This window comes from Phoca vitulina, unplaced genomic scaffold, assembly GCF_004348235.1.
Source record: "Phoca vitulina isolate PV1807 unplaced genomic scaffold, GSC_HSeal_1.0 scaffold50, whole genome shotgun sequence".
In the NCBI taxonomy this organism is placed as follows: Eukaryota; Metazoa; Chordata; class Mammalia; order Carnivora; family Phocidae; genus Phoca; species Phoca vitulina.
Genome location: NW_022589753.1, coordinates 9627988 through 9772166, shown reverse-complemented (window position 1 = coordinate 9772166; position 144179 = coordinate 9627988). Strand labels below are relative to the sequence as shown.

At 44.1% G+C, this 144179-nt stretch overlaps 1 protein-coding gene across 3 annotated transcripts; it reads right to left on the bottom strand.

Annotated features, from left to right (window-relative positions):
• Positions 1 to 45894: 45894 nt before the first annotated feature.
• ZFP64 (ZFP64 zinc finger protein) lies at positions 45895 to 123875 on the bottom strand. 3 transcript variants are annotated; one of them, XM_032387705.1, is made up of 9 exons: positions 123276 to 123875; positions 119611 to 119850; positions 107345 to 107506; positions 106081 to 106143; positions 102294 to 102545; positions 58532 to 58681; positions 58229 to 58291; positions 49582 to 49833; positions 45895 to 46785 (listed from the first exon to the last, which is right to left on the bottom strand). In XM_032387705.1, the coding sequence occupies exons 1-9, from the start codon at positions 123319 to 123321 to the stop codon at positions 46076 to 46078; spliced, it is 1938 nt and encodes a 645-aa protein (XP_032243596.1). In that variant the 5' UTR covers positions 123322 to 123875; the 3' UTR covers positions 45895 to 46075. The 3 variants fall into 3 exon arrangements, with proteins under 3 accessions (XP_032243596.1, XP_032243593.1, XP_032243594.1); XM_032387702.1 differs by lacking the exons at positions 45895 to 46785; positions 49582 to 49833; positions 58229 to 58291; positions 58532 to 58681 and adding an exon at positions 95190 to 97373; XM_032387703.1 differs by lacking the exons at positions 45895 to 46785; positions 49582 to 49833; positions 58229 to 58291; positions 58532 to 58681 and adding an exon at positions 95190 to 97373 and having other exon boundaries at positions 119611 to 119844.
• Between the last annotated feature and the right edge of the window lie 20304 nt (positions 123876 to 144179).

The following is a 144179-nucleotide window of genomic DNA, read 5'->3' as shown; positions in this document are numbered from 1 at the left end:
AACCGACTGAGCCACCCAGGCGTCCCTGTTCTAGACATTTTTATTAAGCGAAAAGGACCCCCCCCCATGCTCATTAATTGGTCCCTCAGGGCTCTTTTTAAAATAACAATTTTTATCCTGCTGGGGACAATGCAACACGCCCATAAACAATGGTGAGAAGCTGCTTACTGGATCATTTATTTATTTTTTTTTTTTTTAAAGATTTTATTTATTTATTTGAGAGAGAGAATGAGATAGAGAGAGAGAGCATGAGAGGAGGGAGGGTCAGAGGGCGAAGCAGGCTCCCCACTGAGCAGGGAGCCCGATGCGGGACTCGATCCCGGGACTCCAGGATCATGACCTGAGCTGAAGGCAGTGGCTTAACCAACTGAGCCACCCAGGCGCCCTGGATCATTTATTGACTGGATCTATTTCCTTCATGGTTGCCAAGTCAGAAGTGAAAGAAATAAATACAGACACATACACAAGCATATATATTTAGCTAGCTATAATTGTGTGTGGATGAGAGAGAGGGTTGGGGGGGAAAACAGATCAGGGACTGAAGAAGAAGGAAAAAATCATCTTGCCATTGCTGGTCATGTGCTTTTTTTTTTACTAGAGTCTACATCCAACATGGGGCTTGAACTCACAACCCCAAGATCAAGAGTCACATGCGCCCCTGGTCCTGTGCAATTTTAAGTTCTGCTGACAGTGAGGGCCCACATGTCATCCAGTCCTGGTTGTGTCACCATATGTCATATTAAAAGATCACCTTGGTAAGCCTCAGATTTTCAAGGTACCAAATGTTTGTAAGGATGATTGTGACTTAGAACATTAATAAAAGTAAAAAAGAGAGGGGCGCCTGGGTGGCTCAGTCGTTAAGCGTCTGCTTTCAGCTCAGGTCATGATCCCAGGGTCCTGGGATCGAGCCCCGCATCGGGCTTCCTGCTCAGCAGGGAGCCTGCTTCTCCCTCTCTCACTCCCCCTGCTTGTGTTCCTGCTCTCGCAATCTCTGTCAAATAAATAAATAAAATCTTTAAAAAAAAAAAAAGTAAAAAAGAGAGAGAGAATTAACAGCAAGGAATGCTAACTCTGGGTCTAGCACGGTACTAGGTGCTCACAGGCTTCATCTCTTTAAACCACCAGAAGACTGAATCTGCAAAATGGGAAGAGTGGTCCATTATGCCATTTTACAGATGAGGATATTAAGGTTCCTATAGAGGAACTAAGACACTGCTGAAGGTTATATAATTACTTAGGACCAGAACCGTTGGGTCTAAACTCTTACACATGAAGCTCAATGCCATGAAGAAAGTACAAGTTTAATACAAATCATATGATAGAAAATAAAAAATAGATACAGGTACTTACTATACACACAGGCTGTGTATAGACCGTATACATAGTGAACTCCTGGAAAGTGTGGCAGACATTGTTGCTTGCCTACTGGACAGCCATTTCCTCTCAGTCCTTGTAACAAGACCCTGATTTTGTGCAGACCAAATGGTGCCTTCCTCCTGGATTCATCTAAACTAGCAGTTTTCAAATTTTTTGGTCTTAAGACACCAACTTAGAAATGAAAACTGCAAAAAACGTAGGCAGTACTTTCTTTGACGTTTGCTATAGAAACATTTTTCTAGATTTGTCTCGTCAGGCAAGGGAAACATAAAGCAAATTAAACGATTGGGACTACACCAAAATAAAATGCTTTTGCACAACGAAGGAAACCATCAACAAAATGATAAGGCAACCTACAGAATGGGAGAAGAGATTTGCAAATGACATATTTGATAAGGGGTTAATATCCAAAATATATAAAGAACTTATATAACTGAACAACCAAAAACCCAATAATCCAATTAAAAATGGGCAGAGGAACTAAATGGACATTTTCCCAAAGAAGACATACAGATGGCCAACAGACACATGAAAAGATGCTCAACACCACTAATCACAGGGAAATGCAAATCAAAACTACAATGAGATACCATCTCACATCTGTCAGAATGGCTAAAATCAACAACACAAGAAACGAGTGCTGGCGAGGATGTAGAGAAAAAGGAACCCTTGTGTACTCTGGGTGGGAATTCAAGATGAAGCCTCTGTGTAAAACAGTATGGAGGATCCACAAAAAAATAAAAATAGAAATACCATAGGGGTGCCTGGGTGGCTCAGTCAGTTGACCATCTAACTCTTGGTTTCAGCTCAGGTCATGATCTCAGGGTTTTGAGATTGAGCCCTACATTTGGCTCTGCGCTCAATGGGTAGTCAGCTTGAGATTCTCTCCCTCTCCCCCTGCCCCTCCCCCTGCTTGCTCTCTCTCTCTCATTTAAAATAAATAAATAAAATAAAATCTTTAAAAAATAATAAAATCTTAAAAAGAAAAGAAAAGAAAAGAAATACCATATGATCCAGTAATTCCACTACTAGGTATTTACACAAAGAAAATGAAAATACTAGCTCGAAAAGATATACACACCCCCATGGTTATTGCAGAGTTATTTATAATAGCAAAGATATGAAAGCAACCAAAGTGTTCATCTATAGATGAATGGATAAAGACGATGTGTCATATATATCTTATATCCATATCTACATATCTATAGATATGGATATAAGATATATAATGGAATATTACTCAGCCATGAAAAAGAACGACACCTTGCCATTTGCAAAAACATGGATGGGCCTAGAGGGTATAATGCTAAGTGAAATAAGACAGAGAAAAATGAATACCACATGATTTCACTCATATGTGGAATTTTTTTTTTTAAGTAATCCCTACATTCAACATGGGGCTCGAACTCAAGACCCTGAGATCAAGAGTGGCATGCTCTACTGACTGAGCCAGCCAGGCTCCTCTCACTCATATGTAGAATTTAAGAAACAAAACAAACAAAAAAAGAGACCGAAAACCGAACTCTTAAATACAGAGAACAAGCTGGTGGTTCCCAGAAGGGAGGTTGGTGGGGGGATGGATGAAATCAGATAAAGGGGATAAAGAGTACACTTATCATGATTAAAAAAACAAAAAAAGCGGAGCACCTGGGTGTCTCAGTTGTTAAGCGTCTGCCTTCGGCTCGGGTCATGATCCCAGGGTCCTGGGACTGAGCCCTGCATTGGGCTCCCTGCTCAGCAGGAAGCCTGCTTCTCCCTCTCCCACTCCCCCCTGCTTGTGTTCCCTCTCTCACTGTGTCTCTCTCTCTGTCAAATAAATAAAATCTTTAAAAAAAATAAAATAAAATAAAATAAACAAAAAAAGGAATGGAAACTGAGAAAAATTAAAATATGTTTATTAATTCATTTAAAAACAATCCCATTACATATTAATAAACAAGCAATTTTTATGAAATATGTTATGAACAATAATATTTTCCAAAGAAACCCATTTAGTGAGAAGAGTGGCACTATCTTCTACATTTTTGCAAATCTCTGCAATGTCTGGCTTTACCAGGTAACAGCAGGCTTCTTGTCTCTGCTTTTATACCCATAGTGCAACTGTCCACACAGTGAAAATAGGCAAATAATGTTTTAGTATTATTATGCAAATTGTTTGGACCTGACAGTCCCTTGACTCAGAGGGACTCAGACACTGCAGGAGTCCATGGGCTACACCCCGAGGATCAGCTGGTCGTCCACTTCAATCAGGGTAACTCTGTTGCTTTTTGCCCGTGATTCCTATGGAGGAGCTCATGTGACCCAGTTCTGGCCAATGAGATGGACATCAGCTAGGGGCCTCGAGAAAAGATTTTACTCCCAACAAAAAGAGGAAGCCACAGGAGAAAAACAAGCACTTTTGCCCCCCCACCTCCTGCCCCCAGTCTCCCTTTGCTGTGTGAGAAAACTATATTGGTTGTGATGGCAGCCATCTTGTGACCACGAGGTGAGATGTCAGTCAGTAAAATGATGAGAAAGGGGAAGTGGGGATGGAAAGAGCCTGTGTCCTGGAGGACATCACTGAATTATTATGTCAAATAGGAGATGCAAGATTTTTTTCTGAGATAATTAAGTACCTTTGTCTAAACCATACTGAGTGACCTTTGTATACAAATGCATCCTATGTGATATATCATATTACAGAAATACCAGAGAAGAGCAGTAAATTTTGGAAGGTACAGTATTAGAAATTTAGTTTATGACTTTTACTAAATTAAACAAGCTACTGCTTGAGACAATGTTTTGGCAATGCAAACCTGGAAATATATGTACAAGTTGTTCATTTTTTCAGTCAAGAAATTTTTACTGAGCCCCGAATGAATTAGGATTTGGTCTGGCTGTGCAGGACAGAAAACCAAAAGTAACAGTGGTTTAAACCGAGAGCCTCATGGCAGTGTTTCTCTCAAGTACACATAGGCAGTGGAGTGCCAGTATGGTGGTTCCACGATTATCAGGAACTAAGGCTCATTCTATCTAGCCGTTCTACTACTCTCAAACTGGTTCCTACTGTGGTCCAATATGGGACCATGAGCCCCAGATATCATGTCAACATTTACCTAAAACCAAAGAGGAAGAAGAGAGACCACATACCTTTCCTGAGGCCATTACTGGGAAGTTGCATGTGACACTTTCATTTACATCTCATGGTCACATGACCATATTTAGCTGCAAGGGAGGCTGGGAAATGTGGTCTTTATTCTGGACAGCAGTGCAGTGTGTCTTGCCATCAATCAAGGTCTTTCTTTTTTTTTAAGGTATTTAAAAAAATTTTTTTTTTCTGTAGGCTCCACACATAGCATGGAGGCCAATGTGGGGCCTGAACTCACAACCCTGAGATCAAGACCTGAGCTGAGATCGAGTCTGATGCTTAACTGACTGAACTACCCAGGCACCCCCCTTTTTTTTAATGATAAGAAACAACAAGTATTGGTGAAAATGTGAGAAAAAGGAACCCTCATGCACTGTTGGTGGGAATGCAAACTGGTGCAACCATTGTAGAAGACAGTATGGAGCTTCCTTGAAAAATTAAAAATACAATCCAGTAATTGCACTACTGGGTATTTAACCAAAGAATATGAAAACACTAATCGAAAGGAAATACACACCTCTATGTGTATTATAGCACTATTTACAATAGCCAAATTTGAAGCAGCCCAAATGTCCACTGACTGTTGAATGGATAAAGAAGAGGTGGTGTGTGTGTGTGTATACACACACACACACACACACACACACACACACACACACTGGAATATTACTCAGCCATAAAAAAAAAAATACATGGATCTTGAGGGTATGATGCTAAATCACATAAATCAGAGGAAGACAAACACCATATGATTTCAGTCACATGTAGAATTTAAGAAACAAAACAAATGAACAAAGTAAAAATAAAGAGACAAACCAAAAAACAGACTCTTAACTATCGAGAATACACTGATGGTCACCAGAGGGGAGGTGGGTGGGGAGTGGGGGAAACAGGTGATGGGGATGAGGAGACACTTATCTTGATGAGCACTGAGTCATGGATAGAATTGTTGAATCACTGTATTGTACATCTGAAACCAATATAACACTGCATGTTAACTACACTGGAATTAAAATTAAAAAAAAAAAAAAAGGTTTTTGGTTTTACAGAAGAGGAGAATGGCTATTTGGAAACAAGAGAAATCTCTGCCACAGAGATTTATGAAACACTAATGGCCCAGTATTGATGTATCAGCTTATACCAGGAAAATATACTTTCATTCATTTATATATTCATTTATCCAACGACTCTTACGTGAGGGCTGTCGTACAGCCTAGGAGATACGAGACACTCTGGTGATAGAAAAACAAAGCAGAAGAAATTGTTACCCAGTGAGAGAAGTGTCCTGGTTTGGGAGAAGTTTATGCTCAAGAAGTAAATAAAAAGCCATCACAAACATTTTCTCCTTAAAAGAATAATTAAGGGTATGAGCAAAGTTCAAGCTATAAGGAAGTTCACTGTACTTTCCTATATAATCCCATGAAAAATGGAAAGCAACTAAATATCCAGGTATTGTTAAAATGAGTTACGGCACACAGTTAACAACAATGCCATGAAACAGTAATCAAAGTTAGCATTTGGTTATCATCTACGCCAGACCCTGCACCAGCTCTTTACATGTGTTAACTAAGGTAATCCTCACAACGGTCCTATGAGATGAGCAGTATTCCCCCATTTTACAGATGAGGAAACAGGCACAGAAAAGTAACTTGCTCCAGGTCGCACAGCTGATTAGGGGCAGATCTGGGATTCACACACAGAATCCAGGCTCTTCTTAATCACTACTCATTTAATCATTGATAAATGTTTTATTGAGCATCTATTATGTACCAGTGTGTTCTAGGTGCTTGGGATACCTCCTTATGAAACTTACATCATAACTGGGGGGCAGGTGTTCAGACACTGAATAATAGATATAATAATTGAGTATATCATAGAATATCTCAGAAGATTATATATGCTATGGAAAAAATAGAGCAGTGTAAGGGAAATCCAGGATCTAGGGTTATGGAGGGTATTATTTAAAATAGTGGGGTCGGGGTGCCTGGGTGGCTCAGTCGGTTGAGAATCTTGATTTCAGCTCAGATCACGATCTCATGGGTTGTGAGATCGAGTCCCACGTCCCGCTCCACACTCAATGGGAAGTCTGCTTGAGACTCTCCCTCTCTCTCAAATAAATAAATAAATCTTTAATAAAATAAAATAAAATAGAGGGGTCAGAACTGTCATTGAGAAAGTGTCATCTGAGCAAAGATGTGAAGGTGAGGCCATACAGATGATCCCCGTAGGAAGAGCATGGGGCAGAGGGAACAGCCAGCACAGAGTCCCTGAGGCAGGAGCTTGAAGACGCTGGAAGAGTAGCAAGGATGACCGTGTAGCTGGAGCAGGGGTGTTGGGGGTGGTGGTGATAAAGTGACCAGAGCTTTAAGGAGGGGCAGGGGCAGGGGGTAGGACCCATTCCTGGGGGCTCCCAGTTGACCTTGAAGACTTTGGCTTTGACCTTGAGCAAGGTGGGAGCCCCTTGGGGGTTTTTAATGAAGGAGGGCTGTGATCCGCCTTAAGTTTTAACCAAATCCCTCTGGTTTCTCTGTAAAATCTAGACGGCAGGGGGCAAGTGTGGCAGCCTGACCACCAGAAACATACATGGAAAGATGTTCATGTTAGAGTAAGAATTCTTTCAAAAGTTAATGTACCACAGTCATGGGGCTGTGAGCACTGGGGGAGGGGACCTCTGTGCTCTTTGCAATGTCTTGTCGTCTGTAATTATTTCCAAATAAAAAGTTAAAAAGAAAGTTTAGGATGACCCCCTTTTTCTTTAAAAATATCTATGCAGGGGCACCTGGGTGGTTCAGTCGGTTAAATGACTCAGGCCATGATCCCAGAGTCCCAGGATCAAGCCCCACGTTGGGTTCCCTGCTCAGCGAGGAGTCTGCTTCTCCCTCTGACCCTCCCCCTTCTTGTGCTCTCTCTCTCTCTCTTAGTCTCTCTCAAATAAATAAAATCTTAAAAAAAATAAAAAAATAAAAATGTCTATGCAAAAATGACATGAAATCTTAACAGTGAGATAATAGGTCCTTTTTTTTTTCTTAAATGTTTTTTGCAAGTTTTTATACACTTTTAACATATTTTGTAAGTTGTTTGCAATGCTCACTTACTACTTTTGTAATTTAAAGAAGCCTTCATAAAACCATTTGGACTAATCCAAACCTGAGGGATCACGTACAAGACAGTAAGGAGATGAAGTCTGAGGGGAATTGAGAAAAACGACTCTTTCTACAAAGGCTGACCCGGGGCCAAGAGTAAGCGGTTTGACAGATCTGGGAGATGGCCTGACTTAGTGATGGCACATTTGAACATCATCCGATTTATGGCCAAGGCTTTAACATGCTGCGTCCAGCCTCCAGTCATCACATGTCATGCTTGCTTTGGAGGAGGCTGTCACCCCCCTGGTGGTTCCATTTGTCACCAGAAACTGACATGTTTGGATAACACACTAGCCCTCACCATGTTGTCTGGCACTGCTGGGCTCTGGGCCCAGTCCCTCCCTGACATCTAACACGAAGCTCAGGAATTACCTGTCTCTGAGTCTGATTGGCCCTCTAGCAGGTGAGCCCCTTGAGGGCAGGAAGGGGGTCTCACTAGGCCTAGACTAGGAGCTGTCATGCAATCTATCAAAAGAATGACTTGAACCTTTGCTTGTACAGAAAGTGACAGCTCACTCTTGCCGATTCTGCTTGTTATAGGCAGCACCCGTTTTCAAAACTTCCCCTCAAGGTGATAAATCATAAACATACAAACCAGCAACATATGAGAGGCAACACTTTACAATGCACCTGAAAGATGTCCCTCCAAACCCCAGATGAAGCCTCAATGTATTATTTAATAATTTTCCAAATAAACTATGCTCTGGACATAATTTTTTTCCTTTCTCCCTCCCTCTGTCCTTTCTTCTCTAGCAAATATACACGGATCAGCTCCTGTGTTCTAGAACACATGCCAAGCAATGTGGTTATCGGGAGGAATAAGAAAAACAGGGTCCTTGCTCCCAGGAAGCTTTGCAAGGCAGGGGCAATCAGATGTGAAACAAATGTGCAGATGAAACAATGTAACTGCTTTAACCCCTGTTCCAAGGAGTATGGGGTGGGCACTGAAGGCTTCCCAGAAGTGACTTTTTGTTTTCTAGATGAAAATATTCCATATGCAAAGCCTGGGGCTATGATGGTATAAGATATTGGAAAGAAGTCTGACGATATTTCCCACCAATGATGGCCAAGTTTGGATTTAGGAAACAGGAAAAAGAAAGAGCAAGGGCATGCCTGGACGTAATTAACAAGAATGAACAGTCCAGACGGACCTATATCAGATACAATGCAAATTGACCTTAATTAGCACTGGGGTAGCAGGCCAAGGGAAATTACCGAGTACAGCAGAGGACAAATGAGCCTCCAGTGGTATTCTTACAGATGAGCTCCAGGGCCTACATCAACACTCCTAAGGCATCAGAAAGTTGTGCAGGGCACAGGTTATCTCTTTGGCCGTGTGGTAGTGTCCCACGTACCGAGGACATCTGTCATCCCTGGCTCTGCCCACTAAATGCCAGGGGCAATTCCTATTTAGTGTGACAGGGACAACACCTCGCAAACCTTTAAAACGCCCCTGCTTCCTGCCTAAAGTCCAGGGATTAGCTTAACTGTCACTTTGTTACTCCTTCAGGAGACCAGGGCCAGGTAGTGGCCCAAGGGTGGGGTAGAGAGAGGACGGGCTTAGGGAGAGGGGAATGGCTGCAAGGAGGTACAAGGTCTTGCTAAGTAAGGTGTGGTGCATTCTGTGTGGGGGACGGCAAGCACATCGCACAGTGGGGATCCCATGGGACAGGCTCTTCCTGTAAATGCACGCCACACCCTCCCTTCCTGGGACCCCGAGTCTGCAGAGGGAGGGCCTGAAGGCAGCCGTCCATGAAGGGGGAAGGGCGCACGGTCTGAAAGACTAGTCAGGAAGTCAATACAAAGAGGGAGGAGGTCCCTTCCTAAAAGGGCCTCCATTTCCTTGGGTGAGATCTCTCAATCTTGGCACTATGGATGTTTGGGGCTGGATCATTCTCGGTGCTGGGGGCACTCCTGGGCATTATAGGATGTTTAACAGCATCCCTGACCTCTACCCACTAGATGCCAGAACACCACGGAAGCGTGATAATCAAAAATGTCTCCAGACATTGCTGAATGTCCCCTGGGGGGCAAAACTGCCCCAGGTGAGAGCCACTGTCCTAGAGCAAATGGCTGTAGGCTCAAAGATGAGTGCAAGTCTGTCTTCCACGTGGCAGAGTAGCTTACAGGCAGCAGACCCACAAAGTGATGCCATCCTGTCCTTGTCCTTCAGCCGGCAGACGACTGTTCAGGACCCAGGCTGTTCCAATCCCCATTTCACCGATCTGCAGGATTAAAAGGCTCCTGGTATGTCTGGTGAGGGGCGAGCTGGGGGAGGGTGTCAGGAAATGGGCTTGGAGCAGCAAGCTGGGCACAGCTCATTGAACTTTATTCAAGGGGAAGGGGTGAAGGTTTTATTCTGTGTGTGTGTGTGTGTGTGTGGGTGTGTGTTTAAAGATTTTTATTTATTTGAGAGAGAGAGAGAGAGAGCACACACGAGCGGGGGGAGGGGCAGAGGGAGAAGCAGGCTTCCCGCTGAGCAGGGACACGGGGCTTGATGGGACCCTGGGATCATGACCTGGGCCGAAGGCAGACACTCACCCGACTGAGCCACCCAGGTGCCCCATTCTGTGTTTTATTGGTGAGCATCCTTAGAGGCTTATGGGCATGGAGGAGCACGTTTCCGCATTTGGTGGAGAGCGGAGCATGGGAATCCGCAGCAGAAGCAGAGGCTGTGAGGGGCTAGTGACGGGCAGCAGGGAGAGGACTGTCATCTGGGTGTGGGTTTAGCCGTGGTGGCAGCCATGGAGAGAGGCAGACGGTTCAGGCCCAGGATGATGGCTGTGCTGTTGGGTCGGTTGGGGGGCAAAGGGGTAGGAGGGCACAAGGAGAAGGGAAGAACCATTGCTAGCAGCTTGGTTTGGGCCTGGATTGGAGATGTCTCTACATGAGATCAGGAGCTTTGAGAGGAACAGGCAAGGCTGGAGTTGGGGAGGCAGCGTGGACACCAACAGTTAGGACCATTTTTTGTCATTTATTCCTTTAAACTTTGTTCTCAGCCAGAACCTTAATCTCTTTGAGCCTCAGCTTCCTTGTCTGTGAAATGGAAATACGAAAGCCTATCTCAGAGGGATGCTGTGACCATGAGAATCTCCTCAGCGGCATGTAACCATGGCTTAAATATTAAGGATATTTCACGATCTCACGTGACAAGAGGTCTTGGTGGTAGGTGGCCTCAGGTGGGTTTGGTGGCTCAGTAAAGCCACCAGGGTTCAGGTGCCTCCATCATGTTGCTCTCTTTTCTCCTTGCTCTGACTTTCCATCCTCAGACTTGTCACCACACGGTGGCAAGGAGTGGCCACGGCCATCATATCCCCACTCCACCAAAGCTAGGAACAAAGGGAGTGGACAGAGAGGCTCTTTTCCAGTATTGAAACTCCCTGGCCACAGAGATTGGATCAAAGGTAGGCTCAGGACCCATAACAGACCAATCAGAAAAAACACAATGGAATTCTTGTTCAGAACCCCTGATGCAACCTTTAGAAAAGATACATCATCTTGGTGTTGGATTGTAAGATGGGAGGACATAAGCCTGGCACTCCTGAGGATCCTGCACGAAAAGGCTGCCTAAGAGAAAAGCAGGACCCGTGGGACAGTATCTGTGTTCCTGGATGCAGCCATGCCTGAAGCCAGGCCAGATACCATTGCCTTCTTGGTTATATAATCCGATACATTTCCTGTTTTAAGTGTATGTGAGCTGGGTTTCTGTCACAGTTGAAGAAGTGTTGACGGATGTGGCTTGCAATAAAAGTGTTTCCTCCAATTCCATGATCTCTAGAGATAAATCTATGACTCTTAGTCAACTCAGGCTGCTACAACAAAAATACTATAGTCTGGGTGGCTTGCACAACAAACATGTATTTCTCACAGTTCTAGAGACTGGAAGTCCAAGATGCAGGTGCCAACAGATGTGGTGAGGCCAGCTCTCTGGCTTGCATGGCTCACTGTCTTCTCTGAATCCTCCCGTGCTCTCTCTGGAGTAGAGGGAGAGGGAGCAAGGTCCCTCCAGTCTCTTCTTCTAATCCCATCATGAGGCTTCCACTCTGGGGCCATAATCACCTCCCCCAAAGCCCTTTCTCCTAATGCCATCACACTGGGTGGGGGTGGGGGGGGGGTGTAGGATTTCAACATATAAATTTTGGGAAGACATAAATATTCAGTAAGTCACAATGACTTATCTTAGTAAATCCCAAGCCTTTTGGTTGAAATTTTTATTTTATTTATTTTATTTTATTTGTTTTTAAGTTAGCTCCATGGCCAGTGTAGAGTCCAACACAGGGCTTGAACTCACCACCCTGAGATCGAGACCTGAGCTGAAATCAAAAGTCTCATGGTCGGGCCGCCCTGGGTGGCTCAGATGGTTAAGTGTCTGCCTTCAGCTCAGGTCATGATCCTAGGGTCCTGGGATCGAGTCCCGCATCGGGCTCCCTGCTGGGCGGGGAGCCTCCTTCTCCCTCTGCCTCTGCCTCTCTCTCTCTCTCTGACTCTCATGAATAAACAAACATTAAAAAAAAAAAAAGTCTCATGGTCAACCGACTGTGCTACCCAGGTGCCCCAGAAAGATTAGCTAAGAATTTTGCTCAGACTTTAGTCATGCTAGGGAGTTAGGCCTTCCTAACAGAATCACTTATAGGTTATAGCATCTTCTACAGATTTGGTGTTGGCCTTGATGTTCCGGGATCAATTCTGAGCTCTGTTCTGAGTTCTCGTTATAAAAATATGCAGTAGACGGGCACATCGCAATGTCTCCGTGGTGTTCCCTGCAAGTGTTGATGCTCATACGATTTGTTTGGATTCTCTGTACCTTTTATTTTAATTTTCAAAGATTTTTGCGCTGCATAGATGTTTGGTAATCACGGGTTGGAAAAATGAACCTTATTTAACATTAACACTAGACCACTAGATCCCCCTAAGAAAACACACATGAAAGTCTTTAAAAAGGTCTTCTGTCTGGGGGTTGAGAATGTAAGGTGTCTTTTCTCTCTTAGAAATATTAAGCTCCCAACAAGTAGATTAAAAACTTTACCCTCCATTAAATCCTGAAACAGTGAAAGTGAATGATCCATCTCCCCAGTGTCATATTTCCGGAGGGGACAATGATTATGAATGTCTCTTGGATCTGTATGCTCCATTAAGCCCCGTTAGGAGGAATTCTTTCAAGCTCCAAGAGACAATTAATATCTTACTGGCAATAGCATTCCTGAAGGGACAACAGGGATTTTGATTACACTTGAGCAGAAAGTAATACTTTCTGGGGCTTGGTAAAAACACGCTTTGGGAGTAAAGTTGGGGGGTCATAAAGACTGGGGATTACTTGAGCTGGGCATTTGTAACAGGTAAATGGTTGTATTTTAACTTCCTAGAGTGAAGACCCAAGAAGCAGAAGGGGATAGTGTAGGATGGTCCACTTGAGGGTAGGGAAAGTCTTCATGAATTTTTCCAGGGTTCAAGATTCATAAATAACAAACAGTATCAGTGTAAAAAGGGCACAACTTCAGAATTAACCTTTCTATGAATTTGTAAGTAACCGTCGCCGAATTTGTACAAACCGAATTTGTAAGTACTCAGTGCACTGTTACTCCAGGAAATGCCAACAACTCTCCAAATGTTGGAAGGAAAAACTGGAAGACAGTCACCAAATCCTCAGGTAACTTGCATGCTCTTGTCCAGCGGTTTGTTTGTAAGCAGCAGGGATTTTGTCCCACTTGGAACATTTGGCACCGTCCACAGACATTTTTGGTTTTCACAACTGGGGATGCTGCTAAATATCCTTCCACGCACAGAACAACCCCCATGACAACGAATTATCCAGCTCAAAATGCCAGTAGTGCTGAGTGATGTACCGGGGGGGCTCTTCTCTCGCAATCCAGTATAACATAAAGTCAGGGCCCTAATTCCTTTTTAGGATGGTGTCTAGCCCAGGACACGTCGTTTTATTTGGGGAATTATTCAGATCCCGGGAGGCCTGGCCAGGAACCAGACACAGCGAGTATCACCTGGAGAGCAAGGCTATATCATTTGTCCTCAAAACAACGTCAGAAGAAATAACTTAAGAAATAACTAAAAAGGTAAGACATTCAGTTCTCTCCTTTGGTAGAGAGGGTGTAGGGAAAATCAGAACACAAGCTGAAAGAGATTTGGCTGTGTGGTTATCTAATTGGAGTAGTGTTCTTTAAAACACTCACTTTGCACAGACCCCCTTGAAATTAAATGCAGAATATAGTTTGCATGTGTGAGGGACTGCAGATTTCATCAGATTCTTGGTGGGATTCATAACCCCCAAAAGATTAAGAACCACAATGGCAAAGGGTTCCAAATACCACTTGTGGCTGCCCCCCCCCCCCCCATTTTTTACTATAAACCATACTTGCGTGCAGGGAAAATAAAATTAAACAGTACAAAAGGTAGCCACAATGGAGGCTAGGGTGAGGAGATCTTCATTCATACTGGGCACAAAATTTAAAGAAGGTGTCCCAAACCTCAGTAATCGAGATAAATATTATTTTAATGCATTTTAAAAAAACCTCGAAATTAATGGAAATGAAAAAATGGAAAAAAATCCATGATGAACAAAATATGAAAATTTTGAATTAAAATAAGGTCAGTGTTACTGCTTTTTCTTTTTGCCTCAAGCTCTACTATGACCCAGAAGGCCACTGTTACCCATCATGGCTGTTGTAAGCTTACTGTTTCTTCCAGAGATTCTATGCAAATGCAAGCAAATATGTACAGATCTGCCACCTACATACATACTTTCTGTTACACTACATATACCACTCTATATCTTGCTTTCTTTTTTTTAAATAATTAAAAAAAATTTATTTATTTGACACAGAGAGAGAGAGAGTACAAGCAGGGGGAGCAGCGGAGAGAGAGGGAGAAGCAGGTTCCCCACTGAGCAAGGAGCCCGATTGGGATCTGACCCGAGCTGCCGGCAGACGCTTAACCAACTGAGCCACCCAGGTACCTCTCTATATTTTGCTTTCTTCATTTATTATATCTTTGAGATTGTTCCATATCAGAATGGAACAAAATATATTACATATTTATGTATATTTCATTTATTAAAATTATGCAAGAAAACTCACTTGTCTTATTTATTTTTATTTTTATTTTATTTTTATTTTTTTTAAAGATTTTATTTATTTATTTGACAGAGAGAGCAGGAACACAAGCAGGGGGAGTGGGAGAGGGAGAAGCAGGCTTCCTGCCGAGCAGGGAGCCCGATGTGGGACTCGATCCCAGGACCCTGGGATCATGACCTGAGCCGAAGGCAGACGCTTAATGACTGAGCCACCCAGGTGCCCTTTATTTTTATTTTTTAAGATTTATTTATTCATTTTAGAGAGAGACAGCGTGGGGGGGGAGGGGCACAGAGAGAGAGAAAGAGAGACTCTTAAGCAGACTCTATGCCCAGCACAAGCCCGATGTGGGGCTCGATCTCACGACCCCAAGATCACTACCTGAGTTGGAACCAAGAGTCGGATGCTCAACCCACTGAGCCATCCAGGTGCCCCTGTCTTCTCTTTTTAAAAGTTTTTTTTTTTTTTTTAATTTTTAAAGACTTTATTTTTAAGTAATCTCTATACCCAATGTGGGGCTCGTACCTACAACCCCGAGATCAAGAGTCACCCACTCTACTGATGGAGCCGGCCAGGCACCCCTGGTTTATATAATTAAACTTCCTTCTGCAAAGCATAATCTTTTCCTTTAAAATCCATTTCTCTAATACAGGATGCTACATTTGTTTGCCAAGTCACATTATACACGCACACACACACACACACACACACACACACACAAAATCTCTAGAGAACTATACTTAATTAGTTCTCTATTTTTTAAAAAGTGCATGCCTCCATTCCTCCCTTATTGGGGTGAGTAAAGTTCTAGAAGTGGCTGGATTGACTTGGCAAGACTCCCAGGTAAATGGAGTGTCCTGGAGGGCACGTTGGCCTCCTCAAGTTACTGGTCACTGCTAATTAGTTTAGAGAGTATAAACCTTTCATATTCTCAGATTCCGTTTTCAAAGAAACAGGAGGTTTAAGTCGCCACAGATGTGAGTGATGTCACCAAGAGGGACCTCGTGAGCTGTAGTTGAAAATCATCTGAAACTGGCAAGGCAACATAAACCCATCCCATACTGCCGGACTCCGCTAATATAATTCAGCCAACTCAGGACCCACACAGCTCATCCCTTCAGGAGCTCAGTGGCCTCTGACAAATTCTGAAGAATACACGCCTCTTGTTTCAGTTCATGATTAAGAAAGAAGAAAGTAAATAATAAAGTTGGGACTCTGTCTTTGTTGCAAATTTGACCAGCATATTGTCCCAGGGTAGCTTCCTTATGCCAATAAGGACAGTGATTTAGTAAAACTTCCTTTATGTAATTCCCTTTATTGCTTTTCTGGTTGCATATTTACTATGCACAATAATTCAACAAATATTTATGGAGGGTCTACTTTGTGCCTGGTATTGCTTCTGGGACTGGTGATAGAGGACGAAGAAGGCAAAAATGAACCAAAAAATAGAATGTTACAAAATCTAGTCCACAGGAAGGAGAGAGACTCTGGGTCCACCCACTCCAGGGACAATGGATTTCTCCAACTTTTTTCCTTCCATGCACATGCTAACATATAATATTTTACAACAATGGGGATTTCTTGTGTGTATATGCACGCACTTCTACAAGTACCTAGATATTCTCAGTAACATCTGTGAGGGGAGTAAGACTCTCTCAAGTGATTTAAAAAATATTTCTTCTTTAAAAAATATTTCTGTTTATCTTTAATCTTTACACAGAATTGTCTTTAAAATGGCTGTGACTTTGAACCATATTCTGCATTTAAAAGAATTTTCTGCCTTTGATCATGGGTCAAATGTTCTCACATTTGTGTAAATAACAATGGCAGCAATGACAATAATCATAGAAACAAAAATGTTCCATTACTGAGGTCTGGCTGTCGGACAGATAACCTACAAAGCATGTTGCTTAGGCTGGCTTGTGAAATCACACAGCAACCCTGGGGGTGGGGTGGTACCCCCCCCTCCCGCCCCCAGTGGAGAAGAGCAAGGGAGGCTCAGAGCAAGTACTTAGCAGCTTCTGTTACAGATCTGCTTGGCTCCCAAGTACAGCATTTTCCACAGTAATTCCATTTAAGCAAAGAAAAGCATTCACAAAAGCTATAAATCTAGAAATCTAGGTGTCATTTGTCAGCTGCTGTATTTATTTGATGGGACAAGCGCCACTTGAGAAAAGTGGTCAAGATCAGGATTTCTAAGTCTCTAGTCCTACATTGTCACTAGAGGGTGATGGGTGAGTCGGGCCAGTCTTTGCACTACAAAATGAAATGAATATTCAAAATATGGACTGAAAGGGGTCCTATCTTACAAGGATTAAGTCATATAGTGTATGTTGCAAAAAAAAAAGTTTGTAAATTTTATTTATTTATTTTAAAGCTTTTATTTTAAAATGTGGGGCTCGAACCCACAACCTCAAGATCAACAGTTGCTCCACCGACTGAGCCAGCCAGGTGCCCCTGTAAATTTTAAAATATAAAATTATCTTATTGTCTTACTGGTGTTTGTATTATTTTATCTTATTAAGATTGCTTCATTTTATTTTTTTTTTAAGTGAAATTCACATAACACAGAATTAAGCATTTTGAAGTGTACCATTAAGAGACTCTTAGTTGCATTCATGACGTCGTGCAACCACCAAAGTATATTATCTTTATGAACATATATATACTGCATGTGACAACTTTGGGCACGAGAGGCTTCATTATTATGTCCTTCAGTAATTTAGTGCCCCTCAAGGACACTAGGCTCCTGCAAGAGTCTTCCAGCCCTTAGGACTCTAGCTCACACAGGGATTCCTGCCACTTCTCAATCTTCTCATTGAATTTCAAAGCCTTACAACTGCACCCAACAAATTGCTATGGGTATTTGTGGTGTGTGGCTGTTTTAAAAGCAAGTGAATGTCTGGGTCTCTGATTGGCTACAAAGCCAAAAATAATCCAGGTTGACAAGAGGAAATTTTAATTATAACCATACTTGGCTTTACAGACACTCAAATACTTGATATTTGTACACAAACGGAACCCCCCCACCACCCAGTTTGTCAGGTTGCTTGGTTTAGGATTGACTCAATGTTTACGGTTGGAAATTTCTGAAAATAAAAGGCTCAGCAACATTTACGACTTTAAAATGCCCTGAAATGCGGACTTTAAAATGCCCTGAAATGCGGAAGCCAGCCCGAAGTCTTCTCCATATCTGATAGCTGGAGCTATCATTCCTTTTTAAATGCAAATAAGGTCTTCTGAGTATTAGAAAAAAAAATTAAACTAAATTTCTGGTGGCACTGGGCAGGATTTTACTTTTGGAAATAATGAATGTTTCCACAGGGACCAGTCCTGTTTTAATTCTAGACAGGTAGTTTTATAGATTCACACATAAAGAGAGACCCTGGCTTTTTCTCTGAAGCCACAAACAAGCTCTGCCTTTCTATTGGGTTCTTAGGATATGTTCTGGGTCAGGCAGTTTGCTTGTGGTCACACCAATAGCAGCATCCAGTTCAAAGTAGGGGAAAAACAATCTTAACAATGCAAGAATTTCCAAAAGTCCAAACATCCTTGGCCACGGCGCTCCCACAAATGGAAATGGTGTCAGATCTGCATCATAATTGATCCTCCAGATTTCCATCCGCAAAAGAAGGATGTGGTCAATGAGAACAAACAACACCAGGGGCAACAGAGAAGCCTTTTTGCAAACTTTCCCCTGCCTCCGCCCACAAGAGTTTAGCAACTGACATCAATTTCAGCATAATCGCTCAAGATACAATCACCTTGAGGTTTACGAAATGTTACCAACGAAGAGCAGTGGACAAGCACATCTGTGCGATTTTTCCTCTGGGAGATGTGAACTGCTGATAAATATCCACGGTCGTGTTTTGTTTTTTTTTTTTCCCTATAATTTTTTGATTTTTCAAAAAAGCCAAACCATTCGAGGAGTCATAGCTTTTTGCCCCTGCCCTCCACAAACACAAGTGGGGGAGTGGGATGGGGAGGGGAGGAGAAAAAGAGAGTGAAAATGAAAGAGAAGAAAGAAAAAATTTGATACAGATAAAAGAAATTAAGGGAGCCATAAAGTCTGCTTTATTTTAACTGGGTTGTTGGGTCCCCGCTGTGCTGCCTATAATCCAGCTGGAAGAGGGGTTCCTGCTGGGTGGCTAATTAAAACAATTATAAATACAAAGAAGGTATCAATGGCATTCCAAGACTCAAACAAAGAGATAAAGCACTGAAGATTTAAGTTGTCAATGGCCAGTCTCTCTTTAAGGAGGTTGTGAAGGAGCGTCAGTGTCCCCAAGACTCCATTCTGGACTGACTTATGTTTGGTTACGTGGGAGGCTTCCTTCCAGTAGGTTTATAGACATCAAAATATATCAATGATGGAATTAGGGGAAATAAATTCATAGGCTGGAAAAAACTTAGTTGTCCTGGCATGTCAGGATAGTAGATCTGAATTTAAAAATAAAACCCTGTGCGTGGGGGGAGGGGAAGGGGGAAGGCCCCTTGACCCTCCTTTTGCCATTGATATTTTCAAAAACAAAACAGAAAAGCTCTTGAGACCTTTTTACCCCAATTCAAAGTGATAAAAAGAGTCAGTGTAAAGTGTGATTAGTGTTTTAAAAAGACAGTTTTGAGGATTGTTAACCATGTAGCAAGGGTGCTCGGATCCTTCCTGAATGTGTTTTAGAAAAGTGATTTTTTTTTTTTTGAAGAATTAAATTTATTCCTCAACAAAAATGGAAATCTTTCTCAATGTATTCCCCCCCCCCCCCCCCCCCCCCGGCTTTTGTAGATTGAACCTTTAAAGGAACACACACAAGTATGATAATCTGGCACTACGTAAATTTGTTCCTTGATTATGGTCAAGATTCTCAAAAGGCATGAAACGGAAAGGCGCAGACAAGGCTGTAGCTAGGCAAAAGTGATGCACATTCTAGAATCATCCAGCATACTCCCTAAGGAATAGCATTCCACATAGTGTTCTGCACATGCCTTACAACTTCTCAACCTGTCCTTGCTTAGAGCTTGCTGTCGCTTCAGGAACGTCTCAGAACCGCAATCAGAGTGAGCACAATGGATCACAGTCGTTTCCAGGTGAGTCTCTGGGGAAGCGTGGTCCCTCTGCTCTCAGGAGGGGGATGGGACCAGTGTGTCCCCCCCGCCCCAGCACTGGGGCCTGTCAGCAGGGCTTCAGGAATAAGAGCCCGAAAGCTCCAAGGTGCCAAGGCTGACCCTTAAAAGGAGCAACTCTTGTTTGCACCCAGAAAGTAACTGGTGTCACAGGTGAAAGCCAAGCGGGAGGAAGGTGGTGGAGGTGCAGGACGCTGGTAAGACCTCAATGGGGGTGGGAGCCCCAGAGGCATTCCTTCCTTCCCATCCTCCTTTCCTCCTGCTTTCTCAGCTCTCCCTGCTCCCTCTCCCTCCTTTCCCCCACCCCCTGCTCCCCCTTGTCCCTCATTTTGTTTCCAGTTGCAAAGGGATTGAGTCTCTCTTCTTTGGGAGTATCAGTGGCTTCCCACTCTTTGCCTTTGTGTTATTTTCCCCACCAAGTCACTGGAAGTTAGGTCTTATTCCTGGTGGCGAAATGGTATCACAATTATCCTTAACAAGGTCGAAAGGACTGAATGGACACCTGGGCCCCAAACCTTTGCAACACGGGATGGTGATTAGTAAAAAGAAAGATACGATTTGACCAGATGACTTTTTTGGGGAGGGGTGGGGATTAAAAAAAAAGTCTCCTAAAGCACCTTTGTTGCTTTACGTATTTTTAAATGATTATGTAACCAGAGCAGTAATACACAGCACAGAAACTCCTAGTTATGAAGGTTCAGTTCAGACCTTTTCTTGATTTGAACAAACTCCAAAGCCAAAGCAAAAGTGTGACAACTCTACCCGACGCCAACAGAGGGCGATACATTCAGGCTCTGTCTCTTGAGTCTGGTCAAAATTTTTAGGCGAAGGCAACACTGAACCTCAAATGCACTCGAGGATTAGAACCCAACAGACCAGCAGATCTCAGCCACGGCCGACAAGGTCATAAATCAACCTAGACAAATTTTAAATAAATCATCGAATCTTCCTACGTTGACAAGTACGTTCCTAACGACAAAGATAAAGCCTGTGTAAAGCTACTGAGAGTCAGAAAACTATCAACGATGAGAATTTCCTTATGACTGCACATGACTGGGTGTTCTGGGTTGTGCCTGTGATATTATTCAAATGAGTAACAAACATAACTCATTATTATTTATCCGAGGTTACATTAGTGTCTGATAATTATTATATATGCCATTTCTTTTTGTTGCTTCCATTTCGGTAAAATTATGAAATATGCAGTTACAGCCAAGGGTTCTTTTTTTTTTTAATTTTTTTTTAAAGATTTATTTATTTGAGAGAGAGAGAGAGCACGAGTGGGAGGGGCAGAAGGAGAGAGACTCTCAAGCCGACTCCCTGTTGAGTGCAGAGCTCAGGACCCTGAGATCACAACCTGAGCTGAAACCAAAAGCTGGATGCTTAACCGACTGAGCCACCCACGCACCCCCTTTTTAAAAATTTTTAAGTAATCTCTCCACCCAACCTGGGGCTTGAACTCACAACCCTGAGATTAAGAGTCACGTGCTCTTCTGACTGAGCCAGCCAGGAGCCCCTATAGTCAAGGTTTTACATAATTCATATTCTATTGACCAAGAGTTGGCAAAATGTTTGTAAAGAGCCAGAGAGTGTTTTGTTTTGTTTATTTATTTATAAACATCTTATTTATTTGAGAGAGAGAGCAAGCAAGTGAGCCAGCACAAGCAGGGAGAGTGGCCGAGGGAGAGGGAGAAGCAGACTCCCCACTGAGCAGGGAGCCCCACGTGGGGCTCGATCCCAGGACCCTAAGATCATGACCTGAGCCAAAGGCAGACGCTTAACCGACTGAGCCACCCAGGCACCCCCGAGAGTGTTTTAAGCTTTGTGGTCTATACAAGGTCTCTCTCATATATATTTTTAAAATTTTATTTTATTTAAATTCAATTAATTAACATATAGTGTATTACTAGTTTCAGAGGTAGAGTTCAGTGGTTCATCAGTTGCATATAACACCCAGTGCTCATCACTCACATGCCCTCCTCAATGCCCATCACCCAGTTATCCCATCCCCCCACCCAACTCCCCTCTAGCAACCCTCAGTTTGTTTCCTAGAGTTAAGAGTCTCTTATGGTTTGTCTCCCTCTCTGATTTTGTCTTATTTTATTTTTCCCTCCCTTCCCCTATGTTCCTCTGTTTTGTTTCTTAAATTCTACACATGAGTGAAATCATATAATTGTCTTTCTCTGATTAACTTATTTCACTTAGCATAATACCCTCTAGTTCCATCCACGTCCTTGCAAATGGTATCATATATTGTTTTGTTTTGCAAATCTTTAAAATATTGTTTTTAGCTGTTATGGACAGAATGTAGCTAAATAGAGACGTTAGGCTTTTAGAAGTAAAATCCTGTCATTTGGGGCACCTGGGTGGCTTAGTTGGTTAAGCGTCTGCCTTTGGCTCAGGTCATGATCCCGGAGTCCTGGGATCGAGCCCCGCATCGGGCTCCCTGCTCAGTGAGGAGCCTGCTTCTCCCTCTCCCTCTGCCTGCTCCCCTGCTTGTGCTTGGTCTCTCTCTGTCAAATAAAATCTTAAAAAAAAAAAAAAAAATCCTGTCATTTGTTGACTCCTGCTATTGACAATAATGATCTAAAAGATGAAAAAAATCAAATACAACTATATTTAAAGGATAAAAAATTTGAGCAGATGTTCATTGAAACATTAAATGTTAAAAAATAAATACCTCCTAAATATTTAAAAATACTTTTTGCCTAAGATATCCAAAATTATTGAAGACGGAAAGGTAAAATACAAATGATAATTGGTATCAAGCTTCACATCAAAATTATTTAAACAAAACTGAAATGTACATATATAAAAGTTTTAGCTAAATCCCCCTAAATACATTATAAAAATAAAACTACTTTCAAGTCCAACATTCACTTTTCATCTAGATGCCAATATCAAGAAACTAAGGGGCACCTGGGTGGCTCAGTCGGTTAAGTGTCTGCCTTCGGCTCAGGTCATGATCCCAGGGTCCTGGGCTCAAGCCCCACGTCGGGCTCCCTGCTCTTTGGGGAGCCTGCTTCTCCCCCTCACTCTGCCTGCCGCTCCCCCTGCTTGTGCTCTCTCTCTGTGTCAAATAAATAAATAAAATCTTTAAAAAAAAAAAAAAAAGAATCTAAGCATGGTCATCAAGACCAATATCTAAGCAAACTAAAGAGTGATATGAATTGTTTAATATTGTGGAATGCTCCTTACCCAGTCCCATGCCCTGGGTAAGCCCATAGCACGAAGTCTGGAGACCATGAGAAGTTGGAGAGGGATGCCCTGGTGCTGCTGGGGAGACCGGCTTCCCCTGTATCCGCGGTGTTTATGGAGACGCCCTAGTTAGTTCTCTTTTTTCTTTCCTCGTCGCTCCTGGTGCTCAGGACCCCCTGCACCGTGGGGCAGGGTCGGTGGGTCTTACGTCGGTGGCTGCGCAAGGACGCGTCTTCAAGCCTGCAGCAGCGAGTGCCTTTTGTTTTGCAGACATGGGACCAGAGATGTGCAGAAGTGCTTCCCTGAGGTCTGAAGAGTGTTAGCCACAGAGCAGGTGTGTGGTGCCACCTGGGGACCGACGCTGGGGGGCAGATTGGCCCACGAGGTTTAACAAATGTTTTGCGTGTGTAATTTATAGTCAGAGCCACCACGGCGAGGCACCCTGGGCAGGGGCCCCTCTTGCTCAAGTCTAACGGGAGACCGAAGGCTGGGTTCAACATACAATGCAAGCGGGAAGACATAGGGCTGCTGACACTTGGTGGCAGAATCCAGATGATGACAGGAAGTGGACTGTGGGCACCTGGGAAGCCCACGACCTGTCTCGAGAGAACTGCCGACATTCTGCCCCTTCCAGTTACTGACCTGGGGGAAAGGGGACCTGGGGTTGCTAGGCTGTCCGATTTCTCAAGAGAATGCCAAATTTGGGGCTTTCATGTGAAAGAACTGATATTGATAAGTAATCCAAAATAAAAAAAACAAGTGTATTTTGGGCGGGTGGGGGGGAGGCGGGTGGGGAAAGCCTATCTTTGAGCTGGATTTGTTCCCGAAGCCACCGTGATCAGCCCTCTGGTCTACTGTACTTTGCTATGGTTTGTGCTTATTTTCGAAGCACTGATGGTCATTAATTCCTCATTTTGGATAAATACTTAAGCAATGACAGAGTCAAAAGTGTGGAGGAAGAGGAGAGGCAGGATGAGGTCAGGGAAGAACGTGATGGGCACATGGGGTCGAATGTATTCTGTCACTTAGACTCGGCAGAACATGGACCCAGCAATATCCTGCTTCTAAGTAGAGAAGCCGCCACAACCCAAAGAGTTCATCTGTTTTTGGCTCTGACACTAAGTTCAGAGAACTTTTTCTAAAGAGAGCTTCACTATACTTCCAACGTATTTTCAGTAATAGGAGAGTGGTGCCAAATGTGAGCCTGGAGTGTGGAAGAGAAGTCAGAGATCTGAGAAGAGTATTTTCAGGAGGTGTGAAGATTCAGGACATGGGGTTACATCCTGGGGCTCTGGAAGGGCAAACAGAAGACATCCGGCATGGGAGTTGGGGAGCGAGAGAGGAAAGGGGAAGGTAGCAAATTATGTTTCAGGCATTTTGGAGCACACGTGAGATGCCTAGCATGGTGATTGAGAGGTCAGACTGTCCCAAGTCCAAACCCCGGCTTTAGTACTTGTAAGCTGAAAAAGTTGCTTTTTCCTCTGAGCTTCTGTTTCGTTGTTGGTAAGGGGGTGATAATGACGACCTACCTCAAAGGTGTCTGGGCAATAAATGAGTGAATCAAAGTCAAGGTCTAGCACACATTCCACAGCAAGTACTCAATACATGCTGGTTGTTGCTCGTGGGCGAATGGTCACGGTTAGTGATGAGAGTTCGGGAGTTAGCTGCAGAAAGGTGGAGGGTTGACATCTGAAGAGGACACCTTGGAAGAGACAGGACATATGTATTTGGGGAGCGTATTTGGTGGAGTAGAGGAAGGATGTGGAGCCCTCAGAGGGGTCAGAGAAGGAATAGTCAGGTAGGACAAAGGCCAAGACAGGGTTAAGGGTAGGTCCCTGTGTGAAAATAAACTAGAGACCTTATTTCACATGAGTGCTGAGTGAGAATACAGGTTGGGTTAGAAGCTCCATAAGCTTTAGGTTGCCTAAGAATCACCTGGGACAGGGGACATGTTTTGAATGCAGATTCCCAGAAAGACTGGCTCAGTAGTTCTGGGCTGGGGCCCAGGGATCTACAGGGATTGCAACTGCAGGCAGGTGACTGGAAGGATACGGTGTGAAGACTAAGCATGCAGCCAGGGAAAGGAGCAGAGTGGCCACCAACCTTTCAAGGCAGTTAGTTAGGGCACACATGGGTCTCACCCTCCTCCACTCATGCATTGAACAAAGTACAATCTCCAAGGAAAAATGGGTTGCTTTCAACAGGTTACTTGGCGAGTGAAGGAAGGGTTGGTGGCTGGCAGTGTTTATTTCTCCTGTATATGTATAATGGCCAAGGGGACTTGAACATCTGTGGCCCTGGGTTGTCACGGGTGAATTAAATTGGTTGATCTTCACATATTAAACCAACCTTGCATTCCTGGAATGATCCAGCTCAGTCATAAGGGATAGTGGGAAAGAGACACATTGATCAGACCTCAGGCTCAGGTTCCATGCTCCCTTTCCTCTCTCCAGACCTCAGGCACACAGGACCTTTTAGCCAAACAACCCAACAGCTCCCTAAGACTTGGAAATAAATACCAGGTCTTCTGGAGCAGTGATCTTCAAACCGTTTTTCTCTTATACCATCTAGAATAATTTTTAAAAAGTATATACTCCCATAAATGTTGTAAAGTTGATCTCTAAAATGTTTTCACATATTTAAATAGCTTAAAAGGATTCTGGGGCATTGTAATTATTTGTTACATGATTTATTTAAATATATTTAAAGTAGTCTGAATATCATGTATCCTGGATCTCCATGGTCCATCCATTTAAATAGTATACGAGTAAGCTGTCTTTAAAAGTTGAGATTTTGTGTCATTACTGAAGGAGTTTTTCTCCTAAAACTTGTATTTCAATTCTATTTCCCTATGGGATTTTATAGTCATGCAATAATTATTTTTTGGCTTAGAAGTCTTGTATTGATCATCCCGTCAATCTTCTTAGCAAGAAAATTTATACATAAATTTAAAAAACTTTTTTAACTTCCTTTGATCAGATCTGAGTTACTATTACAATGATTGTTTCAATGTAATTGATGAAATGATTATTTTTATGCAATTGATGAAAACAAGGTGATGGTATTATAAATCAGAACGACAGAAGGTTGCTAATTGTGTAAGCTGGGTCATGGGTAAAGAGAGGAGCATTATGATCCTCACTCCTTTGTATATGTTTGAAATTTTTCATAATAAAATGTTTAAAAACATGTTGGAGAGTAAGTACGTCATAAATTCTTAAAGCTTTTTGGCAATAATATTTTAACAGGATGGCTGTTGCTTGAATGGTCTCTTTGGTGCCAGTCAAGTAGCAACCGCTATTACGAGGTTCTTATGTATCTTTCCAGTGATATTGGATGAACACATGAATAAATACTCATATATACTCCTTTGATATGTAAATGGTTGCATAGTGTATGCAATTATGTGCCCCATTTTTTTTTACTTATGTATCTTTGCATATGACCATGTCATAGCAATATATAAGGATACACACACATTCTTGCTCTCTATTTTTAAATGTCTTCAGAGAATTCCATGGCATGGATGAACTGTAGTTACTTAGCCAGACTCCCTATGTGGGGGCATTGAACTGGTTTCCAATCTTTTGCCTTTACATTCAGTGCTGCCATGAATAACCTCCACAAAATGTTGTTCTGCTCATCTCTGAGTTTATCTTAGGAAAAAAACCACACATTTTTAAGACTAGTCTTAATCGAAAAATGCCTCCTTTTGATAGCCTGCAAAATACCTTTCATAGATTTAAAAACAGATCAAAAGTGATTCTCTTGGTTTTCAGATGAGATCGTTATACCCCCTTCCTGCTTTTCTAATTCAAGTGAGCCAACTTCAGTGACCTAAAACAAATCTCACTTCTCATTATTTATTTGCCAAATATAAAAGCACAGCTGATTGCTCCTTTTTCTGAAATGACAGAGAAAGGGAAGATAGCATTTATTGAGCATTTACGATGCGCGGGTACCATGCTAGGAGATGTGTTACATGAGATACATCATGGAGCCCTCACAACAACCCCACGACGTGGACACTGTTTAAATATAGGAAAACTGGGGCGCCTGGGTGACTCAATCAGTTAAGCCTCTGACTCTTGGTTTTCAGCTCAGGTCATGGTCCCAGGGTCATGAGATAGAGCCCTGCGTCCATCCAGAGCTCTGTGCTCAGCAGGGAGTCTGCTTAAGATTCTCTCTCTCCCTCTGCCTCCTGCCCACCCACACCCCCCACCTTCCCAGGCTCTCTCTCTCAAAAAAAGAAAAAGAAAAAGAAAAAGAAGGCTCTGAGAGGTTAAGTCACTTGCCCAAGGTCACACAGCTGATAAATTGGTGAGGGGAGGGGAAGGGAGAAAGAGAATCATTCTAGGTATATGTGATTTCAGGAATTCCTCTGCTGCCTCGGGAGTCCTACAAAATATATACCCATGCCATCCAAGCCAACACTTACACACTTTTTTTCTTTTGAAGTGTAGTTGGCATTATATTAATTTCAGGGGTGCAACATAGTGATTCAATGCTTATATACATTATGAGGTCATCTCCACGATAAATCTAGCTGCCATGTGTTGCCATACAAGGTTATTACAATATTATTTATTTTTTTAAGATATTTATTTGAGAGAGAGAGATCATAAGCAGTGTGGGGGGGAGGGGCAGAGGGAGAAGCAGACTCCCTGCTGAGCAGGGAGCCCCACGTGGGGCTCAATCCCAGGACCCTGGGATCATAACCCTGAGCCAAAGGCAGGTGCTTAACCGACTGAGCCACCCAGACGCCCCTACATTGTTAACTATGTTCCCTATGCTGTACATTGCATTCTTGTGTCTTATAACTGGAAGTCTGTACATTTTAATTGTCTTACACACTTCTAAAACTACCTTTAGATTTATGGGAAATTGCAAAGATAGTAGAGAGAGTTGTATGTGTGGTTCACCTAGCTTCTCCTAATTAACAAACCAAGAAATTAACATTGCTACAACACTACTAACTAAACTAGACATTTTATTTGTACCTTACTAGTTTTCCTACTAATATCCCCTTTTTTGTTTTGGGATCTAGAATACCACGTTGCCTGTAGGATTTTCTATTACTTGGAGTTCTTTCTTTCTTGTATGTCTCAGCTGCCCCACTACTTCTTGAGAAGAGAAATATTACTGAACATTTAAGTCCATCCCAGTGGACTCACAACATGGAGTCAATCACAACGTGACATGATTTATCGGGTTTGGACTGATTTATTAAGGTTCTGGCTGTAGAAGAAAACAGAAGTTTCCAGGGCTCTGGAATATCAGGTGTGCTAATGAACGTCCTCGAATGCTGGGGGAGCACATCAGCACCTTGTCACCTTGTCTGCCAGGCACTAGCGGAAGTGGGAGATTTGTTCGTAACACCAGGTCATTTCCTCCCTTCCTGTTCTGACCTCCCGGCACTTCCCACACCAGCTCCGCAGACGCCACGAGCCAAGTCACTTAGTGACATCTTAAGGTGAGGCAAAGAACTGACAGGGTGTGCCGTCCTTAAACTCAGAGGGGACCCTCCAAATCCAGAGGTCCCCTCCTTGGATGGCTTGCCACGTGGAAATATGACGAGTCTAGACGTTAAATGGATATACTTAATAAAGTCTAGATGTTAAATTGAATAGACTTAATAAAGAAAAAAATTTGCTACGCAATTTTACCTGATCCCTATGATTATCTAGTACTTACTATCCATAATAAGGTTTTATAAATGTGTGGGGTTCATTCATTTATTCATTTAACAAATGTTTACTGAATACCTACTATGTTCTAGGCACTATTTTAGGGGTTAGGTATAAGGAATAAATGACAGAGTCCTAACCCCTTCCCTGAAAGCATGTATATGGATATAGGAAGCAGATCAATAATCAATCAACAGTCAATAGGCAAGTGAGATGTTTGCCAATTGTGCTAAGTGCTACATTCATTTAGTAAGTATTTGAGCACCTTTGTGTGATAGGCACAGTTCTAAATCCTGAAGATGTGACAGGGAAAAAGATAGCCCTATAGCTTTGAGAAGACAGATTCTAATAAAAGGGGAGGGGACTTTAAAGAAAGGGATTGGGGAAGGCGTCTCCAAGAGCGTGCCCTTTAATCTGGGATCCAATAGATAGAAAGAGCTAGACTTGGGCAAAGGGAGGAAAGAGCATTCCAAGCAAATGGGGCAGCATGTGCAAAGGTCCTGAGGTAGATAAGAGGCTGGCAGATTTGAAGAACTGACAGGAACATACTGGAATGTGTAGTGAGCAAGGGGAAGAGAAGGCAGCCACGGTTGTGGAGTGAATTTTAGCCCACAGGATATTGGAAGCCACTAGGCTAAATTGTCTGTTGCCCTTTGGACATTTCCCAGAATCCTCTTCCCTGTGGGTTCCAGGTTAGAGACTGCCAGTGGGAGGCATTGTAAGCAACCTGGCCTGCAGAGGAAGACAGGCTAGCTGGAGGCAGCTGCAGGCATGGGGTTGGGGTGAGGGGGGGGTGGGGAGGTTGAGGCAGCTTCCTGGAGAACTTTGTATTAACTGTGGTGCTACCTACTGAGAGCTTTCTAAGAGTTCATAGTGCCTTTGGATAAGGTTTTGAACCTACCTGCTAATGCAGGCTAAATCCAGCTCATTACCCGTTTTGTAAATAAAGTTTTATTGGAACACAGCCATGTTCATTTATTTGTACTGTGTTTATGTCTGCTTTTGTGCTATAATGGCAGGACTGAATGGTCTGCAAAATAAAAAATACTGACTTTCTGGTCCTTTACAAAAAAAGTTCATCAACCCTGCACCAAAATGTGGCAGGCCAATATTGTTGGTGGCTGGCCGTGGGCAAGGCTTCAGTTCCCCATGCTCAAATATGTAGTGATTTCTGTTATCTCAACCTAACCTTGACACCCATCAAGGTTTTATGCAAAGGAATGATAAGGTCCAAATAATGTTCAAAGATTATGCTTATTACCCCCTGGAGGGTAAACGGGAGGAAGGCAAGGCTGTAAGTAAGGGACCCAGAAAGAGGGGGTTTATCCAGATGAAATGTGACGGCTTACCAGGGAGATAGCAGTGGGGGGGGGGGGCGGGGTAGGTGGTGGGAGGGATGGAGGGAAGATGCATGATACAGTTTGGAGACACCCAGTAGCAATAGGCACACCTAGTGCCCAGACTGATTTCAAATACTCTTCTCCTAAAAGAAACCTGCGTTCCTTTGAGAAATGTCTGATTCCACAGCTGGGGCAGGAAATGTACAAGATGAGCCTGGAACATCTTGTGAGGCCAGGAACGAAGTGCTTAAAAAATGATGGGGGCCTTTTGAAAGGACACAGGAGCCAATATGAAGACCTCCCAATGGCGAAATCTAGACCAAATGAGCAACCAAATAAGTCATGACAGTAGTAACTGATTCAAGTCAACAACTGAATAAGTAAATGGGAGAAAGGAGACAGTGCTTCCTTACAGAAATTCCATATAATAAATGTGAAAGTAATGACAGAATTTGAAAAATTGTCATTTGGCAAACAACACAGAGCATCGATGGATGCTAAAGTGTGGGGCAGGTTGGTGGCGGGGGGTGGTGGGGGATGAAGAGAAACTGGATGGTATCAAAGAATCCCGCCACAAGGTACTTATTAAGGACAAAGGGGAAGAGGGTAACCTTAGAGTGGACAAACCCTACAGACATAGCCTTGAGACTGCAATGTATCAAGTTTGTAGATTATGGGGACTGGATCCTCAAATCTCATATACTTTAGCCCTTGTCAACACGTGGTATCACCAACTGTAAAAGGTTTGCCAGTCTGATGGTTATAAACTGTCTCACCGTTCCATTTTCCTGAGTCAGGCTCCGTCCAGCCTCTTGCCTACAGGACTGACTACACGTCTGTTCCCGTTGGTCGTCTGTCCACAGCCTTTGCCACATTTTCCCCTATTGGGTTGTCTTTTTCTTACTGATTTTAATCCTGGTGGGAAATATTTCACCCAGCATCCTGCTTGTCTTTGAACTTTGCTATGTGCCTTATTACTACTACTTGGTATTTCAAATCTGGAGATGTCCAATGGCTGTGATGGATTTTGTGTCTTTTAAATATATTTTTTAGGCTTTGTTATGTAATTAATTTTTTTAGGAGAGGGGAGAGGCAGAGGAAGAAGGAGAGCGAGAATCTTAAGCAAGCTCCATACTCAGGACGGAGACCGACGGGGGGTGGGGGCCTCGATCTCACAACCCTGAGATCATGACCTGAGTTGAAACCAAGAGTCAGATGTTTAACTGACTGAGCCACTCAGGCACCCCCAGGCTTTGTTATTTAATCAGTGGGGATTTACTTTTGTAACTAAAGTAGGGAATCCAACTTTACTTTTTTCCCCACTCAATAGTCAATTTTCCCAGCTACATTTATTGAATTGTTCCCATCTTTTTCTTTTTAAATTATATGTAAGATTTAAATCTTCTACAAATTATATAGTACTTTTATAATAAAATACAATTACTTGAAAGGAATAAAATCCTATATTGAGGTCTCTTTCTCTCTCGTGTGTCTGTCTCACAAAGTGCTGGGCACACAGTAGGTGCTTAATAAATATTGCTGAACTGAAGGCGTCAACTTTTTTTTTTTCAACTTTTGTCTTCTACTTAACATTGTTATGAGTGGTACAATCTTCATGTTAGCTAAGGCATTATTATGGGCATTTTCGGGTTAGATCATAATCTTGAAGATTTTGTTTTCTTAGTTTTCAGTGAGGTTACAAAGAACCCCATTCCAAGGATATAAAAGCAGTAATGTTGGGTGCCAGGAGTCTCTATTTTAAAAAGGACATCAACAAACCATATATAATCTTCATGCCCTCTTTTTTTTTAAATAGATTTTATTTATTTATTTGACAGAGAGAGAGAGAGTTAGCGAGAGCAGGAACACAAGCAGGGGGAGTGGGAGAGGGAGAAGCAGGCTTCCCGCGAAGCAGGGAGCCCAATGCGGGGCTCAATCCCAGGACCCTGGGATCATGACCTGAGCCGAAGGCAGACGCTTAACGACTGAGCCACCCAGGTGCCCCTCTTCATGCCCCCCTATGTCCTTTTTCATTGATGGATTATTCATATAATGCATTTTCAGCTATTCTTAAACTAAGTTATTTTGCAGCGATCTTGACTCTTTTCCCAAATAATTAAATGAAGTTATAGAAATAACTGCATGAGTAGCCCCTAAGAGATACTAGATAAGTATTTTTCCTTCCTTCTTTTTAAAGATGCTGACTTGAAGGACTCGCTGAGGGTAGAGTCCCTCCTCCTCCCCGAAGGCTCCCATCCATTTTCTGACGTAAGGAGCTTTGTCAACTGCTGCACATTTCCGATTTTTAAGTTGCCCTCAGAGTTACTGAAAATCCGGCAAAGCTGTACATTTATTTTATTGTGGCCCCCACCCCTGTACCCTTTCCTTGATCAGTGCTTTGTTCAGCTATCAAGAGTTGCATTTAAATACAGGAGGAGAAACTGTCTTTGAGGCTATTAGCAATGAGAGATAATCAATTGGAAATGGCTCCCTGCTGGACAATTTTCAAGCCGAGTCATCACCAAAACCCAACTGTGCTGGCAGCTTTTGGTCATCATGGACATCACTGTCCAATTAGAAGTTACAGTCCTATGACTTATATACAAGCAATATTTCATATTGATTAAGCTAATCAAGACACATGGGATAAATTCCCAACATGGGGGCAAAAAGTCTGGATTCTTAGTAATTTCCCTTTTTGTTGGTGACTAGAATCATTAGGTGCTAAATAAAGTGGTGAAATTGCAAATGATTTTATGTCTCTACAGTGCTTATTCTGCTGTTGGATTAAGGGATTGATAAATTTTCTATTTGCGTATTGATACCTGGTCATCAAGATACTCATAATCCTTGATTTTTTTTTTCTTGCCATTCTTTTATTTACTATATATACTACATATCACTTAAACTATACAAAGATATGACCATGTATGGATTTTTACAAACTCCTCTACTAAGGCCATTAAGAGTTACTAATGCAATAATGATAATCGGCTTATCTAAATTAGTATGGTACTTAGCAAAATAATATCCAATTTTGGAGCAGGGGAAGTAAACGTGGCCTCTCAGTATTGCTGATGAGTACAAACTGGTCCAACCTTTGTGGAAAGCAATTTGGCAACATGTAGCAAGCGCCTTAAAATGTTAATAACCTTTGACCCAGTAATTCAATTTCTGGGAATCTATCTGAAGAAAATAATCCTATATCGGAAAGAGCTTTATGCGTTAAGATGATAAATACGGTATTATTTTCAATTATAAAAAACTGGAAGAAGCCTGAATGTTCACTAAGGAAGTAATGGGAAGTAACTTATATTTATAAACAGTATATGATAACATGGGGAAATGTCTTGTTAGTTTTAAAGAAGGGAAAAGAAACATTTCAAATTGTGGATATGGTAATACGTTAGACAATGATGTAAAAACATACCAAGCACACGGGGTGCCTGGGTGGCTCAGTCGGTTAAGCATTTGCCTTTAGCTCAGGTCATGATCTCGGGGTCCTGGGATCGAGTCCCGCATCGGGCTCCCTGCTCTGCGGGGAGCCTGCTTCTCCCTCTCCTCCCCACTTGTGCTCTCTCTCTATCTCTGTCTCTCTCTCTCAAATAAATAAAATCTAAAAAAACAAAACAAAACAAAAAACATACCAAGCACAGCAAAAGACTATAAAAATAGAGCAAAAATGTTAGGAACTGTTGCCTGTGAATTTAGGACTAGAGTAAAGGTAATTTTACTTTTCTGTATTATTTTGCATATTCTGCATTTTCTACGAGCATGAATTTAACTTAGATAAGGAAAATGATCATACTGCAAGAGGTTAAAAATTAACATTTTAAAATTTAAATATTTAAAGCTTAAATATTTAAATTTAACATTTCCTTCTAGTGTGAAATGTCAGTAATAAATCGTGTTGTTCCCTAGTACAATATTCCCTGTTCTTAAGAGATGGGTAACATTCTCGAGAAATATTTGATCAGAGGAAAGCATAAGAGTGGGAGGTAAGTTATAGACAGAATCAGTGAACAGACCCACTCTGTGACTGAAAATCTATCTTTGCTTTTTTTTTTTTTTTTCTTTTTGGACAGAATCAAGGCCAGCTGCTGAAATGACCACTGTATGGAATAAACTATTTTATCCTGAAATCAGACTCTCAGAGAATAACAAAGAAACCCATGAAGGTGATCGATTCTTCCAGGCTCATATTTGGAGAGATCAGATTCTGTGCCATTCACAAACTGCCTTATAAAGAACTTTTCCCGTTTGTTGTCCAAGATTTTTCTAGAGACTGGCAGGAAAGGAGCTTAAAAATGTCCAAAAGTGGGTGCCGAGGGGTGGGGAACACAGGTGCAGAGACACCACAGAGAAGCAAAATACAAGAAGGGAGATGTTCATAGAACTTTTAAATTCCAAAGGATTTTACGTGTTTAAATTAATGTATCGTATATATTTACAACGTGGACATCAAAGTGAACAAGTGAGAATGTGGGAGATAAACTTAAAAGCTATTTTTATTATTTATGTAGTCCTTGCTTGTTGTAAAAAGCCTAACAGAAGGCTATTAAAGTAATAAAAGCTCCTCTCTCCTCACACCTGCTTCACTTACCAGACAACCACCATTAAAGTTATTTTGTATCCTTTGAGACAATAGGCACGCACATAATTTCTTTTTTGAAGGCCAATGGGGACTAGATTGCACAGAGAGCTCTGCAACTTGCTTTTGGTTCACTTAATAATTGACCTTTAACCATTATCCACATCAACACGCACGGGTCAACCACACCTTTTAAAAAGGAAAAAAACCCACAAAGGTTTGTGTGGTCATCCACTGTATGGCTGTATTATAATTTTGCCTGTGCTCATGGAAATTTGGGCTGTATCCTGCTAACTGGGCCCACGGACAATGTTGCTCTGAACACCTTCATACACGGTGACTTGCATATATAATCAAATTCATTCCATGGGAGAAACTCCTTCAAGGAGCATCGCTGGGTGAAGGATAGTTGCATTTTCTATTTGGATAAATATGGCTAAATTCCTCTTCCGGTGAGTCTCCCCCTCATAGAGCACAAGAACCTGCCCATCTCTGGCTGTGGAATTAAGTTTTGTCTGTAATGAATATATGATTTCTATTCAACTGTGTCCACGTATTTGCAAGGCATGGGCATTTATTATTTGGCCAAAGAGAAGATGATAAAGGGCAAGATGTGTGTAGGTTTATTAAAGTATGAGCACTGGAAATTACTACTAACCAAATAAATCCAATACAAATGTTATAGAATTAATTCCAAAGTCACACATAAATGATCTGATTAAGGAAACAGCCTAGTAGGCATGGGTAAAGATCTCTCTGCAGTTATTAACGACTCATTTACAAATACAAATTATAATTAGCTAGCTCGCGATCTGGGGCTTATTATTATACGCCAGACATGATTCCAGCTCTTTACACAAATTTATTTAATCTTTGTGACATTTCTGCGAGGTCGGCACTACGATTATCTTCATTTCATAGATTAAAAAAAGGAGGTACAGAGGTCTCAAGTGATATGAACAAGGTCATGCAGCTAATACGATGAAGAGCCATCCTGACTGCTGCCTCTGGGCTCTTAACCACCATGCTATATTCGAAGTTCACGTTCAAGAAATAAGGATGCACTTTACAGTTCTCCACAAAGCTTTTCATCGGAGCATTTCCAACAGGGAAAGTTCCTTACCTTCCTTTGGGTTGCAGGTGCCCCAATATCAAGATATAGCAATGGCTGGATTATAGGTTTTTCATTTTTGTTTTGCTTTTCAACGTTTTCTCTGATGACCACATATGGCTTGGGTCATAAGAAAACAAAGTTGCTTAAAAATATCGACAGTTCTTGAGGACAGAACACTTTCTGTATCAGAAAGTGGCTCATCTTTCAAATGCCTCATCCACCCTCCCTACCAATGGCCACTCGGCATCAGGAGGGTTTCATGACACCAAACCACAAAACCTCAGAGGCACCAGAGGCAGAGTTTCAAAATTCCTCATTATAACATGTCACGTCGGTGTTTCACATACTTGGCATACAAATCTGGAAGATACTGCGCACCCAGAGAATTTAGTATTGACCGGAGTACCCTAGTGTCTGTATCCCCGGTTGAGGAGTATGACGTGGGCAAAACAACCTTACACACAGACCCTAAAAGCAGAATCTGACAAGAGCTATTGTCTGCTTTGGGAAGGGAAAAGGAGGAGAAAGTCCTTCCAGTCAGGCAGGATTAGGGGGTGGCATTTGAAACAGGATTCAAAGGATGGAAAGAATTCCAATAGAGGACGTGAAGACCCTGCTAAGTGCTGCTCAGGGGTTGTTGGTACTCTCCTCGGATGCTTTTTTTGTTTTCATTCATCTGCTCAGCAGGACAGAGCACCTAAAATCCACCCTTCCCACTGCCACTGGGATGGAGCAGAAAGACCCGGAACAGCTGGGTGGTTCATTCCGCGGGACCGCAGGTTGGGTTGTGTGGGGTTGAATGCCGGCTCTGCCACTCAGAACCTATGTGTCCTCAGGCAAGTTCTGCAGCTTCAGTTGCCTCGTGTGTAAAATGGGGATAAAACGGCTTCTCCCCTGCCCCCATACAGTTCTTGTGCTGATTCCATGACGTCAGGTAGGCAAAGCTTATGAGAACACCGGGCACGCAGGAATCCCAAAACAAAGGCAGGCTATTGCCAGTACAGTGAGTACCTACTGCTATGGGCTAGGGCAGGGTGGTAAGCCCCTTCTGTAAGGACCACGGTCTTCGTTTAGGCTTTGCAGGACACCCGGTCCCTGCCTCTACTGGGCCACTGGAGCTCAAAAGCAGCCATAGACAAGGCAAATGAACAGATGTGCTGTGTTCTTTACAAACACACATTTGAATTTCATGTAGTTTTCCCATATCACAATTTCTTTTTTCTTTCAACCATTAAAAAAAAAATCTGAAAACCATTTCTTAGCTCAAGGGTTGTACAAAAACAAGTGGTGGGTTGCCATTGGGGGAAACTGGGTGAACTGTCCAAGGACTTGCTCTGTATTCTTTCTCACAATGGCAGGTGAATCTATAACGATCTCACCCGTACACTGAAATTCCAGTAAAACTATTTACAAAAATAGGTGGCTGGCCAGATTTAGCCCATGGACTGGAGAATGCTGATCCCTGGATTAGCTTCTAGGTCCCCTACTCATCTCTAACAGGATTATACACTCACAGCCTCGGCCAGAGAATGCTGCGGTCCCCCCAGTGCACAGGAAATGTATCTCCCCACCCCTCGGGTATTGGGCTTGCTATAGCCAATGGGATATTAGCCGACGTGATGTGAGCAAAACTTTATCCAGTTTTGCCACTTTTGCTTTGCCTTGTGCCTTGCTCCTGTGATCGGCCATGAGAAGATCAGGACCACCACTGACCTAAGGAGAATGTGGAGATTCACGGAATAGACCAGAACCCAGCCTGAAACCTGGAGCCTGGTCCAGTTAACCTAAAATTGAGCTACCAAGACAACCATAGGTGAGAAAGTAAGTCTGCTGAAAGCCCCTGTGTTTTGGGGGTGGTAGTTTGTTATGCAACATTATCTCAGCAATGGTTGATTAATACACCACCTAACGCTCTGAGCTAAAGCACCAGGGCATTGCTTACTGGTTTGAGCGGCCCTTGTCAAGGTGTAGGTTTTGTTCACTTCACTGTAGTCTCCGTTTTCCAGATGAAGGACTACGGATTTGTAGCTTAGTCTGACTAAACACACGTGGGCTTATTTTAATGGTTGACCATGCCCATTGGATATAAAAATGCAAGAAAGGTCAGCAGGGGATGTGTGTTCTGTTAGTCTTTGCCTATTCAAGAATAATTTCTTAAAACTTGAATACTTGTAGAGAAGAAGAGCTGACGTTTGGTCCACAGATCCTTATTGGAATGGTCACAGGTAATGTGCCATGACTTGCAGGGAACGCATCTCCAAGGTGACCAGATGGCCCTTTGCAGTAGCCTAGTGGTGCATGTCTGTTGTGGAGGCGGCCCCCACGTAGATGGGGGAAGTAGAAAAGGAAAAGAGAATGGCGAGAGGTCATTCACAAGGTGGGAGACAAGGATCACCACGGCTCTGTGTGTGAGGGTAGACAGAGGGCCTTCGGCGCCATGCCCAGGCGCTTCCTGTGCAGCCAATGGGGAGAATCACAAGGAAAATGTCTGGGATCACTATGTGCTAGTGACTGAGGACTCTTCCAGGAGCTCGATCTGTGAAGTGGGGCCAGTGGAAAGCTGCTGTATGGAGGAGAGGTGTTGGAGGTTCAGAGCACCGGCTGGCACTGGTAGCTACTAGAATTACGACTGGCAGCCAACCCAACACAAAAACAGCATGATGACAAGTTTGAAATCAAAACTTTCATGGATATGAAGACACGCTAATGATGACCGCCTCTTGGAAGGGTCGAAGAGGGACCTAGATGAGAGACTTCTTACAGCACATCATGATAAAGTACCCCCCCAACCAATCATGTGTATGTATTACTATTTTAAAATATAAACAAGACCCTAAGAATGCCAAGACTTTTTTTTTTATAAATGACTTTCCTAATTAGAAAACTCGACACATCATCTTTCCTAAAGAAGTGAACACTTGACAACATAAACTCATTTCATCTATCCCTTAAATGCTTGAGAAACACTAGAGTCTTTAGTTACACTGACCCCTATACGGCAAAGCCTTTTGTATTTGAACTGTAATATAAAGGCAATGTTTGGGAACAGGACACATCAGAAGAAATCATATTCAAGCATGCTTTTTGTGTCAAAAATAATCTAAGAAATGAGAGTTTAAAATCAAATACTGTATTTTTATGTGTTTCTGACTGGCAAGGGTTGTAAACTACAGCTCAGGGGCCAAATCCAGCCATCTACTGGTTATTTCATAAAAAACAAACAAAAACCATTTCTATTGAGAATTGTAGGTCCATATGCAGTTGTACAAAGTAACAGAGATCTCTTGTATACTCTGCTCAGGCTTTCCCATGGTAACCCTCCACCTGTTTTGCACAATCCATGAGCTAAGAGTAGTTTTCAGATTTTTAAATGCTTGGAAAAAAAAATCAAAGTATTTTGTGACGTGAAAAATTACATGAAACTCCTTTCACTGTCCATAAAGATTAACTGGAACACAACTATGCATTCCTTTACGTATTGTCTACAGCTGCCTTTCCACTATGAGGTCAGAATTGAGTTGTTGCAACAGAGACGGAATGGCCCACAAAGCCGAAGATATTTATTACCTGCTTTACAAAAAAGTTTACTGACCCCTGGGCTAGAGACTGGGCTAGGGGCAGGAAAGAAATGAGTACCTGGAATAAAGATTTTTCTTTCAAAGGCTAAACATTTCTAAAGGACATCTGCACCATGGCTGCCCTCAGATACTGGTAATAGAAAGGTCTTCTTCACCTGGGGATGGGTTGACAACTGAAGAGGCAAATGTACCCAGTTTTTCTCAAAATCCAGAGATGTCTTTATTTTTTTAACATTTTATTTATTTGAGAGACAGAGTGAGAGAGTGCATGAGGGGGGTGAGGGGCAGAGGGAACAGACTCCCTGCTGAGCAGGGAGCCTGATGCAGGACTCGATCCCGGGACTCCAGGATCATGACCTGAGCTGAAGGCAGATGCTTAACCGACTGAGCCACCCAGGTTCCCCTAGAGATATCTGTTTTGAAAGAACTCTACACAGGGAATCAACTTCTCTTACCCATAAAGGGATCATTTATCAAAACTAAAAGAAACAAAGGTAGGTTGTTTCAAATCCATAAGTAACCACCAATACAAATGAAACACCATTCCCCTCCCGGGACTCTTATAACTAACAAGTGCAAAGGACACTAGGCTGAACACTAGAATTAACTGCTGTTATTCACCTGTTACCCGCCCGGCAATGGGCAAAAAGCCTACCCTTAGCGAAAAGGCTGAAGGCAGTCTTTTGCAACCTTTCAAGAAATATATGGTACTATATGAGTGGGGACAGTGGCTTGAGAACTTCAGGATTGTTGGCCAAACCTACAATGTCTGCTTTCTGCGGGTCAAAGTCCGTTAAACTAACGTGAGGATTGAGCCATCTGAAAGAGCAGCTCATTGGAAAAAGATTGTACACCATGGTACAAAGAGCTCATTTGGTGAAGGCCTCCTACTGCAAGGTGTTTTGGGCAGGGGTGGTGGGTAAGTTTTTTTAAGATTTATTTTAGAGAGAGACAGCACTAGCAGGAGGGGGAGAGGGAGAGAGAGAATCTTAAGCAGTCTCCTTGCAGAGCCTGATGTGGGGCTTCATCCCAGGACCCTGAGATCATGACCTGCATTGAAACCAAGAGTCAGACGTCCAACCAACTGCGCCACCCAGGCGCCCTGGGGGTTAAGTTTTCAAATGTTGGTGCTACTAGATCTGTGTTATGATGTAAGCAAGTGCAGATTCAAATTTTGCCACGGACACCAGATCCCAAAAACTCTATTAGCACTGAAGGTCTTCATATAGGGTCAAGGGGACCATGGATGGAATTTAGAGGGTCCAAGGGCTTGGACAGGAAAGAAGAGGAACTTCCTGCACTAGCCTTCAACTGAAATTGAGCATTTCTGTCAATTCTGGATATAGGTACCAAACCACAGTGGCATGAGCAAGCCAAAGGAAATCAGGTATGTGCATAGAACATGTGAAATACATAACTTTTCAGGCTCTAGTTATCTTGAAATACCATCACCATTTCAAAATAAGAGTTACTAGATCTGCTGCTAGAACATATTTAATGCACTATTAAGTGTACATAATTCAAAAAATATTTTGATAACTATTTCAATATAATTGTTTCCCTTGCAAACAGATGCATTGTTTTCTTCTTTTAAACATCACTCAGGGGGCCTGGGCGGCTCGGTCAGTTAAGCGTCTGCCTTCGGCTCAGGTCATGATCCCAGGGTCCTGGGATCGAGCCCCACTTCGGGCTCCATGCTCAGCAGGGAGTCTGCTTCTCCCTCTCCCTGCTCGTGTTCTCGCTTGCTCTCCCCCCCGCCCAAATAAATAAAATCTTTAAACATCACTCAGAAGGGAGTCATAGATTTCACTGGACTGAAAGAGGTCCAGGCCTCAAAAAAATGAACTCAGGCCTTAAGGCAGATCTCCCAAGCCGGCAGTATTGGGTATTAGAAGGACTTCCACTGGCAAGCCTCAGACACGGGTTCAAATCCTAACACTCTTGACTTCAGACAATACAATTATGTAGTGTATGTTGGGAGAAAGTCATGTTGGTCGTTCCTGCAATACTTGCCCCAGCAGGTGGTCGGACAGCCTAGGGACACTTCTGCAATCATCCGCTACCCATAACTGAAGTGTTTTTTTTTTTTCCCAATCCCACCATAGACCTCCCCATTCTTGCAGAAAGTGCTTATACTTTTTCTGCCTTAACATTTGGAACTCAAATGGTTCCACCTGATTCCCTCACCTCTGCCAGGGGAAGACACCCTATACTTGGGTGGAGACCCAGACTGCAGATACCATGTGGGAATGTGAGCCCGGTACACCTGGGCTTGGCTATCCTGCACTAGCTGTATTAACCTTTCTGAAGATAGGTTCCCTTATTAGGACAAATGCAAATGCCATTCCTTGTGAGGTCTGAATGGAATGGTGCAGAGGAATGCTTGAACACCATGGTTCCCCGTGCTTGTTCCTCCCATGCAGAGCCCTGTCTGGCCCACCATGGTTACGACAGCTTCTGGACCAGCAACACAGGCAGGTTTCCTTCTTAGGCAGATTCTTTTTCTTCCTTCACAGGACCAGCTACATAATTTGCAGGGTCTGATGCCAAATGAAAACACAGGGCTCTTTGTTTAAAAATTAATTTCAGGATGGCAAGAGCAGAGCACACAATTAAGTGTAGGGCCCTTTGTGACAGCAAGGTGGCAGGTCCATGAGGACAGCCCTGCTCCTTCAATGGGAGCATCTGTCCCCCTGTTGCACATCAGAATCACCTGCAGAATTCCAGAAAATACCACCCCCCGCCCCAGGCGGTCTCTCAAGATAGGTTCCATATACCTAAGAGCTTCCCAGGTGACTGTGGCCACTGTTGAGCTCACTGGACTAGAGGGACAGAAAACCGTGGACAAATGCCATGGACCAACATCCATCAAGAGCAGGCAAAGACAGCCCCAGTAAAACCCTGATAAAAGCGAAGTGTTTGTATATAGAACACCCCGGGTGTTCGGGATCTGAGCCAGGTGTTTCCTAGGAAAGTCGTCTCCAACTTTTAGGAGGCTGCATTGCTGCTCAGGGGCAGAGAACACTCATGACCTAGCGTCTCTTTCCAGGTTTTAACGTGGCAGAGGCTACCCCAGAGCCACCATGTCCCAGCTCCCTTCACCATAGCAATGCCGTAGGACCTGCCAGGTAGCTGGGGAGGTGAGCTAGAGTTTACGTACAACTTCCTGGCCGTGTTTAGGGGAAGGGGCATGGCCTTTTCCACCTGGTTGGAGCTTAAGGCGGCACCATCTTGGACCACATGTGGAAGATCTAGAGTGGGGGAGAAGACAGAAGCCATGTTCCCCAACATCAGAAGGTCACAGTACTAGTTCTTGGTTATTTTCTAATCTGCCTCCCCCCTCCCCCAACTGAAGAAACAAGAAACGGGTGAACAGGTAAGCCAACCTTAGTTTCGTTTTACACCAGTTGGTTTTAGCATTAAGCCAAATGCCTGAAGCGGCACATTTAGAGGAGCAAACAGAGAATCCGAGTCTCTGGTTGGATGCCAGCCAGATAGTACTGCCAGAGGCTGGGGCTTCCTCACATCCTTCCTCCTCAACCCCATTAACTTACGTCAAAAGGCTTCTTCGGGATTGTCCACATCACCCTGCTCAATTTACTACTTTAATAAAATTTTTGTCTGAGACCCAGCCTAGCATTTTGTTAACATGGACTCTGGAGCTACCCTGCCAGGGGCTGAAACCTAAGTCTGTTCTAGAAGTTTCTTCACCTTTATGCTTCCGGTTTTTGCATTTGGACCAGAGGCAGGGATCAGGGTGGGGTGGGTGAGGCAGTCCCCTCAGGTGCCAAAAGAAAGTGGTACCCCAAATCTCACTGACCAAGGTCAATATTTTAATGCAATTTTACATGAGACTAGGATCCAATTCTGCCCCTGCATAACTGGCCTCAATTCCCAGGCCAACTTCTACTACTACTTCACAACAACAAAGTGGCTGACCTGGGGCCCATAGTTTGCCAATTAAAGTATTTCTTGGTTATGGAGTTTTTGGTGCCCTAGGCAAAGGCCTCCCTTCCCTTGCCCTAGTCCCAGCTCTGGACGGCACTGGGAGAAATCAGTGAACACAGATAAAGTTCTTAGCACAATGTCTGGCTCAGAGTAGGAACTCATGTTGCCATGGCAACAGAAACAGGTTCATCCTTTTTAAGAAAAACTAAATGGGACCAAAAAATCCACGTACTATAGTGCTTAGAAGGCAGCAAGAAACCATAAGCAGAAAAGAACACGAGGTCATCTTGATTTCTGGACTCTTTCCTGGAGATTTTATAGCCAATCTGAATAAAGATCAGAAGGACCCCGTTTTTCCCAATGCCTAAACTTGAACTCATCTGTTGCATGAAGCAGCCCCCTCCTTGAAGGGACCCCAGGACATTTAGCATTCTCAGTATCTCTTTCCCATGTTTTTAACCCATGATCATTTACCCTGTTGCTTGTACTCATCAATAGTCCAGCTCAGGTGTCAGCAAACTAGGCCTTCCAAATCATGGCCTTTTTTTGTAAAGTTTTATCGACACACGGCTATGCCCATTCGCTTACCTATTATTTCCGGCTACTTTAGTGACAATGGCAGAGTTGAGTAATTGTGCTAAAACAGCAGAGATGAACAGAGTTGAATAGACAAAGGCCAGCAAAGCCCAGAATATTTACTATCTGGCCCTTGATTGAAAAAGTCCACCAACTCCTGGTCTGGGTGAAGTCAGACCGCAAACATACTCAGTTTCCCCTTTCAGACCCATACTGACCTTTCAAACAGAGGCACAGAAACTTGGCCGTTCTGGTCTGCACCAGGTCAGCAGCCCCTTAGCCATCACGGCTCTTTCCCACAGTTCTGTCCTTATCTATATATTTGAAGTCTCATCCTAGAAGGGTTTACTCTTGTACTTCCTGAATTGTTTTATAAAGTTTTATTGGAACACAGACACGTTCATTCTTTCTCTTATAGCCTATGGCTGCTTTTGTGCTAAAGCCAGAGTTTCCTCACAAGAGAGACCTTACGGCCCTACAATGCCTCCAATATTTACAATGTGGTCTGGCACTCTGTGCGAACCTCTGCTCTATGGGGAATCCAAATTCACGGGTTATACCCAGGGTGGACCTCAGACCCCTGAAGTCCATACAACTGGGGAAAAAAAATACCTTTTAAAAAGGCTTTCCTGTTTATCTGAAGAGCTGTGATACGAAAAGTTCAAGGAACGTTTATATGATTTCGATCTACGGGTTCCCACTTGAAAGGTCAACAGCCCTCTTGCTACTAGAACAGAAACACAGATAAGACTCATGACAAACAGAGGTGACAACAGAATTTGTACAATGCATGGGCATTCAGTCACCAGACACTCTTCTGGACAATCGAAAAGCAAAGCAATCCAAAGCAAGCAAAGCAAAGATTAATTCTATCATGGGTCTCAGACATCATTTTCTCCTTACAACAAAGAGATCCAACAGTGTATCATCATTCACCTGCTGCCACACTTAAATCAGGTATGTTCAAACAACAGAATTCATAATGAAATAAGCTACATACCTTCCATAAGTGAACTATTTATTCCCTTGTGTACAGTCTATAAAAGTCTTCACGTCCTTTTTCTCCTAGTTTACCAAAAACGATGGATCTATTTAATCGGTTTTAAAAGCACCGATGTTTAACTTGATGAGGGCGCATAAGAATTTCTATTAAACAAAAACTGTACTTGAAGATGCCAAACAACGAAACAACTCTGGATAAGTTATAGATCCATTGGCATTCCAGAGCCTCCTAAGATTTGGCCAAAGTAAAATGTCCATCTACAAGAAGTTTGGATTTTCATTTGTTGGTTCGGCGAACACCAAGTGCTTATTGGGATGAAAGACCCTAAGCTCCGCCTGCCGCATGCATCGCACGTCCCAGAACCAAGCCCGGGGCCCCAAGTCTTTTCTCTATGAAGTATGTAAATGCAGTTTCACAATGCACACGTGCGGGCTCAGCCAGTGTTAGCTTGATCTCTGGCGCCACCTACAGGTCAAGCTGCATTTCACGTCACTGCAGCATTAATACCTCGAGAAATCTGTGTGCGCCCCGAACGCATTACTGAATGGGGTGGGGATGGAGAACCCCACACCCTAACCAGTCTAATGGAAGAATGTAAAGAAAAACGGAGCGTTCCTCTTACGTCATTCTACAGCTGAGTCTGCCTTTTTATTATAAGACAATGATAAAAGGAACCACACGAATGCATAAGGCAAACACTCATAACCACCACCCAGGTTAAGAAATAGAACTTTCCCAGATGCCCCAGGTCCTCCACGTAACGCACCCCCGCCGCCATCCTAGCCTTCCCCACTATACACATCAGTTTAGTTCTCCACGTGGTCTAAACAGTTTCATAATTCCATTGGAGGTGGATCAGTTTTAGGATCGGAATCCATCACGAAACTATCCCTGTGGGATAGAGCGGTGCGCAGTGGACCCCCCCCCCCCCCCCCAGCCTTGGAACGACTGGGTCGACTTGCGGAGCCGATGTTTGGAGGGAAGACAGCAACGTGGAGGGGTGTCTCCACGCTGTTGCTTTGGCATCGGTTCTCACGCCAGTGACCCGCAGCCATGGCCTTGAGGGCCTATAAAGTTGGAGCATCCGTCCCCAGAGCTGGTGACAAGTCTGGCTTGGCGGCCTCCGCTCGGAGGGCTGGCCCGCAGCATCTGTCTGGCGTTCGGACAGCCGACCACCGTCTGTGGCTCAACTAGAGGCCCTGGCTGGGCTCCAGGGACGTCTCCAGCTGCCCCGCGGAGACCAGGGTGCCCAGCTGCCCCGGGGCACTGCTTTCGGGCGGGAAGGTGACCAAGTCTGAGTTCTTGTTCTCGCTCTGGTCGTTGTGCTGCTTCTTGTGGCATCTCAGAGAGTCGTCCCTGACGAAGGAGGCACCGCAGGTCTCGCAGCGGAAGGCCCGCTGGGTCACTATTTTGGCCACGTGCTGGGAGCTGCTCCCTCGGGGCCCTTCCTTGCCGTGCGGGGCCTGGTTCTCCGTTTTGGCCTCGTCCCTGTGCACCTTGTCAATGTGCTTGGCCAGGCTGCTGGGCCGCTTGGTGTCGAAGCTGCAGAAGTCACACTTGAACGGGCGGTCGGTGCAGTGCACTCGGCTGTGCACGCGCAGGGCCGCAGTGCTGGAGCACGAGTAGCTGCACTCGGGACACTTCTCGGGGTGGTCGGCCTGGTGCAGCCGGCTGTGCTCCAGGAGGTCGGCCCGGTCCCGGCCCTGGAAGGAGCAGTGCAGGCACTTGAACGTGTGCTTGATGCGGATGTGCGACTTGAGGTTCGCCTTCATCGTGCAGCGGACGTCACAGAACTCGCACTTGAAAGGCTTCTCCCCCGAGTGCACGATCATGTGCCTTTTCAAGTCCGAGCTGATTTTGAACTTGGCGCTACAGAGCCAGCACTGGAAGGGGGTGTCCCCTAGCAACGGAAGGTGTGTTTCCATTAGAGCAAGCAGGCAAAAGAACTCCTCCCTCCCCCCTCCGAACATGCGTCAGAACACGTGGTGCAGAGAGAGTTGGGTCTTTGAACTCCAACGACGGGTAACTCCCTGATACCGCCACTTACCATGTGCCTTAACTTCTTTTATCCTCACAACAATCTTATCAGTGGGTACTATTGCCCCCATTGAACAGATGGGATAATGGAGGCTTCGAGGTCAAATAGCAGGGATTTGAACTCAGGCACCAGGGCGTCCAAGTCCACACTCTTCATGAGGCCACTTTACTTTCCAATCTAGCTCTCATTTAATCTAACACCCCAAAACTGGGCATGGGAGAGGTGCAATTTATGTTACAACTGTGCCGAATCAAACTAGGACTTATTGCTGACTCTAATGTTTCAGCTGTGTTACATCAATCGATTGGCTTGTATTACTAAAGTCTCATAGTTACACAACGAGACTGAATTTTATTTATAAAATTAATACAGGAATATGGCAGCAGGGGACAAATTCCTGAAAATCCATAGCCTCCTTTGTACTCTGGAGGCACTGCTAAGGATTTTTAGTGCTTCTGGAGGTTGCTACTTTAACGATTATCATCAGTTGAACATAAGCAGAGATGAGGATCTCACTTACCCTACACGTCCACCCTACCCCCCCAGCCTCTCCTCCATTGTTGGGTGTGTATTTTACCCCTCTGGCATTATCTTCTACATTGGGTAATAGCATCCTAACTTTTAGTCCATCAGCTTGAGAGGTTTCTTGAGGATTCCCTTGTCTTCACCATACTACCTCTTCCTACTTGTCAGGATTTTCACATTTAAGTTCAAGAACATTCGCATTCTGGCCAGTGAATTCCCATGCTTTAACTAGTTGTTTTCAGTGTTCGAATCAAACTGTAATTTATGACTGGGTATATGTCATTCACCGGGCCAAATACTGCACCAGAATTCCACTCACCTCCTTAGAGGGTCACTGTCACACCTGGGCCATTGGATAATGTTGTTAGCATTAAGGTCACACTGATTCTCTTTTCTTACATGCTCATTTTGGGTCACAGTTTAGCTTAATTCTTGACTGGACTATGCATTCAGGAAAAAAGAATCTTGCCATAATCTCAAAAGTAACCCAGTCCTTTAATTATGGAATATTTTAGATAAAATTTCTTGTGAATTTTGAGTTTCTAATTTACTGAATTTTCTTTTAAACCTTCAACATAGGAATCATCCTGATACTTCCCTTTACTGCAACCTCTGTTTGCTATATTCAAATATATATCAAATACGCCAAATTTTGTTTTCTCCCTGGAGAAGACTTTATCTTCCAGTAACTTCCACTAGCATGATGGCTGGTAGTTTGATTTCTTGCCTAATTTTGTCTACTTTCTACCTGTATACTTCAGATAGTTTAGCTGGGTATAGAATTCTTCATTCAAAATCACTTCCCAACTTTGAGGGCATTATTCCACTATCCCCCTAGAAGCTAATACTACTGAGAAGTTTTTCTAGGTTTGACTCTGCCCATCCACTCTGTACTGCTTGGCATCTTGTGAATCCTTTCCACTCTCATGGCTCCTTAGAATTGGGAAATTCTTTCTCATTTGATTTTCTCACTTCTATTTTTTTTTTCCTAGACCTAGTCAGTAACCAAACTTCCAATTTCTTATTCTTTCTCAGTTATCCAAATCAGTTTTTTTTTTTTTCTTTCTTCTAATGTCTGGGAAATTTCTTTGCCTTTGTAGTCAACAATTCCAGTTTTAATTCTTACTTCGTTCTCACTACATTTTCAAAGAACTCTTCTTGGATGCAACATTTCTGCTAGTGGGTAGATACCAATTAGAATTGAAGAATTCTTGTCTGTGACCCAAGTACTCTGTTAACTCCAGGATTTGTTAGATTTGGGGCATTTTAGATCACTCATCTCCTGCCAATGATTCATAATCCATAGTTGACATTTAGTTTAGGAAGAACAGATTGGTTTAAGGATTAGATATAGGTGACCATTGGTTTTACCTCCTACTGGGCAGTATGGACCATGTTGCCAATAGGCTTTAGCTTCTCCTCTGAGCTCTGTGGTCTTGGCAGTCTACATGCCAGTTCCAAGTCCAGAGCTCTCAGGGCAGTAAAACATTGGTTAGAAAGACTGGGAGGCAGCCATAGAGTTGGGAGCCATTTGTCTGCTGGACGATTTTTTTTTTTTTTTTAAACTTAGTTTCAGATGTCAGCATATCCTATCTGCTCGCCATCTTCCATGAATTCATTGAAAAGCCTCATTTTCTGGGCCTTCTTATGAGCCTCCCAATCCCCACTTTTCTGTGCCATGATGAACTGGTTGATTCTATCTATTGTTATTCAATGGGGTCTCACAAAGGGAAGATAAAGCTCTTTGCCAAGTCTAATTTCCAGCACTAGAAGTCTGTGATTTGCAGTTCCAGTCAACTAATTTTGCAACGCATCTGAATTCAGCCATGCGATCAGTTTATGTGAAATGACTGAAACACCTAGTTTATACGCCAGACTTTTGAGAGACATCCCTTGCTTCCCTGCTGTAGTGGGTACTCATCCCCAGCTGTGGCCTATGTAATGGAGTTAGAAAAAACCCAGCTGTCAGACTTCCACGTTTTACTGAAAATTGCCATCTAAGTGAAAAACCACAGAGATTCCAATTCCTTTACTTTTGACCACCAAGTCCTCTTGGTTGCTTGTGTTTTGGCGAGATGAAGGTTAAGAAACTGGACAACAGGTAAGGCACAGGTCTCCGGGCCAGGGACCTACCTGTGTGGGACCGCAGGTGGACGGTGAGCTGGCTCGAGTTGCGGCTGGCATACGGGCAGAGCTGACATTTGTAGGGCCGCTCGTCCGAGTGGATCCGCAGGTGCTTCTTGAGGCTGCTGCTGTCCACAGCGGCATAGTCACAGAGGTGACACTTGTGGGGCTTTACACTGGTGTGGCAGCGCATGTGCATGGTCAGGTTGTCCTTCCGGCTGAAGCACTTGTCGCAGAACTCACACTTGTGGGGTTTGTCTCCTTCAAACACATAAGGAAGATTTGAGGGTTTAAGGGTTTCTCTATTAAGGTGACCGCAGAGAGATCTGACCAAGACGGTAGCCTGGGCCTAGGGGTCTGCTTCTTCCTTCTGTCCCAGTGCTCAGACAGGAAGACACTGAAGTACGTAGTTCAGCATGCTGGGAAACGAGAAGGTGTGCTAGGCATGGATGGCTCACAAATTTTAAAGAACCCTAAGGAACAGGTAAGATCAGATTGAAGGAGAAAAGTCACAGACCAAACTCTGTTTGGGAAAAAGGGAGTGGTCATAGAAGTATTCAAGATCAGGTGTAGGGACCTTGGAACAGCTTTCATGGCTCATATTGAACGGTCTGCTGGCCTCCTCCTTTACTTGTGCCAAACCATAGCAGCAATGGTGTCTACCCCAGGCTGTTAGAAAATGAGGGCGCTTACACCACAGAAACAGTGCAAAGGCCTCAAGTAGTTAGAAATAATCTGGAGAACAGAACCCCATGGCCAGAGCGTTTCCTCCAGTGTTCCATCCCTCCCCTACAACCACTCCAGACTGATCATTTACAAATAAAAAAATCTACCCAATAACCAAATGCTTGGGGGAAAGCCAGAACCCAGGAAGACACACCCAACTCAAGAAGTTGAGGTTCTAAGAGCAAATAGTTTTCATTTCCGTAATAATTCCGATTCTCCTAGGTCTCTCAAGACTCCAAATTCATGAGTGGAAAAGATGTTAGAAAAAAGCGTTTTGAAGATGGAGCTCCAGAATCTCCCAGAAGGCTGCCCAAAAGGACAAGAGGGAAAGTGCAAGACATGAAAGCCAGTTCTAGATGGTCCAGGACGAAACAAATAGTTATTTCTCAACACTAACGACAGTCCCAGGTCTTAAGATGGCTTATCTGGAGGCAGGGTGATAGTTTCAGAAGCCCAAGGAGCTCTTACAGCTTTCAGAAAGAAATGCTCAGATCAGCATGTAATTCCTCAGACAATGGGAGCAGTGTCTGCAAAGTTCTATGGAAATTATTTAAATAGAGTCCTATACTTGAACTAGCATTCAGTAGGAAGAGAAAATAAAGCCAGATGATGACTCAGAGCATCACACTTGAACTGTGTACATAAGAAAAAAGGAAGTGGATAAGATGTGGGTTCTAATAAAATGGAAAGTATTGCTTCCAAACCACAAGAGAATCATACAAAAAGGCAAAAGAACACAAGTCAAACTACATATAAGTAAAAACAGGTTAAGTTTCCCTGTTAAAAGTTTTAACACATTTTAAAAATCAGCTTAATGCTCCTAAGGTACATAAGTATTTTAGGAAAATGCTAGAAGATAGGAGTATCAAATATTGGGCAAAACAGAAATCTTGGTGAAAGCCGCTAAAAAAAAATTCATACTGAAAAGATAAAACCAAATAGATGGGACTCAAACTTATGAATCTGATATGGTTTCCCAGAAGGTTTTTCAAAAGTCAGGGCATATTTTAAAACAATTTTTAAGAATCAAAATCCGATTACAAACTCCCTAGAGACGGGCAGGGAAAGCTCTGTCAAAACCTATAGCCTAGCCCTGTTTTCAGAAGGATGTTTGTAGACAAGTTCATTTTTAACAAATGGCTGGAAGTGAACTATGCAATTTGATGAACTAGAAGAAATCAAGATATACAGCAGTTAATCCATATAAACAAAAATGGTCAAGAAGGGAGGTTTGCTCAAGATACCAATACCCCAGGGTCTTCAAGCTCAGCATCACTGCCTTTCTGGCCAAGTAATCCTTTGCTGTAGGCTGTCCTAAGCAGCATCTCTCACCACTTCCCAATAGATGCCAGTAGCACCTCCATCCCTAGTTTTAAGGGTCAAAAAGGTCTTCTGATTGTCCAATGTCCCCAGGGCTGGGGGGCGGGGGAGTTGGCACGAGACTACCTGGTTGAGAACCATTCCAACAGACACTGGAAAAGAGAAAGGGGACTGCAGATCAAGTCCATCATGGCTTAAGTAGAACTTTACTCTAATAAATTAAGACTTGATAAAATGGATAATGATTTAGGAATATATCAAATTACAAAGCCTGAACCAGGAGAAAACTGATCAATGACAGAGTTGCTAGGTCAGAGATGAACCCCAAGGTGAACTATGTACTGTTTGACTATTCACTAGTGGTGCCCTGCCCAGGAGAATTCTGCCTCCTAGTTCGTGATCACAGGCTTGGGACTGTGACTCGTTCTGCCCAAAGAGATAGGATCGAAACGGAGGGATCACTCTCAGGCAAATGCTTTTAAGAGCCAGGGTGGTTCACCACATGTTTCTCTTACTCAGATGACCTGTAACGTTACAGATCAGGGTTTGTTTGTTTGTTTGTTTTGTTTTAAAGATTTATTTTTATTTGACAGAGTGTGTGGGTACAAAAGCAGGGGGAGTGGCAGGCAGGAGAGGGAGAAGCAGGCTCCCCACTGAGCAGGGAGCCCGATGTGGGGTTTGATCTCAGGATCCTAGGATCATGACCTGAGCCCAAGGCAGACACTTAACCAGTTGAACCACCCAGGTACACCCACCCTTTTTTTTATAAAAGATTTTGAGACTGCGTGAGCATGGGGGTGGTGGGGGTGGGGGAGAAGGGCAGAGGGAGAAGCAGGCTCCTGGGTGAGCAGGATCCCTGATGCTGGCCCGATCCCAGAACCCTACGATCATGACCTGAGCCAAAGGCAGATGCTTAACCGACTGAGCCACCCAAGCACCAGCCTCCGCCAGATCAGGGGGTTAAAACAGGGCTTGTGGATAAGATTTAGGAGGTCCAAGACCTTGTATGAGAAACTGCTACATTTTTATTTCTACTACCTGTAACTGGAATTTAGCATTTCTACCCATTATGCAATCAACAAACCCAATAATGGTACCAGAGACCCTGGTCAATAGACAGGAGCCATGCTCATACCATATTACACTTGCTGCACTTCTGAAGGATTATTTATGCTCATCACTACTTCACAATTAAGATGAGGATCTGGTAGCTGGTCTGCTAACAAACTCAAGGTTTTCTTAGTGTTCCTGCACATACTCATCATCTGGGGGCTGAGGAGGGGCTCATTAAAATGGGTTTCCCCCCAAGCTTTGGGATGTAATTGACGTGACATTAAGGTGTACAGTGTGAGGATTTGATACAAGTGTATATTGAAAAAGGATTACCACCCTAAGGTTAACACCTTCACCTCAGAAAATTACCGTTTCTTTGTGGTGAGACCATTTAAAGTCTACTCTATTAAGAGTTGCTAACTGAACAGTCGCCACGCTGTTCATTAGCTTCCTAGAACTCCATCTTAGAACTGGAAGTTGGTACCCTTTAACCAACATTTCCCATTTCTCAAGTTAAACTTACAGAGTAAAATGTAGTTTGTGTCAGCGTGCCCGGGTTGGTGCGGAGATTTGGGGTTTCTAACAAGCTCCCAGCTGAGGCTGACACACCTGGTCTTTACCACACTTAAGGGGGGGGCTATGTATTAAAATACCACACGTTTAACACTGATCGAACATGTACAAAAATACTGAAATTTAATTTAAAAACCTTCTGGGAAGGGTCCATAAGCTTCACAAAATTGCCAAGTGTCCATGGCAGAAAAAAAAAAAAAAAAGGTCAAGACTGCCTTTATCTGGCATGTTCCAGAAAGAGGCCAGGCCACTCCACGGGCCGGTTCCCAGACAGAAGACAGCACAAGGCGCAGAGGGGTGACCGACTCTGGGGGACACTGGGAGGGACTGAGCGGTCTTCATTTGTCCTGGAGATGGACACTGTCCTCACAACCTAATCTACACTCTCTCCATCCACTGAGAAAGTCAGAAGCGGAGAGCATTGTGGGCGTGTTCTATCAAGTCTTCCAGGAACAGTGTTTCCACTGTCTATAGCACAGGGAAAGAAAAAATGCCCCCACTCATTTCATGACCAATTAACCCTGATTCCAGTACTAAAAGAAGAAATAGGATAAAAAACAGAAATATTGTAAGTCAGTCTCCTTTACTAAGCTAAATGCTGCATGAGCATCTTAAAACATTTACAACTCAACTATTATTTCTGATTAAAAATTTTTATCCAGGATAAACTGGCATTTGGGGTATAAAGAGGAAATGTAACTTTACAATGAATAAAAAACCACCCCAAAATCAAGGCCTTGTTCTCCAGGAGGTCTCTAATGTGAGCACACCCAGCTTTCTAGTTCTCTCTCCCCCGGATAAGCCTCAGCAAGCCCCCATTCCCGGCACAGAGGCCCTTCTCTGAGCCGCTGTGTCCGCCGCGCCTCCCTCCCCTGCATTAGCCTGTCCTATCAAACTCCACCTCCGCGGTTCTCAGAGTGCAGTGCCTGGGGGTCCCCGAGTCTCTTCCGGTCGAGTCTGCAGCCAGAAGTATCTTCATCCTACTACGAAGATGGGACTTTTCCTTTTTCATGGTTGACATTCACTCTGCTGTGGGAGCACCTGGGCAGAACTGCAGGTGCCTGAGCACGGATTGCCAGCCACCCCCCCCCCCCAGAAGGTGATTCCTCCCAGCCGTGCCCTCCCAGGGAACCCAGTGCCAGTTTCACTTAGGAATAGCCTTCCCAGCAGCAAAACCGATTATATTAAATCTCTCCTTGCTGACAACTTTTTAAACACCGTGTAATGAAATGGGAAGTATGCAAAGTACACGGTCTTGAGAACAGGCTCTTGCTGGGGGGTAGGAGGGGGCTGCATTGTGAGGTGCAGACGTCAGTTTCACTCGAAAGAAGAGACCCACTGTGGTTTTTTCAAATTTGGGATTTGACGAATATGTTCTTCAGAATGAACTACATGAGCCTGTCATTTCAAGAAAGATTATCAACAATGCTGCAGTGGTAACATCCCAGCTCTAAACTCAAAGTTAGGATTTCGGAACATCTATCCCCTACCCTGGGCATGCAGCTTCCTGGTTCTTAGATTTTTCTGATGAGATTGGGAATATTAACAAGTGATTTTTTTCTATTATAAAATGGGTCAACGTTTGGAAGGATTATGAAAGTTGATAAACCAGTATTTTCCAAGTGGCCAATGCAGGATAGGTGTAAAAAAAAAAAAAAAAAAATCAAGCATAAATAAGAGACATTCAAAAAGTAAATAGAACAATGGATTTTATCAGTTTGAGAAGTTTACGGGTACGGCTCCAGGTTCTATACAGCAACTGATCCTTAAGAAACCCTTAGGGCACCTGGGTGGCTCAGTTTGTGAAGCATCCGATTCTTGGTTTCAGCTCAGGTTGTTCTTTCATGGGTCATGGGAAGGAGTCCTGCATCCGGCTCTGCGCTCAGTGGGGAGTCTGCTTGAAGATTCTCTCCCTCTGCCCCTCCCCCCACTTGCACACTCTTTCTCTAAATTTAAAACAGTTAAAGAAACTTCCCTCTGATGTGTTTTGGTAGAATATTAAAGATTATCAGAAAAGGCTATCAACAAAATATTCCATTTCCAACCACATATGAGGCACCAGATTTTCTTCAGATACTTCAAAACATGGCAACGGACTACATGCAGGTGCGAGAATCCAGCTGACTTGGGATTTACGAAGGTATAGATAATACCACTGGTCACATTTTTGGGGGAAAAATTATTTCTCATACAAGTGTCAGTATAAGGAGCTTACAGGTTTTGTTTTTTTTTTTTTTTTTTTAAGTAATCTCTCCACCCAGTGTGGGGCTCAAACTCACAATCCTGAGATTAAGAGTTGCACGCTCTACCACCCAAGCCAGCCGGCCACCCTGGCTTACTTTTAAGTGGATAAATATTTTAAAGTTTGGTTTTAATTTTTAGTGCAGTAACTATAAAAACACAAACTTGGGGTGGGGGAAAGCTTCAATTCTTAGATGTAAAAAGATCACAACAGTGTTTTGAGAACCACTGTTGAATCCATTAGGCAAAGGTCCAGCCTAAGCCTTAAAAGATCACCTGCACATAGCACCCTCCCCGCCTCTCACAGCTTGGTCAGGGACGCCCTTCAGCCCACACGTCCGTTTTCTTTTTCTTTCTTTTTTTTTTTTTTTTTAAAGATTTTATTTATTTATTTGACAGAGAGAGAGACAGCGAGAGCAGGAACACAAGCAGGGGGAGTGGGAGAGGGAGAAGCAGGCTTCCCGCCGAGCAGGGAGCCCGATGTGGGACTCGATCCCAGGACCCTGGGATCACGACCTGAGCCGAAGGCAGACGCTTAACGACTGAGCCACCCAGGCGCCCCCGTTTTCTTATAAGTAGAACTTTTCTCTATAAGCTGGGCACGTGGCCAGAGTCAAGACTTTTCTCCCAGCCTTCATTTCCACAGCCTGGAGTGACCCATGTGACTACGTTCTGGCCCAACAGGAATGAACCCAAGTGACAGGTAACTTCTAATATATACCTTAAATGGGGGTGTGTGTGTGTGGGGGGGTGTCAGCCAGCTCAGACCATGCCAACATGGGCTACACACTCGGGATGTTAAAGCAACAACCTAAGAGCCCAAGTCCCCGAAACCATGGGGCTGTCTACCATACCTAACTTGGACTGTCGTAAGACAGAAATAGCTTGGTTTTAAGCCACCATTAGTTGGGTCTCACTATTAATCACAAGGGATCCTACTTCTGGGTCATGCCCGGAGAGATGCTGTAAGTCCCCCAGACTCCTCTCTTTTTCACCAGTTAAGATATTCAGAGAACTAGAGCATTTGCTTTGAACACAGAAATAGCCTATGAATCTGCTAGAGAAGCCATCTATCTTGCCCCCGCTTCTGTTATCAAGGAGTCTGTCTGAACCCCACCACGGACAGGGCCTTGCCTACTTTCTGTATCCCCATCATGCTCTGTATTATTCCAATAAAACATTATTAATCCACCCCCGACTATCTTTCTAGGTCTACCTTGGCACTATTCACATTTGGGGGTCTGGGAATTTTTTGTCGCAGGGCCTGACCTGTGGTCCTAGGAATTTGGGGGCACTTCTGGCCCCACCCACTAGGTGGCAGTAGCACTGCCCCAGCTGTGAGCAACCAACCGTGCGGAGCGACCAACCGGCTTTGAAGTTGCCTTAGCCAGTCCTGTTGGTGGGGTCTCCTTTGTTCAGATGGCTTCTGCAATCTGCATGCTCCTGCTGACCTCATCCTGGCAGCCCGGTCTTTCAAGGAGGATCAACATTCCCTTCACTAATAGGCCTTTCATGACCTACCCTTTCCTGGCAAAAAGGACCCTTCATTCTCTTATTTGCACAGCATGATACCCATTTCTAGCTGAGACTACTAATTGCCCAGAAAGTGGGCCTCCTATTGGAGCTCCCGAGTTTAGTGGTTTCTGGAAACCACTTCCCAGCCCCCCTTGATGCCCGAGGTGGGTCATATCCCACCAGTCACCAGGGATGTTGCTGGGGGGTGGGGCAGGGCATGGCCCAAGGGAGGGATGCTGTGAGCCCCTCCCCCGCTTCTGCTTGCCACTAGTTAACAGAGCAGTTGCCTTGTACCTGGAGATGAAGCTATAGGTTAAGGATGACAGAGCCATTCAACCAGCTGTGGAGTACTCCTTTAGTTGTATTTGAAACTTGATTATGTTTAAGCCACTTGGTTTGGTTTCTGTAAAAGCCAACAGACCAATATCTTATTTTATTTTTTTTTAAGATTTTATTTGACAGAGAGCACAAGCAGGGGGAGCTGCAGGAAGAGGGGGAAGCCGGCTCCCGCTGAGCAGAGAGCCTGATGTGGGGCTCGATCCCAGGACCCTGGGATCATGACCTGAGCTGAAGGCAGATGCTTAACCGACTGAGCCACCCAGGTGCCCCCTATTTTTTTTTTTACAGATTTTATTTTAGAGAGGAAGAGCATGTGTGCATGAGGTGGAGGAGCGAGAGAGCGAGCATGCTCAAATGGGGGTAGGGTGCTAAGGGAGAGGGAGAAGCAGACTCCCCATTGGGCAGGGACCCCAACCCGGAGCTTGATCCCAGGACCCTGGGATCATGACCTGAGTCAAGGCAGACGCTTAACCGACGGAGCCACCCAGACGGCCACGACCTTTCTGAGGTTTACTAGGGCCACAAGGCCTCTTTGTAGCCCGTCCTCACCAACCTCTCCAACTAGCTCACCTCTTCCAAGCCTTTGCACCTGCTGTCCCCTCTGCTGGAATGTTCCTGGTCTTGTCTGGTTACTTAGCCACCTTTTATAGTTTAAGGCAAGAATCTTCTTCAGAAAGCCTTTCAGAAATAGCCTTGATCCCATCTACGACCGGTTCTCCCAGGACAGCCCCCCCCCCCATGACTTTTTAGGTCCCAGCCCACCGCACCAGACCATTTCATGAGGCAGAGACCATTTCTGTCCTGCCCACCACTACGTGTCAGCACTTAAATTCTTATCCATTTCCTTCTTTTCAACATTAAAGTTTCGCACAAACAAACGGACACCTACCCGTGTGGATTCTCAGATGGCGGTCCAAATCTTTCATGCCATGAACAGTTTTGAAGTGGCAACCTAGAAGAAAAAAATCCAGCTTTTCTTAAAATAGCGCCTCAAAAAGGAAGCTCCTATAAACCTGAAGTTGTGGGCAGCCCGGCCGAGCTCGGACGCCACAGGATGCTTAGAACGCACGGAATGCGCCTGCGCGGTGACTGCGCGGAGCGGGGCCAGGGCTCAGCAGGTGAAACAGGCAGAGCTTGCCCGCCAGCGCCCGGTACAGAGACGGGGCTCCGCGCGTTCAAGTTCATGTTTCACCTGGATAGCAACAGTTGAAGGTCCTTTCTCCAAGCGTCACCGTTTGTTCCTTGGACGCTGAGGGAAGCGCCAAGGCAGGGGCTTTCTGGGCATCACTGCTGTCCGTGGAGGGACACGTTGGTTTGGGAACATTATCTTCTAATTCTGAAGCTGAAATGGAGACAAAAAGAAGTGTTAATTTCTCGAAAACCACCACCATGGTAAGTCTTACAATATAAGCAGGATTGTTTTACCTCCCTTCATCACCTCTCCCAAAACAAAAAAACCACAAGAAACAAAACAAAAACATTAAAAATGGCAAGCCACGTACACTTTGGCCTTACAGAAGTCCTTTCTTGAACTACCAACTTCCAGAAAATACAGGGGACAAGGGACGTGGAAACAGGACAGACTCAACTGGCAAGACCCAGGCTGCAAAACTTTGTAACGGGGGCTTCTCAAATGACCTACTGAAAACTTAGTTTGTAAAAGATTTTCCGATCCATCACAGGCTGCTATTTTTATAAAATATAATGCAAATTACAAATGAAATACAAAAAAAAAAGACCCAACATTAGAGATGAAAGAAGGCTGGTCCAGCAATGTCAAGCTATTTTTCAAAGCTTACTCGACTTCTGAATTTGTTTGGTCTCCATTCAGTAGATCACAGACCACACTTCAAGCACCACTGGTCTCCTGGACAAAATGCCACTGTTTCAGCAAATCACTTAAAGATGAAGGGGAAAAAACCAGACTCAAAGATACGACTTGTGGTATCAGGTGGTTACTTGGATCCCGATTTAAACATATCGTAAGCCATTTAAGACCATGACAAGCATGAACACTAAAATGTTTTTTTTTTTGGGGTGTGAAGATGAAATTAAGAGTTTTTAAAGCGCATTCTCATAATTTAGGGATGGATATTTACAAGTTGTATAGATATCGGATGCTTCGAAATACTTCAGGGCAGGGGAATAGCTGGACAGAAGAAACAAGCCTGGCCCTGTGTCATTAATTGTCGAAGCCCAGCTCCAGGTACATGGGAGTTCATGGCATCATGTTCTGTTATTAGGGTAGAACCATGTGAAACTGATGTTTTTGTGGGCCAAAATGGTCAGATAGTTTCATGTGGTCCAATCTAATGTGGAGGTTTAAACATTTCTGTAACAAAACCCAAGCGTTCCCAAAAGATTATAAAGTGATTTCCCTCCAAACAGATTTAAATCCAAGGAATAAAGAGGTGCTGCCAATGCCTGAAGTCTTAAAAAGATACTGATAAATTATGGGCCAAAGGCTGGGACTGTTTTCGCTCCAGGTAGAGAAGGTGGATTCCGTTTTCAGTGAGAGGTTTGTCAGGGTAAACCTCTTACCATGAGAAGCTAATGAACACATTGGTGTGGGCTTTAGCTCTTAGGCACAGGGCTTGCTTAGCTACTTGCTAACTGAAACTTAACCTTTCTGAGCCTCAGTTTACTCCTTTGAAAAAGGATCATGGACCTGCCGCAGAGCTCTGCAGGGTTAAGAGAACAATGTAAATTCTCAGTACATCACCCAGCCTGTGCTTGTAAACACAATTCAGGAATAAAGGATTGCAGAGGTCCCACCTGAATAGTGGTGGTGCTCAAAGCCCCTTAACAGGGTCTGAACAAGTGACCAAATCTTGTGGCTCTCCACTAAGGGTAATTTTGCCCCCAGGGGTTATCTGGGAATGCTTGGGGATATTTTTGATGGTCATATGTGCACACACATAGGGGACTGTGGCATCTAGCGGGTAGAGGCCAGGGATGTTGCTAAACATCCTACAACGTACAGGAGAGCCCCCACACCTGTATCTGAGTCACATGAATTGTGGGTTTTAAATGTAGCTTCCCAGGGCTCACCCCAGATAACCTGGGGTGAGGGTGGTTACGGGTAAATCCCAGGAACCTGCACTTTTGAAGCCCTGTCCAGCGATTCCATCATATACTCCAAGCCCTTGCTACTTGAAGGGTGATCCCCAGAGCTCTAACATCAGCATAACATGGAAGCTTGTTAGAAATGCAGAACCTCAGGTCCCAGCCGACAGAATCAATCTGCACTTTAACAAGATTCCCCAGGTGATTCCTGTGCACATTAAAAATAGGAGTAGCCCACCACTGAGACACTGCTTCTCAAACAGGTGCATCAGCATTACCTGGAGGGCTTAAGGCTCAGGTGGCTTGGGCTCCACCTTTAGAAATTCTGATTCAGTGGATCTGGGGTAGAGCTGGTCATTTTTCATTTCTAACAAGTTCCAGATGATGATGATCTGGCAACCACACTTTTGAAACCTTCTCTGTGAGAAGGGAAACTGGTTCAGAGATGAAGGTTGCAGGGCTAGAAGTGTTCAGCTGATCAGAACCCCCACTGGCCAGATCTGAATGAAGCCCATCATTATGCTCCTCAGAGGAAAACCCAAAACCCTGCACTACTTAGCAATTCGTATTAAAGAAAACCATCAAACTCTTAAGGACTTTTAATCCCAGAGAAACCAAGAAAGATTGAAGAGTGAAATCTAAGTGAGAGGTTGTAAGGCACAGTGGTTTGGGGAGCTGACTGGAAAGCCAGGGCTAAGTTTCAAATTTCAGTTCTATCATTTATTAGCTGTGTGACCCCGGAGAAGTTACTCAACTTCCCTGTTCCTCAATTTCTACATCTAAAATGGGGATCATGGCTCTTCTCTCCTAGGTTTAGGTGAAGATTAAATCCTTTAGTATATGTAAGAGGACCTAGTACATAACACTATAGAAACATTGATTTTGTTCATTGATGGGTACACGTGAGCCACCAGATTCTGCAAGGGAGGGAAATGCATTGTGCCATGAAAACTTGGAAACAGGCAGAAGAAATTGCTGTGTTAAAGCCAAAAAAAAAAAAAAAAAAAAGAGGCTATCCAGGGGCACCTGGGTGGCTCAGTTGGTTAAGCATTTGCCTTCAGCTCAGGTCATGATCTCCCTCCTCGGGGGAATCTGCTTCTTCCTCTCCCTCTGCCTGCCCCCCCCCCCACTCTCTCGCTCTCAGTCTTAAAACAGATCTAATACTAGGAAGGGTCACCCAGGTAGAATGTGGAGTGGCATGAAGGGCCTCCCAAGGAGACTTCCTTAAACATCCAGGAAACCAAGCCAGTCTGGAAGCCCACTCTCTCCTGAAAATGGTACAGCTGGGACAGAGACCCTTCTAGTCTGAAAGTGGGGGTGAGCCACATGATAGAACCCAATTTAGTACAGTGGGCATTTTAACCCTATGAAAACCACTGTTCCTTTTATAAGGTTACCCTCAGGTTTTTTTTTTTTTTTTTTATAAACTGGTCATGACTGAAGTCTACCAATTGACCGGCTCCATTTTATTTCTTCCAAAACCTATTTGAGTTGCAAAGCCATTTGCAAATTAATAGTGGCCCACCCCTGCTAACTGTGGGATGGGGGAAGCCTAAACAAACCTCAAAAAGAAGGTGGGCCTTTATTCAGCTGGACAGACCCAAAATGCAGGAGGAAAAACCACATCAGTTGGAAGGTTGCTTTTTCTCTACAGAGTGGCTGGCACTTAATTCTGATTGTGCCCTGCTCCCACAGGGGGCACCCCGAGTACCTCACAATGCAGAACACCCTAAGCCTTCTAAACAGAGGGCGTCTCCAAAGGAGGCATCTTCACAGCAGCTATGCAAGAACAAAAGGAGCCCAGGGCCCCCACGCAACAGCCAGGGGTCATTCAGGTTATTGTCTTTTATAATTGCTTCCCCCCAAGATTCAACACCCCCAATAACACTCTCCAGTTCCTCCTTTATGGAGGATCAGCAGGGGCCCTGCGGTGCCCCCCCCCCCAGGGAGACCCTCTCGTTGCAACCTGTGTCCATTATAGTCTTTGGGCACAAAGGTAGTTATGGTCTTTCGGTTAAAAGGTAGTTCCATCCAGCCCAATTTTAGTTTTAGGTACTATTATTTCCAAAGTAGCTTCGTTACACTTCTCCCCTCCACTATCCTCCTTGGGCGGGTGGTCATCAAAGCCCAGCAGACCGACCTGGCAGTGCTGGAAGTCTGAGGCTTATTCGCAGAGAGACCCGAGATCCCCCAGCTCCCTTTCTGGGCCGAAGGAACGCAGGGGAGAAGGAGAAAAAAGTTCACTCGGAACTAGGAGGTTATCAGTTAACTGCGGGGGTGGAGTGGGAGGGGGGTGGAGAGGAGATCGAGTGGGAATTTAGGTTATCTCAATCTGAGGGCAAGATAATCAGAAGGGAAGCGCCTTAGAGATGCAGATTCCCCAACCCCACCTCGCCCCAGAGATTCCAATGGGGGCGGTGCCTAAGGGTAGACTGAGGAATTTAGCGAGTTAGCAAAGCTGCCCACCTGCAGGCTCGTCAGAAACGGAGGCTCCACTGACCACAGAGTGAGAAATACTGCCCTGAGGACTTAGGGTAGTCCGGGGCCTCTGCGCGTCACCCGGACCCCCTCCACCAGCCACGTGGCGGCCAAGTCAGCCCGCAAAGTCCGACCGTGGCAGAGGTTTGCTCGACACACCCTTCCCTCCAAAGCCTCATTTAAAGTAAAAGGGTCCTAAAGTAAAAGGCAAAGTCCTTACTGGAGTCCCTAGGGCACCCATCATCTGTCCGACCTCATGTGCGTCCCCTCCGCCCCCCAATGCTGCAGCCTTACTGACGTCCCCGGCCTCTCCACTTGCTGTTCCTTCTGCATAGAATGCTCTCCCCCCAGGCATCTCCAAGCCTCTCACAACCTTCGGGTTTTTACTCGATGATACCCACCTCCGCGAGGCCCTCCCTGGACAACGCATTTGAAATGCCCCCTCCCCCTCACATCTCTCCCTTCCCAGCTTCGTGAGGTCTGCTTCCGCCGCTCACCCCTAACGCACCTTACGCCTCCCCATTCTGTCTCGAGGGCCGTCTTTCTCGACCCCACTCAGCCATAAACTGGAGAAGGACTGGAATCCTGTCCGCTTGTTCATCGCCGTTGCCCTCGCCATCACCTAGCTCCAGAGCCAGGCGGAAACTCAGACATCCCCCCTAGTCCCAGACGCGGGTCTCTCAGAAGGCCCACCCTCCAGGCGCGCCACCCCAGGCCAGCACCAAGGAGGTCGGGGACCCGGGTGCCGGCGCGCCCCGAAGAGGGCCCTCCGAAGGGGTCTCGGAGCATCTTCCCAGCATGTTTGGGAGAGGAACCGCGATTTACTAGCGCTTGGGGCAGCCGCATAGTTTACCGGCAGAGAGGGAATTTACAAGGAGGTGTAACTTACAAAGGCGTAGGGCCGGGGCGCCGAGGTCCCAGCCCCAGCCCTCGCGTTGGAGGCTTCACCCCGCCCTTCCACGCCCGGAGCCCCGCACCCGCGCGGGTCCCGGGACAGTCCGAGAAACTGCCGGCAGCCCCCAGACGGGGCGTCCGCAGCGCTACTCACCCGGACCCCCCGCCGTCCCCGGGCCAGCCTCGGCGAACTCGCGGCGCGCGGGCGGCGGCTCCTTGGAGTTGAGGTGCTGAGGCTTGGCCTGCTTGCGCCGCGACATGGCGAGAGGAGCGCGGCCCCCGGCGAGTCGCGGCGAGTGGCCTGCCTCCCACAACCGCTTCCCGGAGTTCGGAAATTACCCCCCCGCTTCCCCGGCTGGAGCGCGCATGTCCTAGCAATCCTGCTCCTCAGCCGAGCAGGACGATTTATCAAGAACCCTGACGGCTGATTGGCCCGGAGCCAAGACCTCGGGGGTCGGGGGGAAGCACAGTCCGCGCCCCTGCAGCCCACACCACCTGAGAGCTCGTTAGAAATGCAGACTCTCGGGCTCCACCCCAGACCCGCCGAATCAGAATCTGCATTTTAACAAGCTCCCCAGGTGATTCGCATGCACATTCAAGTTTGAGAAACCGTGTCTGCATTTTAACGAGATCCCCAGGTGATTCGTTTGCCCATTAAAATTTCAGAAGCACAGCTCTCCTCCAACTTTCATGTGCGCTCGAATCACTGGGGATCTCGTTAAAATGCAGATTCTGACTCAGTGGGTCTGGGGTGGGGCCTGAGCTTCGGTATTTCTAACGAGCTCCCAGGTGATGCCGCTGCGGCCGCACAGGCCGTGTTTTTAGATTCTGACTTAATTAGTCTGGGCGGAAACCTCGGCATTGGTTTTTTTTTTTTTTTTCAGCTCCCCAGGTTATTCTGATGTGCAGCCAAGGTTGAGAAGCACGACCTCCAGCATCTTCGCATTTAAAATTTAAATGAGCCCAGAGAGTCTCCAACTGCAGATGAACCACTCTACTGAGGAGCCCATTAAAAATGCAGATTCCGAAAGTTTTGGCTTCAGGCGGCAGGGCCCAGTAATCTGTATTTCTATACGGCGCCCCCAAGCCCCACCCCATCCCTCGCGCGGTGACTCGGGCGCTCCAGGTCTAAGACCACACGCGCGGGAAGCCTCCGGGCCAACAGGGGCGTGGGCCCGCCCAGCAGGTGACTGGGGCGTGGTCGGGGGGGGGGTTGAGCTAATTGGCTTTCATGCTCAGACTGGCTGGAACCTTGATGAGACCCGGGGGGGGGGAAGCCCCTCCTTGCACCAGGTGAACGACATCCAACAGGGAGCAAGGAAGCCACCTACATCCCTCAGGTGTTTACTTTCTACAAATTGGGGAGTTGCTTAAGGCGGGGCTATGCCCAAAGCTTGCCCAAACCTGCGAATCACGTGGGGGCCCTTGCTAGAAAAGACCCAGGTTCGGCTCTAAATCCGTGGGGGCAGAGGCCTGGGAGTCCGTGTATTTAACAGCGCCCTGCTGACAGTTGGCGCTGTGGCTTGGGCCGCCCCTTGGGGTTCAGCAGCCGCCTCTAACTCGCCTTCTGTGGGGTTACCGTTAGCAAATCCTAGGGCAGGGCCTGCAAGAAGACGAGTTTTACATTTCTCAAAAACTTGAGTTGTTTTTCTCCAACTTCCCGCTGATTTTCACATGGTGAATGGATTTTAGGGATGGTTGTGTAATGCCAGGTGATGTCACTCAAGGTTAATTTATTTATATATTTACTTACGACTTTTTAGAAAAGTAATTCCTACCCCCCAACGTGGGGCTTGAACTCACCGCCCGGAGATCAAGAGTCGCAGGCTCTCCCCACTGAGCCAGCCAAGCGATCCAAGGTTAAATCTTAGAGCACTTTTTTTTTTTTTTTTTAAAACAACTTTTAAACTTTTCTCCAGGATGTGCATGTAGCTACATATATACAGAAAGCCATTTGAAAACCTATGTCTGTGCTTATGTTTATCGCGTCTCCTGGAAAGTCTCAGGAGGATACTGGATAAGCGGGCGGGGACAGTGGTTGCCTCTGGGGAAGCAAACCCAGCCAGAAGGATGGGAGATATCTGATACCCCTTTAGATTGCCTGAGGTGTGTACAGGTGTTTATATATTTAATATTTAGATAGCATTTTGTCAGCTCAGGTGCACACAATTGGATTAATCCTTGGTACATGACACCTGGTCATTACTGATCCATTGCTGGCTTATGTTTGTTTGGCTGCTTGTTTGTTCCCAGGCTTCTTAGGATATAATAAATACCAGGGAACCCACCACTCAAAACCGGGAGCATAACCATAACCTACATCTCTCTGATACAGCCATCAACCTAAACCCCACATATTTCATTCCTTTGCTTTATCTTTTCAGCAAGCTCTTTTGCATCTACATGTAATCTTAAAAAACACAATTTTAATTTTTAAAGAACTTAAAAAGGGTATGTAATTTTCTAGGAATCCCCCTTCATTTATTATATTGCTAAAATCATCCAAATTGCTGTCACTGTCGTTCTTCTGACTGATGTGTAATATTCTATGGTGTGAAAATAGCACAGTTTATACATCTGCCCTCTTGTTGGGCACTTGGGTTGTATCGTCTTTCTGAATTGTGTGGGTATGATCTATGATCCTTCTAAAAAGTGTCAGAGGTTAAGTGAATGTACACATTTTTGGATTGTAGGTGACTGTTTAAGAGATTATGCCAAAATGGTGGCACCAATTTACATTTCCGCCAGCAAAGTAAGAAATACTGTGGAGCCACATCCTTTCCTATACCCAGTATTATCAGATGTCGAATTAATATATAATGATATTTCACTATGGTCTTGATTTGCATTTTCCCTGCATGTACAGTTTCAACAAAAAACAAAGCAAAATTTATTTTTCACAAAAGGACAGCAACTGATTAAATTTGTTTCATTTTTTGGAGGCATTGTTGTAATACTCTTTAATACATCTATTCAAAGTTATGGCTGTAAATTAAATTCATTACCATGTTTGGTTTTAATGGCTTGACTTCAAGGGTCGTAACTGAAAAATTGAAAAAAAAATATAGGGGCGCCTGGCTGGCTCAGTCGGTAGAGCATGCGCCTCTTGATCTAGGGGCTGTGAGTTCAAGCCCCACATTAGGCATAGAGCTTACTTAAAAAAAAATTACATTTATAACTCATAGATTAGAGATCTAAGTGAAAGCAGGGTATCATTCATTGGCTATGATACATCACAATTCTCCTCCAATCCCATTCACCAATTATACAAGTTGACTGTTTTTTGAAATCCAGCTTGTAAATTTTCATCTTCCCTGATAATCAACTTGGGGCTTTTGCCAATTAAACTGAAGAGGGCGCATCACTACATCTTTAACAGATGGATTTCAAACCCACCGTTTGGACAATGTTTAAACAGATCAGAAAATTCTGTTGCTAAGTTTAAACACGCAGAATGAGGTGACGCCTTTTCATCGTCCTTCAGCAACACAATCACAGAACACGGAAACCGTGGCCAAACATGCATTTCAAAATATTTTCACCACAGGATGTTTCTCTAGAAATGAGTTACTTTCTCATTCTTTATATATCATCTTCATCCTGATTTTTTTTTTTTTAATGATTGCTAGGTAGTCCCCTTCAAGAGAAAGTCAAATTTTCAATGCTTGTCACTTTTTAAAGGAAAAATGGAAAATCTCTGTGATTTTGATAACTTAAGTCTTTTGCCAAGAGATAAACAGTGCACCTCTAAATTATACAAGATTCTCCTCATCCCTCTAGATCTCTTTATAAAGCATTATAAAGATTGAGAAGCAGTAAAATGTAAATAACATTACTCTAGAGCCAATGTGAGTTGGAATCCTGGCTTTGTGACAGTGTGGCCTTGGGAAAGTGCTGTGCACTCCAGTTTTCTCATCAATAAAATGGCAATGCTAATATAACTAGGGCGGTTACAGGGATGAATAGATTTCTCTATGCAAAGGACAAAGTACAATGTCTAGTGGTGAGCCGTACTCCCTACGTGTTAACCATGACTATAATAACAGAGTAAATGTATTAGTTTACTATAATAGTTATCATGTATAATAATAGCTCACACTAATCCAGAATTGGTGGTTCCAATTAACTAGGCACAGATATTGTTGTCCATGGAAATAAATTGGAAGCAAACAAACCTGTGTTGACTTCACCCAACCCTTCTGAGTTGCAGATTTTCTATGCTTTCATACCAGTTTCAATATATGTGTATTATTTTTTTAGAGAGAGAGCATGAGGTGGGGGGGTTGGGGAGGGGCGAGGGAGAGCAAGAATCTTAGGCAGGCTCCACGCTCAGTGCAGAGCCCGACATGGGGCTCGATCTCACAACCCTGAGCTCATGACCTGAGCAGAACTCAAGAGTTGGATGCTTAATTGACTGAGCCACCCAGGCACCCCAATATATGAATATTAAATGAGAAATTCAAAGGGACTCATTTAATACTGCTCAAGTAATTGCTTTCTTAAGAGAAAAAGGCATTGCTCATCTGACTTCTGTCCTTTCCACTACCTTTCTCCACTATGGATATAGGAATGAATGAATGAATAAATGTTTATCCAGGTATAAATGATTCCCAAAGAGGGTGTAAAGGCAGACAGGAGCAAATCTGACTTCTTTCTCTGCCAGGAATTTGTTTGTTCAACTGATAATTTTTTGAGCTCACACTATTGCCTGGTGATATGCAAGACAAACAAGACCCAACAGGGCAGCCAGAGAATGAATGAATGAATGAATGAATGAGTGCATGAGGTCATTTCAGATAAGGATGAGTGCCACAATCAAGATGACATGGGGTGGCATGAACCAAGAGTGACTGGGTGGTACGGGGGAGGGTAGCTGAGTTTGGCTAGAAGTGACCTTTGGGCTAAAACCTGATGTAATAGGCAGCCATGGGAAGAACCAGAGAGAGAGCATTTCTGAGGGAGGTAACAAGCAAAGGTTCTAAGAAGATTAGCTTTGGCACGTTTGAAGCAAAGTAAGAAGCATCAGTGACTAGTTTGTTCCCAGAAAAAAAAATATGTCTTATAAAAAGTTGAAAAAAAAGTCTGAGCTCACTTATGATGAAAGAAATGCAAGTTAAAATAAATTGAAATACCATTTTTATCTTGTCTGAACAGGGAAGATTAAATGCACACATATTAGCAAAGGTGCACATAGGTTATGATCCAGCTATTCCTCCCCCACGCTGCACTTCTCACACTTACTGCTCATGAGAATCACTTGGGGACCTTGTTAAATGCAGATTCTGACTCCAGTGTGTCTCAAAATTTAACATGAGTGCAGATCACCTGGGGACCTTGTTAAGGAGCGGATTGTGATTTCAGTGCTTCTCAGACCTTAATGTGCAGAACAATGATCTGGTGATGTTGTTAAAAGCAGATTCTGGGCAACCAACCTGTGAAGAGGTATTCAGCCTCACTAGTTATGAAGGAATGAATATTAAATAACCATAAACTCCTCTCTTTTTTCTCCCTATCAGATCAATAAAAATTAAGAATGCTGGTAACATCTACCGTTAGCAAGAGCACAGGGAGTTTGGTCTTCTAATGCATTGCTGGTGAGAGCGTGAATGTTTATCACCGCTTCAGAGAGCAGTTTGGCAATAAAGTGCCAGTGATCTATCAATTCTGCTTTCCATCTATTCTCCAGAGAAATGTCTGCCCGTGCACACAAGGGAGCGTGTCCAAGGATGTTTGTGGCAACACCACTGTCATAGTAAAAAAAAAAAAAGCCACTGAGAAATAACCTAACTGCCCAACAACAGGGGACTGGCTAGGTTAAACTAAGGTTTAGCCATACCACGGACTACCAGGCAGCAAATAAAAGTAGTCACCAGATTTATGAACACACACATGGCTAGAGTTCCAGATACACTGCGCTGAAGAAAAAGCAAGTTCCACACAGATAGAATTAAACATCTATTCAAATCCATATATGCTTTCAATGGAAAGTAAAAGGTACTGGAAGGGTACACCCTGGCTATGTGTTAAGCAAGATGGTGGCCGGGTAGTAGCTTGAGGGAGGAAGGATTGGAGAGCCTGTGTTCCGTGTCTGTTTAAGAAGACGTGATCCCTTCAGGGTCCTGGGATCGAGCCTCGCATCGGGCTCCTTGCTCATTGGGGAGCCTGCTTCTCCATCTGCCTCTGCCCCTCCACTCCCCACTCTGCTCATGCTCTCTCTCTCAAATAAATGACATTTTAAAAAAACTAAAAAAAAAAAAAAAAAAAGACGTGATCCTTAGTATTATCTCCTTTTTAAAAAAATAGGGAATGGATTACCACACTGCTTGACCGTTAAAAAGTTAAAGAGTTAAAAAGCAATAGTTAAAATAATTAACTAAATTATGGTTCTGTCATACAATGGAATACGTTCTGTATGACCATAATGGAGAATGATGTATTTCCTTGTGCACTGATATGGAATATTCTTCAAGATATGTTAAGTGAAATATTCAAAGGACAGAACAGTATACAAATTATGCTACTGTGTGTGTATGTGTTTTACATACATACATACATACACACAATAGCATAGTAAAAACATAATATATAACAGCATCTCTCTATTAAATTTAACACACAGACATACAGACACACGTGAGTGCAGATGAGACAGGGGAACTGGTAACATGACTTATTCCTGGGGACAGAACAACAGTTGTCTGAATGACATCTTGATATACACTTTTTGGCAATCTCTTAAGTTAAAAATCTCTTAAGTTAAAAAATTTTAAATCATAAAATCTGGCACACTCACAGGAGTGTATAAAACACAAATGTGCAATTTATGAACTAAAACAAACACCCTTGCAGCCACCAACAACTTAAGGTCTAGAACATTCTTAGTACCAAAGCAACTCTTCACATGTTCCCATCCATTAGCTTCTCCTGCCTTCTGCCACCTTCTTCCACTAGCTCCAATTTTGTGTAATTCTTATTTAAAAATAGTTTTGTCACTGTGCATCAATGATGCTTCAATTAAAAAAAAAAACAGTAGTTTTGTCACCTAAATAATGGTGTTTAGTTTTGCGGCTTTTGGAACTGCATGGCTAATATTCCTTCCATTGCTTCTTTAAGTTTGTGAGATGTGCCGTGGTGTTGCAGGCAGCTGCGCTGGATTTTCTTTTCTTTCTTTTTTTTTTTAAAGGTCCAACTTCTATTTATTTATTTATTTATTTAAAGACTGTCAGAGAGAGAGCGTGCACGCAGGTGCGTAGGAGTTGGGGGGACGGGCAGAGGGAGAAGCAGGCTCCACACTGAGCAAAGAGCCTGATGCAGGGCTCGATCCCAGGACTCTGGGATCATGACCTGAGCCGAAGGCAGAGGCTTTACCGACTGAGCCACCCAGGTGTCCTTGCACTGGATTTTCACTCTTGCATAAGCTCCACACGAATTTACCACATTTTACACCTTCGCTGCCAAAGGGTGGTTTCCACCTTGGTAATTATGAGCAACGTGGCTGGGAACATTCTTACACAGCTTTCGTGGTTCTTGCGTGTAAGCTGCTCCACGCCCAGAATCTGCATTTTAACAAGATCCCCCCGTGACCCTCATGTGCGGTAAGTGTGAGACGTGCAGCGTGGGGGAGGACTAGCTGGATCATAGCACAGGTTCTCCCTCAACGTTCCGAGGAACTGCCAAACTTTTTCTGACGTGACCTTATCAATTTACGTTCCCATCAGCATATGTGACTTTTAAAATGAAAATGAAAAAAAAAAGGGAACTCGTTAAAAAGTCACTAGGGCACGGTTTTCGTTGAAAATGTTAATAACCACTACCCCGATCTTCACTTCCTCTTCTTTCCTTTCTGCTCCCACACCCAGCCCCTCCCCTTCACGGATTAGAATATGAACCGATGAGATGACTTCCTGGAGGAGGATACCCTGTGGGTGACACAGTGGATCAGGGCCCTTTATTTATAGAGAAAACAGCCTCCAGTCCACCTGCTGGCTCCTACAGGTTTGGTAGTTCCTGAACTCTAAAGGAATGTGGTCCCCGATGAAGAATCTAAGCTTCTAGACCTGGGGCAGGGTGTAGCAGACCAGGGCTTGTCAGTTGTCTTACCTGGTCCTGAAAAACGTGAATTTCCAATCCCTTTCCGGCAACACTGGAATCACCCGGACCAAGGGTCACCTGCAGATCCTTTGAGTGTTTCCGTGTCTTGGGCCGCACAGTCTCCCTGACTCTGACACCGTCTACTAGGGCTTTTGCTCTGGAGCCATTCATCTGTTTAGCAAACATTAATTGGGTTCCACCTGGTTGTGAGGTTGCTCACCTCTAGGAATGCAACAGCAAGCCTAGAAGGAAGTCGCAGGGTAATGAGGAGGGAACCTAAGTCAACAGGCAGGTACAATATGCCGTGTGAGAAAGGTTCGCACGGTGGTCGGGGAAAGCTTCCTGCGACAGGCGGGTTTGTAACCCCAGGTGTATAGGATGAGTAGGTCTTGGGCAGGTGGAGAAGTGAGGTGGAGAGGCTTAAGAGGCTTTCAGGCAGAAGGGACAGCTTGTGCCAAGACCAGGAGGTAAAGGGACGGCCCTGCTGAGGAACCTCCGTCTGGCTGGAGGTGGGCAGAATGCTGGCAGGCAGGCAGAGGAGAGGGTGGGAAGGAGACGCAAGGGCCGCGTATGGCAAGCGGGACACGTTCAGAGGCAGTTTCCAGGCTCGGTTTGACGAAGGTCAAGGTTACTTACTGCCCCTCTCCTCCCCTGAGAGGCAGCAATGCTGGCAAAGTACTGACTCGGACAAGGATAACAGCGAACACTCACAGACGCTCGCTGCGTGCCAGGGGCTGGGTTCCAGCACATTCTACATGGAGTATCTCACTCGAGTCCAGCTCTCCACAGATGTGTGCTTTGAGCAAGTCTCTTAACCTCTTGAACCTCAGACTCATCTGTAAAATGAGGATGATAAATCTACCTACCTCAAATGGTTTTCCTGAGTATTAAAAGGGACTGTGGGGCACTTGGGTGGCTCGGCTGGTTAAGCGACCGACTCTTGGTTTTGGCTCAGATCTTGATCTCAGGGTTGTGAGATCGAGCCCTGTGTTGGACTCTGTGCTGAGTGTGAAGCCTGCTTAAGATTCTCCTTCCCTCTCCCTCTGCCCCTCCACCCACTGCTCGCAAGCTCCTTCTCTCTAAAAAAAATAAAATAAAATAAAATAAAATAAAATAAAACGACCCGCCTACAAGAAGGTCTATTCACTGCAGCACTCTCTGACAGTGTTTGTCCACAGGTCACTTGCTGAATAAACTGTGGTAAAGCCACACAATGGCATACTTCGCCTCCGTTAAAAAAAAAAAAAAGAGGAATCTCTTTATGTACTCATTTGGTAAGATTTTCTGAATATATTAAATGAAAAAAGCAAGGGAAGCAAAAGGGAAGGGGATAATGGAAGACTATATTCATATTTGCTTATGCTTGTATAAAGAGACACTGGAAAGCTATAGAGCTGGCAATCGCTGTTGGCGCCCACCCATATTCCCTCGCCCTTGTCACCTTGGTGCATGCCAGACTGACTTCCAGCGGTCAGTACCTGCATCATTTTTCCTGAGGGTTTTCTCTATTTGCCAGCGTCCCCTTTGCCCACCTGTGCAGCAGTCTGAAAGACATGGGCTATTCATCTCTTCTTGCCACCTCAGGAGTGGCTCTCTATCAGCAAATGCTGGGAGCTGGTGGATAAATACCTCAGCGCCCTTGCCCCACAAATGGATAACTCTGAGGCATCAGTTCCTTCCTGCCTCCCAGGGGTTCCCAGCAGGAGTAAGTGCCAGATGCCCGCCGTGGCAACCTGCTGATAATGCACTCTGTATCAGCTCTTTCTCTCCTCTGTCTCACCTCTCCACCCATCCCACTGTCGGTGTGTCCCGGGATCACCTCCCAAATAAGCTACTCGCTCTCTAATCCTTGTCTTGGGCCTGCTATTGGGGAAACCCCAATAAGATCAAAAGAAAACAAAAAAGAAAGAAGAAAAAGAAAAGAAAGAAAGAAGGAAAGAAAGAAAGAAAAGCAGTTATCTGTACGGACCAGGAAGGGAACACAGGCTGGGAAAGAGACATCTCAATGTATAGCATCCTATATTGTTTTGTTTTGCTATGTGGACATCGTGAATGTATGAATTATTCATGAAAGAGCTCACAAAAACATCAGTGATGCTAGTCCTAAAAAAGAACACATTGGCTGTTGGGGTACAGTGGACAGTTTTTGACAGAGCTCTATTCGGGCTATGCTCATTTCTGCTTGATGCCAAACCAATTGCCATATTGCAAAGGTGTGAGTCCCCCCAACTCCTCTCTCCCTGTTCTGTTAGGGGCACGAGTCCTAGGCTGCAAATGGAATGGGGAAGTTGAATGTGATGGTGAATCTTGGCATCACCTGTCCAGCAGTGTGCATTGTGGATTGGGGGTGAATCCACGACTTTTGGGCCTCAGTTTTATCACCTGAGAAGTGGACACAATAAATATCCATGCTACCCTCCTCTCAAAGTTGTAAGGAAAGTCCTGGATCTAGTAAAGTTCACCTACAAGAAGTGTGCATGCCTGACAAGCTTATGGACTGTTAATCAATAAATCAAGCAATCAATATGGTAAATGTATTTAATTTGAGGTGCTGGGCTTATAAAGAGTCTACAAGAAACTAAAATGTGTGATCTTTTCACCAGAGACACTCATTGAGGAATGATGTAGCCTAAAGAATATTCAAAAATATAAACTTTTATATAAGACAGAACTGGCCAAGTCATAGGTCTATAGCTTGGAACAAATGGTTTAATATATATTTTGTATATATATATATATAATTTTTTTTCTAGAATTTTTTTTTTAGATTTTATTTATATAAGAGAGAGAGCATGTGCACAAGTCAGGGGAGGGGCAGAGGGAGAGGGACAAACAGACTCCCCGCTGAGTGGGGAGCCCCACACAAGGCTTGATTCCAGGACCCCAAGATCATCATCTGAGCCGAAGTCAGATGCTTAACTGATTGAGCCATCTAGTTGCCCCCAAGTGATTTAATGTTTCTGGGCCTTGGTTTTCTTAAAAGAGCATTATTGCATTGTCTACTGTTTAGGGCTGCCATAAGGGTTGACGAGACATTAGTTGTAACGTGCTCAGGGCATTACTTGGCAGAGCGGGAGCAGTCAATGAAAATGCATTTTTCTATCAATTACTAGAGATACCCAAGGCTTCCTTTGACTCAGTTTCTGTAATGGAGGGTCTATTAATCAGGACTGTATGATTGCAAGTATCAAAACACCCTCCCTTTTTTTTCCTTAGGAAAAAAACAATAATTTGTGCCAAAGAACTGAAGGTTGGGAGTACATTTTTATTTCAGCTCTGGCTTCATCCAGGGGCTCAAATATCATGCCAACTTGGTCTTCCTCTGCTCCTCTCAGCACATCTTTGCTGTGTGCTGGTTTGCTCTCAGGCACTTCTCTCATGGGCCAGGTAGCTTCTGACATGGCTCCTAAAAAGTCCCACCTCCCAATGTGCTTGCTCTTGGCTAATCCCCTCCCCTTGGCTGGACCTGGAGACTTCTGCCCTGGTTAGGCGTGGTTGGCTTGTCTTGGATCATATGCCCATCTTTTCGACCAGGAGATGACAAACTATGGTCTACGGGCCAAATCGGGCCACTGCCTGTTTCTGTAAATAGGTTTTGTGGGAACACAGGTTCATTTGTTGATGTTTATAGTCTAGGACTGTTTTTGTGCTAGAACTGTAACAGAGACTGGATGACCCCCTACATCTGAAATATTTACTATCGAAGATTTCTGTTGAAATTGGCAACCATTTCTGTTGCTTTAGAAAGAATTTGCTGACCCTTGCTTTAGCCCAGTATCTTTGACCAAGCCCATGGAGTACTTTGATTGGCCAAGCATGGGACCATGCCCTCCCCTCATGCAGGGAGTGTGTCAGCCCCATTTGGAGCATATGGGCTGGAGGTGGGGGTGGAGTGGATCCCCAAGGATCATCTAGGAAATGCTCAGGGAAGGAGGTAGTTAGCAGAGGGATGAGGCTCAAGGCCTCAGCAGTGAACCTTCATGGTTTTGTATAACCACACTACCCTCCTTCCTTTGGGGAGCTAGTCGTGGTGGGACTGGCAGTGTTGGGGGAGGTCATTGAGAGTATGTGACCACTGGTTGACCTGTGAGCTGGACCCCAGCAATTGGAGGCTCCTCAATCTCTCCCCAATCCTTGAAATATGGGTTCTGCTTGCCTTTCCGGCTCCCAGAAGCTGTTCCAAGGACATAGCCTTGAGATAGTGATGTGGTGCTTAGACCATCTGGATGGGACATGACTGAACCAGTTAAGGCCTCCATGTAGATTTTTAAGGGGCACCTGGATGGTGCAGTTGGTTAAGTGTCTGATTCTTGCTTTCGTCTCAGGTTGTGATCTCAGGGTCAGGAGATCAAGCCCCGCGGCGGGCTCCATGCTAAGTGCGGAGTCGGCTTAAGACTGTCCTCTCCCTCTGCCCCTCCCCACCTCTAATAAATAAATAAATCTTCAAAAAAATTTTAAAAATTAAGCTTTAAAGATTTGGCAGGAGGGTGCGGAGATCTATTCATCTTGTAACTGCCCAAGACAAGCGTCATGTGTAAGTTCCCTTGCTTATGAAACCTACCACCTACCAATCTGGAGTGGCCTGACTCTTCCAGAATGCAGCCGGTTTCAGATGACTCCCAGGAAGCTCCCCAAGAGGTCTTGAACTGACAGCTAGTTCTAGAAAGCTACCGATGGCCAGCAGGCAGGATGGACTCGTCCTAGCTCACTGTATCCCCCAGACCACTGAGCCGCTCTAGCACTGGGCATGTGCCTCAGTGGAGAACCATTCCTGGGCTATTTATATACAAAGCAAAGAGAGAGAAGGACTGCCCTCTGGGTTGGCTGAATTGGGATGGCGTTAAGCTGGAGTTGCCTGTGACCATATCCTTCTGCCATGTACAGAAAACCTGTCTGCAGGAGGAAAGAATAAAGCCAAGCAAAGGCCTGCTGTGATGGGCATGATCGTGAAAGAAGACACACACAAGACCACAGCCCTGGTATAGGTCCCCAGGTCCCCAGGTCCCCAGGTCCCTGGAGCGGCTCTGACCCCTGTGTTTCTTTCTCAGATTCTGGAAACTATCTAGTGTCTGTCCAGGAAGTGTTCTTACTTCTGCTAGTTTTTATATGTTTCCTGTTACTTGTAACCAAAAGAGTGTTGACAATATCTGATCGAGCTGTAGAGAAAGACCAGAGAGGGGCTCCCCTCACCTGAAATCAGGAAAAAGCAAAAACCCTAGGTAGAAGCCATGGTGTATGTGAAAGATATAGAATAGAGGGCGAGGTGCAGAGTCTAGAAAAGACAATGAAACAAACAGATAAATGTGGAATATCTGAGTCTCATCTATGGCAGAGAAAATACCTAAGAATTCCCAGAACTAATAAACTGCAGTTCCAGCTTCTGATCTCCTGATGTCTGGTGACCTAGCTCTCACTGCATATACCTTCCCACATTTTTGTTGTCACCAGGGTCTTACAAGCATTTAAGCCTTGGATTAAAAGTCCCTCTAAGAAGGAACTAGTTTTGGGGCACCTGGGTGGCTCAGTTAGTTAAGCGTCTGCCTTCGGCTCAGGTCATGATCTCAGGGTCCTGGGATCCAGCCCTGTGTCAGGCTCCTTGCAGAATCTGCTTGAGATTCTCTCTCTCCCTCTCTCTCTCTGCCTCCCCCTACTCACGCGTGCATGTTCTCTCTCTAAATAAATAAATCTTAAAAAAAAAAAAAAAAAGAATGAACTAGTTTAGAGGTGCCTGGCTGGCTCAGTTGGTAGAGCCTACGACTCCTGATCTCAGGGCTGTGGGTTCCAGCCCCACACTGGGGATAGAGAGGACTTAAAAAACAAAATCTTAAAAAAAAAAAAAAAAAAAAAGAATGAACTAGTTTCACATGAGCTGATATGGAATGATTTCTGAATCTTTAGCCCCAGATGGTGGCATGAAACTATTCCAAGCTGTCAGGGTGCTTGCTGTGTAGAAAAAGTGCCTGGCACATAGTAGGTGCTTAATAAAATTTATGGAAAATATCCTGAAAGATATATTGTTAAATGCAAGGAAAAGAGAAAGGGGAAGACCCGCTACAAGACACTGTGTAGATTAAAGGCCCATCTTAGTTAATTAAGAAAGAAAAGAAACAAAATCTATACACACAAGCATGTTTAAGCACATAATTGCTTTTGGGGAAGGGAGCTGAAAATCTGGTGTGGGAAGGAAATAATTTTCCATTAGACCACATTGAAATGTTTGAATTTTTCCACTCTGTGCATGTATTACTTTTTCAATGAAAAATTTACTATAATGGAAAGATCTTCGATAAAGCAAATATAGTAACATGGTGATTGAATCTTCAGGCAAAGGATATGGGTGTTCACCAGAAAATTCTTTCAACTTCGCTGTATGTTTGAAACTTTTTTCCAAAAAAAAAAAAAAAAATTATTGGGACATGTTTACTTTAAAAAGTTCCCCTTCTATGATGAAATCAAGGGCCAGCCCTGAAGCTGGTTCCCATGCAGCTCTCAGAAGGGAGGAGAGTTCCCATGGCAATGGTGGGGGGCCTCTTTCTGCATAAAAGCGCCAGGGTTTACACTGTTAGAGTGAAAACATCTGAGCTGGCTTAGTGCAAGATTTCTATGTTGGTATGGCCTCAAATTCTGTCCACTGGAGCCCTCAGTTTTGGTCAGTGACAAGGGATCCAATCAAAGCTTCTCTCTTTGGGAACGTATCAATTGGGGTTTGTTGATGATACGTAAGAGAAACTGTTGGCCATTTGAACCAGAACAGAAACTTATGGGCAGCATGTGAGTCAGCCAAGTGCCTTGAGGGGCGCGGAGAGCCCGGCTCAGGTGACGGGCAGAGAGGGAGGCCGGCCAGACAGGTGTAACCATGAAGGACATACCCTGTGGGGGACTATCTGCTTTGGATGCTGCAGGGAGACAACTCTGGTACTGATGCTGGGAACCCCTAAGCTGCAGCCCACTGCCCCCAGAGCGAGCCCCTGCTGCCACCATCGGGTACTGTTCAGGCCTCTGCTGAAATGCTGTCACTGTGAATGAACTTGGATCCATCCCTGTGGTTTGTGCTGCTTGCTGGGTCTTGGGCCGGAGCATCTGACTGGCCAAGCCTAGGTCACGTGCTTGTCCTCCAGCTGCAAGGAAATGGTGAAGTGGTGGGAGTATTATTTTATCTAATCCTATACTTTATAAGACTCTAGGTTGGGTACTGTTATTGTTTTCACTATACAGAAAAAGAAACTGAGGTTCAGAGAGGTGAGGTTAACCTGTTGGGTCTTATTGCTGAGAAGATGTGGAACTGGGATTTGAACCCAGTTCTTTCTGACTCCAGGGCCCTTGTTCTTAACTAGTACCCTCTACTGCCAACTGTTGCAGGCCTCCATGGGCCTGCTGTGCCAGCCAGGCAGGAGAGGTCTCTGAATGACTTCCTCACTCACCTGCTCATAGGTAATTTGGGTGTGTCCATGCTGTTTGCACTGGATTAGGTAGAACGGCACTCTCTGTAAAGACGACTGTAGGTTTGCTAACTTATAAGAAATGTAATACTGGGGCGCCTGGGTGGCTCAGTTGTTAAGCGTCTGCCTTCAGCTCAGGTCATGATCCCAGGGTCCTGGGATCAAGCCCCGCATCGGGCTCTCTGCTCGGCCGGGAGCCTGCTTCTCCCTCTCCCACTCCCCCTGCTTGTGTTCCCTCTCTCGCTGTCTCTCTCTCTGTCTGTCAAATAAATAAAATAAAATCTTTAAAAAAAAAAAAAAAAGAAATTTAATACTAAAAAAAACTTAAATTCTCATTGAGCCTCCAACATACCCATCTTTTAAATTAATCTGAACTCTGTCTTTCTGAAGACACTGGTAACTGAGAGTTAGGTCAAAATGAACAGACGCTCTGTGGGAAGGTCTAAAGTCTTATAAAAGTGGAGACCACTCCGGCACTCATTTCTTTTGTGTATCTTCTCCTGGGAGGTACCGAGTCTCAGAGCCACCTGGGAAAATGCTGCCTCTAACAAAAGATGTCCTATGGAGACCAACAGGTGCTATGTAGATTGGGTGGGAAGTCCTATGGGCAGGTTGTCCTTTCCCATGAAAGGAAACTGACCAGAAATTAAAAAAAAAAAAAAAAAAGGAAGGAAGGAAGGGAGGGAGGGAGGAAAAAAGGGGCAAGACAAGATGGGAGGAGAGACCTGTTGCATTTGCATCCGAATTGTACTTTCTCATCACACTTGTGTTGAAAGTGATTTTTAAGTAGTATTGTAGGGAAAACATCATTTCATTCATTCAAATAAACACCGAATACTGGATATGGCAATTCCATAGGCAATCGCAAGCTGAAGGTTTCACTCATAGTCTCCTGTGTTAGTCAGCTTTTGCTGTGTAACAAGCAGCCTCAAAATCTCAGTGGCTTTCTACAATGAATATTATTTTCTTTTTTATAGGTCTGTAAGTTCATTGGGGCTCTGCTGGGTTTGGCTCTAGGCTGAGGGTTGGCTTGAGGTCAGTTCCATTGGTCTGCTCATTTCTCCTTGGGCCATCAGCCACATGGGGCATGTTCTCATGACAGGTCCCTTGAGAACAAGAGGATAAGCTACATTGTACAGGCACACTGAAAGCCCCTTTTCCCGTCAGGTCCATGAGTATTCAATTAGCCAAAGCAAATCACATGGCTTTGCCCAGAATCAGTGGGGCAGGGAAGCACATTCCACCCACCATGACGCCAATGGGCAAGGGCAGATACCTATAATTCTGGACCAGGGAGGGAGTGTCGAGTTGGAAACAACAATCTAGCATAGCTGTTAACATTGAAAATAGGAATACAGTCACAAGGTGAAGTATAAACAGATTGATAAAGACTGTTTCTTGGAAAACTAATTGGTGGGATGTGGCCCTCTCATCTTTGCCTTGGGTTGTAACGCTGCATTCCACCACTAGGGTGAAGCTCTAGTCATTATTTTACAGCTTCTGGCTTCCATCCATCATTAATCACAGCAGGCTGGAAGCTGATTCACACCTGCTCTCCCAGCATTATTATCAATAGTGCCTCTTCACTCCCAGAGGTGTCCCAGTTTGGATGAGGAACTAGATGATCATTATATATATATAATAAATGGGGCACTTTTTTCTCCCGAAATAAACAACCTTCCCCCAGGAGGCTTACATACCACGAGGAACACCAATCTTTTTTCTTTTCCCCCCTCCTTTTCCTTCTGGAAAAATGCTCTAATTACAAATGACCTCTCTCTTTCCAGACCTTTATATGTTCCTGTCCACCTTAGAACACTCATCCCCCATTTCTTGGTTCCTGCTTTTCCGCTGTGATGCCTATTCATCACTTTGACTTTCCACAGGCAGCCTCTCCTGGTGGTCCAAATCTGGGTCACACGGCTTCCTTGTCGTGCTTCCAGGTCCCCTGCTAGAGCCCTGATGTGCTGTGGCAAATGCGTATTTGCTTGTCTGCCTTACTAGACCGTGAACTCCCAGAGGGCAAGGATCCTGCCCGCATCGCGACACCAACATCTTATGTATGCCCCTGTGGCAATTGGTATTTGCTGAATGAATGCAACTGCTATTATTGTTTTAATGAGTATTATAATATACATCAGATATGCATAAAACATAGAGAATAATTCTCTCATCAACCTCATGGTCTACCTGCTCCTCTTTCTTGCTCTCTCTTCTCCAGCCACATCAACCTCAAAAACCACAGGCACATTTCTCATTTAGGGTTTTTCCACTGGCTTTTCCCCTTGGCATTCTCTTCCTCTTAATATCCACATGGCTCCCTCCCTCCCTCATTCCAGTCTTTGTTCAATCTTAACTTCTCAGGGAGGCTTTCCCTGACCATCTGTTTAAAACCTCAAGCTCTGGTATCCAAGATTTATAAAGAACTTATCAAACTCAACACCCCAAAACCAAAAAATCCAGTCAAGAAATGGGCAGAAGACATGAACAGACATTTCTCCCAAGAAGACGTACAAATGGCCAACAGACACATGAAAAAAATGTTCAACATCACTTGGCGTCAGGGAAATACAAGTCAAAATTACAATGAGAGACCACCTGACACCGGTCAGAATGGCTAAAATTAGCAACTCAGGAAACAACACATGTTGCCAGGATGCAGAGAAAGGGGAGCCCCCTTACACTGTTGGTGGGAATGCAAGCTGGTGCAGCCACTCTGGAAAACAGTATGGAGGTTTCTCAAAAAGTTAAAAATAGAGCTACCCTACGACCCAGCAATTGCACTACTAGGTATTTATCCAAAAGATACAAACATAGTGATTTGAAAGGGCACCTGCACCCCAATGTTTATAGCAGCAATGTCCACAGTAGCCAAACTATGGAAAGAGCCCAGATGTCCATCAACAGATGAATGGATAAAAAAGAAGTAAAATGGAATATTATTATATATCATATTATATATAAGAAGTCATATATATATATATATAATGGAATATTACTCAGCCATCAAAAAGAATGAAATCTTGCCATTTGCAAGGATGTGGATGGAACTAGAGGGTATCATGCCAAGTGAAATAAGTCAGTCAGAGAAAGACAAATACCATAGGATTTCACCCGTATGTGGAATTTAAGAAACAAATCAGATGAATATAGGGCAAGGGAAGGATAAATAAGATGAAAACAGAGAGGGAGGCAAACCATAAGAGACACTGAACTCTAGGAAACAAACTGAGGGTTGCTGGAGGGGAGGTAGGTGGGGGGAGGGGTAACTGGGTGATGGGCATTGAGGAGGGCACGTGATGTGATGAGCACTGGGTGTTGTATGCAACTGATGGATTACTGAATTCTACCTCTGAAGATAATAATACAGTATATATTAACTAAAGTTAATTAATTTATTTTTATTTACTTATTTATTTGTTTAAAAGATTTTATTTATTTGAGAGAGAAAGAGAGAGAGTGAGCACGAGCAGTGGGGAGCAAGGGGCAGAGGGAGAGGGAGAAGCAGACTCCCCGCTGAGTAGGGAACCCAATGCAGGGCTCGATCCCAGGACTTTGGGATCATGACCTGAGCTGAAGGCAGACGCCTAATCGACTGAGCCACCCAGGCGCCCTAAACTGAATTTAAATAAAGAATAAAAAAATACAAAAAGGAAAGCTTTTGGAAAAAAATAAACTAGGGCAAAACAAAGATAAGTAAATATCTATCTGCCCAACCTATCTCTTCTCCCTGTAGAATGAATCTTCTCTTGCATTCCTCATGTTGATTATAATCTCCCAGTCCCATTTTCCATTAGGCTCAGTGGGCATCATGCTCAGAGTCCAGGAAAGTGCTTTCATTTCTTTTGAAATCAAAAGAAAAAAAATTTAATATGATCCAGCCTGGATTACCCATCTTTGTACCCATATGGTTGTAAGATATAATTTTAAATGTGTGTGTGTGTGTGTGTAGGAAGGGGGGCTTATGCAGGGAAAAGTACCCACAGCCCAGGACAACAGCAATGTGACCCTGTTGGCTCCCAATAATTTAATGTTAAACTGTAACCTTCCTTGAAGCTTATGTTCTCTCATTTGGGGACTTATGGGGGGGGCCCCGTTTTGCTTTCATGACAGGATGAAGTCAGAGGCACCAAGCAAAATTAGAAAGCTAAACCAGAGTGCAAAAGGTATTCTTGCCTCTGTGCGTTACCCACTGGTGAGACACTCAATGCTGGGGAAGGAAGTAACAAGGTATGGACGGAGCTGGCTGGGCTCAAGTGCCATCAGGCCAGTCACCAGCAGAGTGACCGTGCATAGGTCACGTGACCTCTGTCTCCCCAGCCTGCCGAAAGCACAGAACTAGGTAGTGAAGGAGCATTTTAAAGAGTGAAGGGTCAGTTTAAACAAGAGTCCACCCTCTGCAGCCTGAGCTCCTTGAACCTGCAGTTCACGTGTAAGATCAGGAAGTCCCCTGGTGGACAGCCCCAGGGGGCTGAATCTGGTTCCTCTGACCGCCTCAGATAACCTCTGACCTCGAGAAAGGACAGCAGTGCAGCGATGAAAGAACCAGCAGTGGTGGAGGAGAAAACTACTGTAGTTTTTGTTGCAGTTTTTATTCTCTACTGAAATCTTTCCAGAAGATCCAATGCTGGCTAATGAATCAAAGAGAAATTTCAGTTGCAAGCACTTCGTTTTTATGGCTCAGAGGAGAATTCTTCTGAAGCCCAAACAAAAAAGGATGAATTAAAAAAAAAAAAAGGCATCAGTAGCTAGGATTCCGGCAGTGACCAGGTTTCAGGACACAACCCTTGGGTTCTTGGGTATCCTCAAGAGAACCCGTGTAAAAGTAAATGCTAGCTGGCTTGTGCACAGCAGCTCTGCTGGATTGAGCACAGCAGAATGAGGGTGAACACAAAACAGAAGCATTTTGGGGTGCCCAGGCTCACAGCAAAGATACTATGAATTCCCAAAATTATACCGTAAACTAAGGTGCCACAAAATTAGATTTGTCATTCACATGTGGGGGCAGGTTCGGCAGGCATCCCAGGAAAGCCTACCCAGTCCCACTTAGTAGCCCACGAAGATCCGTGGGCAGAAGGGAAATGAACTCCTGCAAACAAGCCCTTTAGCAAGTTGGCCGAAAGTCATGACTCATGAAAACGTGCTGGTTAGAACAAGGGAGGTGGGGGGGGAGGGCACCTGGGTGGCTCAGTCGGTTAAGCATCTGCCTTGGGCTGAGGTCATGATCCTGGAGTTCTGGGATTGATTCCCGCATCGGGCTCTCTGCTCGGCGGGGAGTCTACTTCTCCCTCTGACACTCCCCCGTCTTGTGCTTTCTCTCTCTCACTCTCCCTCTCTAATAAATAAATAAACAAAATCTTAAAAAAAAAAAATTTCTTAACTGACTGGATCAGAAAAATCTCCAGAGGTGCTAGATTTCAAATACAAATTATCAGGCCCCCGCCCAGATGCACTGTATTGGAATTTCCAGAGCTGGGTTGTGGCTGTGGGCATTTTAACACGTTTTCAAGGTGGTTCTTACACCAGGCAAGTTGGGAAACACATCCTTCTCAGCACAATGTGAGTGATAATAGTACCTCCCTCATGGGCCGTTGGGGGCATTAAATGAGATACTGTGTACAGCATTCAGCACTATGTTGGCACATTGCGAGTCAATAAATACCAGCTTTTATCACTGGAAATCATGACTGCCATTTATTTAGTAAATACTTATTGTGCACCTACTATGTGCAGGGTCCAGATCAAGGGTTGGCAAACTATGGCCCAGCACCTGTTTTTATACGATCTGTGAGCTAAGAATGGTTTTCACATTTTTTTTTTTGAATGGTTGAAAAAAAACAAAAGAAAAATAGTATTTCCTGACATGTGAACATTTTATGAGATTCAGATTTTGATGCCCATAAATAAAGTTTTATTGGAACACAGCCACACCCACTCCTTTACATACTGTCTATGGCTTCCATGCTCCATCGCGGAGTTGCATAGTCGCAACAAAGACCATGTGGCCCGCAGAGCTGAACGTATTTACTATCTGGCTCTTTACACTGAAAACTTAACCACTGCTCTAAGGCAAGGGTCTTCAATTAAAGTTCTTGTATTTTGGCCATATACAAAGATTTTTCAAGGGCATGATTAAAGAATCAGTTCTCAGATTTTCAATTTTTGTGAGTACCTTTTCCTAAAATTGATCATTTAAGAACACACCAGAAGGTGGGTCCCCTTGAATAATCTGCGCCGAATCAATGCATGGAGCTATACAATCTCTGGGACACCAAAAGAAAAAAAAAAAAGGACAAAATGTTGGAAATCATGGTATCAATGCTGAGAAAGCATTCCCTGCCTGGGAGAGAAATCCCAGGTGGTTTTCGGTTCTTTGCTTTTAACAAAATTGACCCACTTAGTTATGATTGATCATTACGTGATTTTCTAGCATATAATTCAGAAGGAATTAAAATAATTGAGAAGCATCATTAAAACAATACAATTTCTCTTTCCATATCCTTATTTATATGAAAGACACTTCTCAGAGTTTATATCAATAAAAAAATAACTGAAAATTACCTGTATCTTATTCTAGCAGTTGGTAAAAAAAATTTGTTTTTAGAAAGGTAATATTCAGGGGCGCCTGGGTGGCTCAGATGGTTAAGCGTCTGCCTTCGGCTAAGGTCATGATCCCAGGGTCCTGGGATCGAGCCCCACATCGGGCTCCCTGCTCAGCGGGGAGTCTGCTTCTCCCTCTCCCTCTGCCTCTCCCCCTGCTCATGCTCTCTCTCTCTCTGTATCTCTCTGTCTCAAATGAATAAATAAAAAATCCTTAAAAAAAAAAAAAAAAGAAAGGTAATATTCATCAAGGATATATAAGCTGATTAAAAAGTAGGCCTATCTATCTCATCAAGATATATATTGCCAGTAAAATTTTCCTTATATTTAATAATTATCAAGATGTATAATATATTTATGTTACTTATAGCATACCAACAAAAAAATTTGTTTCTTTTTTTTGTTTTTATTATTATTATTTTATTTTATTTTGTTTTGTTTCCTTCTTTTTTAAAAAGTTTATTTATTTAACTAATCTCTACACCCAATGTGGGGCTCAAACTCATGACCCCGAGATCAAGAGTCACATGCTTCTCTGACTGAGCCAGCCAGGCGCCCCTAGAAAAAATGTTTAAAGCTTGGAGCTCTATGTACATTCTTGCAGCCACTATGGAAAACACTGCAGAGTTTCCTTAAAAAAACTGAAAACAGAACTACCACATGATCTAGCAATTCCACTTCTGGGTATTTACCCAAAGAAAATGAAAACACTAGTTCAAAAAGACATTGGCATCCCTGTGTTCACTACAGCATTATTTACAACAGCCAAAATATGGAAGCAACCTAAGTGTCCATCAATAGATGAATGGATAAAGATTTGATATAATATATATGTAACGTATATATATTACTCCGCCATAAAAAAATGAAATCTTGCTTTTTGTGTCAACATGGATGGACCTAGAGGGTATTATGCTAAATGAAATGAGTCAGAGAGGGAAAGGCAAATATCATATGATCTCACTTACATATGAAGTCTGAAAATTTCAGCAAAACAAATGAACAAACAAAATAGACTCATAAATACAGACAACAAACCGATGGTTGCCAGATGGAAGCAGCATGCGGGGCTGGACAAACTAGGTGGAGGGGATTAAGAGGTACACCCTTCTGGTGTACCTTCTGGTTATAAAATAATTAAGACATGGGGATCTAATGTGCAGCACAGAGAATATAGTCAATAATATTGTAAAAACTTTGTATAGTGACAGATGGTAATTAAACTTATGGTGGTAACCGTTTTGTAATACATATACATAACGAATCACTATGTTGTACACCTGAAACTAATATAATATTCTATGTCAATTATACTCTAATTAGAAAAAAAAAGCTTGGAGTTTTTTAAGGAATAAAAAATGTAAATTTCAAATTACAGAACCATAATTTTTTGCTGAGAAGTAGGAGGAGATGAGCAACAAAAAATTTTCTGCATTAAAACATTCAAGCCCCACATTCTAGACCCTCCCCCTATTCTGGAAGCTTCAGAGTCTGGTTCTCTCAATCTGGCTGAGGTGAGGTGAGTCCCCACCTATTTTCTAGCAACACTGACATTCTGTCTCAACTTGGCTGGTCACTGGATCTAAGGCATCTGAGAATTGGATGAGATTGTGTATTACACCTTTCATCTCCACTAGAACAGAATTTGAAGATTACTGAAGAGAAAAGCATCCTATGTCCAAAGGTATCATTCATCTCCCAGGACAAAAGAAATGCCAACTGAGGTGCCCATTCTAAGGGATATACTCAAGAACACAGTCTAACAGAATAAAGGTAAGATCAGAGTAAAGATGTGAAATAGGGAAGAGGAAGAATATATAAGAAACGATGGCAAACAATGACCATTGTCATCTTTGGCCAAATCTAAGTGGGTGAAGGTAACACAGGAATTATGAGACCAACCACAGGACAAAACTTAGCAAAAGCTTGGAAATAAGCTCGTGAACCGTCTCAGCAAAATTTGGGATTTGGGGAGGGGGGTTGCAGGAAGAGATGAAGTCTAAAGGCCTCCTGTCATGGGGGAGGAGATTTTTAGTGGGAGGTTGGGGCAAGATTAATATTTATATTCGAGACAACAATAGAGAAATGTAAATTTAAAAATAATTGGTAAAGCTTCGAAAGTAACTGTTAGCAGAATGGAGACATAGGCAGGAACTTTCAAGAGAAGAGGGAAAAGCTAGAAAGGAAAAGGGAGAAAAAAATCACAACGTTTAATAAACAGTAAATATTCAATAAGACAGAAGTGAACGTATGAAGTCTATGTGACTATGATAAATGCAAACAGTGTGAATTCTCCTATCAAAGACAAAGGGAAGCTGCTAAAAGAAAGATCTTAAATTACAGAGTAGGCGAAGGTAAGCCAGGCACATGTAAATAAATATAAAATAGGGCTTAGAATATTATTGAGATAAAGTATAATTTAAGGTCAAAAGTTACTGAATGGAAAGAACAGGTGGAGACAAAAGGAAAAAAGGTAAAATAGATGAAGAACATATAACAACCACGAACTCTTATGCCTCAAACAACATAGGGCAAGGTATAATAAAATAAAACACCCCAGGGCGCCTGGGTGGCTCAGTCAGTTAAGTGGCTGCCTTCGGCTCAGGTCATGATCCCAGGGTCCTGGGATCGAGCCCCACATCAGGCTCCCTACTCAGTGGGGAGCCTGCTTCTCCCTCTCCCTCTGTCTGCCTCTCTGCCTACTTGTTCTCTCTCTCTGTGAAATAAATAAATAAAATCTTTTAAAAAAAATAAAACACCCTAGTAGTTATAAGAAAACCCTAGTTAAAAAAATAACCATGCTGAGAGGTTTACAAATACTTCTTTCAGTTTATCAAATAGACAAAAACAGAGAAGACTAGAAGAACTGAATAATTAAGTCAATGTGCTGCTTCTTTTTTTTTTTTTTTTTTAAAGATTTTATTTATTTATTTGGGAGAGAGAGAGTGCATGCACATGAGTGGTGTGGGGGGAAGGAGCAGAGGGAGAAAGAGAAACAGACTCCCTGCTGAGCAGGGAGCCTGATGGATGATGGATGATGCTAATGCCGGGCTCAGTCCCAGAACCCTGAGATCATGACCTAAGCTGAAGACAGACGCTTAACCGACTGAGCCACCCAGGCGCCCCTGTAATTTATTAGTTCTTTTTATGGCCATGCATGTTACCAGTTTTTGCTCTGATTGGCAGGTATCTATGAAATAAGCACGTTGAAAAAAAAAAATTAACATTCTAAATAAAATCTTTAAGGGCACCTGAGTGGCTCAGTCAGTTAAGCTCAGGTCATGATCCCAGGGTCCTGGGATGGAGCCCCACATTGGACTTCCCTGCTCAGTGGGAGTCTGTTTCTCCCTCTCCCTCTGCCCCTCCTCTTCTCGTTCTCTCTCTCTGAAATAAATAAAATCTTTTTAAAAAAACTAATAAATTACAAAAAGCATGTATTTTCACAGGTCACATCCTCAGGCCCATGAATATCAGAAACTATAATCCCAAATACAGTTTCCCAAATTGTAACTACTTGAAAAATAAGAAACGTTCCTTTCTATAACCCTTGGATTCTGTCCCGACAACCCACCAAACCAAGCAACCCACCCTGAAACTGAAATAACAAAGCAACTAGAAACTTATAAAAGAAGGATACTTCATATAAAAATCTACAGGGCTATGGATATCACGAACATTTTTGAAAGACCCCCAAATAGGCATAAAAGATGGACTGGGTGTCCTGTCTCTTCTCTGCTCTGGGCTATCCAATTCTCTGGACGTTCATGCCTTTCATTGTTTTTGAGATATTTTACAACCTTGTGAGGCACAGAAACATATAATAATGCAAACAACTCATCCACAGGAATGTGAACGCACTTTATCTGGCAGAGGGCAGCGGATGTTGCCATAGAGACACTGAGCCATTCTGCATGTGTGTGAATTCAGTGTAGCATTTCTGATTACCTGTGTAACTTATACATGCACTGAATTCTCCTGTGAGCCCGTTGGAGCCTGTTGAAACCAATGCCCTCATTAATACTTTCATTACAGTTTACCCATTGATATTTTATATTTGTATGACAATCATGATTTTAACTTTAAAAAAAATGATCTTTTAACATAGGTGAGGTCACAATGGAAAATACATAGCTTTAAATGCTTTCATTTTGAAGGGCTGAAAATAAGTGAACTTACAGGAAATTAGAATAACAAAACAAACGGAAAGAAAAGCAGGAAAAATAATTAATATAAAGAGAAAAGCCAAAATGAATAAAATGGAGGAGGGCAAAGAAAGTGACTAACAGTAAAAGCTTTCACACTTTTTTACGAAAAATAGATAAACTCTTTGGCAGACTAAGAAGACTGAAAATACAAAAAAACAAAAGCAGAAACCCTCCCCTCCTCCGAAACCAATAGCAATAGGAAAGCTGACAAACTCCCCAAGATGCCAAAGATTTAAAATTCATTTTAAGAGGATGGTAAATGGAATGTGAAATCCAGAGCAAAGTGAATAATTTTTTATTCTGCAAAATATAAATGACCAAAACTGAGCGACCCAGGCTGTAAAACCCAGACTTGTCACTGTGGAAAAAGCAGGGAAGTTTCGTTAAGGATGTGCCACGAGAGAGGGCAGCAGCCTACGTCATAAGCGGATCACTCCCGAATAGCAAAGCTATTGCTAAATTGCTGAAAAGGAGAGAGGCCCAAATCAGACAGACCACAAAAAAGAATCCCAGAGATCAACTACACTTATGGATAGAGTTGGACAACTTTCAAGCGAAATGTCATAATTGCAACCCAAGCAATGTGTTTGTTAGAAGAATAAGCCAACATGACCCAGGGTTTGTTCAGGAATACCAGGCTATACGAATTCACTACATCAACAGACTTAAGTGCAAAACCCAAGGAGTTATGTCAAAAAACACTGAAAAGATATTTGCTAAAATTCAGCAACCTACCCTGATACAAACTCTAAGTGAAAATTGCAGTAGAAGAAAATGACCCAAGTACTAGAAAAACCACCCCTCGGAGGAACAGTGTATATTATGTGAACCAGGAAAATTCTGAAGCCATTCACATTAAAATTGGAGACACAAGAGGATGTCAGCTGTATCAGCTTTGTTTGGAGGCTGAGGCTAATTGCAGTGGGGCAAGGAAACAAAGTAGTATAAATATTACAAGATAAAACCACCTGGAAATGAGATGACTGTATCATAACCATTATAAGTTATATTTATCAGAGACCAAGAGTTTTCTTTTTTTTTTTTTTTTTAAGATTTTATTTACTTATTTGACAGAGAGACCAGCGAGAGAGGGAACACAAGCAGGGGGAGGGGGAGAGGGAGAAGCAGGCTTCCCGCGGAGCAGGGAGCCCGATGCGGGGCTCGATCCCAGGACCCTGAGATCATGACCTGAGCCGAAGGCAGATGCCTAATGACTGAGCCACCCAGGCGCCCCAGAGACCAAGAGTTTCTAATAAATACTTATTGTCAATTAATAAGAATTGTTTTAAAAGATTTTGTTTTTAAATAATCGTTCCACCTGACATGGGGCTCGAACTTAAAATCGCAAGATCAAGAGTCTCACGCTCTACCGACTGAGCCAGCCAGGTGCCCCAATTAATAAGAATTTTTGCTAAGGGAGCTCAATATAGACAAATATACCAAATGTAGCTATTCTTTATATGTTTGCAACAAACAACTATTTTAACAAGGAAAAATCCTATTTGTTTTATTTATTTATTTATTTTTTAAAGATTTATTTATTTGACAGAGAGACACAGCGAGAGAGGGAACACAAGCAGGAGGGTGGGAGAGGGAGAAGCAGGCTTCCTGCGGAGCAGGGAGCCCGATGCGGGGCTCGATCCCAGGACCCTGGGACCACAACCTGAGCCGGAGGCAGACGCTTAACGACTGAGCCACCCAGGTGCCCCCTATTTATAATTAAATAAAATTATACAATAATAAGGAAATATAGGCCTCATATCATAAGAACAGATTGTGTATGAAGAAAACCATATGAATAATGGTTAACCCAGGAGCTGAATAAAGGTTTTTGGGTGTAAGATTTAACATATTTTAATAAGTCATTCTTTGTATAAGTTCAATATCACATGGATCCATTTCTAATAAAAATTCTCAAAAGGATTTTTTTTTGGGGGGGGCTTGAGAAGTACTGGATAAAATGATAGTTCATTTGGAAGAATGAATATCTAGGAATTGCTAAGAAAATTTTGGAAAAGAATAGCTAGAGGGAGGCTTTGTGATCCTAAAAGACAGTAAGGCTCACCTTAATGCTACTATAATAAAATGTGTGTTGCTGGCAAACCAGAGAAGATATAAAGATCAGTAAGACAAAGCAGAGCTTCCAGAAACAGATCCAAGTGTATTCGAGAACTTCCATTTACAGGTGAAATTAGGATTTCAGTAGCAAGGAAAATAATATTGTATTTAACAAATGGTCCTGGCATATGTGGGCTGCCAAATTTCCATGTCAAATGTGTATAAATAGGAATTTTTGCTGCAGTAAGTTGCTAACTAAAAACAAACAACAAATATATTAAAGGAAAAAAAAAAACCCTTTTCTCATCTCAGGGGAAGAGATGACAGTCCTAGAAAAAAACAGAAGCCCCAAGTGAAGCAATAGAAGGCTGACTATAGGAAAAGAGAGTTCTTTTTGTGAGGTGTCAGAAGACAAAGGACAGGAGGGGAGAAAATGTGACAGACATGGGGTTCGTGTCCCCAATGCCCAACAACTCAAGGAGAAACATGAGGGAGAATGTGTTTTAGGTTCACAGACAAGAAAATGGCCAATGATCAACAAGTCTATATAGAGATGTCACAGAAATGCAGATCAAAACACCAGCTGGGGAAATGCACAGAGCCCAGATGGCTCATTTCACTTATCAGACTGACAAAACTTTGAAAGATTGCTAATAGCCAGGATTGGTGATCACTGGGGCTTGCGCCACGGATGAGGCTACCATTTCGAAAAAAGTAATCTGAATCTATATGCAAGTACAAACTACAGACACTCGTTGTAACTCCAAAAGCACAACCGAATGTGAGCAATTGTGCAGGAGGTTGATTGCTACTGTTTTTAATGGCAAATAAAAACAAAACAACCTGAATATCCATGAGTAAGGAGATGGTTGAATAACGCATGGTATGTTCACACTACCTTTTGCTTAAAAAAAACAGTAGAGATAGCCGTATTCACCTGTAATCCTGTTCATACATGGAATAGTAAGAGCAAATGCAGAGAAATATACATAGTATGATACAATTACTAGAAAAATAGGAAAAAACCTTTTCTACATTATTGTTTTGAGTCTGTGTGTGTCAGTATGAGCACAGAGAAAACTTAGCATTACTAACCTTAGATAGGAGAACAGGAAGGGCGCTGGAGATGATTGGCTTGGTTTTTGTACAATTCTGTATATAGTTTATTACAAGGAACAAGTTTTGCTGTTGCGGTTTGTTAAAAAAAATCCAATTATGCGTGTGTGTGTGTGTGTGTGTGTGTATGCATGTATAGGTGTGTATGGGGGCAGCAGATAGCTGGAGATATAAATATATAAAAGGAAATATATAAACAGAAAACAGTATGCTTGATTCAAACCCAACTCTATAACGAGAATGGAAACCATACATACATAAACATAGAAACAAAGGAAGTCCATCAAAAAAGGAAGTCCATCAAAATGGTCACAGTTTTTATGTCTGGGTAGAAGATTACCAGTAACTTTGATTTTAATTTTTTAAAATTTTTATTTTTTAAAAGATTTTATTTATTTATTTAGAGTGTGCACGAGCAGGGGGTGGGGGGCAAAGGGTGGGGTGGGGGGAGAGAGAATCTCAAGCAGACTCGACGCTGAGTGCAGAGCCCGAGGTTGGCTTGATGGCATGACCCCAAGATCCTGACCTGAGCAGAAACCAAGAGTCAGATGCTTAACTAAGCACCCAAGTGCCCCAACGTTAATTTTTAAAAATAGTATAATGTGTTTTGTATCTGTTCTACCTTGAATGCACATTACATTTCTAATCAGGGAAAAAAATCCTTTAGAAGTTGAAGAAAGGGGCATTCTGGGAAAGAAAGATGTGGAAAACAGGTTCATGACAATAGAAATTTGCCGGCTAAAACTGAATAGCTAAATAGTTTCTTAAAGAGCTGTAGGCGGGACACCTGGGTGGCGCAGTCAGTTAAGCATCTGACTTGATTTAGGCTCAGGTCATGATCTCAGGGTCCTGAAATAGAGCCTCGTGTCAGGCTCTGTGCTGGTGGTGGAGCCTGCTTAAGATTCTCTCTCTCCCTCACCCTCTGCCCCTCCATGCCTCCCCCACCTAGTGCTCTCCCTCTTATTTAAAAAAAAAAAAAAAAAAAAAAAGGCTGTAAGCAATAATTCTAAAGCAGTGAAATTATTAAAATATTAACATAGTACGCTGCAAGCTTTTTCATTTTCTTGCCAAACCACAGTTAATGACTCATTACCACCATTGCTTATATGAAAATAAATTGCCCCCCCCCCCCCCCCCCCCCCACTTCCCACAATTGTGTTCACATATTAAGGATCAAAAAAAAGAAGGAGACAACTCAAACTTTATAGCTATTTCCTAAGGGAAGTTGATTTTCCTATTCCAACAGGCAAACCCCGAAGGTTTCCGCATCACTATTTTGTGTATTTCCTTAGTTTGTTGTTACCAAAGAAAAGGGGGGGGATGGGTAATATCTTTATGTAAAAGTGAGCTGATGTGCATGAAAATTTTAGTAAGTTTGTGTGCTAGGAAAATGAAAGTGATGAGGGCTCTGGTAAAAATGTAAGGGTTCTCCGGGTTCCTGGGTGGTTCAATCAGTTAAGCGACTGCCTTCGGCTCAGGTCATGATCCTAGGGTCCTGGGATCAAGCCCCGCACTGGGGCTCCTGGCTCATTGGGAGAGTCTGCCTTTCCCTCTCCCCCTGCCCACCGCTCCCTCTGCTTGTGCTCTCTCCTCCTGTGTCAAATAAATAAAACCTTTTAAAAAATGTAAGGGTTCTCGTAACATTTTAAATATGCTTTCCTCACCAATCCTTGCTGACACTCTGTGAGAGCATGTTTCAGTCATCCAGTATGTATTAAGAACCCATGATGAGTTGAAGATTGCGCTAGAGGCTGGAAATTACGGCTTTGGTTACAAGCATGGGTAATTCTAGCTTGCTCTCTGGCGCCACCTACTGATCAAACAGCATTTTAATTCTAAAACGATAACATTTGAATTTCCCTTTCCTCAGTAGAGCCTACCCTTCTGAAAAATGTTAGGTGCTTTTCCAATACCACTCGTCTGGTCCCCGAGATTGCACAATACTGATATTTCAAACAATGGTATCCTAGAAAGCCATTCTAAATGTTAGTAGGAACTCACATCATATTTGCATCTAAACAGAAATGTCAGGTTTGTCAATCTCGTTCCAAAATGGAAATGGTATCATTGGGTCATTTTAGGCATCAGTAATACTTAAGTTGACTGTGAGGGTTGTAAGACATCTGTATAATATTGATCGGAGGACTAAAAACCTTTGCTTCTTCAAATTCTCTTTAGTTATAGGATAATTCACACCCCATTATACCCCAGTCATACTGTGACTCTAAAGAATCATTAACATTCAGTATATTTTACTCACGTATCAATTTATTAGGAAACCATTTCTTTCTTCTCATTAGCACTAAACATTTTTTTTTGGGGGGGGGGGTCAAGTATCCATGTAACATTATGTAGAAAATGGTCCTCATGCCAATAGATTTGTATCCATGTACTAAAACAGTAATAGCCCAGACCTGGAGGGGGGGTATTTCAGAATGGTGACTTCAGAGAGGTTGGGAAGTCTCCCATCTCCCACACAAATTTAATAAGATTGGAAAAAACCCTTCTCAGAATTGGGAAATCAAGCCGGACAAAACAAATGTATTCACTACTCACTGCATTGAATTCCAAGCCCTAATTGGAATCATCTTGGCAACATTCTACAACAGTTAGAACACGGCGATTCCGAGGTGGTCACAAGCATTAAAAAATTATAGTAAGCAGTATAAAATTATGATTTATTACGAGGGGAGGGGTTTCACAACAATCCTTAAAAACATTAAGAGCAAACCTCTTACAGAATTCTTTTTAGGACTTCCTGTTTTTGTCACTCCTTTTCCCCCCTTTCTTTTGGTTTTTAGGTACTAATCTGGTATGGAATCCGCCGGACAGAGCAAGGCTGGGTGGGCTCCCCCTTGAATGATGGAGTAAGTCTGCTTGGGCAGTTCTTGTTGGGAGGAGGAGGAGAATATAGGCGGGGCCGTGGTGGCCAGGGCGATGTTCTGACCTCCATCGCTCACCACTGTCACTTCAGCTGTCCCCTCCGGAATAAAAGCATTAAGGCCTTCAAAGTCCGTGCATGTAATACCCGAACTGGTGATGAAAGTCTGGTTGCCGGAGCCTTCCTGGGGGCTGCCGGGCGTCGTGGGGATGAGAGTCTGGTGCAGAGTGGCCCCATCGGCCTGGTCGTGAGTGGTCAGCAGGACAGCGGGCTGGGTCATCGCGCCCGCCTCGCTCGGACACCCTGAGGGCTGAGGGGGGGCGATCAGATTGACCTGGCGCAAAATCTGCAGCCGGCTGTTCCCGGGGAGTTCCTCCGGGTTCTGCGCCACCAAGGCGGGGGGTACGATGTTCACCGCGGCGGCCGCCGCCTGGATGATGGTGTTGGCCTGTGGCACTTGATGCCCAACGATGATTTTGACTCGCCCCTCGCTGAACTGGGGCACCTGGCTGGGCTGGAGCGGCACCTGCAGGTGGCCCACGGTGAGGGGCGGGGCCGGCTGCTTGCTGGGGTCTATCTGGAACTGCAGGACCGTCACATCCGAGTTCTTATTCTCACTGTACTCACTGTGCTGCCTTTTGTGGCTGCGGAGCGAGTCCTCGCGCATGAACGAGGCGTCGCACGTATCACAGTGGAAAGTCTTCTTGGCGTCCAGCTTGGCCACCTGCCGGCTGCTCTGTCGGCCCGCGTCTTTCCTCTCCAAGGCCTCGGTCTTCACCATGTCCCCGTGGAACTTCTTCATGTGCTTGCTTAGGTTGCTGGGCTGCTTGGTGTCGAAGCTGCAGTAATGACACTTGAAGGGGCGGTCGGTGCAGTGGATGCGCTCGTGGATGCGCAGCGCCGCCTTGCTGGAGCACGAGTAGCTGCACTCGGAGCACTTCTCCGGGTGCTCCGACTGGTGCACCCGGCTGTGCTTCCGGAGGGTGGCTTTGCTGTCACCCAGGAAGTCGCAATGCGGACACTTGAAGTTATTCCCGCTGTGCTTGATGCGGATGTGCGACTTGAGGTTGCCCTTCATGGTGCAGCGGACATTGCAGAACTCACACTTGAAAGGCTTCTCCCCCGAGTGCACGCGCATGTGCCTTTTCAAGTCCGAGCTGATTTTGAACTTGGCGCTACAGAGCCAGCACTGGAAGGGGGCGTCCCCTGTCAACACAAGGTGAGTTTCGATAAGAACAGGCAGGCAACAACCACAGCGGATCCCCCCGAAGCACACACCAGAAAATCGCTTATACCAAGGCAGGCGGATGGAGACCTTCCTACTGCAGCTGCTAGCAGCCCCTGGGGGGGAAAAAGGGGGGTGGGGGGCTTCTTTTCTTTCCCCAAACCTAAACCACCAGCACCGTTAAAAAAAAACCCACAAGAAACACGGGAGGCTGAAAAGAGCTATTCAATTGTCCCAAATAAAATGGAATTTGTGAATATACTTATGTTCTTTAAAACGATCAAGCTATGGTTCATTTTGCTCATGTGCCCACTCTGCTAGTTAATGGTTCACAGTTGTGTAAATTTTGCATAATCCGTTGATTTTGATTGAGTTACATGTCGTAACAGATTCGAGGACACATTTGGAATCAGTCAGCTCCATGCTCACTCATCAGAATAGTCTTTATAAAGCGATTGAAATGCCCAGCTTACGCTTCATGCAGATTTTTATTAATAAAGACGTGTTTATTGCGCAAAATTTATTTATCCCACATTGCCAGCTGCGTTCTTTACTCGTGAAGTTACGAAATCCAGCTGCTTGGTTTTTTTTTTTTTTTTAAATTCATGGTCGCTGAAAGATGAGCAGGGAAAGTGAAACTGCAAACATCTGAATGCACATGGTCCTCCAAATTTGTTTCCTCAATGAATGGCAAGTCCGAATTATCTAAGGTACAGATAGTTCAAGCAAATTGGTGACCCCGCCCATTTCAATATTGTTGAAGCAAGCCAAGTAGCAGCTAACATTCTTCGGTTGCTTCCAAGATGGCAGGCACTCTGCTGAGCACTCCACAAGAATGGTCTCATTTGATGCTCCCAACATTCCCACGAGGTGGGTACTATTATCAATATTATTCTTAACACTACTGTACAAATGAGGCCTAGATAGACTGCAATAACTTGTTCACGGTCCCCCAGTAGTACGTAGCAGGGCTTGGATTCCAACCCAGGCTGGCTCCAAAGCTGGTATTCTTAGATGCTGGGTAATTGTCTGTGCATGGGGCTCGAACTCACGACCCCAAGATCAAGAGTTGTATGCTCCACCAACTGAGCCAGCCAGGTGCCCCTATGTGTGCTTTATTAATGCATTAAATAAGAAGATCTAGTGGCAGATCTGTAACTATAATTTCTAAATAGAAAAGAGCATAAATGATATATTGATCAATCTCCAGGGACTGTTATGAAAAGATCTGTGATTTCCACTGGCAGCAATATGCACTATTCTCAGATCAGTTGCCAATTTTCAAATGGAAGGACACGCCCAATTTCAATACAGTTTGGTTAGTGAAAATGAAGATGTAATTTTTTTCCCATCCAAATTCATGGACCATCTAAAGTCTATTCATGGATCTCTGAGTGGAGGTATCTGTGGATCCAGAAGGAAGAATCCCTGCTCCAGAATCTTCTACAAGGTTTTCCTGTTACATCCCTCCCCAAATTAGTTACAGTCTTTTTGCCTTTTTTATTTTTTAAAGCTGTCAGCAGAGGTGAAACCCAGAAATACCAGATAACCAAATCTCACAGCTGAGTTGCAGAGTTAACAACACTTTTTGATATGAAAGCAAAGGTTTCCAATCCCTTTGTCATCTTTTTTTTTTTTTTTTTTAACCACAGATTTCTCAACTGAGGCGTAATGGTCAGTCATGGTTCCATGGGGCCATGAGCTCTCCAAAGCTAATGACTACGTTTGTTCTTGCCCCCCACGTGATCCTCACAGTGTCTAGTACCTCGCGGGGACTTTATGAACGTTGTTGAATGAATAAGCAACTGATATATGTAAGCTGACAGGTCTGTCTTGAGTTTAGCTTGCTATGAAAACCACTGATGATGAATGAAGTCAATCTAAGCGATGAAAGGATACAAACAAAATCCTATTAATTTTACAATTTGTAAAATTTTCTAAGTGCCACGGATTTATAAAAGGGAAATGAACAGTCCATGGAGACATTGCATAAACAGCACACATTTAAAGTTTTAGAAAATTCACCTTTCCTAGACCAACTTGAAGATGCTACTATCAATGGTAAGTTTATCCTTATAAGTCAAAATGATTCAGAACCACTTTCATAAACGAGTCCTTCAGGTCCTCTAACATAGGTGTGGGAGATTTCTGAAGAAAATCAGTTGGCCATTGGTTATGCCTATGTCTGGAACTTGCTTTAGTAGACCACAAAAACGTTCCCGAATCTCACCACCTCTCCTCCCTTCCCGTAGCCATGGCCTCTGCCACGTGTGCAATTATGCATGGTCTCCAGACAGAGGCAGGATGACCTGCCATGTCCCTCGACAATCATGTGACTAGATTTGGCTGATGGTATCTTCGGTAGACTTGATATGAGTAATGGCTTGAAATGGGCTTGTACACTGGGGTTTGCTTGCTTGCACCTCTGTCAGCCATCGCCATGAGATGATCAAGGCTGGCTTGGCGTGCTGGTCCCAGGAGGAGGGTGACAGAAATGTGGAGAAGCGCTGGATTCCCGCTGCCAAGACCAGTGGACAGACAGCTCACAGCCAGCAGATTCTCAGACATGTGAGTCCAGCCAAGATCAGAACTGCCGAGGTGACCCCCAGCTGATCCCCAGCATGCCACCAGAAAAGGTACGTCGTTGTGTCCAATGAGGTTTTGTGGGAGTATTTGTTACACTGCATTTAGTGTGACAACGGATAACTAATACAGAGATTGATATCTAGAAACAAGAGTGCTGCCATACCAGAAAATTAAAATATGTAGCATTGGCTTTGGGGACCGGACGGCAAGAAAAGACTGGAGAAGTGGCAGGGCACGCTATTTAATGGCAAACATTTGGTCCCATTGTCACCTGCAGTAAGTTAGAAGATAGAGAATATAATATACCTGTTGAATTTGGGACTTGAGCAAAGAGATTAATTCTGGCAGAAAAGTGAAAGTGCCTTACGGGCTGCATATGATGAGGTCCTATAAGGAAGAGACAAACTCACACAAGAACTGGCCATTTTCTAAATGGAATTTCGAGAGAATAGAGCAAACCGAAGATGTGCTGGGTTAGATAACATTTCTCACCTCCAACCAGCAAAGGGTTTTCAAAGTAAGACAGAAGCCGGGGGACAAAGGTCATACCCAGGGATGTGATCTCAGGGGGAGGACCGAAGGAGAAATGAGGGGTGTGAATGTAGGGTTCTTCGTTAAAATCTCCGAAAGAATTAAGTTGGCGCCACGTAGGTTCTCCAGCTGGACAAGGATTCCTAGGGACGTCAAGGGATTCAGCCACAGAAGGTTATATGCCAAAAGTGCCTACAATGGGGTTCAGAGGAAAGGAGAGTCTCTGAAAGAATTGTGGGTGTGGCTTTCGGCACACAGACTCACAAAATTTTGCACACGGCTCTACCAGCAAACCTGTCATCCCCCTCGACTAAAAAGAGCCCTACTTTTGGTAGGCGGGAAGCAGGCTGAGAAAGTTTCACAAAAGTACCTTTTCCACTACTTTTTGGAAGGGGCTCAGGCAGCTGATGGGAAGGATGCTGCAGTGGGCAGAGTCAGGAGCCAGAAGCTGAGCCGAGGCCTAATCAGGGAACATTCTCTGTCCCCAGAGTGAGGGGACCTGGGGACATGTGCCCAGAGGGATTCTGGAAACCCGTGGAGCTGTGAATGCCAAGTGCCTTCCATTCTTCTCTTTTCGAACAGCAGGGTTAACTGGAAATACCCTGGTTCCATGTCACCGCTGTACATTGGGAATGTAGGAACAGATGACTTGTCTTTTTACTTCAAAGGAACTCTAGGTCAAGAGAAGCCATATCCAGACCCAGGGGAGATCACGGGATCCTGGGTGTTTGAGCCTGATCCTGTGATGGGGTGTGACTTATGTGGGTCTTAGGAAGGCATTATTAAATCCACATGTCAGAGTTGTGTGTGACAGCGTGGTGGACTGTGGTGGTTTGCAAAAATGGTCCCAATTCTTCACCCTTCCTCCTATCTCTGGCCTTTGCCCTGTAACCTCGTGGTGACCTCCCACCGTGGGTGAGGCCAGCCCCATCCCTGACGCCAGGCCCCACCACATAGCCTGCTTCAACCAATGGGATGCAAGCAGAGGCTTGAAATGGGCTTACCCACTGGGATGTGCTTGCTTGTACCCCTGCCACTGTCACGAGAAGGACAAGCCTGGGGTAGCCCACTGTTCCAAAAGGAGGATGAGAGGCACGTGGAGCAGAGCCGGACCAGCCCCAGCTAAGGCAAGTGGACAGCCAGCTAACACCCAGGCAGCCGATCCCCAGCCAAGGTCAGGGGACACCCAGCCTTTCCCCGCCACAGGTGATTGAGCCCAGTCAAGATCAACAGAGCATCTAGCCAACTGGCTAGACATGAAGTATGTGAGCAGTAATTGATTATAATCTGCCACTGAGCTTTTGTAGGGCTTATTACACAGCATCACTGCATCCATAGCTAACTGATACACTTGCCAAAAGGAAACGTCCATGCTTTGTTAAGTGACCTACCCTGCCGAGTTTTTCCATGAAGCTATCCCATGCTGACCTAATCTGAGTATACTTCAAAAATGACCGGAATGCAGAAACTATGCAGACATTTATTAAAAATGCATCGTTTATAGTTATATCTCGATTTCATTTAGCTCGCCTCCTCATTCAATACTTTACTAGTGACTAAGTTATAAAGTTGCCTAAAGATAGAGATGAGGTTATAAGTGCCATGTTTTTTTTTCCCTCATCGACCGAGAAAGGCTCTTCTGGGTGGACGCAAAGCGAACCTGCACACCGTGCAGTGAGCAGACGTCCCCCGTTCGTTTACTTGGATGGTGACTCAGTGCTTTAAGGTGCTTTTCAGTAGCTGGTGGTGAGGAGCCCAGCGCGAGGGCAGCAGGAGGGACCTACCTGTGTGGGACCGCAGGTGGACGGTGAGCTGGCTCGAGTTGCGGCTGGCGTACGGGCAGATCTGGCATTTGAAGGGCCGCTCGTCCGAGTGGATCCGCAGGTGCTTGTTAAGGCTGCTGCTGTCGGCCGCGGCGTAGTCACACGTCTTACACTTGTACGGCTTCACGCCTGTGTGGCAGCGCATGTGCGTCTTCAGCTTGTCCTTCCGGCTGAAGCACTTGCCACACACCTCACACTTGTGGGGCTTGTCTCCTTCAAACACACACACAGATGGCATCAGAAAACAACCCTGACGGAGAAAGAGGCTTACTCCCCGCGCCCCCTCCACCTTGCCTTATGATAAGAGGAATACGCGGTCACCCAAGAATATGCAGGAAACCCCAAAAGCTAGATAGAAAAATCTGCCAAGACCTAAGCTCTTGGGAGAGGGGGGAGTTTCTTCTATTTTGCCTCTTGCCATTTTCTAGTTTTTCCTACATCGAATGGGAATTCCTTATTTATTTAATTTTTTTAAGATTTATTTATTTGACAGAGAGAGATAGCGAGAGAAGGAACACAAGCAGGGGGAGTGGGAGAGGGAGAAGCAGGCTTCCCGCAGCGCAGGGAGCCCGATGTGGGGCTCGATCCCAGGACCCTGGGATCATGACCTGAGCCGAAGGCAGACGCCCAACGACTGAGCCACCCAGGCGCCCCGGGAATTCCTTATTAATTAAAAATAGAAGGCGACTCAAATGTCTCAAGGAGAGCTAAGGAAAATAAGGAACTGTTCATTGTCTCCTTCCATTCTCTCCTTTTCCCGTTTTTTTTTTTTTTTTTTCCCACAGACACACCCTAAAGCTCAGAGGCTCTAAGTTTTCGGAGAGCTCCGGGCTGAGCAGCTCAAGGCTTCCTTCCCCAGCCTGGCCTGCAGCCAGGAGTCATCCTGCGGTGGCGCGGTCCCCGCCAATGAAATGGCAGAGAGGGTCAGTGGGTCCCTTTTGCAAAGTGACGTTGCTTGCCTTTTACTTTCCTCTTTCCGCCCTTCCTGCCAGCCGTCTCCAAGACAAGGGGTGTTCAAACTGGCAGGTGAGGGCAGCTCACCTGCAGATGGAGGGGCCCGTGCCATGATGCGCTTCAATGACGCAGAAGGAACTTAAGTCCCTGGCTGATCTCGTAGGACAGAGCTGCCTACCTGCTCTAGACCACCTGCTTAGCTCCGGACAGTTATGTGAGAGAGACATAGACCCCTACCGCGTGTGAGCTGGGGTGGGGGGTCTCTTTGTCACAGCAGTTTCATCTATACTCACTCATGTACTTACTGCCCCCGAATGACTGCTGATTTTTTGATGGATATCTCTCCAATTATTTGTGTATTTTTGGTACAGAAAAACTTCTTGGCTAACATCAATTTAAATACTTTCTGAAAGGCACTGTGCCTCTCAATGATTCTCCTTAATCCTCTCAACAACTGGGATTAGAACCCACGACTGTCTTGCTTTCTGAGCCCAAATGCAACAATGCCTCCCCACTGACTACTTTCTTACACATAAAATAATTCCAATCGTCTTGTCACATCATTAAATCTCTACAGCATGGTTTTTAAAGCTGAAGTATTTCACTGGATAAATAATTGAACCAGTTCCCTACTGGGCCACCAAAAAGAATGAAGCAGACATGTACTACTGATGTGGAAAGATGACCAATATTAAGTGGAAAACAGCAATTTGCAGTGACAATATATATATAATATTAATCTAGTAAGAGATGGAAAAAGTAGATTTCTGTGTGTTTTTAGGCCCAGGATAGGTATGCTAAAATTTCAGAATGAGACACAGTAGACTATTAAGACTGGTGACTTTGGGCTTATATTGAATAAGGAAGGGGGCTCTGAATCAGGATTTCCCCTTTTTACTTTATATATTAAATATGTCTTTTGGCTAAATCCTAAACAGCCAGGTGCTAAAATCAATTGTCAGCCAAAGCTGATCACTACTGTTGTAGAGCAAACGTCTGGGATTTCAGAATACACCTAAAAGTGTATGAAAGATTACGATTTTATTAATAAAAAATGTCAGTCAAATTTAAAAATCCACGAACAAGAATTTCTCCTGACTGTCAGCGGCTGATTAGCTCCTGTGGTCGCCGGGCTGTGTATCTGCCCCCCTGGGCAGCCGCCGGATGCTGGGGAAGAAGGATGGTTTCCGGCTAGCTCTGCGGGTGAAGAGCCCCCTAGAGCTCCTCCTGGCCGTGGCCTCCTCTCCGAAAGTAACTAAGGTGAGGACACCTTGTCGACTCTCCGCCTTGATATTATTGGAGTTGCTGCAGTCACAGAGAAAGCACCCTACGACCCTAAGCTGGGCTACCTGCGCATATAAGGTGCTTCCTGAAGATCTGCAGAAACGGACTTAAGGTCACTGCTTCACTTATGTGTTTAGAGTGTTTCCTTAATCCTTGTGAATAATGACAGCACTTTACTCTGGCAAGGATGAATATGCTGTGCTTGACTCGACTGACGGGATTCATGTTGAACCCACAGGGAGAGATTCATTGTTATGTCGAGAATGCTTGCCAATACTTGAAACTTAATATTCTGATAATTGGAATAAACCCAAATGACATGACACAGTGAGGTTGGTTAGAACAGGATGGTGAGCCCAGTACGGCAAGGCAATCACTAGCCATGGCCGACAAATGTCAGAAATCACTGTTGGAGATTTCACCTTCCAAAGGTGGAGGCAGACGTTGGGCAATGAGTGACGCCCCCGCCAAATGTCAGTGGACCCCTACCTTATACACATTTATACACTCCGCAGTCACTCTCTCTCATTTGAATTATGAGTATCTAATACTTTGTTAAAAATAATCTAAATGCAGTTCCTTCTCCATTCAGAAAATCTGGGAGACATAAAAATAATATATTAAAGAAAATTAAAATCACCAGAAATAAGTACATTTTTCTTTTCCATGCATCAATCTTTTCCTCTCCTTTTACTTTTTTTTTTTTTTTAAGTAATCTCTACACCCCACCTGGGGCTTGAACCTATGACCCCAAGATCAAGAGTCACACACTCCACCACCTGAGCCACCCAGGCGCCTCATCAATCTTTCCCTCTCCTTTTATTATTTATTTATTTATTTATTTTTAAAGACTTTATTTATTTGAGAGAGAGAGAGAGAGAGCAGGAGCAGGGGGGAAGGGCAGAGGGAGAGGGAGAAGCAGACTCCCCACTGAGCAGGGAGCCCGGCGTGGGGCTCGTTCCCAGGACCCTGAGATCATGACCCGAGCTGAAGGCCGACGCTTAACTGACTGAGCCACCCAAGCGCCCCTTTCCCTCTCCTTTAAAAAAAAAATATTTATTTACTAAATTTCACCTTCAAAATGGCAAAAATAACACACACACATTCTGTATCCAGTGATACAGTAGAGATACATAAAAAAAATTTACTATTCTTCACCTTTATTCCTTTATCAATCATTACAAATATACACATTTATAGGACCATCGCTTCAAAATAATATGTACATTTAAATTTTAATTAATTCTGGCAGATTAATTGTCAAAATGGTTGCAGCCGTTCACACTTCCACTAGCTAAATTTGCTCATATCTGCTCCAGCACTGGATTTTATTGCTTTACACAGTTTCTGCCAAAATCATGTACAGATACAGCATCTTATTTTTACTGAATTTGTGTTTGTGACAACCAGCAAGATTCCATGTCCTATCACATGTCTGACTTGTCCAGATCCCTGGCTCCTAGCACAGAGCACATGCTCCGGGCTTATATGCCACAGAAATGTCACTTACCAGTGTGAATTTTTAAATGACGCTCCATGTCCTTCATGCCATAGGCGGTCTTGAATTGGCAACCTTAAAAAGTCAAGAAAAGATCAATCACAAAGGGAAACACAGTAACCTAAGGGTGGAGAAACCTGGCAGAAACTTCCTTAACCAAGTGATGAGCGTAAACCCCGCAGTTAGCAGGACAAACGGGTATCACGTGCCTCCTGATACGATGCACCAAGAAGGACATACATCACGTCTGTGCTTCCTGCCCAAACTGCAGAGCCTAAATGTCATCGTGAGGAAACATGAGACAAATCCAAACTGAGGAACATTTTACAAAATAACTGGCCTGTACTTTGCAAAAATGTCTAGGTCATGAAAGACAAAAATTTAGGATTCAAGGAAACTAAAGAGACGGGAAAAGTCAAAGCAATGTGTGATCATGAATTGGATCCCAAACCAGGGGAAAATGTTTTTCTTTTGCTATTGAGAACATGAGTGAGAAGTTAATAAAATCTTAATAAGGTCAGTGGTTTGATAATAGGGTGTATAAATGCTAATTTCTTTTTTTTTTTTTTAAAGTAAACTCTCTGCCCAACGTGGGGCTCGAACTCACGACCCCGAGACTGAGTCCCATGCTCCTCCAAATGAGCCAGCCAGGCGCCCCTAAATGTTAATTTCCTGATTTTGATGATTGTGCTGTGGTTTATAAAAGAACTTCCTTGGTTCTAGGAAATATACATTGAGGTATTTAGGGGTAAAGGGACATCAGGTCTGCAACTTACTCTAAAATGGCTTTGGGGGAAGAGTATGTATATATAGAAAGAATGATAAAGCAAATACAGTATGTTAACATTTGGGAAATCCAAAAGAAGGGCATACATAAATTTTTGTGCTCTTTTTGCAGCTTTTCTGTGAGTCTGAATTTATTTCCAAATCAAAAGTTATTACTATTTTTTAAAGGAAACAACAATCTTTCTGGATGTCTTCCTAAGCCATAGCACAGAAAGAAAAATTCACAGTAACCTGGATCCTCATGAATCCCATTTCAAAGGCCCGTGTCTGTAAAAGTCTTACAGTCCACGTGCACGGTGACCAGGGACAGCGAGAGATAGATCATATGTGATGATGTAAATGCTGGGGGAGGGGGGCGGGGGGCTCTGATTTTTAAGCCAGGCAGTTTAGAACACATCTATATCCAGTTGTCAGGAATTCACGAGCTAGAGCCCTGGAATCTGTTACATGTTACATCCTCTATATAAGCAGGACACAATGCTGTCTTTACCTGGATAGCAACAGTTAAGCCTTTTCTGAGCAGGTGGTGCTGTGGGCTTTTTGGCACGGGACTTGGCAGGGAGAGAGATGACAGTGGCTGTCTGGTTTTCATTGCTTTCCGTGGGCAGATAAGTTTGATAGCCATGCTCAAAAACAAATTCTGGAGCTGAAACTAAAAGACAGGATGATTATTAGATTTCACAATATGAATACCCAACAGCTATTCCCTTTGCCTACCTTCCTTTCTAGAGAACGAACAGGCTAAATTGCTTCCCCAGTCTCCTTTGCTGCTTAAGGGTAATCCTGTGACCCCATTCTAGTCAATGAGACACTAGAGAACATCTTGGGGGGCTTCTGGAAAAGATTTTCTCCCTGACTAAAAAAAAAAAAAAGAGGCGGTTGAGGAAAAGCTCATTCTTGCTGTCCTGGTTGCCCATTTCCTATCTTTGCTGGAGTGAGGACGTGATGCTTAGATCTGTGGCAGCTATTCTGTAACCATAAGGGGAGAGAAAGAAACTCTGATGTTGAGCCAGAGTTCTGAAAGTATCCAAATCTAGACTTATTAAATAAACAAGAAAGGCCCCTGTCATTTATACCAGGCAAGCTTTCTACTATCTCCAGCCAAATGCATTTGGTACTTTCATAAGCTTTATCACAAAATCCTAACAAACAGCTGGAAAGAAACTGATCAAAGGAATTCTGGCCCAAACTACAAGCACTCTCTAAAAACACAAATATTCCTAAAAGAAATCCTTGTATTCTTACTGAACTTTTCAGAGGGACAAAAAGAAAGACCAAACATCTTTATCATCTTTATCTTTATATTTATCATCATAAAAGATAAAATAGGTAGTCTCAAATTTCTTTTTCTGCTTATAGATTTTTGTGACTACTTTGTTAACTAAGTTTATGGTTTTGGGTTTGGAAATGTTTTCTTCCCTTATTATATATAATTTGTCCCATGCAGATCTGGTTTCACAGGAGGAGTCAATATGACCGGGGGGGGGGGTTCTGTTCGTTGGGTGAGTTTGTCAGGTTGAGAGGCCCTAACGATGACTTTGAAAGCCACTGTCATATTCTGTTTCCCAAACCTCAGGCACCGAGGCACCACTTCTGGAACTGCATTTACAGAATATCCTTACTGAAATCGGCGCAGGCCTAACATCGTTACCTATCTCGACTTTGCCTTGAGCAGTAATATCCATGTCACAGGTCTGCGGTGCTAGTTATATTTTCTCTTAAAACAAACATCATCTTTCTTTGAATCTTAGATCATATAGATTGTAAGATGCACCGTTATTTTATGTACAACAAATTAAAAAGCTGATTATTATGAAGCAATGCTTTCATATTCCTTATTTTATATTTAATGAAATTCCTTAGAAATTATGTGTTTATGCAACAAACTATTTTCAATTTCTTTGGGCATCTGTCAGGAAACCCAGGTTCCTTATCTCCCCCTCTTGAGCACCCCCGGCAATGACAGCATCACTGATGTGGGTCCAAGAGCACCTGGGCTCGACCAGCATTTTCTATTGAAGTAAATGGTCTCAGGGTTTCAATTGCAACATGCGTGGCGAAGTTAAGCGGCTTTTGTTTAAAGTTGGCCAGAAGATTCTGACAAATGGATGTTCTGTCTTCATGCCAAGTCCCTTGGATGCCTGGATGAACCACACCTCCCTCTTGTTGAAATGTTTCATCTACTCTGTGGGGTTTGGCTTTTGTTCCTGCTTCCACTGCTCTGCTCAGTTCTCAAAACGGGGTTCCTAGACATCAGCACTGGACCTATGGAGGAACCTGCTACAAAGGTAGATCCTCAGGCCCCGCCCCAGCGCACTGAATCGGAACCTCTGGGGTGGACCCAGCCCAGCAACCCTGTGTTCTAACAAGCCACCCAGGTTGTTCTGATATGTAGTCAAGTTTGAGAACCACCGGTGTACACCGTCCTTTTCCATGTACCTCATCGGTGAAACTTAACCCAACTCTGTCTAATGGAGGGAATCCTTCTTTCCCAGTTGCTGCTTTGCAAGAAGCGCAGCTGTTTCTCCAACAACAACCATTTGCTTCATTAATATCAAGTGGACCCCCCCGCTACTGTTTGCAGGTATTTCCAGGTACACGGTTACTTCTCAATGTCTTGGGAGATGTTTCAACGATGAAGCTCAATACACAGAGTTCCAAAAAATGCACACCGCTCTGCCGAAGTGACAGAACGTGTTCAACGATGTTCAAGTTTGTTCACGGGCTCCCAAAGACATGTTTCTTCTTTTCTTTTGGTGACTGCCTCTTGGTTGACAGCAATCTCATTGATTCTGATGTGCACTTCCATTTCAGATATGCTAAAATCTATCTTTGAATTGATATGAGTCCAGGTCTGGCCACTTACTGGGTGTGTGACCTTAGGCCAGGTACATACCTCTCTCTTTAAAAAAAAAAAAAGAGAGATTTATTTATTTTAGAGAGAGAGCAAGAGAGAAGGCACGAGTGAGTGGGGGAGGGGGGGGAGAGAGAGAATCTCAAGCAGATTCCAGAATGTGCAGGGAGCCCAACGCAGGGCTTGATCTCACGACCTTGAGACCATGACCTGAGCCGAGACCAAGAGTCAGATGCCTAACAGACTGAGCCACCCAGGTGTCCCTACATAATCTTTTTGAGCCTCACTTTCCTCACCTGCGGAATGGGGGCAATTTCTATTCCTACCTCTTAGGGCTGCTGTGAAGATTAAAAATCAGGCACATAACACGGCTGGTGCTGTCGTCATTATTCACAGACTTATCCAGCAAATATTGATGAAGCACCTGCCGTGCGCCAGGCCCTGGTCTAAGCACTAGAAACACACCAGTGAGCCACAGGGACAACAATCCCTGCCTTCGTGGAGCTGACGCTCTAGCTGGGAGTGGTGCAAGCAATAGATAACTCAAACATTCGCTATATAGCTTATACAGATACAGAGCTAAACGCTATGGAGAGAAATAAAGCGGAGAAGGGGCACAGGGAGTGCTGGGCGGCATGCAATTTTAAGTAGGGTGATCCATGAAGGCCTCAGCGAGAAGGTGACGTTTTGGAATGTGGAAGCACCTAATTGTTAATCGTTTCTGTTGCAGGTGGCTGGAAATCAACAGCCAACAAAGGGGCCTTGGGGCATCCGGTTACCAAGTCTTGCTGGAGCCTCTTGGCTGGCTTTGTAGAGGGTCATCCTCTCCCACCTATCTCCCACACCTGGCTTCTTTCCAGGATGCCCTGGGAACAGCAGAGCCTACAGACACCCCAGGGAAAGGCTTCAAGTGGCCTTGGTCACTGGAGGGCTGCCTCAGGCCCTTTAGGTGTGATCCGAGGTTAGAGTTGCACTCATTCCCAGATGTGTAGAGTCCCACTGACCTGAGGCCAACTCTTTGCAAGAGCTCAGAGCCTCATCTCCTCTGGCTTGGCTATTAAAGTCAAGTCCCACGTTTACTGAGATCAGCCCCCCATGCCCTCCACTAGCTCACGGCCTCACACACCTGCTGCGGGCTTTCGCTTTGTTCTTTTTGCCTCCCGGGGATTTCCCTTGCTGTGCTGTGTGTCCGGGTGTGCACCCGAGAGCCTGTTTGTTGCAGGTAGTCCTGGTCTGTAGCAGGAGCCCCTAAGGTGTCCAGTGACGCAGTTATGATGCTGCTTAAAATGTAAGACTGTTAGGGGCGCCTGGGTGGCTCAGACATTAAGCATCTGCCTTCGGCTCAGGTCATGATCCCAGGGTCCTGGGATCGAGCCCCACATCGGGCTCCCTGCTCCTCGGGAAGCCTGCTTCTCCCTCTCCCACTCCCCCTGCTTGTGTGCCCTCTCTCGCTGCCTCTCTGTGTCAAATAAATAAATAAAATCTTAAAAAAAAAAAAAAATAAAATGTAAGACTGTTATATGAATGTCACAGAGAACCAAGATCTTTCTCTCTGAGGTTGTACCCACCAGTGTCTGAACCCGCTGGGCTCATGTGAACCACTGGTATGGCTCCTTTTCCAAAAAGCTGCCCTTCAGATAGCTGAAGACAGTTTTCACATCTTTCAGCCCATTTTGCTTCTACCTTCTCTTCTTCAATTTAAAAACTCCACTTTTTCTTTTCTTTTTAAATTAAAAACTGTATATATATTTTTTAAGATTTTATTTTTAGGTCATCTCTACACCCAACGTGGGGCTCGAACTTACAACCCCGAGATCAAGAGTCGCATGCTCTATCGAATGAGTCAGCCAGGCACCTCTGTATTGTTTTTTTTTTGAATAAAAGTAAACACTAATTGTAGAAAATCTAGGGAGTACAGATTAAGTGTAGAGAAGAAAATAAAAGCTGCCCAAAGCGGCCATGGCAATATATCACATGACTATATATATACCCCTACATTATATGCTCATTATATACTGTACTTTTTCTCTAAAGCACTTATCTCTACTGTGATTAAATAATTACTTGGGAAATTATTTAATGGCCATCCTCCTCCCTTTGGTTGGATGAACCACCTGAGGACATGCCTGTCCTCTCCATCACTGTTCCCCAGCACCTAACACAGAACTTCACAAAGGACAGGGGCTTAAAGGACATTTGTGAATTAATGACCAACCTAATGGCTAAGACATTCTTTGTATAGAGATTTTAAAAGTATAAAACTGGCATCATGGCTTAAATCATTTATAGTCTCCTTTTTTGTTAAAAAATTTTGCCATGTGAAGCTGTTTGGCACACGATCGTCCATCCAAAACACGATTTCAAATGGCTACATACTATTCCTTCATTTTGGTTGTGGCATGGCTAAATGATCTATTCCCCTGTCTTTGACACCGAGTTGGTTTCTAGGTATTATTTTTATAAATAACACCTGCCCCTAATTTTTAATTCACCTCTAGATTTTTTGGCTACATTCCTCTAAAAGTTGAAGAACTGGTCAGAATGGTATGGTCAGTTAATTGCTTGCTGACACTTAATTTTAAGATCCTTCCCAAAAATCTAAATCAATTTACATTCTCCCTTTACTTTCACTAGCTCTCGCGGGCTATTTGATAGGACAAAATGAGATCAGTTTAGTGTCATGTGCATTTCCTTTATAATTGGTGAGGATGAATCCCTTTCAACACTTTTTATCCATCCCCATACCTTCTATACTGAACTCCCTGTTTATGCTATTAGCTCCTTTTTTGTCCTATATTGAATTTCACTTTTTTTCTCATTGACTTGTACATGAACATTACAGATGAAGGATATTACTACATTGTCATGTATTCAAATCTATTGCTCTTTCCTTCCTATGTTGTCCGGGCCTACGATTCACATTTAGGGTTCTGGATCCAACTGCAAACTCAGAATTCATCTCCTGAGAGAAAAGGGTTTTCACCCACGGGGTGCACAGAGACCCCACCAGCTAAGAGCCCCTGGGTGAGCCCTCCTCCAGGCTCCCATCCCTGATTCCACCCCCTCTCTCTGCCGCAGCTGATTGGTCCAGCAGCAGATACCTGACAGGAGCCGAGCCAATCAGATCCGCTTGCTCTGAAGCTAGGAATTGGGACTAAGATACTGCGGTTTGGTGTGAACTTTCCTCTGGGGCGGGGTGGGAGACAGCCTTAAGCAGGTGGGGCAATCAGGTGGACAAGCTTCTTGGGATCTGGGGATCTCTTTATAACGCAGATTCGATTCAGTTCTTTAAACCAAGCCCTCACTGGCCTGCTTAAATTCCGGACCCTGCTCAGAGCCACGGACATGTTACCCCGAGGGGACGGGGGTCTGGGTATCTGCACGGTTCACCGGATCTTCGGGGGGTTCTGAGGCACGAGCAAGTCTGAGAAACACTGTCATGAGGACTCTTCCACGGGGTGGTCAAGAGTGCAGATTCTGCAGCCAGTTAGCTTGGATTTGCCACTTTCTGGCTCTGTCATCTTGGACAAGCTTTTTACCCTTTTGTGCCTGAGTTGGTTATTGGTAAAATGGGGATAATAATTCTTAGTACCTGATTTGTGGTTCATATGGAGTGCTTAGAAAAGAGACGGCAAATAAGCACTACATCAGAATCGGCTGTTGTTATTATTGTCAGATCCTCCTAGCAAACCATTAGTTTGTCTTACTAAATTGCTCACCTGCTCAACAACCTTCAAAGGCTCCCCAGCTCCTTCAGAATGAAGGCCAGAGCTGAAGCATGGCTCCTACCACATATACTCTTTGTCATTTTTGTCATCTCTAGCCACTGTTACCAGATCTTGCCTTGAGCTTCCCCACTTCTCAACCACCATTAGGAAATGTCCCCTTCCCACCGTCTTCCTCCCAAAGGCCAGGGAGTCTTTCAAGGCCTATTATACCTTTGATCTCACTCACAGTTTTCCCTCTGGCTTTCCCCACTGGGACCAATCTACTCCACTAACTCTCTGCACAAGACTACGCTTGTCACAGACGGGTGGGCTTGTATGTCTTACTAAATTCTCCCCCGTGGGCTCGGAATTCTCCCAGGGCGAGCATCTCCACTATCTCGGCTCCAGCATCTGGCACACGACAGTCCCAATGCTGCCCTCGCTGGACCCTCCTGGTGGGTCAGACACCATGCCACAGGCCACACGCACACTCATTTAATGCTCACAGCTGCCCTTTCCTGTGCTCATTCCATTAACTGGTGTACTGAATGCCTATGGTGTCCCAGGCCTGGTGCGGGGGAGTGGGGAGGCGCAGGAAAACAAGACGGATTAGGTCCCTCCTGGCAGGGAGATTTACAATCCAGTAAACTAGAAATTAAACCATTCGTTTGGGGCCCACAGGCCAAACTAAGCCTTCAGATTCTCTTTCAAGGTTTTCAAAATCAGCTAGGTGGGCTGGGTCTTCCCCATGTCAACGTCCTCTGGCCAGAGACCACCAGGGACACGGCTGTGGTTGAAATTTGTCACTCAGTGTGCAAGGGAAACCTCAAACCACAGGAGTCATGGGGTATCTCAGTCACAGGGCTGCTACGAAGGACTCATTCCTGGTTGGGGGCTCACGTTAGGTGATCTGCGGGGAGGCTGGAGGAAGCCTACCTGGGAGCTGTTAGGAAGTGGGGAAAAGCCTAGGGTTTGGTATCAAGAATCCTGAGCAGAGAAGGCTCATCTGGCGCAGGCAAAGAAGCAACTGCCCCTGAGATTAGTAGGGGAGGGGATGTTTGGTATCTTGTGCCTTAGACAGGGAAGGGAGGGGTCTTGTTTGGTCTTGTTCCACCACAGTCCCAGAGTGGCCCAGCTCATGCTGATGTTCTGTGAACTGTTTGTGTTCACCAGGAGAACAGCACGGCCTACCTGTGAGAGCCAGCCCAGCTCCTAGTCCCACCAAGACGTAGCTGCTGATGGTTCCTGGCTGTCGGGCTGCTTTCCTTTCCCAGCTGGTTGTCCACAGGTCCTCCCACTCCCCATCGCGGCGTATCTGTTGCTGCCTGGCCTCTGATAGCACCTGAATCCACTTCTCTAGCGAACTAAAGATTGCGTGCCACCAAATTACTAGTTAATTACAACTGAGATAAATAAGTGCTGGTTGGGAAGTGGTAAAACACCTAACCTGCGGGCGGGGGGGGGGGGATGCACAGAGAAATCATGGCTAGCTTCTAGGTGGAGGTGACTTCTAGCCTGGGTCCAAAAGAGTGGGAATTAGCCAGAAGGGGAGAGAAAGACCCTTCTAGGTCAAGAGATCAATTCAACTACTATTGGTTGGGGGCTTGTCATGAGCCAGGTTCTGCACCAACATTTTCCATGAGCTGTCTCCTTTCGTTTACACAGCCCCCTGATTTGGTAAGTCAGGAGAGCTAACCCCGACAGCTCTAAGTGTCTGGCATTTAGGAGCCCTGGCTAGAACCCTCTGAGGTGAGTACTGTCATGTTACAGTTAGGGCAACAGACACTGAGATCCTGTTACGTGCCCAAGGTTACCTGGTCAGCAAGTGCTGCCGCTGGGAATTGAGCTCAGGCAACCTGGCCCAGACCCTTTAACTACCAAGCCCTGTGGTCTTTCTCTTTATTCTTGTCGCCACTTGAAAAATGAGACACCAGGAGCTCTTGTAACTGGCCACGGTCATGAGGCTCCTAAGTCCCTATGTGGCCAAGACGCCAACTCAGGGGCCTAACTCCTAAACCCCAAGATTTTCAGAACTTAGAAAATGCAAGTGGGATGCTAATTGTTTCCACCAGCATCGACATCGAATGTTACCGCACCTGTAGGAAAGTTCTTAAACCACATGCCAAACAAAAGGCAGCTTTCAAAGCTAGCAGGCAGAGAATACATTTTACTTTACATCCAACTGTTATTGGACAGAGATGGGACAGAGATGAGCTGAGTGAGGAAGGGTCTGGCTTTAATCACGGCCTGAGAGGCACAAACAAGTTTGGGCAATGTTTGGGTGAGAATATCTGGAGAAATCTGCCCGAGTCGGGGGTCAGACTCTGGCCTTGGGCAGTGAGTGACTCTCCACAGTGGCTGGGACCTGGAATCCCCCAGGAGCTTGTTAGAAATACAGATGCCTGAGCCTCAGCCCCAGAGCTTCGAATTCAGGAGGCGGAGCCCGGGCACCAGTATCTTTAACAAGCTCCCCGGGGATTCGGGTCCACAGGTGGCCAGGGAACAGCCACTAAGTGGAGCATAGGAGCCCGTGCAGGTGGGGAGTTGGGCCCAGAAAACCAAATGAAACAGTGTAAAGGAGGGGAAAAAAGCAGGCTTCTGCTTGTTTTGTGGCAGAGAAGCCAGAACGATGAGGAAGAGCCACTGAGTCAGCCAGAGACGGAACATACTGCAAATCTTGCCACCTGTTCATTAATCTCGACGTTAATAAAAGCAGTTGTTTACTGAGCCCAATTATTCTATCCCAGACCATTTATGTGGATTATTACAGAGTCCTCCAATAACACAATGATTACTAGGTAATAGGCACCTAATTCTATTACCTAATAGTATTAGGTGCCACTCGAACCCCTTTTTACAGATGAGAACTATTAAGGAGAGAGCAGAGGGCGACTTGCCTGCAGTCTCGGGCTGGTGGGTGGCAGACAGGGATGCAAGCCCAGCCGTCTGTCTCTGGAACGTGTAGCTCCCCGCAGCACCGTGCGGTGGGTGCCACCGTGAGCTGGGCGCACCGAGGTCTCCAGGCTCAGCCTGAGCATACAGGGCGGCCAGCAAACCCCAGGCATGCCCCCCAGTGAGTGGTCCCAGGGCAGTGGAAATGCCAAGGGGAGGGTGAGCATCTTTGAGCAAAGAACTAGGACAGAAGAAGAAGCAGGTATGTGGGTGTGGGGTCAGCTTTACCAATGGATGGGAGATTGGGGCAGCCGCTCATTCCCTCAACAAAGACCGGTGCTGGGGATCTAGTGATGGACAGGAGGGGTGCAGCTCCTGGCCTCGTGGTGCTTACAGCTCAGGGATGGTTTAATGACAGGGACCTGACCTGGGCCGGGGGAACAGTGTGTGTGTGGTGTCAGGGAAGGGGTCTCTGAGGAGATGCCTTTAAGCTCAGCTCGGACGTACGTCTAAGAGTCAGTTCCAGGCAGATGGTACAAACACATACTCAGGTTCTGAGGCAAAGAAACGTGGCTCATTTGGAAAAGAGAGGACTTCATCTTTTGCCATACAGAGTGAAGGGGAGTGTCCTGAGATGAAACAAGGTCCTCTGTTGGGAAAAGTATTTCAGGCAGAGGGAACAGCACAAGCAAAACCTCAGAACCCGGAAAGGTGCAATGGCCAAAAATAAAGTGTGGGCCTTGAAGCCTCCTGACGTTTTATAGGTTTCACACCCAGTGTGCGGGGTTACTGGGAGTTTGATTTTGAGGACGGTGAACAGGGAGAAGACCACTAGCGTAAAGGCCAAAATGCCCAAGTCCCAGGACTGTCTTGAACTCGTGGTGGCCCATTGGCTGTGTCTTCTCCCCATTTGCAGCTTCCCTTTGTCCAGTGGGAAAATAAGGAGGTTGTACCCAGGCCCACTGCTAAGGCGGTTTTTAGTTTTAACACTTTCTTGGTGACTTCCTCTGGGATGATAATTAAGATAAACTCAGAAGAAAGTTGGAGAACCTCAAGGTGCTTTTTTTAAGGCTTGTGAGGGGCTCAGGTAATTATATTTCAGTGTTTTAAAAACTCAGCAGACACATTATTTTGGATGCATTAAGGAGACAACCCCAAAACTTTGCTTACTGCCAAAAAAATTCAAACACCACACCAATACAAAATCAAGGAGATGAAAGTCAGTGCCCCCCTTTAGATGTTCTTTCCATCCCTCAGCTCTAGGTTAACTATCTGCTAAACACTGTCGGAGAAAAGTCTAGAAAAAGCCTATGGGCTCAGTCAGGCTTATTGATGTATTTCATTTGGCTGACAAAGTTTTAAAATTTGGGAAATTTCACATTTTTCAGCTTCTCTGAAAAACCTAAATATCTAACTGACCAGATCCAAAGAGCAGCTGTCCCTTCGGACGAGTCATGTATACTTACTCTACTTAACCACAGTCTCCACCAGTCCCCATACTCTACTTAACCAAGTCCCCATGAGTCCCCATTACCTTACGCATAGCTTGCTTCTTTCATTAACATCACCTGCCTCATTCCTGTTCTAGAAGCTTGCCTTGAATATAATACTATGTAAGCATGCACATGTGTGTTTTTTTTACACTTCCCGAGAACCTTTCTGTGTCTCTACAAAGCTGTAGCTCCCCTTTCCAAGGTTAAGTCATATTTCATTGTCTGAATCTCTGATGTTTATTTATCTAATTTTCTCTTGATGTTTACATACAAAGATTCCACTTTCTTTATAGCATATACTGTAAATGAATACTCTTATACATCTGTTTATAAAATTTTACGGGATAAAAAGATAAGTGGACTTACTAGGTAAATGTGTTTATGTACATTTTAAAATTTGAAAGATTTTAAATTTAAGATGTTAAATTTAAAAGATACCATAAAATTGCCCAGGTTATATGAATTTACATCCCCAGAAAATGAAAGCAGTATCCTGTCCCAGGCCTTCTTCTGACTTGCATTAATTTAATTACTAAGGTGATGGAGCATCCTTCTATGTTCCGTGGTCTCTTGTATATCATCTGTTGCCCTTTGCTGACTTTTTCATTTGGTTCTTTTTCTCTACCTTTATTGATTTTTAGGAGTTCTTTATATATGAAGGACATTAAGCCTTGGTCATCTGTGCTGCAGTTTTTTTTTTTCCCCCAGTTGTTGGTCTTCAGTTTTATACATTGTTTTTACTTTGGGAAATTTGTAACTTTATTTGTAGCCACATACACGATGCTTCTTCTTTTGCCAGAGGGGGCCAGCCTGTCTTCTTTGGTAGGCATAGTATCGGTATATATATTATATATATTTTATTATTATATTTATAATGATATATATATTATATATATATAATTATTTTTTTAAAGACTTCATTTTTAAATAATCTCTACACCCAATGTGGGGCTCGAACTCACAACCCCAAGATCAAGAGTCACATATTCTACCAACTGAGTCAGCCAGGAGCCCCATATATTTTAATTTAAAAATCTGAATGCCTTTAGCTAAGGAATACATAGTCTGTTTCTCCACAGGACCCAGCAGTGTCTGCACTATCTATTTCATAAATGGGTGACTTCACATTTTTAAAGTTGTCTGTCTAGTCCCTTGAGACAGATCATGGAGGTGTAAGTATAGGTACATGTTAGTGTGAGTACGTGTCTGTGTGTGTATATTTACTCTAGAACTTTTATGGTTTCACTGTGCACATTTAAATTCTGGATCCATCTGCAATTTATTTTTGGTGGAGTAAGTGAAAACAACCAAGAATTAGGATGAACTTTTCTATTTTCCTAGCTGGCAGCGGGGGGCGGGGTGGTGGGGAGGCATCAAAGCCCATTGGTAAATTAAAACAAAAACAAAAACAAAATCAACCCCATGTTTTTGGTCCCTTTATAAAAATAATGCAAATTCTGGGATCATACCCATACTCCCACCACCCAAAACAACTACTTTTTTTTTTCATGCAATGTATTTCCTGCAAGTATTTTTTTCCCTTAGTATATACAGGTTTTTGTTTTAGAAATCTGCTTTTTGTCTGTTTTAACATGTGAGAACATCTATAACTGCTAACAGTTAATGTTTCCACCCAGCAGTTCTCGAAACTGGCTGGGCAGCTGGCTTCCCAGTGGAGCTTGTTAAAAATAATGAATCAGCAACCCTTCAGGGTGGACCCTGGGAATCGATATTTTTAATAAGTTCCACGGAGGTGTTTGGGACATAACCAGGCCAACTCTAACAGTACCCCCCACCCCGCCGGCTGTACCTGTGATCGTCTGGGTCTCGGAGGTGATGGTTCTGGTGGTGGTCTGAGTTTGGGTGGCAGGCACTGTTTCTTCAGATACAAACTGGACCGTGCTGGGGGCTGCCCCGGATGTGCCCGTCAGCTGGCAGCCACTTTGCTTGTGAGCCACAAAGGCATCCAGGTTGTTAAACTGCTGCTTGCAGATGCCACAGATGTGGATGTCTGGAGTGAGCTCAACCAGCACCGTTGTGCCGCCTGGAACTCCATGGGACAAAGGGAAAGCCACAGGTTAATTAATTAATTTCAAACAGCTTGAAATTACAGCACAAACCCAGATTCATGGTAGAAAAAAGGACATAGAGGCAGAGACGGCTAGTGGCTGGACCGATGTCCATTCTACTCCCCTCTTCTCCCTTAGCAGCAATGTTTCCAGACCCCAGGGATTGCTGCCCGAAGGGGCACTACTGGCATTTTATGCAAGAAAGTTCTTTGAGGGGCGCCTGGGTGGCTTAGTCGTTAAGCATCTACCTTCAGCTCAGGTCATGATCCCAGGGTCTTGGGATCGAGTCCCACATCGGGCTCCTTGCTCAGCGGGGAGCCTGCTTTTCCCTCATGCCTGCCGCTCCCCCTGCTTGTGCATGCGCGCTCTCTCTCTCTCTGACAAATAAATAAATAAAATCTTAAAAAAAAAAAGAAACTTCTTTGATGTGCAGGGCTGCTTGCACTTTGAAGGACCAGTAGCCATGTCCTATCCCAACGAAAGGTAGTTTTACTCCCCAGTCATTATGAAAACCAATCCCTCCACTTTTATACTCCCCCTCCCCCAACTCTGCCATGAGAACTACTAAATAATCTTGGTTCCTTACATGCATGAGAACTTCTGGGAAGTTTGGCTTTCATGATAAAAAGGGATAAGACATGATTGGCACTGGTTCCCTCTTCTTTTGGCTTTGAACGCAGATGTGATGCCAGGAGCTTCTGCAACCATATTGTTATTATGAGGAAAATGCTAAGATCCCTACATCTGCTGATCTCTACTTCTTTGATTCCCTGAATCAACTAATTCATGACTTCTCATTAGGCTGGTATAGTTCAGTTTGTTACCTGTAGCTAACATTCATTCCTAACTGATAGGGACATTGTCTTTCAATAGTAATGATGCCAAGAGTTAATACTGTGTTAACATTTGCAAAGAACTTACCACAATATCTGGCACTATTTTAGAAAGTGCTATGTAAATGTTGGTTAAATGAAGAAATACAATCAATTAATGTCTCTAATATGACTACCTTAATTTTTATTTTTAAAATTTTCTTTGTCTTATTATAAGGAAACTCATGTTTATAACAGAAAATTTGGAAGAGAAGAAGCAGGGGGAAAATCACTCACAATCTTTCCACCTATGTGTACCATGAACATTACAAAATATTTTCTTCCATTTATTTTCTTTATGCTTAAAAATTAAGATCATAACGTACTGTAAAATTAGTCTTTTCCCCACATAACATTGCATAAGCATTGTGGCTAGATCACTAAAATTTTTATAAGTATAATTATTTAAAGGGTGCCTGCGTGACTCAGTAGGTTAAGCACCCGACTCTTGGTTTCAACTCAGATCATGATGTCATGGGTGGTGGGATGGAGCCCTGTGGCGGGCTCCGTGCTCAGTGGGGAGTCTGCTTGAGATTCTCTCCCTCGGCCCCTCTCCCCACTCTCTCTCTCTCCCCTTCTCTCAAATAAATCAATCTTTAAAAATATATGTAATTATCTAATAATACACTATTCTATGTTATCTATGCATCATTATCTCAGTACTTATAAGGTCTTTATATTATTTCTAATTTTCCTCAAATCTAAATCATATGAGAACTACCTTGTGCATATATGGTTGGTATATATGAATCATAACTTTCTGAAAATTTATAAATATTTATGTTCAATTTTCCCCAAGTCAAGCTAAGACCAAAAAATCTCTGTGTGGAAATTCAATTTGGTTGACTTGCTAAGGAGAGCTAGCGTGGGCTGTTGTAATGCTTTATAAGCCGTTCTGCAGAGCGCCCTGTGCACTTAAGTACATCGAAATCAGTGGATGGAAGGAATGAAGCTTTTTCTATTCCTCTGCAACCCTACCTCGCTGCAGCGGAGGTGCCCATGAGACTAACAGGAAAACAAGGAACCGGAAGATGAGGTGACTGGCATTGATGAGGATTCCTTAACGATCCAACAAGAATGATACCCCGCATGAAAGGGTTTTAATGACAGTGTCTCCCGTATGTGGCAAGCACATACGCAATGACCTAGACTTTCCTTAGAATCCCGACACTACAATTTACGAACAGTGACTTGGGCTTGGTCTCTCGCATCTGTAAAATGGGTAGAAGTTTCTGTTCCATAGGACGGTTAAGAGGATTAAATAAGATGGTGCTTGTAAAAAGGGCCAGCACAGGGGTCTCCATGCCCTGGCAGGACACCTGGTGGGGTTATTACTGAGAAACCCTATTTGAATGCGACAGTATCCCCCTCTGAAAATTTGGAATGATAAAATATACCTAACCTCCTGCATTTGTAGTGCGAATTAATAGACCAAACAGAAAACACTGGGTACAGATACGAGCTCAACAGCAACAAGAAAGAATTCCTTTATCTTCACTATGTTCTCCAAACCTGTAACGGCATCAGAACAATTGGTGTGTGTGTGTGTGTGTGTGTGTTAAACATGGACATATCTGAGCCCCACTTCGGAGATACTGAGCCCTAACGGAGGTAGGGTGCAGGAGGGGCTGGTGTTTTGAGAAATCTGTGCTTTTCACAAGTTATGCAAGGAATACCCAGCCAAGTTTGGGAGGCAATGTCTCCACAGCAGCTAACAAGCTAAGCGCTTACTACGTGCTAGGTGTCTGCAAACCCCTGTGCCACGGGGTCGTTTTCAAACTGTGTGTAACCGAACCGCTCAGCGTCTGGCCACAGATCCCCTCCCCCACGTCCCCCATCTAATGGGTGGGGCCCAAGGAGCTTTTTTCTCTTTTTAAATAAGCGCTCGCGCTCCCAGGTGGCTGGTTTGCGCTCAGTCTCTGGACCACACTTTGGGAAACAATGCAGCGGGTGAAATCAGGTACTTGAATAAGGCTGCTGTCCTCATCAGGAAAATTAAAATGAATCCCAAACTCAAAGGAAGCGACCACCGCCCCATTCCCCATTCAGATCTCCACCTTTAATGTGTAAAAGGCTTTCCAGTGCGCCGGCAAGCCCAGCCCGCCAGACCTCATGCAACCCTCGGATCCCCAGACTTCAAGGATTTTGAGCCACCGAGGCAGAAGTTTTCCCATCAGCGTAATCGCAGTTACCCCCAAATCCCCCCAAACTCCGCCTGGGGGGGGGGCGGGGAATGCCCCGAGGGGGTGGCGATTGTCTGAACCGCATGCCCTCCCCCACCGTTCCCTTACAAGGGGTCTTGCGAGGCTGGAGAGCGCCCCCCGCCTTGCATTGGGTTGCGTGCCCCCATCCTAAGCCCACTCCGGCGCCCCCTTCACGGCGCGCCCGCCGCGGTACCCAAGACGCCGGCTCGGGGCCGTCACCCCGATTTCGGGGCCCCGGGCCTGCTCGCTGCGTCGCAGACGTGCTTGGGCCCGGGCCCCGGAGCGCGCACTGGGCCCCGGAGCGCGCACTGCGCCCGGAAAAGCACTTACTTTGCACCGAGCCCGGGAAGCTCTCGCCCTCGCTGCTCGCGTTCATGGCCACAGACTGGGAGGTCCCCGGCCGGCCGGGGTGCCAGGGTGGGGGGCGCTGATCTACATGGTGCAAGGACTTTTCCTTTTATTTTTCCACACCCCCCCAGCCTTCCTTCTTCCAACTCCGCCAGGCGGGGAGGACGGATGTAAAGCAAGCTCCACTTCCGCTGCCTAGAGGGCGCTGGCCGGGCCCGGCCGCCCCAGCCTGGCTTGCATCAGCGGCTCCCCGGGGGAAGCAGCGGGCCAATCCCGATGCCCGGGCCACGCGGCCCGGGACCGCGGAATCACCCGGGATCTGGACCGCGCACAAACGTCCCGGCGGGCTGGGCAAGCGCTGGCGGCTCGGGATGCGCCCCCACCTCCGGCCGCTGCAGCCGGCGTCCGGCCCGCACCCCTGCGGTCGTGGCCGACGCGTTTGGCCTCCCCGGCTCGGGCGCCTTTGCACCTGCCGCCCTGGGCGTCTGGTTCCCAAGGCGTCGCTCCCGGGTCTCCGGGATGCTCTGCGGAGGGGACCGCGTCGAGCTGCGGTTGCGGGGTGGGTGTGCCGGGCGCCGCGGGCTTGGGAGAAACCCCAGCTGAGCGTCAGTGGCGGGCAAATCAGCAGAGCGCTGGGCGGGTCCCCTGCCCAGCTTGTGAAATAAAGAGGACAGTGATCACGTGGATCCTAAGAGTAACAACTAGGATCAATCGCCAAAGGCGCCCTGCTCCAGGGTTCTGCCCACTTTATCATGCACTGTCACCTGGAGGGCTCGCTAGAACACAGACTGCTGGGTCCGTCCCAGAGTTTCTGACTCAGTAAGTCTGGGGCGAGGCCCGAGAACGAGCATTTCCAAGTTTCCAGCAGTTGAAGTCCCAGCTGATGACTGACACTGTGCTCTCTGATCTGTGTCCGCTTGGCCGACCCCATCTCCTACAACTCTCTCCTTTACTCAGACTTCAGCGCCAAGCACTCTCCTGCCTCAAGTCTCCTACGCTGCTGTTCCCTCTGTATCCACCTGCCACGCTCCCTACTATCTTTGGGTCTTGATTCAAACTCCCATTCTTGGAGAGGCCAGTCTTGGCTAGCCCATTTTAATATTGAAGCTCCCTCTTCCCCCACCCAACCGCTCCCTGTCTCTCTCTGGTCTGCCTTTTCTTTCTTCTTAGAACTTATTACATTTAACATTATGTATCTGGAGTATGTCTATCTATCGACAGGTGTTTTACCTGTACCCCCTTACAAATTCAAAAGTTCCCAAGAAAGTGGGATTTAAAAAAAAAAAAAAATCTCTGCTTCACTGATCTATCTATCCCCAGCGACTTGGCCTAGTGCGTGGCAATAGTAGGCTCTCACTAAATATGACTGTATAACTAATGGAATTTTCCCTGCTGCTTCCTTTAAGGGTTTGTTCATTCCTCCACCAATTATTTTTTTTTTTTAAGATTTTATTTATTTATTTGACAGAGAGAGACACAGCGAGAGAGGGAATACAAGCAGGGGGAGTGGGAGAGGGAGAAGCAGGCTTCCCGCGGAACAGGGAGCCCGATGCGGGGCTCGATCCCAGGACCCCGGGATCATGACCTGAGCCGAAGGCAGACGCTTAACGACTGAGCCACCCAGGCGCCCCTATTTTTATATATAAGTGTTGCAATGGACCAGACACTGTGCTAGTCCCTGGAGGTACAAGGGTGATCCAAATGATTTGGTGCCTGTTCTAATAGAACTTGGCTACTGACTAGTGATTCAGTCGACATCAAATAGTCAAATCAGCAGTGTGATTTCTTTCTTTTTCTTTTTCTTTTTTTTTAAGATTTTGTTTATTTGAGAGAGAGAGAGAGAGAGCGAGAGTGTGTGCACAAACAGGAGGAGGGGCAGAGGAAGAGAGATAAGCAGACTCCCTGCTGAGCGGGGAGCCCGATGAGGGAATCCATCCCAGGACCTTGAGATCATGACCTGAGCCAAAGGCAGACGCTTAACAGCCTGAGCCATCCAAGTGCCCCGCAGTGTGATTTCTTAATAGTGATAAGGTCTCAGAAGACGTAAAACAAGGTCGTGATAAGGACCACAGGAATGGTCAAGGAAGGCCTCTGAGTAGGTAATAATCGAGAGCAGGCAATATTTGAAGGTGGGGGTAGGGGTGGCAATTCCAACCTGAGGGATTGGCAGGAATGAGCTAGATGTGAACTGGCCGTTACCTACCAGTCCCACTGCCCATCTACAGCTCTCCTCTTGCTTCGCTCAGGCCAGCACGACCTGCCTTCTTGCTGTTACGCCAGGGGCTCTGCATCTGCTCCTCCCTCTGCCTGGATTGCTTTTCCCTGGTCTTCTGCAGGCCTGGCTTCTTTCTCACCCAAGGCCAAATGGAATGTCACTTTCCCCTGGGCAATTTTTCCTGTCCCATATCTAAAGCACCTACTCCTCTTGGCACTCTACCACATCACCTTCATTATACCTATCCCTAGCTAACATGATCCAGAAAGGCACTGCAGCTTAGGGCCACGTTTATTTTTGAATGCTTGATAAATGTTCACATATGTGCACACCTGGGTAAGCCCTACCTGGATCAAGGTACAGAACGTTTCCAGCCTCATGACCCTTCCCAGTCAGTGCTACTCCAGCTCCCCAAGCCCAGAGAGGTAAGCCCCACTCTGACTTCCTTGTGCTGAGAGCAGTATTCTTCACATTAGCCTGAAGAGAAGAAACATCTAGAGGGCTTGGGAACAACCAAATTCTCAAGTCCCAGTCTAGACCTACTGCAGAATTTCCTAGGGCAAGACCTGGTAATTTACATATATTTCCCAAGTGCCTCAGGTAATTCTTATTAAGTATAAGCCTGGACCTTACCAATTGGTTCTTGAGTCTGCTTATCCCACCACCATATAAATCCTCGAGCTACTTGGGTGACTTTGGGCAACTGCTTTATGTCTCAATTTTCTGTAAGTTGAGTTAAGGTCATTAAATTGTTTTTCAGAGGAAATCAGTCAATATGTATAATGTGCTTACAATAGTGCCTACCTCATATAACTAGGCAACAAATCCCTGCTATCCTTATTATTTATTTATTTTTTATTTAACTTACTTGGTTATTATCTATTTTCCCACCCGACTGTGAGCTCCAGGAGAGCATAGATCTGACTTGTTTTATTAACCCTGTATCCCCAGAGCCTAGGATAGGGTCTGGTACACAGGGGCCTCAATACAGTTTTTGTTGTTGAATGAATTTATGTATGTTTCCATCAGCTCCATTTTGAACATTTGCTACTATGCCCAGCCATACTTTCTCTTGTATGTGTAGATCATTGCACTGGTTTTTTTTTCTGGCTTCAAAATTTCCTCTTTTCTTGTTTTTTTTTTTTTTTCTTCCTATATTTGCTTTTCTTATTGTACAAGTATTGCAAGTTCACTGTTAGAAATTTGGAAAAAATACAGAAACATATAAGAAAGAAAATAAGACCCATTTATAATCCCCTACCCAGAAATAACATTTAAAAAAAAATAAGCTCTACCCCTAATGTGCAACTTGAACTTACAACCCTAAGATCAAGAATTGCATACTCTACTGACTGAGCCAGGCACGCACCCCCAGAAATAATATTTTGATTGATATATATACTGAAACTCTTTTTTTCTCTGTGTCTGTGTATGTATATATATTCATAGATAAACACACAAGTTGTGTTCATATATTTTATAAAAATATGATTTTAATTTACATGCTGTTTTTAATCTCCCTTTTTGTGTACATATTATGATCCTTATTTTTAAAGATTACACAAATAATACATGGCTACCTGAGATCCCACCGTCCAGAGACAACCAGTATTCACATATGTACTATATATCTTTTTAGATTTTTCCATAGAAATATAATAGAATGACTCAAATGAATTGCTGATATTTGTCTATTTTAACTTAAAAATGTTAATTTCATATGGTTCAAATCAATATGACTCACCATATAAATATTATACTTCTGGTAGAGATTGCTGTTCATGTACCCAACATTGGTTGCCTCAAATTCTCTTAGTAGCAGAATTTCTGATTTGCAGCTGAGTGCATGGCCTCCTGGAAGAAGGCTTTTTCCAGCCTCCTTTGTTGCTAGACATGGCTATATGATTACATTCTCGTGATGTAAATGAAATGTTGTGATGTAACTTCCGGGAAATCTCCTAAACATAACAGGGGACATAGCCATTTGCCACTTCTTTTTCACTCCCTGCCTCCCTTGCTTAGAAAGAAGATGTGATGGGTGGAGCTCCAGCTGCCATTTTGGGCTATGAGAATGAAGTTATACTCTAGGTATGGTCAGGTGGTGAGTTGGAAGTAGCCCAGGTCCCATTTCCTTACACCACACACAAAAATAGACTCCAAATGGTTGAAAGAACTAAATGTGAGATAGGAGTCCATCAAAATCCTAAAGGAGAACACAGGCAGCAACCTCTTCAACCTCAGCCGCAGCAACTTCTTCCTAGAAACATCGCCAAAGGCAAGGGAAGCAAGGGCAAAAATGAACTATTGGGACTTCATCAAGATAAAAAGCTTTTGCACAGCAAAAGAAACAGTCGACAAAACCAAAAGACAACTGACAGAATGGGAGAAGATATTTGCAAATGACATATCAGATAAAGGGCTAGTATCCAAAATCTATAAAGAACTTATCAAACTCAACACCCAAAGAACAAAGAATCCAATCAAGAAATGGGCAGAAGACATGAACAGACATTTTTCCAAAGAAGACATCCAAACGGCCAACAGACACATGAAAAAGTGCTCAATATCGCTCGGCATCAGGGAAATCCAAATCAAAACCTCAATGAGATACCACCTCACACCAGTCAGAATGGCTAAAATTAACAAGTCAGGAAATGACAGATGTTGGCGGGGATGTGGAGAAAGGGGAACCCTCCTACACTGCTGGTGGGAATGCAAGCTGGTGCAACCACTCTGGAAAAGAGTATGGAGGTTCCTCAAAAAGTTGAAAATAGAGCTACCATATGATGCAGCAATTGCACTACTGGGTATTTACCCCAAAGATACAAAAGTAGGGATCTGAAGGGGTACGTGCACCCCGATGTTTATAGGAGCAATGTCCACAATAGCCAAACTGTGGAAAGAGCCAAGATGTCCATCGACATCTTGGATAAAGAAGATGTGGTATATATATACAATGGAATATTATGCAGCCATCAAAAGAAATGAGATCTTGCCATTTGCAACGACGTGGATGGAACTGGAGGGTGTTATGCTGAGCAAAATAAGTCAAACAGAGAAAGACATGTATCATATGACCTCACTGATATGAGGAATTCTTAATCTCAGGAAACAAACTGAGGGTTGCCGGAGTGGGGGGTGGGGTGGGAGGGATGGGGTGGCTAGGTGATGGACGCTGGGGAGGGTATGTGCTATGGTGAGCGCTGTGAATTGTGCAAGACTGTTGAATCATAGATCTGTACCTCTGAAACAAATAATGCAATATATGTTAAGGAAAAAAAAAAAAAAGATGAAGGAAGTAGCCCAGGTCCCTAACTTCTTTGTGGACCTGTCAACTGGACTTCCTACTTCTGGGCTTCATTTACATGAGAAATGGACTTTTATTTTGTTTCAGCTACTGTTACTTGTATGTGTGTTCGTGCATGGGGGTGGGGTGTTTCTTTCACATGCAGTGGAGTCGAATCCTCATCAAACACAATACTATGCATACTGTTTCATAATTGGCTTTGATTTTGAAGAGTTTTCCCAGTTCGGTTGGTGATTAGAATCACCTGGGATGTTGTCCCAACTCCATGTGTGGAAGCTCTGCTTCAGATGCACTGGTACGAAGCCTAGGCATCTGAACATTTGATAAACTCCCTGGGTGACTGTGATGCTCTTGGTGTTTGCAAGCTTCTGCTCCTGTTAGTTTTAATGGTTGTATAATATTTTATTATAGGATTGCATCATAATTTATTTGATATGCTATTGAATGTTAATTTTTTTTAGATATCATAAGTAATATACCCTTGGCTTTTTTTATTGGCCCATATGAACCCCTTATCTCTCTATGCCAGCCATCCTGAACAGAGCTCCTAGGATAACTTGTCTCAACACCATTTGGAAGGGTTTTTCCTCTCCTTTTCTTTTCAGATCATTTCCTCAATATGGGCTCCTTCCAGATGAAGTTCTCAGTAAGAATTACATTTCTTAAAAAGCCTTTGCCTGCTCATGGTTCCTTCTGTTCTTAAAGTTTTGACTACTTCTCAGTTAATAGAATACAATTTAGCAAAGGCCAACCTCCTGTAGGTTGTAGGTTGTAGGTTGTAGATATAATCCTGCTACATGTTGGAAATCTAGACTGTAGAATAAATATAAATCTGTTGCCAGTGCTTAAAAGATGCTAAATTTCTCATAAAAATTGGGATTTTTAAAAAATTCTAATACTTTTTTTATGTATCCTATATATCCAAATTATTAACATTTCAACATGTAATCAATATTAAAACTTTATCAATATTTGATTTTATTTATTTTTTAGAGATTTTATTTATTTATTTGAGAGAGAGCAAGAGAGAGAGAGAGAGCACGAGCAGGGGGAGGGGTAGAGAGAGAGGGAGAAACTGACTCCCCGCTGAGCAGGGAGCCCGACACGGGGCTCAATCCCAGGGCCCTGGGATCATGACCTGAGCCAAAGGCAGACACTTAACTGACTGAGCCACCTGGCACCTCTAAAAAATGATCAATATTTTAATATTATTATTAACAGTTTACAATCCAAAGCTAAGTCTTCGGATCTGGTGTGTATCTGGTACAAGACATCTTCACGGAAACCCAGGCACATTTCAGGGGCTCAGGAGCCACATGTTAATTAGTTACTACTGTCTTGGGCAGCACAGTTTTATACCAGTGTTGGGACATTATTCCATAAAAGCTCTATTTCAGTGAGTAACCCACTTCTACATTTCTATATTTGATAAAAATTGGGATTTAAAGCCTTTTTTTTTTTTAATGGAAAGATCTGGCAAATCCAGGCCTGGATTATCATATGTGTATGGTAACACTTGCCTGGATCTGAGAAACTTCTTCAGATCTGATGAAACTTCTCTTATCCTCTCTAGTTGACCCTAGTCCCCACTCCTCTCTGTTGCTTCTTGGTATCAAGATTGAGTTTTGGGGTACCTGGGTGGCTCAGTCAGTTAAGCATCTGCCTTCAGCTCAGGTCATGATCCTGGGGTCATGGGATCGAGCCCCACATCAGGCTCCCTGCTCAGCGGGGAGTCTGTTTCTCCTTTTCCTCCTACCTTTCTCCCACTTGTGCTCTCTCTTTCTTAAATAAATAAAATCTTAGAAAAAAAAAAGATTGAGTCAGTTCCCTAGATCATTGCCCTTGTGTTGCATGTGTTTGAATTTATCCAAATTTCCCATGTTTCTTTTTTTTTTTAAGATTTTATTTATTTATTCAGGAGAGAGAGAGAGGAGAGAGAGCACGAGCACCCCTCCAATATGTTTCTGATAGAAAAAGGGATTTGTCCTTTCCTATGGTTTAAATATTTCTTTTGACTAAAAATCTCTGCCAAGGAATTACCTGTGTTACCTGTACTTTGCGATTCAATCCCCAGAACAACAGAAGGATAGGCACTATTATCACTATTTTATAGATGTAGAAACTGAGTCTCATGAAAGTTAAATAGATTTCCTCCGGTCAGAAGGCCAATGAAAGATGATCTCAGGTAAGAATCTTTGAGGGCAGGTAGCATAAACTGTAGAAGAACAGAGATTTGCATAGTGCTTCAAAATCAATCTATCAGAATTATTTTCTTACTTAAATAATTTCTGGAAGGAGATTTTCAGATACTTTCTTAAATTATTAAGAGAATACACATCTTTAAATTCTGGTAATATAAATCATAACAAGAATCACAAGATCATAATCACTGGATTCATTGTCATAAGTTTTGTGAGCAAAGATGCCCTTCTCTTAACAAGATAGTTCATAATTTCAAGTAATCAATTTTTTCCCCATAGTAAACATTTTTTTTTTTTATTTTTTATGTAGACCCCATGCCCAGGGTGGAGCCCAATGTGGGGCTCGAACTCATGACCCTGAGATCAAGACCTGAGCCAAAATCAAGAGTCAGACGCTTAATCGACTGAGACACCCAGGTGCCCCTTCCATAGTAAACATTTTAACAAATGTAGTTTCCTATAGCGATCATGCATAGTGCACTAAAAAGTAAGTTCTCAGGGCAGGAACTTTTGTTTATTTTCTTCCTTGTTGTAACCAGCATCTATAACGGGGCCTGATTTATAAAAAGTGACGGATAGATAGATAGTATCAAAGTTCCTTTGGAAGATCGCTGTTAAAGCAAACCTTTGGGAAGCACTTTTCCCTTTTTAGTTAAACATACAGACAGAAGTGTGGTATGATGACCAAATCCAGAAAAATTATACCTTCCATTGAAATTGTATGGTAACTGGTGTGCAAATATTTTTAGACCTCTCTTAGTTTTCAGACAAAGGCTAACAGGAACAGCTAACTCAGAGCTTTGCATTTCCAAAGGCACTCCTATCAACTACCTCTCCACTCAAAGTTTGTCAAAATTACCCAGAAAATTGCGGTGCAAGTGTATTTAACCAAAGCAGGGGGGCGGGGCCCTGAGTCTGTTGGTCTCTGATCCATTCCCTGCCTCCCCTGCTCAGCTCTCCTTGGCAGGGCAGCTGACCCCTATCTGTGTTTCCAGGCTTTGGGAGCTTTTGGCTTCCTGCCAGGTTTGGTTAACGGGAGGAAGGGAAAAACCAGCCTGTTTCTTCCTATCCTGCGTGTATCAAATTCCCTGCATTAAATTTACACTTAAATCCTCAGAGTTGCTTCTCTTTTTCTGATTGGACCATGCCTGACATAGTTGCAGTAAGTTTGTGGGGCTTACAGTTTTAGTCTCGCTCTTCTGGATGCTGCAGGTGATTCTTAACTGGAGAGCACCTCGGACTCTCCACGGCACTTGCGGGGAAAACACATGCTCGGGCACCACCCAGATGTACTGGAACAGAATATCAGGGCGTGTGGTCCCAGCACGCAGCATGGAGACACGCCTTGGGTAACTCTAGCGGGCACCTCCTGGCTTCATCAGTGAAAGCTGATCCAGAATCTTTGAAGGGGACCAGGGAAAAATTTATTCCAAAGCTGATTCACTAACAATATTCAAAAACTACCTGCAATCCTTATATAAACATAAAAGTCAACAAAGAAAAACTTGAAAGCTAAAAGAAGCGCAAAACCCCTCTGTAATAGGATATGATCAAGACTCAACCTGTTGTGCATTAAGTGGTGATTACACAACCAATTATTTTGATGAGAGTTGGCTTTGAGTCTTGCCTGGCACCTGAGGGTGGCACATCTGTGTGTTTTAATAGTTACATTGACTTAGGTGATTTCATAGGAGCAAGCAGACACAGGCCTTGCTTTTTTTCACTCTTTTATATAGTTAATGCAGGAACATGAAAATACTCCAACAGTATAAAAGGGTATACAGGGAAAAGCTGGTACCCTTCAACTTCCCCCCGGGCCCTCCAGTTTCCTTTTTAGGAAGCAACTGCTATATTACCAGTTTCTTGGGCCTTCTTCAGAGGTTTCCTACATCTGTAAAAAAAGGCTATGTATACTCATCCATTTCTTTTGTCCAAATTACACTATAATGCAAACAACATTCTATACCCCACTTTTGGGGCATAACAATGTATCTTGGAAAATATTGGTTAGAGGTGGTCTAGCTCTGCCTCTTTGCTTTAGGAAGGGTTCAATTTTCCATTGTACACATACATATACTAAAATGTACTTACACACAATTCCTGTTAATGAACATCTAGTTTGTTTCCAGTTCTTTGTTACTACAAACAAAGCTGCAACAAATATCTATGTCTGTTTTATATCTGTAAGGGAGAGAGTATATCTGTAGAATAATTTCCAAAAATAGAACTGCTAGGTCAAAGGGCATTTAAAGGTTTGATGCATTCCAATGGGGTTGTGCCACTTAGAGCTCCCATCAGTAACTTGTTAGAGCACGGGTTTCATACTCACTCCCATAGTGTTATCGCATTTCTGATCTTTGTCAATCTGATGGGTAAAAAATGCTAAGTTGTAGACTTAATTTGCATTTTTCTAATTATGATACAGGCCTAAATTTGAGCAAACTAAAGCAAATTCTTAATGCCCATCTCCAAGAAACCAAAACAATGTAGTTACAATCTACGTAATTATTGACTCAGAGGAGTTTCAAATATAATGCATAGATGGTAAAGGAGACACTTTGTTCCAAAGTTTGAATGTCAAAGAGGGAATCTGGAAGTGAACCTCCTGGGGTCCTCAGTGTGTTAAAAGTTAGCATGTAACACTTTTGGGTGTGTATTTTCAAATGGTATTAATTATATGTTAAAGATGAAATTCAAATCAGATATTTGCTGAGCTGTTGGAACACTGTTAGCGACACTATGCTTTGAACACTACTGATCTAGTTCTCTTTTTACAGAAGGGGAAACTGAGACCCTTCCCTTCTTGTGGGAATCCAGAGCTGTTGGCGAAAGTTTGAAAAAAATATTTTTTTAACCTTTTTTGGATATCTTTTATTTTGGATACCCTTTTATTTTGATATAGTTTGACCCACAAGAAGTTGCAAAAATAGTACAGAGAATTCTCATGTACCCTTCACCCAGATCCCGCCAAAGATAACATCATACTCTTTCCGAGTTGCAAAAAATCTTGAAATGTGGGCTACTTTTAAATGCTCTTTACCCATCCGCATTCACGGCCAATGCAAAAGGTAGTCATATCACAATGGTATTGATAATCCAGATTTCATTATAATGTCCTGGAAAGTATTTTAGTTAGGGCCACATTTGCTCCTGAAATCAATAATCCCCCAAATACAAAGCTTTGAAGTCATAGAAACTGCTTATTCTCAGGTCTGAGATGGAAGGTCTCCTTCAAGGGCCTGGACCCCCTCCATCTTGTGACTCTGTCATCCCCCACAGCTGCACCCGGAGAAGTTCCACTCATGTCCTAAAATCCTTTGGCCTAAAAGACTCTACACACCTACTTCGACTAATGTGCTATTGGCAGAGCCTAGTCACATGGTCTCGAGTGGCTACCGAGGGCCAGCCTGGGAAGTGTAGTCCCTGGATGGGCAACCCCTTGTAAACTACAACTCTAGGCTGGAGGTGGAGCAAGTCTTGATGGACAGACAGCTGTCTGCCACAGAAAGTTCTGTACTTTGGCTCAGATGATACATCACCAAGGAGATCTAGGAACCTAGGCTTTACTTGAGCTTATTATTATTTAGGTAATTCTAGTGGAGTTTGGTGGTTTTGTTTTGGAGTCCGCCTGGTATCCCCTTCTTACTTCTGATAACAGGATAACTTCTTTCCACGTCTTCCTTTTGGCAAAGGTTCTCCCCATTCCACATAATGTTAATCACAGCCCCCAATCCCAGGGGTCACAAAGGTGTCCTGGGACCCAGACGCAGCCAATATCTTCTACTGTACCGACTTAACTGCAGCTCCTCCAAGCTTTTGTACCAGGTGCATTCTGTTCTTTTTCCCACTTGAAATTTCTGTTTCCCACCGTATGTTCAGGAGTGGACCTGGTTTGCGGAGCTACGGTAGCCGCCCTGTGGACCCCAGCTGGCGAGCTTGGGTGTGGAAGCCGGGGTGCTAAGAGCAAAAATAAAAGGAGCCTGGGTTCTTGCTGATGTTACTGAGCCATTGAAACTGCTTTGACACTCCCTCCCTTCTGATTTTTTGTTACTATAATAATAAATGTCCTTCTGATTTCAGCCAGTTCTTTCCAACTTTTTTTGCATCAGAGTACATGATTGAAATGCTAATAATTATCTAGCACACTGGGGTAAACTGGTAGAAATTTTGAGGCATTGGTATGGAAGCTTAAAATCTTTTTTTAAAGATTTTATTTATTTATTTGAGATAAAGAGAGAGAGAGAGCATGCACACAAGCGGGGGTGGGGAGCGGCAGAGGGAGAGGGAAGAAGCAGGTTTCCCGCTGAGCAGGAAGCCGGATGTGGGGCTGGATCCTAGGACGTCAGGATCACGACCTGAGCCGAAGGCAGATGTTTAACCGACTGAGCCACCCAGGTGCCCCTGAAAATGAATCATATTTCTTTATGTTATTTCCTTAAAATGTAAAAAATAAAACAGGAAATTTTCGGAAGTAATTAAGTATTAGAATTTTACGAAAGTTCTTGTTGTAAAGTGTCAGATTTTTATTTTTTTATTTTTTAAAAAGGTTTTATTTATTTATTTGAGAGAGAGAGAGAGGGCATGAGCAGGGGAGATGCAGAGGGAAAGGGAGAAGCAGGCTCCCTGCTGAGCAAGGAGCCCAAAGTGGGACTCAATCCCAGGACCCTGGGATCATGACCTGAGCAAAGGCAGATGCTCAATGGACTGAGCCCCCCAGGCGTCCCAAGTGTCCGATTTTTATACAAGAAACTTGAGTTTGTTCCAAAGACATGACTTTTGTGTGTCAGACTTCATGATTCACGTGGGTATATGCAATTCCAATTCAAATATTTTTAGTGATGATCTTGTCACATATTTGATAGGTACCATCAATGAAAAGCATTGTTAGCACAAGGAGGTTTTATAAAAATAGAAAACTATTTTTTAAAACAACCTTTCAGAAATTTCCAATACTAATATATATTTTTAAAGGCTCTAATAGCAAACATCTTCTTTCCTCTCATTGATAAATGTTGTGATAATGCAAATGGCCTTCCAGTCCAATCAGACACATAGATGAAATATCCTGTTTCACAATAGTGGGGAAGATTCCATGTGCAGATCTCACAGGCATGGTTGGAGCAATCCCCTGCGGCTCGCCTAAATTCACCAAAAAGGAACAGCTGGGAAAGCAGAGCAGTAACCAAGTTATAAAAAGAGAGTGGAACCACTACTGGGAAACGGACCAACGGTCGTTCTGGCCAGACCCCCCCATCCTGCCAACCAACTCCATGTTGGTTGGCTTGGCCAACATATTCCTTGGGCATCTGGAACACCAACTCCTCCAGGAGCTCCATGGCGCCTAGGCTGGCTGCTGGAGTGGATCTCCAGCTCGTGGACAACCTTCTCGGCCGCCTTCAGCACGTCAAACACCATCAGTGCTTTTCAAGGGAGGACCTAAATGAAGACTGAAGGTGCTTTCTGGGGTGGACGGTCCACAGCTTTGGTAGTTGTCAGTTTTCTATTGGTTGCTAATGACAGAAATCCAAATGTGAATTGGCTTTAAACAAAGAAGAGAATTTATGACTCTAGCTTCAAGGCTGATTTTATCAGAAAGGGCTTTCTCTTTCTCTTGGCCCTGATTTAGAAAAAAAAATAGATTTCTTCATGTGAGGTTTTAAAATTTAGTTTTAATTTTTATCTATGTGATACAGGCATGCAGTTTAAAGAGTTAAGTTATTCTCCAAGGCTCGTTATGGAGAAGAGTGATCTCCCCGCCACTATTTCCCAGGCCCCAAAGGAATTACAGTGTAATTATGTTTAGACAAATATTCAATGTTTACATTGTGTAAATACTAGTTGCAGATGAGCCATAGTATATTCTGATTATTTCCTGTTCTGCACAACTTTTTGTTTTCATTAGAGTTAAAAAAAAATGTCCTTTTCTGTTTGCTTACTTTTTGCTGCATTAACTCATCTGAATTAGTCCTTACCCGTTGTGTAAATCTCTTCTCAAGGTATTCAAACACATGCCCATTTCTATGGATTTCATCTTTTGAAGAAGATTCTTCAATCTGGAGAAAAGCAGCTGAGCACCGATGGTCTTGAGATGGTATCTTCCTCATCCTCCCAGGATTTCTTATGCTTCTTCCTCACGCCAGACCATCTTGTTCTATATCTCTTCCATCTTCACCTTCTTGGTTTTCCCCCTTTTTTGGTGTGCTAGATTCTTGTGATGAAGTACAAGGGAGGTACATTTTTTTTTTTTTAATTTTTAAAAAATTTTTTTTATTGTTATGTTAATCCCCATACATTACATCATTAGTTTTAGATATAGTGTTCCATGATTCATTGTTTGTGCATAACACCCAGTGCTCCATGCAGAACGTGCCCTCCTCAATACCCATCACCAGGCTAACCCATCCTCCCACCCCCCTCCCCTCTAGAACCCTCAGTTTGTTTTTCAGAGTCCATCGTCTCTCATGGTTCTTCTCCCCCTCCGATTTCCCCCCCTTCATTCTTCCCCTCCTGCTACATTCTTCTTCTTCTTCTTTTCTTTCTTAACATATATTGCATTATTTGTTTCAGAGGTACAGATCTGAGATTCAACAGTCTTGCACAATTCACAGCGCTTACCAGAACACATACCCTCCCCAGTGTCCATCACCCAGTCACCCCATCCCTCCCACCCCACCCCCCACTCCAGCAACCCTCAGTTTGTTTCCTGAGATTAAGAATTCCTCATATCAGTGAGGTCATATGATACATGTCTTTCTCTGTTTGACTTATTTCGCTCAGCATAATACCCTCCAGTTCCATCCACGTCGTTGCAAATGGCAAGATCTCATTCCTTTTGATGGCTGCATAATATTCCATTGTATATATATACCACCTCTTCTTTATCCATTCATCTGTTGATGGACATCTTGGCTCTTTCCACAGTTTGGCTATTGTGGACATTGCTGCTATAAACATCGGGGTGCACGTACCCTTTCGGGTCCCTACTTTTGTATCTTTGGGGTAAATACCCAGGAGTGCAATTGCTGGATCATATGGTAGCTCTATTTTCAACTTTTTGAGGAACCTCCATACTGTTTTCCAGAGTGGTTGCACCAGCTTGCATTCCCACCAACAGTGTAGGAGGGTTAAGGGAGGTACATTTTAAGATTTAACACATATATCCTACTTTATCGATGATTAGTGTTGAAAATTTCAGGCTAGGTAGAATATTACTCAGCAATAAAAAGAAATAAACTACTGATAGATGTAAAAACTTAGAAGAATCCCAAAGACATTGAGTTGAGTGAGAGAAGTCAGTGTCAAAATATTAGATTTTGTGACCCCATTTATGTGGCATTCTCTAGAAGACAAAATGATAGTGATGGAGAATAGATCAGTGCTTACCAGGGTTTAAAAGGAGAGGGGAGGGTTTGACTACATGGGGACAGCATGAGGGGATATTTTAAGGTGCTGGAAATGTTCTGTTTCCTGATTGTGCTGGTGGTCATCCAAATCTATACATGTGTTAAAATTCATAGAACTATACACTGCAAGAAAAAAAAATCTCGCTATATTGTACTATAAAAAAACCTATTCTAGGGGTGCCTGGGCAGCTCAGTTAAGCATCCTACTCTGGATTTCGGCTCAGGTCATGACCTCAGGGTCCTGGGATTGAGCCCCAAGTCAGACTCCCCGCTTAGCAGAAGTCTGCTTGTCTTCCTCTCCCTCTGCTCCTCCCCCTGCTCGCTCTCTCTGAAATAAATAAATAAATCTTAAAAAAAACCCACCTCATTCTATGTTAAAATTATAGTTGCTTCTTATTATTTGCTACCTTTGTGTTCTACAGTTACCATGATGCTGAATTAGGGAACAGTGTTACTAGGTGAAATACAGACTTGGGTCCCTTTGAGCCTCTGGTCATGATATTTTCATCAATCTATCAGCGCATAACCTTATGCATGTTACTGTTTAAAGACACTCATTTAATATATATTGTTGATTCATTAGGACTGAACTCTGCCAATAGCACTTATTGTGCTATAGTAACAATAGTTACTTATGCCTGAACAAACCTGATCTAACACACCAACATTTTCTGTAAGCACATCCCAGCCTTCCTGGATGTAGGAGCTCTAGACAGCACTTCATCATTATGCTTGGGACCATTTTATTATTATTATTTTAATTAAGTAATCTCTACGCCCAACATGGGGCTCGAACTCATGACCCCAAGATCAAGAGTCACGTGCTCCACTGACTGGGCCAGTCAGGTGCCCTGCTTGGGGCCATTTTAAACACTTTGAAACAAAAAACCCACAAAAAATGCATAAAATGTGGCACCAAGCAGACTGAAGAGGACTCTGGCTCAGCTGACATGAGGAGGCAGATCGTCACCTTGGTTGACCTCAGCTGCGTGCCCCTCTTGCCCCTCTCTGCACATGTCCCTGAACAACCAGGAAAACATCTCCATGATTGATTTCAGTGTTAAAAGAAATTTGAGCCAGTAGGTAAATTCCAAATACTGAATCTGGGCATGATGAGGATCAACTGGAATTGTCCCTGAGAAATTTGAAGGCTTTGTTCCATTGTTTCTGTGTTTTGCAAGTCCCAGATGACCTAAGTCTGATGCCATTCTGACTGTTGGGTTTTTAGATGAAAACTTGTTTTTTCACTAGCTTTTAGCTGTATTTCCTTGTCCCTTAGTAACCTGGAATTTCATGACGTTTACTGGTGGGGCCGATTTCCGCCCATTGCACGGGGACCCAGAGGAGCCCTGTCCTCTAATAGTGTCCGCTGCTGTGAGTTCTGGGACATTGCATCGAGTTTTTTGTCTTCCCCTGTTTTCTCTGGTCTCTTGCTAGAACTCCTGGCATTTGGAACTGGAGCTCCTGCCCTGGTCCTATCATTATGTATCATTTCTCTCTAATTTCATGTCTTGGTCTTTTTGCTTTACCTTCTGGGACGTTTTCTCTACTGTATCTTTCAGGCTTTCTAGGTAGTTTTCTAGGTAGATAACAAGCCACTTAGTGTTTTAAGCCATGACATTTGTGGTAATTTGTTAGAATAGCAGTAGGAAACTGCCCCACACCTCATTTTGAATGTTCATTCCAATATTCCTCATCTGGGAATATGCCTGTTCTTTGGATTCTCCTTTGAATGGGTTCTAACACCTCCCAAAGGAAACCTGCCCTGCTAACACCTTGAACTTAGCCCAGTGAGGCTGAGTTTGGACTTCTGGGCACCTGGACTATAAGATACTGAATCTGTATTATTTCAAGCCACGAGGTTTGTGGTGATGTGGTTGAGCAGAGGACACTGAGACACTTCCCTCTGCTGACTGATGTCAGGAGTGAGAGGACACTCAGCTTTGGCACACAGGGCCGTTTAGAACCAGTGTCCGAGACGGACATGTTAATGTACAGAAGTGTCTGAATGACTCACTAACTTAATAAATAACTCAAAAGGAAGCCTGCAGCCTAAAATAAAGTCGGCTTTTATTGTATCAGGATCACTTACATGGTTTTTGAAAGGCATGCAAGTCCCCAAATTCCTATTCACGTAGCAGAAATTGAACTAAAAGTGTGAGAAACAGAGATCCTATTGGGTCAGCATAAATGTCTGCCCGACCTCCCGTCATTCTAGGACAGAAAGTCAGTGTTAAAAACCATGTCCAGGTGTCAAAGGCAGAAGGAAGGTGTGCTGTGATAGTTACTGACTTTAATCTCCTTGCCCACATCGTAAAGAGGACTTCATGGTTGAAACATCACAGCTGACTTCCTTTTTGATTTTTACCAGAGCTTTCGCCTTTCTCTTCATTTTTTTTTTTTTTTTTTTTTTTGCTGGCAGGTGTATGACATATTTTTTTCCAAAAAAACTTACTCAGCACTTCAAAGTGTCATTACTCTTTAGTCCTGTGTCCTAGCATATTTAGCTCAAGTTAAAAAGAGAAAGAAAAAAGGTTGGCTTTGGTCTCTGCACTTGGCTGACCAGGCCTAGAATGAAGAAGAAAAAAAAAATGAGCAGAATTGACTAAGAATATTCAGGCAGGTCTCATAGCAGCTCATTTTTGACATAAGTTCCACATATTTATTCCTTGTTTTTTTTTTTTTCTTAGTGGCCTCCTACCTGGGAACTGCTTAAAAGACACATGAATAACTTAGTTTAGGCCCTGGCTTCTCTTGTGGGTTGAATTGAATCCCCCCCCCAAAAAAAATACGTTGAAGATTACCCCTCACCTTATTTGGAGACAGGGTCCTTGGGGATGTAAGTAAGGGTGAGATCCTGCTGGAGAAGGGTGGGCCCTTAAACCAATAGGACTGGCGTCCTCAGCAGAAGGGAAGAGACACGGACAGACAGACAGACAGACAGACACACAGGAGAATGCCGTGTGAGGACAGCGGCAGAGACTGGAGAGATGCAACTACAAGCCAAGACATGCCAAGGATTGCCAACAGCACCAGCAGCCGAGAAAAAGACATGGGACAGATTCTCCCCTATAACCTTCAGAGAGAACATGGCCCGGCTGCTGTCTTGATTTTGGACTTCTGGCCTCCAGAGCCGTGAGAGATACATTTCTATTGTTTTAAGCCACCCAGTTGGTGGGGTTTTGTTACAGTAGCCACAGGAAATGAATATAGCTTATCAATCATGGCACTACTGACATCTGGGTCTGGAGAATTCTTTGTCATGGGGGCTGCCCTATGTATCGTAGGATATTTAACAGAATCCCTGGCCTCCACCCACTAGATGGCCAATAGGACCTGCCCACTTGTGACAACGAAAAGTATCTGCAGATACGGTCAAATGTCCCCTGGGGACAAAATCACCCCTGTGATTGTGATTGAGAGCCACTGGTTTATAGTTTAGGAACCTTCTGTCATTGCAGTTATAGGGGTGTAGCCAGAAGCACTGATTAGAATGAACCTTGTTCATGCTTTTGACCAATAAACCACTTCTAGTTGCTGACTACCCTTGGTGGAGTGTTTCTTTCCCAAACAGCACCCTCAAGTTCTGCCCTCGATCCTGGTGTGTCTCTCTTCTCTGGGCAGTTGGTGGACTTGGGTTTTCTGTGTTTCCCTCCCTGGGCCATGCTTGAATGCTTAGAACAACACCCACCTCTGCGTGGCGGCAGACCACCAGCCTCACACCATCTCAGGGGGCACAGCTTGGTACAAGTGCAGATTTCTGGGCAGAGAATATTGACTCTGAATATATGGGGGTGGGAGCCCAGAACAGATGTTTTCAGCAGCCTCCCCATGTGAGTGCTACGGAAGCCAGACTAAGTTCGCCTTAGGAAACAGAAAACACCATGAATCAAAACGTGCTTGTTTCTGCCCTTCATGTGTATTTCAGAGGAGCTTCTGGGTAACGATTATACTGTAAAGTCCCTTCAAACAGACTGTGTGTAGACGTTTGCTCAGGATTTATGTCCAGGGAGGCTCGGGGCTGGAGTGGAGGAATACTGAGGAGAGCAGTCGTTCCCTCTGAAAGGATTCAAAGCTGTGTGTTCCCTTGCATTGCAGGGGCTACGTGAGTCATGGTGGACAGAAGTGGGAAGGTAGCTGTGGATGATTACAAAGAAGCTGGGTGCAGGGAGCCTGTTCTAGGCATCTGCTGCTTCCTGTGTCCTCAGAGACCAGGCTGGACCCATCCTTCTGCCCCAGCTCGCTCAGCACATGGCTATTGCCTGTAGGTTTGACATATCATTCTTCTCCAAATGGCCTGCGTTCCCCCCTTCACTTGTTGGTAGGACTGTGTCCACAGATGAGAAACAGAGAGGTGACTAAAGGGAAGGAGAGAAATGTCCTAATGGGCTCTCTGCTCTTACATGGGAGAGGGATGCCCTTTCTTAGAAATTTCTCAGCTGACCCCTTCTCACATCTTACTGCATGGGGGTCCCCTGGCCCCTCCCAGCTGGAGGGCGGGTGGGGGAATTATTTGGTCCCAATCTCTTTGGTGGGAGGTGATCAGCGGAGGAGAGGGAAGGTAAGGACTATGAGACCATTCAGCAAGGCTACCACAGCTCCCTGCTTCCCTCTTGCTCACTAACCACAGCATCCCTTCCAGGAGACAGCATGGTGCCGGAGCAGCTTCTCCTCTCCTCACATTTCCAGTGATGGCTGAGCTCCCATTACAGATGGGCACCCAGATCCTTGCTCCTCTAGCCGATCCCACTTGAAGTGTTGTGTTTCTGGTGAAATACGAGATAAAAGAGATGTAAGTGCAAAGAAATAATTTTGAACTTCTTGGTAAAAAAAATTTTGGAAAAGCCTAGATTTTATGCCAGTGAAGACTTATCTACTATTTATTTTCCATCTTCCCATAGTATCTAACATTGTGTTCTGAGCTGAAACGGAATGGAAAACGGAGGCCTGACAGAAACAAGGCAAAACAAAGCACAATCCACCAACTAGTACCCTTAAAGAGTACATGAAAACTGCCCTAGTAACTAAGGACATAAACATAAAGACAACTAAATAATTGTAAAGCTTAAAGGAACCTAGGGATCCTTTAATTATTTTATTTATTTATTTTTAAAGATTTATTTATTTATTTTAGAGAGAGAGAGAGTGCACACAAGTTGGGGGGAGGGGCAGAGGGAGAGGGAGAGAGAATCTCAAGCTGACTCTGCACTGAGCGCGGAGCCCCATTCCCAGCTCAATACAGGGCTGGATCTCATGACCCTGAGATCGTGGCCAGAGCTGAAATCAAGGGTCGGATGCTCAACTGACTGAGCCACCCAGGCACCCCCTTAGGGATCTTTTATTTTATTTTTTAAAGATTTTATTTATTTATTTGAGAGATAGAGAATGAGAGAGAGAGAGAGAGAGAGAGTGTGAGCGTATGAGAGGGGGGAAGGTCAGGGGGAGAAGCAGACTCCCTGCTGAGCAGGGACCCCGATGCAAGACTCCATCCCAGGACCCTGAGATCATGACCTGAGCCAAAGGCAGTTGCTTAACCAACTGAGCCACCCAGGCGCCCCCTTAGGGATCCTTTTAAAAAGGGATTTTTATAGGGCGCCTGGGTGGCTCAGTTGGTTAAGCGACTGCCTTCGGCTCAGGTCATGATCCTGGAGTCCCTGGATCGAGTCCCGCATCGGGCTCCCTGCTCGGCAGGGAGCCTGCTTCTCCCTCTGACCCTCCCCCCTCTCATGTGCTCTCTCTCTCATTCTGTCTCAAATAAAT

Coding starts and splice junctions, on each gene's coding strand:
- ZFP64 (XM_032387702.1), bottom strand. CDS start 123,321: ATGAACGCGAGCAGCGAGGGCGAGAGCTTCCCGGGCTCGGTGCAAA. Junction 106,144..107,344: donor GCTTAACTGTTGCTATCCAG/GTAAAGACAGCA, acceptor TGACTTTTTAAG/GTTGCCAATTCAAGACCGCC. Junction 102,546..106,080: donor TCATTTAAAAATTCACACTG/GTAAGTGACATT, acceptor GTGTGTTTGAAG/GAGACAAGCCCCACAAGTGT.